The 101,979-nt window shown below is 40.8% G+C and overlaps 1 protein-coding gene across 7 annotated transcripts; it reads right to left on the minus strand.

The window, feature by feature from the left end:
- Window positions 1-13,294: 13,294 nt before the first annotated feature.
- On the minus strand, window positions 13,295-70,564 carry LOC106089552 (epsin-1). 7 transcript variants are annotated; one of them, XM_059361186.1, is made up of 12 exons: window positions 69,730-70,564; window positions 69,445-69,534; window positions 47,327-47,458; window positions 39,669-39,757; window positions 38,921-39,579; window positions 38,173-38,854; window positions 34,032-34,140; window positions 33,715-33,965; window positions 33,545-33,637; window positions 25,194-26,150; window positions 14,262-14,296; window positions 13,295-13,886 (listed from the first exon to the last, which is right to left on the minus strand). In XM_059361186.1, coding segments are annotated over exons 3-11 (2,871 nt in total). In that variant the 5' UTR covers window positions 47,328-47,458; window positions 69,445-69,534; window positions 69,730-70,564; the 3' UTR covers window positions 13,295-13,886; window positions 14,262-14,266. The 7 variants fall into 7 exon arrangements, with proteins under 7 accessions (XP_059217169.1, XP_059217162.1, XP_059217164.1 ...); XM_059361179.1 differs by lacking the exon at window positions 14,262-14,296; XM_059361181.1 differs by lacking the exon at window positions 14,262-14,296 and having other exon boundaries at window positions 69,445-69,537.
- Window positions 70,565-101,979: the final 31,415 nt, after the last annotated feature.

Below are 101,979 nucleotides of genomic sequence, written 5' to 3' on the forward strand. Positions count from 1 at the left end.
CAACTGTAAATCAGTTTTTGAGCCGAGACAGAAATGGTTCGATTGGGGTTGTTTTCGATTGCGGGCGAATATGATGAAAAACTTAAGGAAATACAAAATTTTTCACACTCATGCAAATCGAAAACGTTATTTTTTATCTAGGGCTAAATTTTGGTCTTTATGCTATAAAAAGAAACACGAGTATTATAAGAATAATCTAAAGATACTGGACTCTATAAATTTCAGTAAAGAATGGTGGGCGCATTCCAATTCGTTAAGAATCTCTTCTGGCTCCCATAGGGGAAACCTTAATGCAGAACAGTTCAGATGCCACTTTGAACAGATTTTACAAACAACTGATGAAGATCAGGATATAAGCTGGTGTATGCCATTTTTCATTGAACCCTTCCTGGACTCGCCTATAGAATTTGTCGAATTGCTGCAAACAAACAAGTCCCCACTGCAAGATGGCATACCTTATGAATATTATAAATATGCTCCCCATAATTTTCTGATGGATGTCCTCCTCATCTTTAATGAAATTTTTTTACACGAGGATATACCGAAATCTTTGACACAATCAATATTGATTCCCCTCTTAAAAAAAGGCGATCCTAATATTGCTTCGAACTATAGAGGATTATCTCTCATGGATACAATTTCGAAAATTTTCAACTCTATTTTACTGAATCGTATTACAAGTTGGCTGGAACGTGAAACCATTCTTAATGAATTTCAGGCTGGTTTCAGAAAGGAAAATTCAACAGTTGACAACATTTTTAACCTTGTGAATACGATATATCTAAATATGAATAATAATAAACCCACGTATAGCTTTTTCGTTGATTTTTCAACGGCTTTTGACTTGATCCCTAGGTTTGTCTTCGAAAATTATCAGAATATTGCAAGGTCTGTATGAGGATACGACTACTAAGGTATGGGACGGCTACGGTTTTTCAAAATCCTTTAGAGTAAATTCGGGTGTGAAACAGGGATGTATTTTAAGTCCGACACTTTTTTCATTATATTTACATCAACGATTTGCCCAATGAATTACCGGGCGGAGTCAGTGTCGCAGGTTGTAATATCAAAGTATTACTTTACGCAGATGACATATGTCTGATTCGCCCACCGGTTTACCAGAAATGATAAACGCTCTACAAGGGTATTGTACTAAATGGCGTTTAAAGGTCAACTTATTAAAATCGAAAATACTTGTTTTTCGTAAAGGTAGTCGAATAAGAACGAATCTTAGATGGCATTATAACAATCAAGAAATTGGGATTGTAAACCGATACACTTACCTTGGGGTTGAACTAGCTAAGAACTTATCATTCAACGCTCACTTACAGAAAAAACTTGTATCTTCCAAGATGGCTATAAATTCGACATGGTCGAAGTATTGGGCCCACACTAAGATATCAAAGACTAATAAATTGAAAATTTTCACAGCATGCTCCAGATCGATAATGTTTTATGCATCACAAATTTGGGGCTTTCAGAATTATGAAGGTGTTGAGAAACTATTAAGGTTTTTTATTAAGAAAATGTTATATCTTCCAAATAATGCGACAAACTATATGGTCTACTTAGAAACTGGTCTATCCACTTTATATGTGTCTACGTTGAAAAATAATTTTTGTTATATCAACAGAGTTCTGCGTTTAAGGTCACACAGGTTGCCACGGATACTAGTCGAAAAAGTTAGAGAATTGAATATATATTGGGCAAAGGAATGGTCTAATATATGCCACAGGATACAATACTCTCCCCCTGATAATAATGTCCCCCTTTGTTCTTATTGGAAGGAGATTATTGACGTTTTAAATACTCAAGAACTTAATGATTTTTGTAGCAGTGCCAATAACTCGCAATTCCATGATCTCTATTCTTGTCTCCAATACAATCAAATACCATCTTGTACAAAAGATCTATCTTCACATGCAACCGGCTTGATTTTAAAAGCTAGAGGAGGTTTGCTTGATTTAAATGCCCGAAATTTTACTGGAAGTAATAATCCAAATAATTCTTATACAATTAGCAATTTTAACCAACCGGAAAACACATATCACTTTATTAGGGCTTGCCCAATTTTCGCCGTTTGCAGAAACCTATTTTTTGGTAAAAGTATTCTTGAAGAGAGTGAAGTTATTGATATACTAAATGGCGCGAATTTTCTGTCATTATATAAATATATTATTTCAAGTTGTTAATATCGAAAATTAATACTGAATGAATATAATATCTAAACACATTTGAATTTTTTATTGTGTAAATATATACTAGTATTGAAAAAATGGCTATCAGCAATATCGCTATGCCAAACATAGATGTAAAATAAGTTATATAAAAGTTATAAAGGAATTAATATAAGCAATATGTAAATTCATCTATTAATAAAATAAAATAAAAAAAAATAAATTCTAATATTCAAGGATCCACACGGCCGCATGGCTGTCACCCGATGAAAACAGCGATGGTGGTCATCGTTTAGAAACAAGTCTGGTGATTAAGGAACAATTTCAGCCCTTTTGAATTTTCCCTGAACGAATAATTAAATTTACTAATTCCTAAGTCGAAAGCCCTCAACAGGAGGGCACATAACAATTTTCGTTTATTACCAAAAACAATTACCAAAACTTACCATTATTCCAATGCACACAATTATGACATGATATCATATAACATAAAAAGTGATATATGACATTTATGTAAATCGAATGTTCGAATCGTCGAATCGTATGAATGAATGAATATCTTAATTGAATATTCCTGATAACCTGCAGACAATAGTCAGCAATAGAAATGCAAACACTTGACTTGATATCGCAAAGGAACCACCTCCCCAAGAAATCGCCTTCAATTATGCAACAAACAAGATGCTGAATGTTTTTGCTACAGCAGCATGCAACAAACATTGGCTTGCTGCTGCAATTTGCTGTTTGGTATTGTTTTTTCGAAAACATTTCCATGTGGAAAATGTTACTGCTGCCAATGGTGGTGTCGGCAGTGATGGTGTTGCTTCAATTGTCTATGGTTTATTGCAAATTATAAAATTGTTTCGACAAGGCACCCTGCCTCTGCTGTATTTCACCAACATATGCAGCTTTTTGGACATCCTTCGACACCATTGCCAACGGTGGTGTGGATTCCATGCATTTTCAAAGGAGTGGGCGGATCATTTTCGATTTCGTGGATTTTTTATAGAAAAAACAGTGGTCACATTCAGCTTGTCACCATCTCCTACTTCTTAGATACAGTAAAATACTTAAATTTATTCCCCTAAAGGCTAAATTGATTTTTTAAAAATTGTAATAGATTTTGTAGGATCGATTTTTGTCTGGAAGAAATAATAGATTGTCGAGTACCTGGGGGGAACGCCCCACCCAAAAACCCCCAACGAACATATAGACCGTTCGGGACAATATGGAATTCAAATTAAAGGTATTTGAAAGTAGAATACGAATCTGATATCACAAAGTCACTCGATTTAATTCAGTTTGCCCTTAATATCAAAACTTTGTTCTTTATATTTCTAAAAAAAAACACTGTGTTCCTCTAGATTTTCTGATAATCAAGCCATGACACAGTCATATGTGTTAAGGTAGTGATGTGTGAACACTTTCTCTGTCGACATCACCATCCCTGAATTCCCGACAATAGTTTAAAATTTTTAGGGGTGGGGGAGGGGGCTTACTATTCGTTGCAAAATCATTAACATAATCGTGCCGATTTGTGGTGATTCGTCTAAAGGCTTTTGGTGTTTTTTACGAGTTATTTGATTCCATTGGACAGACAGACAGATTACGACTGACATGAATTGGTAAGTTTAGTTTTATTTCAGCAACCGCTTTGGCGTTTTGACAAATACGTTATGCGACAGTCAACGTTTTGTTATTGGCTTATATCGAAATAATGCAAATGCAAAATTGTTACATTGCTGTGAATGGTTTTGTGTTTTGTTGCACCAAAAAAATGTTTTTGGTTAAGCTTTACCAGTGGTTGACTGTTGGCCGGTGTTTGATGATTGTCCATCGATTGGGGATATTTAGCTTGAATTCCAAGGACTAGTAAACGCTTTTGATTGTCCCAATGTAGTTAAATGAATATTGAGGTAATTTTTATACCCACCACCACATAGGATGGCGGTATACTTATCTAGTCATTCCGTTTGTAACACCTCGAAATATTCGTCTAAGACCTCATCTTATATTGTGTGTTCTCTATAGACCCATAAACGGCTGAACCGATTTTCTTGAAATTTTCTTAAATGGTGAACATTTTTTGATATCTGAAGGGGGTGGGTCAGACCCTCCCCCTTACCCTAATATTCAGAAGCGCCAGATCTCGGTGATGTGTGGTGCGATTTAAGCGCAATTTTTGTGTGCTCTCTAAAAGTAACCTAAAAATAAAAATTTGGTATTCAAATTTCGGATGGGGTAACTAGGGGGGGGGGGGCACCCCCAAAACCTACCAAATATATACATATACCAATATGGGAATCAAATGAAAGATATTTAAGAGTAGAAAACGTATCTCCTATCCAATTGTCGGACTAAGTCTTTGGGGGACTACCCCAACCCCCAAAACACTCCTAATTCGGAAATATTTACCGACCTTGGCATTGTGGGACTCAAATGAGAGGTATTTGCGAGTAGAATCCGAATTTGCTATCCAAATGTAGGACCAAGTTTCTGGGGATGCACGCCTTCCGCAAAACACCCCCCAAACAGGACTTATTTACTGATCATGGCAATATGGGACTCAAAGAAAAGATATTTAAGTGTAGAATACGAATCTGATATCCAAATGTGGGACCAAGTGTATGGGGGACCGCCCCTTGCAAAAACAACCCCCAATGAGAACAAATTTACTACAACAGCTATATGGGACTCAAATGAAAGCTCTTTGATCGTAAAGCACGAATCTGATATCAATATTGCGGAAAAAGTGTGTATGGGGCCACTCCACCCCACCCCCATAACACCACTCATATAGAACGTATTTAGTAGAACATGAATCTGATATATATTTTCCGGGCGAAGTCACTGAACGGCCGCCCCATCCACCAAATCACCCCCGAAAACTGTCATGTTTGCCGACTATGGAAATGTTGGGCTCAAATGAAAGGTATTTGGGAGTAGACCACGAATCTGATATCAACATTCGGGACCAACTGCCTAAGGGACGTCCCACCCCCATAACAACGCCCAAATAGGACATATTTGCTCACCGTGACAATTTTGGGTTTTAAAGGGAGTAGATGTCGATATTGATAGTTTTTAGGGCCCATACTCCAAAACGGACTTTTGCAATAAGGGGTTTAAATGAAAGGTATTTGAGATTAGAAAACGACCAATGGCAATGATATTTGAGAGTAAATCACGATGCTGATATATTTTCAGGGCTAAGTGTTTGGAGGACCAACCCACTCCCCAAAACATACCTAAATCGGGCATATTTACCAACCACGTCAATGTGGGGCTCAAATTAAAGGTATTGGGGGTCTATCCCTTGTATTTGGGGCACCGACCCTTTCCCAAAACACCCCCAAAGAGTACAAATTTTGGGACCAAATGTTTGAGGGGTTTATGGGATGGGGTTTAAACCCCAATATGTGGTTCAAATAAGTAATATTCGATGGTGATAATTTTTTCTGGGTCAAGAGTCCAAGGGACCACCTCACCCCCGAAAACAACCCTAAATCGGACAATATCGAGCTGAAATAAAGACTTTTAATAATGGAGTATATCTAACACCCAAACGTTAATGACCCTAAACGCTGCGAGCGAATTTATAGACGATGGCGAAGAGCACGATGGTGATAATTTTTTCTGGGCCAAGAGTCCAAGGGACCACCTCACCCCCGAAAACACCCCTAAATCGGACATCATCGGACAATATCGAGCTGAAATAAAGACTTTTAATAATGGAGTATATCTAACACCCAAACGTTAATAACCCTAAACGCTGCGAGCGAATTTATAGACCAGTAAACCGGCCTCTCGATCATCCTTGTTCGGTTCGTAGAGGCTTTTATTTTTGCTGGTTTGATAAAAGTTTGGCATATAGAATAATATAATTTAGCAGTATCCATGGTGGTGGGTTCCCAAGATTCGGCCAGGCCGAACTAAGCACGCTTTTACTTGTTAATCCTCGATTATAGTTTGTTGCGACTAAAATTGTAAATAGTCAACCGAACAATAGGAATATATCGTTTCTGAGGGGTGATTTTTTAAGAGCTATAGGAAAGTTAAAAAAAAAACACATACAATTCAGAAAAATGCATGAAATCTTTACTTGAATCGATAGTATGGTCCATTAAATTTAATGTTTGAAGGTTATTTCATGCAAATGTTGACCGTGACTGCGCCTCAAATGGTCCATTCGCTTAGTTCAATTTTCGCATACTCTTTCCAATATTTCGGCCGGTATCTCACGAATTAATGCTTCAATGTTGTCTTCCAATGCGTCAATTGAAGCGGGCTTGTCTGTATGGACATGAGCTTTAACGTGGAACCAGAAAAAATAGTCTAGGCGGTCAACTGGCAGAACGTGAAATAAAATGTTCACCGAACCCGCCTCTCAATAAGTCCATTGTTACGCTTGCTGTGTGGCACCGCCTTGTTGAAGCCACATGTCATGCAAGTCAAGCTCTTGCATTTTGGGCAAACAAAAAGTTGGATATCATCTCACGATAGCGTTCATCATTCACAGTTACGTTACGAAGAAGTTGATGAAGTACGGTCTAATGATGCCACCAGCCCATAAACCTCACCAAACTGTGACTTTCTCTAGATGCATTGGTAGCTCTTACAATGTTTCTGGCTAATCTTCAATGTAAAATCGACAATTCTGCTTATTTATGTATCCACTGAGCCAAAAATGAGATTCGTCGATGAACACAATCTAAACGCGATGAACTTTCTTAACAGAGCACGCATTTTGATAATAAATTTCAATAATTTGCAAGCGTCGTTCGATAAATTATAGACCAAACTGAAGATGTTTGACTTACTTGCTTTTATTGGCTATGACACAACATTTGTTCCACTAGCAGAACATAGAATAGCGTTTCAAGCGCCTCGATCTTCTGCTCTCATTTTATAATCTCTGACGCCAAGTTTCGAGGTGTCTTCACCGCTTGATCTTTCCATCGGGCTTATGGTCGTGCCTGTTTGCCTGCACCAACGTGTACCATAACATGGCCTAGCCAACGCAGCCGTTGTATGTTGATACGTGTAACTATGCTATCGTCGTCATACAGCTCGTGGTTCAGACGACGCCTATATTCTCCGTTAACGCAAACTGGTCCATATATTTTACGAGGAATCTTTCTCTCAAATACTCCAAGCACTGCCTCATCTGCTTTCACAAGTACCCATGCCTCAGAACCATATAACAGCACGGGTAGTATCAGTGTCTTGTAAAGTGTAGTCTTCGTCTGTCGAGAGGAAGCCTTGTTTCTTAACTGCTAACTTAGTCCAAAGTAGCATCTGCTTGCCAGTTTATTCTTCGCTTAACCTCAAAACTGGTGTCATTCGTTTCGGTTACGGCGGTGCCGAGGTAGATAAAGTTACTGACTGTCTCAAAGTTGTGGTTCCCAACTTTCTCTATTTTCTTTATCCATTTCGTCTTATCTCCATTTACTGCCACACCCATTTTCACTGACTTCTTCCGATTCTTTCAAAGGCAGCAGTTTCGGCTGCTGGTGACCGACCTATGATATCGATGTCGTCGGCATCGGCGAGTAGCAAGTGTGTCATATCTATTCACATCTGCATCTCGTATAATCTTCTCTAGCCGGATGTTAAAGAGATCACACGATAGGTTGTCTCCTTGTCTGAAACCTCGTTTGGTATTAAATGGTTCGGAGAGATTATTTCCTATTCTTACTGAGGAACGCGTTATTAATTTTGCATGGATACCAAACTCAGACATGGCTTGAAATACCTTTGAAGGTAAAGGGATATCGAAAGCGGCTTTGTAGTCAACAAAGAGTTGGTAGATGTTGATTTGTCCTTCTCGGGTCTTCTCCAGGATTTGGCGCAGTGTGAATATCTGGTCCAGGGTGGATTTACCAGGTCTAAAGCCGCATTGATAGGACCCAATTATCCCATTGACTTGAGGTTTTAATCTTTCACGCAGTACGCTCGAGAGTATCTTGTATGCGATGGGGAGGAGACTTATTCCTCTGTAGTTGGCACATTCCGTCTTGTCTCCTTTCTTGTGTACAGGACATAGTATGCTGAGGTTCCAATCATCGGGTGTGCGTTCTTCTAGCCAGATTGCGCAGACGATGCATACGCCCCAACAGCGTGTCGCCTTCGCTCTTAAATAGTTCAGCAGGTAACTCGTCGGCTCCTGCTGCCTTGTTGTTCTTTAGTCGGGTCACTGCTACCTGGACCTCATTCTGACCAGGAGGTAAACATTCTATACCATCATCAGGGCTTGGTTCTGCGGTATCCTCTTCGCCGCCAACTTCGGACACTAGCAGTTGGGTAAAATATTCTTTTCATATCCTTAGCATGTTATCTGTGTCAGTTACCAAATTTCCTTCTTTGTCTCTGCAGGAGGATGTGCCTGCACCAAAGCCATCGGTTTGATGTTTAATTCTTTGGTAGAATTTCCGGACTTCATTCTGACTCCTGTACATCTCAATTTGCTCACACTCACGTCTTTTCATTTCCGCCTGTTTTTCTGTCCATGCTAATTTGTCCATACAAATTTATTGCAAGCAATTGCAAATTTGCCCATGAACATTCCGCTATGGAACGAGTCCGAACGGTGTGCCGCAGTGTGACACCTCTTTAGGAAGAAGCTTTTACATGGCTGCCATACCAGATGGTATAGTGCCTTACAAATGTCGCCAGCATTAGGAGGGGAAAACAACCGCCAAATATTTTTTTTTCTGATGCTCATCATAGCTCATTTATCGTCATAGGCGGACATACCTCTGCGCTACGGTTGCCCAAACAATTTATTACAGGCATCTTTATTGGCATAGAAACAAAATCTAGTGAAATTGGAAGAAATCGGCTCAGATTTGGATATAAAGGGTGATTTTTTAGCTATTATCTTTTCTGGCAACACTGGTTTAAACAGCTTAGGCACAATTCGTGTTTTTTTTCACTGTCAAACATCTTCAGTTTGGTCTATAATTAAACCATGAATGAACCATGAATTTTATAATCAAAATACGTGCTCTGTTAAGAAAGTTCATTGAGCGCTTCTTCCATTTTATGGTCAAAGCTCATTTTTGGCTCAATGGATACGTAAATAAGCAGAATTATCGATTTTGGAGAGAATATCAGCCAGAAGCATTTCAAGAGCTACCAATGTATCCAGAAAAAGTCACAGTTTAGTGCGGTTTATGGGCTGGTGGCATCATTGGACCGTACTTCTTCAAAGACAATGCCAATCGTAATGTAACTGTGAATGGTGAGCGCTACCGTGAGATGATATCCAATTTTTTTGTTGGCCAAAATGTAAGTGCTTGCCTTGCATAACATGTGGTTTCAACAAGACGGTGCCACATGCCACACAGCACGCCTAACAATGGACTTATTGAGAGGCGAGAGTTCGGTGAACAGTTGACTTCACGTTCGGGACCGGTCAATTGGACGCCCAGATCGTACGATTTAACGCCGTTAGACTATGTGGGGCTATGTTAAAACTCATGCCTATAGAGTCAAGGCCGCTTTAATTGACGCATTGGAAGACAACATTGAAGCATTAATTCGTGAGATACCGGCCGAAATGTTGGAAAGAGTATGCCAAAATTGGACCAGGCGGATGAACCATTTGAGGCGCAGTCACGGTCAACAATTGCATGAAATAATCTTCAAACATTAAATTATATGGATCGTACTATCGGTTCAAATAAATTTCATGCATTTTCAGAATTTTAATGTTTTTTTTCGAAAAACTTTCCTATGGCTCTTAAAAAATCACCCTTTATAAAAATGAAATTGTTGCGCCGTGTTTGTTTGTTTGTTTTTCTGTTCCGCATAGAATGAAAAACGGCTAAACCGATTTTATGAAACTTTCACAGATGGTAGTTTGAGCCCCCGCTGAAAATAGGGTACAACATTTTTTGATATCCATATAAGGGCGGACCTCCCCCCTAAACCCAATTTTCTAAAACGCCAGATTCCGGAGATGCGTGCACCGATTTAAGCGAAATTTTGTATGCCACCTTATGGTACCCCAACAAACACGAAATTGGTATAAAACTTTGGGGTCAAATAACCTGGGGGGACGCCCCATCCCAAAACCTAGCCGATCGGACATGTTTACCGATTGGGACAACATGGGTATCAAATGAATGGTATTTAAGGGTAGAGTACGAACTTCGTTTAAAAATGTCACCCTTAGTGACGGGGCATCCCCCACCCTCATAAACTTTACCCAACAGGACACATCTACCGCTTTGGGCAATATGAGTATCAAATGAAAAGTGGACCGATTGGGACATTATGGTACTCAAATGAAAGGTTTTCGGGAGTATAATACGAATATGGTGTCAAAAAATGTTTACAAATCCTAGGGCGTCGCCCCAAGAGTACCGCCCAAAATAAAAGGTGGACCGATCGGGACAATATAGAACTCCAATGCAAGGTATTCGGGAGTAGAGTATGAATATGATATTTTAAATTGGATCTTAGTATCTAGGGAGCCGCCCCAGGCCTCACAGGGCCCCAAAAGTAGTGTCCAAAATCAAAACAGGACCGATCGATACAATATAGGACTCCAATGAAAATTGGATCCAAGTATCTTGGGAACCGTCTTAAGCCCAAAACCTTACCAAAAGAATCGCCAACATTCAAGAGTGGATGGGTCGGAACAATATGGAACTCAAATGAAAGACTTTCGAGAGTAAAACACCAATATGGTGTCAAAAATTGTATCCAAGTACCGAGCGCGTCGTCCCAAGAGTACCGCCCAAAATAAAAAGTGAACCGATCGAAACAATATAGGACTCCAATGAAAGGTATTCGGAAGTAGAGTATGAATATGATATTACAAATTAGATGCAAGTATCCGCCGCAAAAGTACTGCCAAAAATCAAAGTGGACCCATCGGGATAATATGGACCCCCAATGAAAGGTATTTGAGTAAGAAACTTATTTTTCGCATGGTGCTAATGAAGGCGCAGCAGAGCGGGGCGGGTACAGGAAGTCATCAATAAAAATACCAACATTTTATTTTTATACCCACCACCGAAGGATGATATGTGCCCTAGAAGCTATCAATATCGAGCTCCACCCTCTTTTAAGATCAAAATTGTCATGGTAAGCAAAAACGTCCTATTTGGAGTTGTTATGCGGGTGGGACGTCCCCAAGACAGTTGGTCCCAACTAATGATATCAGATTCGTGGTCTACTCCCAAATAGCTTTTATTTGAGCCCCATATTTCCACAGTCAGCAAACATGTCCCGTTTGGGGGTTTTTTGGGGAATGGGGTGACCAATCAGTGACTTGGCCCTGAAAATATATATCAGATTCGTCTTATACTCTAAAATGCCTCTTTTTAAACCCACCACCGAAGGATAGGAGTATAATCACTTTGTCATTCCATTTGCAACACATCGAAATATCCATTTCTGACCCTATAAAGTATATATATTCTTGATTGTCGTAAAAATCTAAGACGATCTAGCCCTGTCCGTCCGTCTGTCTTTTGAAATCACGCTGCAGTCTTTAAAAATAGAGATATTGAGCTGAAACTTTGCACAGATTATTTTTGGCTATAGGTAGGTTAAGTACGAAGATGGGCTATATCGGATTATATCTTGATATAGCCCCTATGTATACCGATCCGCCGATTTTAGGTCTTAGCCCCATAGAAGCCATATTTATTATCCGATTTTGCTGAAATTTGAGACAGTGAGTTGTGTAAGGCCATTCGACGTCCTTCCTCAATTTGGACCCGACCGCTCCAGATTTTGATATAGCTGTCATATAGACCGATCTCTCGATTTAAGATCTTGGGCCCATAAAAAGCACGTTTATTGTCCGATTTGGCCGAAATTTAGGACGGTTAGTTGTGTACGGGCCGCTTGACATTTTTCTGCAATTTCGTTCAGATCGGTTCAGATTTGGATATAGCTGCCATATAGACCGATCTCTCAATTTAAGGTCTTGGGCCCATAAAAAGCACGTTTATTGTCCGATTTCGCCTAAATTTGGAACAGTAAATTTTGTCACGCCCTTCAACATCCTTCTTCAATTTGGTCCAGATCGGTTCAGATTTGGATAAAGCTGCCATATAGACCGATCTCTCGATTTAAGGTCTTGGTCCCGTAAAAGACGCATTTATTGTCCGATTTCGCCGAAATTTGGGACAGTGAGTTGTGCTGGGCCCTTAGACATTTTTCTGCGATTTGGCCCAGATTTGGATATAGCTGCCATATAGACCGATCTCTCGATTTAAGGTCTTGGGCCCATAAAAAGCACGTTTATTGGCCGATTTCGCCGAAATTTAGGACGGTTAGTTGTGTAAGGCCGCCCGACACTTTTCTGCAATGTTGCCCAGATTGATTCAGATTTGGATATAATGGCAGCTATAGACCGATCTCTCGATTTAAGGTCTTGGGCCCATAAAAGTCGCATTTATTGTCCGATTTCGCCGAAATTTGGGACAGTGAATTGTGTTGCGCCCTTCGGTATCCTTCTTCAATTTGGCCCAGATCAGTTCAGATTTGGATATAGCTGCCATATAGACCTATCTCTCGATTTAAGGTTTTGAGTCCACAAAAGGCGCATTTATTGTCCGATTTCGCTGAAATCTGGGACAGTGCATTGTGTTTCGTCCTTCGACATTCTTCTTCAATTTGGCCCTGATCGGTGCAGATTTGGATATAGCTGCCTTATAGACCGATCTCTCGATTTAAGGTCTTGGTCCCGTAAAAGACGCATTTATTGTCCGATTTCGCCGAAATTTCGAACAGTGAATTTTGTCACGCCCTTCGACATCCTTCTTCCATTTGGCCCAAATCGGTCCAGATTTGGATATAGCTGCCTTATAGACCGATCTCTCGATTTAAAGTCTTGGCCCCATAAAAGGCGCATTTATTATCCGATTTCGCTGAAATTTCACACAGTGACTTATGTAAGGCTTATCGACATCCGTGTCGTTTATGGTTCCGATGGGTCTATATTTGGATATAGCAACCAAGAGATTAAGTTGAGATTAAATAAGTTTTACTGCTGGCTATCTCCCAAAAGCCAACCACAATGTTACCACCCCTGATTGAATAAAACAAATTCGGTGTTTTTTTTTTTCAAACTTAGACTTTAAGCATTTTCTTGGTTTTGTTGTTCTGTTTAAATTTATTACAATTATAATACTTATAGATTAAAAAAAATAATTTATGATCATCTCGATTTTGTTTTTCTTCTGCTTTCCGGTTTCTTTATAAAGCCATCCATCTCTAGGCTACATTTACATAAAAAATATTATTTTCAATTTTAGTTTTTTTTTCTTTTTAAATTTATTTATATAGGCATTTACGTGTATGTATGTATGTGTGTGTGTGGTATTTATGCGTGTGTCTATGTATGGGTGTATGTGTGAGTGATTTCTCTAAATAAAAAAATTGAAAACAATTTGAATTTAATTTTCCTTGAATTTTTGTTCAACCCTTTCTCAATAGTGTGTGTGTGTGTGTATATGTGTGTGTGTCTGTACGCAAGTACGTAAAACTTGTAGTCGTGGTTGGACTTAATAAAAAAATTTTTAAACAATATTTCTAAAAAAACAGACTTTCTCGTTTTGTTTTCCATTGCGTCGTCGTCTCGTCTGCGTCTTCGTCTGTGATGCTACTACGTTTTGTTGAAATTTATGACAAAAATGGATTCGATGCTGCTGCTTCCGGTTTCATCCAAGGCATATTATTGTTATTCTGCAAAAAAAAAACATAGAGCAAAGAAAAAAGAAAATGGGAAAAATTAAAACAAAATTACAGTCAACACTTTCAGCTAAGGAATCTAAGGAAAAAAGCATGCAGTCATTATCTATCACGGGGATGATAATGCACGGGAACCAACCAATAAGTGACTATTAACAATTTGGTATAACTCTAAAGACACTACAGAGAACAACTGATAAAGGTGTTGAGATTAGTATTGAATTGAATCTACAAAGTTTGTATTAGTTTAGTTGTTAGGTTTTATTATGCGTTTTTTGGTTTTGCTTTTTTTTGATAAATATGCGGTGTTTTCTGTACAGATAGAGATGTTGATAATTAATAATAATATTGGTTCTTTGGTTGTGTTACCCATTTTATTTAAGCGTCCAAGCTTCCATTGTTGGCTACAAGATATAAAATTGCAAGGAATATTTTAATTAGCATTAGCTTAACTTTTATGCATTATTGATTAGTAAAGCATTTTCAAAAAAAAAAAATCAATTTTCTTATGTTTAACATTTTTTTTGTCGAAATGTTTAAGACTAATTTTAATTATTTTTGTAAAATCGTGACGCGCTTATTCAAATGGAGTTTGCGGTTCTCTCCATCTCAAAATATTTCAAGATAATTGACTAATATGTTTGCTGGGTTATGTATAGGGACAAGAAATGTAAGGTGAAATATTCCACTGAGCACCAAAAGGCCTGCGAAACTGAGCAAAATAGGCAGCAATGCCAGAAGAAAATATTGTTAGAGATAGATTTGAGAAAGTTTCCTGAATGAGATATTGACCTGCAAGTAAATGCAAATTTTGCCCATGAACATTCCACTAAGGAATAGGGGCAAACTTCTCACATATCAATGAGTGCAGTCCGATTCAAGTTTACGCTCAATGATAGGGGGCCTCCTTTTTATAGCCGAGTCCGAACGGCGTGCCGTTTACATGGCATAGTACCTCACAAATGTTGCCAGCATTAGGAGGGGAAAACTACCGCTGAAAATTTTTCACCAGGATTCGAACCCAAGCGTTCAGCGTCATAGGCGGACATGCTAACCTCCGCGCTACGGTGGCCTCCTGCAGGTAAATGGGGGTACTGCCTCTGCAGGCTTTCAGCGGCACTATGCCAATTTCATAGAATGTTGAATAAGCATCGCAAAAATGAGTTACAAGGCCGGATGCCTCAGCAGTCATGGGGATATGAGCAAAGCGATGAAAATGAACACAAAAGTTTAGCCACCTTTCGAAACGAAGTGTATACCAATGGCTGCTATGTCTATGTTCAAGGATCTAATGGTCCGGCAATTTATTTTCAGTAAATTTTCAATAATCAAATCTTTTCGTTTAATATAGTCCTTATGATCAATAAGCTCGATTCCACTTTGGAGCAAAAACAACTAAAGTTAAATATTGACTATAAAAAAGTCCAAAAGATAATAAAAAAAACAATTAAAAATGCAGTATATATGTAAACCCCCTTTCGTCACAATTCGGTGAAAAATGCATAATTTATGCCCCTATAACAGCTTTCTCGACATATGGTCCGATTTGGACCGAATTCGACACGTGTATTGAGAGGCCTTATAAGTATAAGTTATTATTCAATTTTGTAGAACAAAATATTGGCCTTTTTGGTAGCCATATCCAAATATAGACCGATCTGAACCATATACGACACGGATGTCGAAAAACCTATATGGCAGCTATATCCAAATCTGGCAGAAATCCAAACCCTTTATGGGTCCAAAACCTTAAATCGAGAGATCGGTCTATATGGCAGTTATATCCAAATCCAGACCGATCTGGGTCGAATTGCTGTTTCAAATTTCGGCGAAATCGGACTATAAATGCGTCTTTTATGGGTCTAAAACCTTGAATCGAGAGATCGGTCTATATGGCAGCTATATCCAAATCTGAACCGATCTGTATCAAAGTGCAGAAAGATGTCGATGGGCCTAACACAACTCACTGTCCCAAATTTCGGCGAAATCGGACTATAAATGCGTCTTTTATGGGTCTAAAACCTTGAATCGAGAGATCAGTCTATATGGCAGCTATTTCCAAATCTGGAGCGATCTGTGCCAAATTGGAGAAGGCTGTCGAAGGGCCTAAAACCTTGAATCGAGAGATCGGTCTATATGGCAGCTATATCCAAATCTGGAGCGATCTGTGCCATAGTCCAGAAAGATGTCGAGGGGCCTAACTTAACTTACTGTCCCAAATTTTGGCAAAATCGGGCAATAAATGCGCCTTTTATGGGCCCAAGATCGGTCGGTCTATATGGCTGCTTAATCTAAATCTGGACCGATCTGAGCCAAATTGAAGTGGGATGTCGACTGGCCTAACACAACTCACTGCCCCAAATTTCAGCAAAATCGGATAATATATGTGGCTTTTATGGGCCTAAGACCCTAAATCGGCGGATCGGTCAATATGGTAGCTATATCCAAATCTGGACCGATCTGGGCCGAACTGACGAAGGATGTCGAAGGGACTAACACAACTCAATGTCCCTAATTTCAGCAATATCGGAAAATAAATGTGGCTTTTAATGGGCCTAAGACCCTAAACCGGCGGATCGGTCAATAAGGGGGCTATATCAAGATATAGTCCGATATAGCCCATCTTCGAACTTATCCTGCTTATGGACAAAAAAGAGTCTGTGCAAAGTTTCAGCTCAATATCTTTATTTTTAAAGACTGTAGCGTGATTTCAACACACGGACGTACATGGCTAGATCGTCTTAGATTTTTTCGTTGATCAGGAATATATATACTCTATAGGATCGGAAATGGATATTTCGATGTGTTGCAAACGGAAATAAATATACTCCATCCTTCGTTGATGAGTATAACAAGTAAAAACGTGCTAAGTTTGGCCGCGCCGAATATTGGATACCCACCACCATAGATTCCTCTAAAAATGTACCCTTATTAATAATGAAAACGGGAATTGATTGAGGCTTCAATGGTCATATAGGGATATCGTTACTTAGGGTGGCCTATTATTCCACATTTCAGCCAAAGCGGATGAAAATTGAGGCTCCTAGGAGCTCAAGAAGTTTGATCGGGGGATCGGTTTATATGGGGGCTATATCTATTTTAAGACCGATTCGGATGATACTTGGCATGGATGTTGGAAGTCATAACACAAGTCGTTGTTCCAAATATCAACCAAATCGGATGTCAATTGAGGCTTCTAGGAGCTCTAGAAGTTAAATCCGGGGATCGGTTTATATGGGGGCTATATCTGTTTATGGACCGACAGGGATTGTACTTGGCATGGATGTCGGAAGTCCTAACGCAAGTCTTTGTTTCAAATTTCAGTCAAATCGAATGAAAATTGAGGCTTCTAGGGGCTCAAGAATTCATATCCGGGGATCGGTTTATATGGGGGCTATATCAGTTTATAGACCGACAAGGATTGTATTTGGCATGGATGGATGTCGGAAGTCATAACACAAATCTTTGTTCCAAATTTCAGCCAAATCGTATGAAAATTGAGGCTTCTAGGGGCTCAAGAAGTCAAATCCGGGGATCGGTTTATATGGGGGCTATATCTGTGTATAGACCGATTCTGATCATACTTGGCATGGATGTTGGAAATCATAACACAAATCTTTGTTCCAAATTTCAGCCAAATCGGATGAAAATTGAGGATTCTAAGAGCTCAAGAAGTCAAATCCGGGGATTAGTTTCTATGGGGGCTATATCTATTTAAAGACCGATTCTAATCATACTCGACACGGATGTTGGAATTCATAACACAAGTCTTTGTCCCAAATTTCAGCCAAATTGCATGAAAATCGAGGCTCCTAGGGGCTCAAAATGTTTGATCGGTTTATATGGGGGCTAAATCTGTTTATAGACCGATTCGGATCATACTTGGCATGGATGTTGGAAGTCATAACAAAAGTCTTTGTTTCAAATTTCAGCCAAATCGTTTGGTTGTTCCAAATTTCAACCAAATCGGATGATAACTGAGGCTTCCAGGAGCTCAAGAAGTCAAATCCGGGGATCGTATCGGATATGGGGCCTATATCTGTTTATAGACCGATTCTGATCATACTTGGCACGCATGTTGGAAGTCATAACAAAAGTCTTTGTTCCAAATTTCAGCCAAATCGCATGAAACTTAGGGCAACTAGGAGCTCCAGAAGTCAAATCGGTGTATATGGGAGCTATATTGAAATCTGAACCCGTATGACCCATTTGCAGTCCCCAACGACCTACATCAATAAGTAGTATCTGTGCAAGATTTCAAGCGGCTAGCTTTACGCCGCGTTCGACCGCTATCGTGATTTTGGCAGACGGACGGACATGTCTAGATCGACTCAAAATGTTGTAGATCAATATTTGAAGGTGTTACAAATGTAATGACTAGATTCTTATCCTATGGTGGAGGGTATATGGCCCGGCCGAACTTTGGATACCCACCACCTTGAGTATATATGTTAATCACCTTTAGTCATAATCCGTTGAAAATGCATCCTTATGATGCTATATAGATTTGAGCCAAGCCCGGCACGGATAGTGGTCTAATAAATACAATTCACTGTACAAATTGATAAAATAAAAAATTGCTCTATATGGCAGCTATATCCAAATACAGACAGATGGGGTCCATATTGAACGAGGATGCCGAAGGGCCTAACACAGCTCATTGAGCCAAATTTCTTCGAAATCAGATAAAAAATGCGTAGTTTATGGGTCCTAGACCTTAAATCGGGAAATCTGTATATATGGCAGCTATATCGAAATGTAGACCGATGGGGACAATATTGAACTCGCATGTCGAAGGGCCTAACACAGCTCCGTGTGCTAAATTTCAGCGAAATCGGGTAATAAATACGCCTTTTATTGTCCAATACCTTAAATCGGCAGATGGGTATGCATGGCGGTTATATCCGAATATATAGACCGATCTGAACCATATAGGGCACAGATATCAAACAGCCTATCATAGGTCACTGTGTCAAATTTCAGAGAAATCGAATAATAAATGCCCCTTTTATGGGACCAAAAACTTTAAATCGGGAGATCAGTCTCTTGAACGGAGTGCCCCGTAGCGATACCACTTGGAAGAGAGGTTTTTTATATGGCAGGATACCCCACAAATGAAGTTTCCAGAATTTGAACCCAGGCGATCGGCGTCATAGGCGGATATGCTAACGTGTGCGTCACGGTGGCCTCAACCTGCTATAGCTGCCATATTAACCGATCTCGAATCTTGACTTCTTGAGCCACTAGATGGTGCAATTATTATACGATTTGGCTGAATTGCAAGCTTAGGTATTTCCAAGTATGGTCTTAATCGATTCATAACCATATGAGCTCCTTTCTTTTGGTAAAAGTTAATTAGTCAGTGTTCCGTCTCCTGCACTGAAGTGACATAGAAAATTTGATTCTACCTTTAAAAAAAAAGTTTGCAAAAACATGGGTAATAAATCAGTATTTTTTTTTTTAATTCTTTCAGCAACTGTTCTGCAGCATTCCTGTTCTCTAAGAAATAACCAAGGCACAAGGTAAGTCTATCTCTATTTTGTTGTAGCAGTGTATTGCGTTCTATGTTCTATTTTTCGTACGCTTGGTTCTGTTGAATATCCAGAACTATGAACTCTGCGACTAAGGTGGGGTGTGTACAGAAGAATCTAAGTCTGAGTCGAGTGGGTCTGGCTGGACAGTTCAAGAGGTGACGTATGTTGTGTGGTTCTAGGTCATAATGGGGACACGCATCCTCCACGTTGGCATTAATCCTTGCTCTGTAGGAGTTGAGGCGACTGCATTTGCCAGATTGTAATTGTGCCCGTGCGGCCCAATTTCCCGGCGTAGGCAGTGGTACTCGCAGACCAGGATCAGCGATCTGAATCTGGAAATATACAGTGTCGTCAACAAACATAAGCGGAATTTGTGGCGGGAACATTTGGAGCAATGTAACTAAGGTACCGGTTTAGGCAAGGTGTGGTCTATGTTCAAGTCACTCTCGAACCGCGGGATCTCAGTCACTTTTGGCGACATAAACGTGACTGATCCGAAGAGATACGGCAGGTTGTTCAACTGTGCTTCACGAGAGTGACAGGGCTAGGAGTAGAGTCATTCGTCGTATCCGTGGTCCCCGATCCGATGGACAGTCATCACAATTTAACCATGGCAGCCGGTTGTACGTAGCGGATTGACCCGATGGAGTTCTTCATCGGCAAGGGCTGCCGCCTCAGTGTAACACACACCGCAAAAACAAAAATCGTGGACGAACTTAAGAATGCCATACGTGACATCAAATCATCCTCTACACTGATGCTGAAGAATCTGAATCTATCTGGAGTTGAGTTCCTTACAACTGTCCTCAACCTGTCTTGGATCACTCTCATAGTTCCCGATGTCTGGAAGATGAGCAGAGTGAACCGGGTACTAAAACCTGGAAAGCACGCGAGATTGGGGCAGTCGTACCGACCGATCTGCCTTCTCTCACCAGTAGCCAAACGCTTGAGAGACTACTCCTCCCGAGTCTCGTTAAAATATTTTCATTCACCAAACATCAGCAAGGATTTCGAAGACTGGTTAACACAACAACTGCTCTGCATGCCATCACTGCACACATTTATCGTGACTTAAATCAGCCCAGGCCATGTGCCAAGACGGTCCTCGTGACCTATCGAAAGCATTCGACACAGTCAGCCATGTAAAACTATTTGAGGACATTGCCATTACGTCCCTCTAGTTAGGACTGAAACGCTGGATCGCGAATTATCTGTGTGGTCGCCAGTCATTTGTTAAGTTTAGGGATAAGAAGTCGAAGCACCATAAAGTGAAACAGGGATTTGCCCTAGGCGGGGTGATATATCCGGCACTTTTTAACCTCTACCCATTCTCCATTCCACCCCCTCCAGACGATTGGCATCAGGCGCTCCACCCATCGAAGATATTTGCGATAGATTGAACGTCTAACTCAACGAACTTGCCTCTCTTATTTCGCTGCCAGAGATTTGAAGATATCTGCCATCAAATCTTTAGCCACACTGTTCACTACAAATACGCGTGAGGTGAATAATGAGCTGATTTTGATTATGAGTCACTCTATCGACTATCACCTTAGCTCCTTACCCACCTCAACCGTGTATTTAATGAAGATTTGGTGGCAGATATCTTAAGATCTATTACAGCAAAATATGCGGCAAGTGCGTTGAGGTAGACGTTTAACCAATCGCAGATGTCAACAATGGGTGGGTGCGTGATGCCACGATCGTACAATCGCCCGCATATGATGCGGCATAAAGATGCTGTCCGCTGAACATTTTTTTAATGTTCTTGCCAAGATTCGAAGCGTTCAGCTTGGGTGGCATCCCAACTGAAAAGAAAGCTCCCTCAACATAGAATGTCTTGAAGGTTGTCTTAAACAGGGCTGGGAAACTCTTTCCCTAATTAAAATAGCTAAGTCATTGCATATGCGACCACTTTTATACTACTACGAAACTATGGGTCTAAAATCAAAAATTACCTTCTACCTCCAGACGAAGGGCGGCATCCTTAGATATTGGATGACATTCTTTGTTGGTGCGTTCGAAATCATACTGTCAGTGTACAAATGTACTAAAATGTACCAAATTCCGTACCTCTGACATTAAGATAACGAAAATAACCGAAATTCTACAAACTTGGGCTGTATCTATGAAAATTTTTAGTTTGCTTTCGAGTACAGTAGAAACCGGCTGAGTGAAACGCAAAAAATACATCACTTATCCGTAGTTTTCAGCTTAGCGCAAGTTCGGATGAGCGAAATTAGTTTCTAGTTTAACGTTACAGTAGTTTTGATTCACCTGCCAATCGTTTGAGGGCGTATTTGATATTTCTGCCAACATTCAAATATGTGAATTTCTTTCCAATTTTCTATACAAATTACTCTTTTAACGACCAATCGTTTAAGTGCGAATTTTGCTTAACGACCAACAATATTTGGAAAGAAAGTATGATTTTCATTAGGATTTTTTTATTTACCAGCCTCAAAAAATAAAAATCAACAAGTAAGAGCGTGCTAAATTCGGCCGGGCTGAATCTTATATACCTTCCACCATGGATCGCATTTGTCGAGTTCTTTACGTGGTATCTCTTTTTAGGATATTGGAGCTATATCAAATTATAGTTCGATTCGGACCATAAGTGAATTGAATGTTGAAGACCATAGTAAAAGTCATTGGGTTATATTTCACTCCATTCGGATAAGAATTGCGCCTTGTAGGGGCTCAAGAAGCATAATTGGGAGATCGGTTTATATGGGAGCTGTATCAGGCTATAGATTGATTAAGACCATATTGGACACGTATGTTGAACGTCATGGTACAAAATTTCAGCAAAATCGGATAAGAATTGCGCCCTCTAGAGGCTTAGACAGTCTAGATCGCAGATCGGTTTATATGGGAACTATATCAGGTTATGGACCGATTTGTACCATACTTGGCACAGTTGTTGAAACTCATAACAGAACACTTTGTGACAAATTTTAGTACAATCGGACACAAATTGTACCTTGTAAGGGCCTAAGAAATCAAATCGGGAGATCGGTTCATATGAGAGCTGTATCAGGTTATAGACCGATTTGTACCATACTTGGCACAGTTTTTGGAAGTCAAAACAGAACACTATCCGTAAAATTTTAGCCAAATCAGACAAAAATTGCGGAGCTATATCAAGGTTATAGACCCATTTGGACCATACTTGGCACAATTGTTGGAAGTCATAACAGAACACTATCTGCAAATTTTTTTTTTCCAAATCGGACAAAAACTGTGGCTTCCAGCGGCTCAAGAAGTCAAATCGGGAGATCGGTTTTTCAGGTTATAGACCGATTTGTACCGTACTTGGCACAATCTTGCGCCCCGTAAATTGGGTAAATACCCGGATATTTACCCATTCATACCCAAAAGCTGGGTATTTATAGTTTTGAAGATATCTTGGGTATACAAATACTTTCCAAAGAATTTTTGATGATTTCGTATTCTTTGTATATAAACCTGACCTTCTGATCTCACAAAATCGGATTTTAGTTATATATAGCCGCTATATAGACCGATCTCCAGACTTTAAGTCTGGTCATTTTTCATCCGATTTCGATGAAATTTGGCACAGTGAGCTCGGGTAGACCCCTACCCATTTCTGTGAAGTGTGGTTCAGATCGGACTATATTTGGATATAGCTGCCCTAAAGACTGACCGCCCGATCTCCCGATATAGAATATTGAGGCTATAAAAGATCCATCTATTACCTGAATTCGATGAAATTTGGCACAGTGTGTTATGGTAGACCTCTATCCATTCTTGTCAAATGTGGTCCAGAATGGACCATATTTAGATATAGCTGCCATATAGATCAATTTTCCGATATAGAGTAATAAGCCTATAAAAGGAGCATTTTTCATCCGATTTGGATGCAATTTGAAACAGTGAGTTTTGATAGATTTCTAACCATTTTTGTTGAATATCATTCAGATCGGACCATATTTGGATATAGCTGCCATATAGACCGATCTCCCGATATAGGGTATTGGCCCATAAAACGAGAATTTTTCATCCATTTTCGATGAAATTTGGCACAGCGAGTTCTGATACCCCTCCAAACATTTTTGTTGAATATCGTCCAGATCGGACAATATTTGGATATAGCTGTCATATAGACCGATCTCCCGATATAGAGTATTGAGCCCATAAAAAGAGCATTTTTCATCCTATTTCGATGAAATTTGGCACAGCGAGTTTTGATAGACCTCTACACCTTTGTGTCGAACATTGTTCAGATCGGCCCATATTTGGATATAGCTGCCATATAGACCGATATCCGGATACAGAGTAATAAGTCTATAAAAGGAGCATTTTGCATCCTATTTCGATGAAATTTGGCACAGCGAGTTCTGATACCCCTCCAAACATTTTTGTTGAATATCGTCCAGATCGGACCAAATTTGAATATAGCTGCCATATAGATCAATTTTCCGATATAGAGTAATAAGCCTATAAAAGGAGCATTTTTCACCCGATTTGGATGCAATTTGAAACAGTGAGTTTTGATAGACTTCTAACCATTTTTGTTGAATATCGTTCAGATCGGACCATATTTGGATATAGCTGCCATATAGACCGATCTCCCGATATAGGGTATTGGCCCATAAAACGAGAATTTTTCATCCTTTTTCGATGAAATTTGGCACAGCGAGTTCTGATAGGCCTCTACACCATTGTGTCGAACATCGTTCAGATCGGACCATATTTGGATATAGCTGCCATATAGACCGATCTCCGGATATAGTGTAATACGCCTATAAAAGGAGCAATTTTTATCCCATTTCGATGAAATTTGGCACAGCGAGTTCTGTTACCCCTCTAAACATTTTTGTTGAATATCTTCAGATCGGACCAAATTTGAATATAGCTGCCATATAGATCAACTTTCCGATATAGAGTAATAAGCCTATAAAAGGAGCATTTTTCATCCGATTTCGATGAAATTTGGCTCAGGGAGTTCTGATAGGCTTTTGTGTCGAACATCGTTCAGATCGGACCATATTTAGATATAGCTGTCATATAGACTGATCTTCCGATATAGGGCATTGAGCCCATAAAAGGAGCATTTTTCATCCGATTTGGAGGAAATTTGGTCCGATCTGGACTACAGGAAGTTTTGTACAACATTTCATTGTTTTTAAGACAAAGTTATCTCCGAATGGAATTACATTTATTACCTCTTAGTACTTTTCATACACTTATGCTATGCATTTCCTAAATCCCAATTTCTATCTCATCCCTGGTTTCTTGGGCAATTCGCCATAAATTGCGATTTTGATAGCAGCTTTGTCGAACAAATATTTACAATTTACCCACCCTAATAAACATATGTTATAAGGTCTTAGACCCATTCTTCGAGATTTTGCAAACGGAGTGACGATAATTTCGCTGAAATAGTAAATTTAAACTTTTACATATACATATTTACAGCTATTAAAGTTTAAGGTTAAAGACAACATTTCTTAAATTTAAAGAACTCTATCAACAACTTTGAGCTTTCATTATAGCCAGGTTTGCGGAGGGAAACAAGCAATACGTAATTAGCGAGATGGAGTAGCTCAACGAAAACTCCCTCACAGGCGATTTTGTTTTTCTAGCAACAACAAAACATAAAAAAAAACAACAAAATTAGATAAAAGTTTTTTAGGAAAAAAAAATTATATAAAACTCCAAACGAAAAACAAGATCACAAACACAACAATCTACCTTCCTGCCTGTCACATTGTCTCATTTTTCTTTTTTGTTGAGTACTCACTTCCAATTTACACTGAGTATTGAGATCTGTTGTGGTCATGTTGGTGGTATTGGTAGTATCATAAAAACCATAACCGAAAAGATTTGAGGCCACATTTGGTTGTTGTGGTTGTTGTTGCTGTAGCTGTAGCTGATTTAAGGGCATTATTGTTACTCCTGGTGCGGTAGCCAAGGATGCCGATAGGAGATTGCTGTAATTTGTGGCATATGATGCTGAGGAATTGGACAATGACGACGCTGTGGCGATTGCTGTTGGGTTGGCAATTGCATTTGGAATAGTTGCAGTTGCTGTTGCAGCAGAGGGTCCTAGAGACGTGTTGTTGTTGTTGTATGAATAGGAAAAATTGTTGTTGTCGTAGTTGTGTTTGTTGTTGTTATTGAAGGTGTTGGTGTTGGTATTGTATGATGTATTGAATACATCTGGTTGTTGAATCGATTGGATTGGATTTATGGTGATGTTGTTGTTGTTGGTGGTGGCGGCATATGGTGCAAATGCATGGGACAAGGAAGGAGATGACGATTGTGTGGGAGAAGATGGTGGCGATGCCTTCACCGTTGCATACACATCATTATTATTGATAATTTCCACATGTGGATACAATGAGGGATACGATAGATGGCTTGAATTTGCATTATTGCCATTCTTGAAGAGATCAAAAGAATCCATAAATGTATCATTATCCAAAGTCAATTGACGCAAATCATTCACCGAAGTATTGTAGAAATGATCAATATTTCGATTAGAGTTTGTGGATAGGGCCGACCTAAAGGCATCATAATCACTTTTGGAATATTTCATGGTACTACCCATGGCAGGGGCGCCATACGAAGTGTTCAACACATTGGTATGGGCATTATAACTGAAATGGTTGGACGACGTCTTTGTATCGTTATTTGTATGCAGTTCACTAAGACTTCCAAGGCCCCTATTAAGAGGGGAAGGGTCAGTAGGTTTAAACTTTAAGAATTCAATTTTCATGGTAGGTTTTTATTTAGCATGCCATTCAACAGTCATATCGATAGTTTTCAAAATGCAGATTATTATGTTTATAAAGTGAAAGTTGTTGTATCAGGGGTAGTATAGGCGTTGGGTGGGGGGTAAAGATTAATGAAGGATACGATACGATACAATTTTTGTTTTAAATGAAAAAAAGAGAAAATATATAATTAAAAGGAAAAATGAACACAAACAGAAGGTAAAGAAAACAACAAAAGATCAACATCAACGAAAAATTGGATAGAAAAGAAACCAGCGAACATAGTAGAGTAGAGTAATAAATATAACCAAAAAAACAATGTCCTAGAATAACCTAGATATCTATGGCAAAACTTATTATATTGATTAGTTCGGTAGACATCTATGCCAAATGTACTGATAATGGCCTCAATTGTATCTCCTCTGTGTGGTTCCAAGTTTTGGTGTATTCAAATATTCAAATTTCATATAGATCAGATTTCCAACTGTAGGACCCTAAAACATCTGAAAACATTACACCAACAAACGCTTGAAATATCCTAAAATTGTATGTGTATAGTTTTTCGAAAGACTTTAACCTTATTGCGAACTAGCCGAACCGGGCCCGCTCCGATGTACCTTCTTTAATTCTCTTATACGCATGCAAGCCATTCGCCTTATCATTGAGTTTAAGTTTAAATCGGAAAGCAATCATTGATGTGTGAGAAGTTTGCCCTGCTCGGTTACTGGGCAAATTTTCACTCTAAACCCAAATGCCTTTCTTTTGAGTGCTATATGACCGTATTGGTAAATATTTACGGATTAGGGGGTGTTTCGGGGGTGGAGTGGCCACCCCAGATACTTGGTCCTTAAAGTATTCGTGCTCTACTTTCAAATACATTTTAGATAAGCCCCATAGTGACATGATCGATCGAGTTAAATAAGTTCTGTTTGAGGGTTGGGTGGGACGCCAGGGTCTTTGTCACGAAAATGAGTATCAATTTCCCGAAAATCAATAAATTTCTACCACGAATCTTATATATAAAACTAGCTGACCCGGGCCCGCTCCGCTGCGCCTTCTTTTACTTTATATGGAACAAAATTGTCCTTGCAATATTTATTTTTCATTCATTTTAACCCCATATTGCCATTGGTTTTGAGGGAAGTTTACCTAAATGAGGCGTCCCCCAAACACATGGTCCCAAAATTGGTTATCAAATTCGTTTTCTAATCTCAAATACCTTTCGATTGAGCCACATATTGGCATGGTCGAAAAATTTTTACTCTTTGGGGGGTGTTTTGGGGAAGGGGTGATGCCTTAAATACATGGCCCTACATTTGGATATCAAATTCATATTCTACTCCCAAATACCTTTATTTGAGCCCCATATATTCATATATATATATATTATTTATTTGAACCCCATATTGCCATTGACCTCAAAGTTGGATATCAAATTCGTTTTCTAATCTCATTTAAACTCCTTATTGCAAAAGTCAGCAAATATGTCCGGTTTGGGGTATTGGCCCTAAACACTATGAATATTTCCCTCTCTTTAAGACCCAACTTGTCTTGGTGAGCAAATACGTCCTATTTGGGGGTTGTTATGGTGGTGGGACGTCCCCTAGACAGTTGGTCCCTAATGTTGATATCAGACACGTGGTCTACTCCCAAATACCTTTAATTTGAGCCCCATATTTCCATAGTCGACAAACATGACCGGCTTGGGGGATGTTTTCGGGGATGGGCGGTCACCCACTGAGTTGGCCTTGAAAATATATATCGGATTCGTGTTCTACTCTAAAAATCCTCTTATTTGAGCCTCATATTGCAATAGGCAGCAAATACTTACTATTTGGGTGGTGTTGTGGGGTGGGGTGGCCCCAACATTGACATCAGATTCGGGCTTTACTCCCAAAGACCTTTCATTTGAGCCTCATATCGCTATGGTCCTAAATTTGTCCCCTTTAGGGGATTTTTTTGGGGAGAGGCGCCCTTCCCCCCAAACACTTGGTCCCATATTTGGATATCAGATTCGTATTCTAGATTCAAATACCTTTTATTTAAGCCCCACATTCCCATGGTCAGTAAATAAGTCCTGTTTGGGGGGTGTTTTGGGAAAGGTGTGGACCCCCAGAAACGTGGTCCCACATTTGGATATCAGATTCGTATTCTACTCGCAAATACCTTTCATTTGAGTCCCATATTGCCATGGTCGGTAAATATGTCCGATTTAGGGGTGTTTTGGGGCTTGAGGTGGTCCCCCTAGCACTTGGTCCGACAATTGGATATAAGATACGTTTTCTTATCCTAAATACCTTTCATTTGAGTCCCATATTATCATGATTAGTCTAAATATATGTTTGGTAAGTTTCAGGGTGGGCGGCCCTCCTAGATACCCCATCCGAAATTTGGATACGAAATTTTCATTTTTGGGTTACTATATGAGAGCACACAAAATTTCGCTTCAATCGCACCACCCATCTCCGAGATCTGGCGTTTCTGATAATTTGGGAGGAAAAGTGGAGCGATAAGGACAATATGGGTATCAAATGAAAAGTATGCGGGAGTAGATTTCGAATCTGGTAGACAAAATCAGGTCGAAGTTTTGGGGGTCAGGTCGAAGTTTTGGGGGTCACAGATATCGGTTGTAAGCCGATCCTCCCCTATACCCCAAAATCGCCACCCATATCCGAAAGTGGTCCGATGGGTACAACAAGGGTATCAAATGAAAGGTATTGGAGACCAGAAAATGAATATAGTATTAAAATTTGGGTCCAAGTACCCAGCGGGCCCCCCCAACCTCAAAACTCCCCTAAACAGATATATTCGAAGTTCATGTCAATATGGGACTCAAATGAAAAATATTAGGCAGTAGATTACAAATGTGGCATAAAATATAAGGTCCAAGTAATGAGAGGTCGCTCACCCACAAATACCCCCAAATGCGCATATTAGCCGACCATGGCTATATGGGACTCAAATGAAAGGTACTAGGGAGTAGATTACGAATTTGACATTAAAATTTGCTTTTAAGTCTAGGTGGCGTTTTTCCTCCAAAAGCTACGTCAAATGGGTTATTTGACCCATTATGACAATGTGGGACTCAAATGAAAGGTGTTTGAGAGTAGAAAACGAATTTTATATCCAATTTTGGAGCCATGTGTTTTGGGGTACGCCCTAAAGCACCCCCTTAACTGACCTTTATTTCTGTTGGGAATAAAGAACGAATTTGATAACTAATTTCAGTGCAAAGTGCCGGTAACCGCCCCAACCCCAAAACACACTCCAGACGGTTCATATTTACCGGCCATTACAATATGGGGCTCAAATTAAAGGGATTTAGAAGTACAGTACGAATTTTATATCCATATTTGAGCCGAAATATCTGAGGTGCCATCCCTCCCCTAATGAGAACATTACCCTAAGGAAAAACATTGCCACCAGGAACCGATAAGGGGCAAATTTTCACACATCAATGAGTGCTTTCCGATTCAAGTTTAAACTCAACTGATAAGGGACATTTGGGGAAAATTTTTAAATGACAATGCATGGCATTGTATCTCGCAAATGTCGCCAACATTAAGAGGGGACAAACACCGCTTTTCCAATGCTCTCGCCAGGATTCCAACGCGTTCAGCGTAATATGCTACAATGGCACGAATTCGATATCCGCATTCAGGGCGATGTGTCGCAACGGAGCGGGTCCGTTTCGCCTAGTAGCTTTTATATAATTGGGAGGTATTTTGGGATAGGGCGGCACCCCAAACACATAGCTCTTCAATTGGATATCAAATTCGTTTGTTTATCTCCTACACCTTTCGCTTGAGGTTTTTTTCTCTTGGTATGGTTGGTAAATTTTTGTTAGGTTTTTTCAACATATATATACAATATATACACCGAAAAAATTCCCGCCCAGACTTGAACGGAAGTCATATTCGTAATCTACTCCCAAATACCTTTCATTTGAGTATAATGTAGCCCTGGTCGGCTAATATGTCCAATTGGGGGTGGGGCGACCTCCCATTACTCGGACCTAATTTTTTTATGCCATATTTGTCTTCTACTACATCTACTGCCGAATAGTTATCATTTGAATCCCATATTGATATGAACGTCGAATATATCTGTTGAGAGGAGTTTTGGAGTTGGGTACTTGAACCCAAACTTTAATAAGATATTTGTTTTCTAGCCTCACATATCTTTCATTTGATAACCATATTGTGCCTATCGGCCCACTTTTGGTTTTAGGTAGCGTTTTTGGGGTAAGGGGGAGGGTCCGCCCCCATCCGATATCTACAACTATATGGTTCTTCCAGGCAAACCTACACCATCTGTGAAAATTTTAAGAAAATCGTTTCAGCCGTTTTTGATTCTACGGAACAAATAAACAAACCAAGTCCCATATAGTCATCATGGGTCATATGCCCGTTTGGGCGGTATTGGGGGGTGGGTTGACCCCCTATACTTCGATCCGATTTTGTATGCCAAATAACTTTCATTTGAGCCCCATATTGACATGAACGTCCAAAATGCCTATTTGGGGGAGTTTTGGGGTTGGAATTGGAGCGCCCCGATGGTTTCTAAGACTCAAATGTTAATGCCATATTCGTATTCAACACTCCAATACATTTCATTTGATGCCCATATTGACCTTATCGATCCACATTTGATTTTTGGTGGTGGTTTTGGGGTAACGGGGGAGAGGGTCCGCCCCTTCCGATATCAACAAATTATAAATCCTGCTCCTTTTTCCTGACTATATGCTTAATCTACTCCCGAATACCTTTCATTTGAGTCCCATAAACTTATTTTAGGGAGTTTTGGGGTTGTGGCGGCCCCCCAGTTACTTGGACCCAATTTTTAATATGAAATTGGTACTCTACTCCTGAATACCTTTCATTGGAGTACCATATTGTCCCGATCGGAACACTTTTATTTTTGGCTTAAGGGGGAGGGTCCGCCGCCCTTCCGATATTAAAAAATTATATAGCCTATGTTTCCCTCCAGACCAACCTACACAATCTGTGAAAATTTATTTTTATATATAAGAAGATATCAAATAAGAGCGTGCTATGTTCGGCCGGGCCGAATCTAATATACCCTCCACCATGGATCGCATTTGTCGAGTTCTATGCACGGTATCTCTTTTTAGGCAACCAAAGAATATTGAATAAGAACTGTTATGCTATTTGAGCTATATCAAGTTATAGTCCGATTCGGACCATAAAAGAATGCTGAACATTGTAGAAGTCATTGTGTAATATTTCAGTTCATTCGGATAAGAATTGCGCCTTGTAGAGGCTCAAGAAGCAAAATCGGGAGATAGGTTTATATGGGAGCTGTATCAAGCTATTGATCGATTCAGACCATATTAGACACGTATGTTGAAAGTCATGAGAGAAGCCGTTGCACAAAATTTCTGCCAAATTGGATGAGAATTGCGCCCTCTAGAGGCTCATGAAGTCAATACCCCGGATCGGTTTATATGGCAGCTTTATCAGGTTATGTACCGATTTGCGCCATACTTAGCACAGTTATTGGAAGTCATAAACATCAAACACATCATGCAAAATTTCAGCCAAATCGGATGAGAATTGGGCCCTCTTGAGGCTCAAGAAGTCAAGATCCCAGATCGGTTTATATGACAGCTATACCAGATTATAAACCGATTTGAATCATACTAAACACAGTTGTTGAAAGTGATACCAAAACACTACGTGCAAAATTGCAGTCAAATCGGACGAGAATTGCGCCCTCTAGAGGCTCTAAAAGTCAAACCCAAGATCGGTTTATATGGGAGCTATATAAGGTTATGTACCGATTTGCGGTACATAACAAAACATCTCATGCAAAATTTCAGCCAAGTCGGACGAAAATTGCGCCCTCTAGAGGCTCAAAAAATCAACACCCAAGATCGGTTTATATGGCAGCTATATCAAAACATGGACCGATTTGGCCCATTTAAAATCCCAACCGACCTACACTAATGAAAAGTATTTGTGCAAAATTTTAAGCGGCTAACTTTATTGTTTCGAAAGTTTGTGTGACTTCGACAGACAGACGGACGGACGGACGGACATGGCTAGTTCGACTTAAAATGTCACGACGACCAAGAATACGTTATGGGGTCTTAGACGCATATTTCGCAGTGTTACAAACGGAATGACGAAATTAGTACACCCCCATCGTATGGTGGAGGGTATAAAAACGGTGTTCGGTTCAGCGAGAGCAATCTCATGTACCCTCCACCATGGATCACTTTTGACAAGTGTTTTGAATGACTTTTTCAAATAAATCTGACGAACATATGTATGGGAGCTACATCTAAATCTGAACCGATTTTGATAAAACTTCTTAGATATAATGGTCGGCATTGAGGAAAGCATTGTGCCCAATTTTGGCAATAATGGTCAATAAATGAGCTTGCGGTAGCTCAAGATGTGAAAATCGGGCGATATACATATATGGCAGCTATATCTAAATCTGAACCGATTTCAATGCTATTCAACAGTTATATTGAGATTCGTAAAAAAAGGTCTTTCTGCCAAATTTCGAGAGAATCGGTTAACAGATGAGCACTTATTGCAATATTTTTCCAAATCGGACGAACATATATATATGGGAGCTATATCTAAATGTTAATATTTGTAGTAGTCGTCGAGGAAAGCGTTATGCAAAATTTTGGCGAGATTGGCTCTAGAAGTAAAAATCGGCCGATATGTATATACATGAGAGCTATATCTAAATCTGCTGTTAGTACAGACGCTCTACCATCCTATACACATCTATCGACTTGTTTACACAGTCCGCACATCATCGCCATGATTATGATGTTGTGCCAATTTCTACAATTGCACATTAAAACAAGCATGCAAATTCAAATTTGCCCGTGAACATTCCATTAAGGAACAGGGGCAAACTTCTCACATATCAATGAGAGCTGTCCGTTTCAATTTTAAGCTCAATTATAAGGGAACTCCGTTTTATTGCCGAGTCCGAACGGTGTGTCACACCGCTTTTGGGGAGAAGTTTTTACATGGCTGCCATACCATTTCTTCAAATGACATAGTACCTCACAAATGTCGCCAGCGTTAGGAGGGGAGGGCAACCACCGCTGAAAAATTTCTTCTGATATTCTCGCCAGGGTTCGAACTCAGGCATTCATTCGTTATAGGAGGACATGCTAACCTCTGCGCTACATTATTTCTTACAACACATATCCCTAAGCTAAGTTTTCTTTCAACCCTATGAACTGAACACTAAGAGCTTGCGGCTTCCATCACTGTTTGCCTACCTCAACCTCAGTAACTACCATTACCAAAGGCGCATATAACACTAACAAATTATTATTATTGATGATGCAAGAGATCTCTTAGAACTAACCAAAACTTACCTGTGACGTTGTGGTATTACTAGCTGGTGCCCATGGGTCTTGATTAATGGTCATTTGGAAAGATTGTTGTTTCAATTGATTTATGGACGGCACCTAGAAACGTCAAATGTCAAAATGAAAAAAAGGTGAGAATTTGTTTTCGTTGTTGTCTTCACATCTAAAATACTTACTGCAGGTTGTTGTTGTTGGAACAAATTAGGTTTTGGTGGTATAACAGTATCACTGAATGGATTATAGGCTGCTGCGTTTAGTGTATTCTGAGCCACTGCAGGCTTTATTAAATTATCCAAATTGACCAGGCCAGAGTTTTCACCCAAAAACGATTGAGGATCCTTGAGTGGCCTCTTGGATGTGGCTCCCGTCGATGCACTGATCGTTGAATTCGTTGTTGAAAGTGGATCCAAATCATCGAGAAGATTTGCTGCCAAATGGAAATGTTTTACCCTTAACATGCAGTGGGAGAGAAAATGTATTAAAATTCACCTACCATTGTTGTTGCTGACATTAGATAAGGAATTGTTTATGTTTAATAGGTCAGAACCTCCAGACTTGTTTCGATTCGTTATGATATCAAATTCATCCATATCGGGCGAAGGCTGCAAGAAACAGAAATAATTGGTGGTCAGCATTAAAACAAGAAAATTAAACAAAATTTTGAGATTGAGTAAAGCTCTGGTTTCCCGAGATCGAGTCTGGAGACTGGAACAGATATATGGAGCCATTTGATAAATATGCATTGTCCCCGGCTGCAAAAGGATATATGAAGATAATGGCACTTAGATACATAGAAATTAAACAAAGGTGCACCATTGTGGAGATCCCCAGGCCCAGGATAGCTATGAGCACCACTCAATCTGGAACATTAAGGTCCGATATGTGTGGTGTTCATTGCTGCCACGAGAAACTTAGCTGCAAGCTACCGAGCGCGTCCACAGGTTGTGGATATTGGAATGCTCCATATGGAGTAGCTGCAACGGCAGTCGCGGACAATCAGCGGTATCGAGTGGAAAGTCTCAGTGAGAGGTCGAGTGGCTCCGACTTTTGCACAAATACTGAATGCCTATGAAGCTCGATACGACAAGGCGAGTTATTGACGCCTTTAAGTAACCATTGGCCAACCGCGGAGATCGGTCCTTTGGACCGGAACAAATTTGCTCACCTACAGGAGATTGAAGATGGGGCTTGAAACCCAAATAAGACTTATACTAAGTTAGTAAATCTAGTTCATCATAGACACTAAGAGAGTATAAAAAACGTTGGAACGCGACACAGGATAGCTGTGAGCACCACACAGGCTGGATCATTGAGGTCCGGTATGTGTGGTGTTAATTGCTGTCACGAGAAGCTTAGCTGCGAGCCCACGGGCGCGTCCACAAGTTGCGGATAGTGGAAAACTCCATACGGAGTAGCTGCAACGGCAGCCACAGACAATCAACGGTATCGAGCGGAGAGTCTTAGTGAGAGGTCGGGCAGCACCGGCTCTTGCACAAATACTGAGTGCTTATGATGCTCGATATCACAACGACGAGTTATTGGCGCCTTAAAGTAACCAATGGACCGGAACTAGCCTTCTCACTTACAGCAGCTTGACGAGGATCTCTACCTCTACATACAATGTAGCTACAACAGCAACATTGTGGAGATTATAGTCAACAAAGCTTATAAGCGTTGTCCCTCGCCTTATGTGCCCGGGCCTTATTAAAACCCGACGACAGTCCCATAGCCATCAGTTGTACGTAACGGATTGACCCGATGAAGTCGTTCATCGGCAAGTGATGCCGCCTTAGTGTACAACATACAGCTACAACAACAACAACTGGATCCCACGGCAGTCGGTTGTAACCACCGGACTGACCCAATGGAATACTTCATCGGCAAGGGCTGCCGCCTCAGTGTTCGTGTTCGACACATGCCCGAATGCCTTTTTCGCACGCTTCTGGGCCGTGCCGGAATTGAAAACAACCCCGCACCCCGATTCTATTCGGCTTGCCAGAACCGCCTCCATCCATCATCGGTCGGTGTCGGCGACCCATGGCAGCCGTTTGTACGCACCAGATTGACCCAATTGAACCCTTCATCAGCATGGGCTGCCGCGTTAGTGTACGATTTCGTTTTTTTTTCGTCATGGCAGAGACACATCCCGGAGTGCCTTTTACGCACGCTTCTGAACCGTGTCGGAATTGAAAAGAACCCCGGACCCTGTCGGTGAGGTTCCCGGTTCTCGGACCCTGTCGGTGAGATGTAACCGGTGCATGGGGTGGGTACATTTCCCATCTTGCTCTGGCCTTACTTCACAACGGGAGTATAGTCACACTGAATATGTTGCAAGTTCCTGTGCGAACATAGACAGCAGTGGGCCACAAGCGTCGTCGTCGTCGGACTATGTGACCCCCCCAAACCTCTCCCGCGCGGCAATATACGCAACAACAGCATCCCAGACCCAATATTGTCAGGCCAGTGCCGGGAAGTGTATCATTATTGCCATTGAATTGCAACAGGCTCCGTGGCAAGATCGAAGAGATTGTAGATTTTATGAGTCAGATGAACAAATTGTTCGCAGCGATCCAGGAGACAAAGCTGACCAATACCTGCAGCTTGCACAGTTAACACGAATACAATGTGCTACGTAAGCATCGCTTAAGGAATGGAGGTGGGGGATTGGCATTCGTGATAACCCAATCCGTGCAGTATAGACCCATCTCGCCTGCGCCTGGCGCTAGTGACCCCTACATGGAGTGCATGGGGATGGCAGTCCGGTCCGGTACTGCCGAGATAGAGCTAGACAACGTATACATACCGCCGGTTGGTGGTTGTGTCCCAGTTAACGACCAGGCTTACAAGGCCTATACAAGTGGGCTACTATCTGGCCATAGTCGTCTGGTTCTTGGGGACTTTAACCCTAGATAACGACCATCGACCGACCACCCGGCTTTATAACCTCTGAGCGCCGGAAGTTTATCAATCAGAAGAAGGCCGATTGAGCTGGTTTCAGAGAGTGCACCAATCGCCGTTTCAGTGCCGAGAGGAAATTCCGAGACATCATTAACGCAGCAGCCGCTCCCAGCAGTGGTACTCGCAGACAAGCTTGATGGGATTCGTGGTATGGACCCCACAAACCCCAGAAACAGCGAGCTGAATCTGGAAATAAACAGGGTAGTCAAGGAACATAGGCAGAATTTATGGCTGGAACACTTGGAGCAATGTAACTACTGTACTATTAAGTCACTCTCGAACCCTGGTAGACGGGATGACAGGACCTCAGTCACTTTTAGCGACGTCACCGTGACTGATTCGAAGAGGTGCCCCAGGTTGTTCAACCGTAAATTTATTGTACATCCCGAGAGTGGCGGGGCTCGGAGGAGAGCCATTCGACGTATCCGTGGTATTCGAGCCGAAAAGCAGCCATCACAATTTACCGTGGTCGAAGATACGAATGTCATCCGTGCCGCTAAGTCATCCAAGACGTTGGGCCCCGACGGTATCCCTACACTGATGCTAATGAATCTGGATTTACCTGGAGTTGAGTACCTTACCACTGTCCTCAACCTGTCTTTTAACACTCTTATAGTTCCCGATGTCTGGAAGATGGGCAGAGTGATGCCGCTACTGAAGCCTGGAAAGGACCCGAGTTTGGGTGAGTCGTACCCCCCGATCTCCCTTCTCTCACCAGTGGCAAAGACGCTTGAGCCATGACTCTTCCCGAGCCTAGTAGGAGAATTTTCATTCGCCGAGCATCAACATTGATTTCGAAGACAGCATAGCACAACAACTACTTTGCATGCCATCACCGCACACATTTGCCGTGGCTTCAATCAGCCCAAGCCATGTGATAGGACGGTCTTCGTGGCACTGGGCCTATCGAAGGCATTCGACACAGTCAGCCATGCTAATTTGAGAGCATCGCCAACACGTCCCTCCAGCCAGGCCTGAAACGCTGGGCCGCGAATTATCTGTGTGGTCGTCAGTCATTTGTGGAATTTAGGGATAAGAAGTCGAAGCAGGACCAAAAGATCGACGGAAAGATCAAGTGGTAAAGTGGTCTCGAAACTTGGTGTTAGAGATTTTAGAAGAAGCGCAGATGATCGAGGCGCTTGGAAAGCTATTCTAAGTTCAGCTAATGGGATAAATGTTCTGTCATAGCCAATCAAAGTAAAGTAAGATGTCTAGTTTGAAATCGACTTGGAAATCGAGTAATATTTTCGATTGCCTGACCATAACACGGTTTTGCATGCAGAAGGCCTATGGAAATCCTATAGCAGCTTTGTATTGTAAAAAGGCAAGGCTAATAATGAAGTAAAAAGGATACCAGTATAGCTTTCGAGGGTTACAAACACTGCTATACAAGACAGGTGTGGCAGATATGCATGTGCCATGTGTGGGAAGAGGAGTCGAGCTTTGGAGCCTTTCCTTAGCCATTTTGCGACTTTCGCATATATCAGATACTGACAATTTGGATTAAATACGTTGTAAGGATAACAGAATTTCTATTATACTCCTTTTTGGGTTAGTTTTGAGCATCGGTCTTAAAGTTGGGGAGAAAGATCCTAAAGGGACTGATTTGCTTGTTGAACTTAAAACCCTTTGAACATCCGCCTTATTGTATTCCAGAGGGATTTTTTCTTACTCACCTTCACAGCGGAACTTTCTATATGCTTCCAGGGATCAGCATTAGCGCTTCCAGCTTTAGGAGCCCAAGGATCTTCGCTCAGCAATGTCTTAGGTGGAGTTGCAGTGGCGGAGGGTCTATTACTCTCTGATAGCCAAGCATCTACCGTTGCAATTGTGTTTGCCGCCGCCGCTGTAGGCTTTGTTGACTGCCATGGATCCACTGCAGCACCGCCTGTCGCCGCAATACCACTGGCTGCATGAGTATTGCCATTAGTTTGTAGCCAACCTTCTGTCGACGAACCTGAAGTAACCGAGGGTGATTGTGTGCGCATGCCACCCCAGGCTTCGGAACCATTTGTGCCATTACTGTTCAATGCCATGGCAGCACCCATGCCACCACCTACACTACCACCCATGGCACCCATGTGTGCGGCACTTAAGGGTGTGGAACGTGAAGCTGCTGTCGGCATCCAGGGATCCACTGGAGGTGAGGCTGTACCAGTCCAAGGATCAGACATTTGACTTGCAGCTCTTGCAGGGGTTATCCAGGGATCTGTGGTATTTGTTAAGCCGCCAGCGGCTAAACCCAGGGGGGGACTTGAAATGCTAGTGGCGCCCAATTGTATATCCAATAAATCCAATAGATGCGATTGGGGCGGCTCCTCTTTAGGGGGCTTTGTTTGTCTGAAATTGGGTTCATTTCTTAAAGAGATTTAGAGGATTAGTGATTAGTCCGCCTTTGAAAGTAGTGGGGTTGATTATACTCACTTGAAATCTTGTTCGCTTTGGCTTAAGGCCAATTGAAGTCGTACATCGTCGCTGCGACGCTTAGCCTCTTCCTGTTCGGCTTCCTCGCGCGACATAGCCATGGCTAATTGCAGTTGTAATTCCTCTTCGCCGGCCGTCTGGGGACGTACCATTTCAAGTTCAGAGGTGGGCTTGGCAGGCTCCTCCTGCCAGCCGGGCGGCATGTCTCGGGCTATGGGACCATCTATGCAACCATCACTGCCAAAACCACTGGGATATTGGGCAAAGCGCTCTTTGGCCTTTAACGCCTTGATGCGTTCATTCTTCAGACGCTCATCGTCCTTGAGCAAATTGACCAATTGCTTGGCCTTCTCACGCACATGATTGCCCTGATCTTTGCCCTCCTCATGATAGACAAATTCTCGCAAAGTCTGTATAGCAAAAATATTCTCTTTGCATTGCTGTGATACCTTCTCGTTGCCAGTCTTGATGAGATATTCCAAAAGTATTAAAGCCTTGTAGACGTGACGCCAATTCTTGCCATGATCATTGAGGCGCTTCCAGATCATTTGCATGATTTCCGAAAAGGCCACCACATTATTTGTTAGCTCGGCCAATTCGGCCATGATGGTGGCCGAGGGACCCCATGGGTCATTGGAAGTAGCCTCACGTACCTTGACCTGCAGCCGGCAGCCGGCAGCAATAAAATAAAGAAGAGGGATGTCTTTAAGGAAGCCATTGATTGATTATTACAGAATGGACCACTCACCTGAGCATCTGAATAATTATGGGCTAAGTTTTTGATATTACGCCGCAGACCTGCCACATTGACTTGCATATCGTCCTTATGTTTTCTCACTTGAAAAAAAAAATATAGAAAAAATAAAATTGAATGTTGTTGTAGTAGGTAGACTTTTTCAAAAAAAAAAAAATTATTATTACTTGAATATTTTTTTGTTAAAAAAAAACTAAATTTCAAAATAAATGTTTTTAATGTTGGTTTTTAATTTAATTGTGAATTTTTTCTGTCTGCTTTTCTATCTGTTAGCTCTTCCTATGAGCTATGGCTGTGAACTGTGAACACTGACATGACTTGTGTTTGGGAAAAAAGTCCACTAATAAAGAGAAAGCCTACAAGTTTTCAAATCTGATGGACAGTGAAGACTTTTTTTCGATGCGGTATTTTGCGTCATTTCTTGCATTGCAAAACACTTGGTGGACGGACTATGTGGATTGGAATGTGTCAAGAAATGAAAGCACTTGTGGCTCTCTATAGTGGATTATTCGTGTTCACACAGAAAAGTGAGGTGGTTAGAGGTACCAGACATCTTCCCGCTATATGCTATATAGTCTCATGTGTGTAGACATTAGTTTTATTGGTTATCGTGCTGGTGTTGTGTTGTGCAGTAGAAGATTTTTTTTTTTCAATTGAGACATTCCTGCATTTGGTAGTGATTACCAAACTGTCGGGCCAAGACATCTCAAAGATAATTAAATAATTAAATAGCCTGGGCACCCTACTAAACTGAAACGAAATTCGAATATACCAATGGCATGCGAATGTCTTGTATACATAATAAAGGATGAGATGTGATATAAGGAAGACAATGTCTTTAAAAATAGGGGAATACAGGGTTTGGATGGGAAATTTGCTTCTCTACATATAACGGGACAGCTAAGACGGAATATCCTCGCCCTTCATTGGCCATGAACATTCCACTAAGGAACAGGGGCAAACTTCTCACAACATATCAATGAGTGCAGTCCGATTCAAGTTTAAGCTCAATGATAAGGGGCCTCCTTTTTATAGCCGACTCCGAACGGCGTGCCGCAGGGCGACACCTCTTTGAAGAGCAGTTCTACATGGCATAGTACCTCACAAATGTTGCCAACATTAGGAGAGGAAAACCACCACTGTCAATTTTTTCTGATGGTCTCGCCAGAATTCGAACACAGGCGTTCAGCGTCATAGGCGGACATGCTAACCTCTGCGCTACGGTGGCCCCCTAAGCTAAAGATGCTAGAAAAGAACAAGTAAAAGCGTCGGCCGGGCCGAATCTTATATACCCTCCACCATGGATCGCCTTTGTCGAGTTCTTTTCCCAGCATCTCTTCTTAGGCAAAAAAGGGATAAAAGAAAAGATTTGCTCTGCTATTACAACGATATCAAGATATGGTCCGGTTCGGGCCACAATTAAATTATATGTTGGAGACCTGTGCAAAATGTCAGCCACTTCGAATAGGAATTGCACCCTTTGGGGGCTCAAGAAGTAAAATAGAAAGATCGATGTATATGGGAGCTGTATCAGGCTAAAGACCGATTCAGACCATAATAAACACGTATGTTGATGGTCATGAGAGGATGCGTCGTACAAAATTTTAGCCAAATCGGATAATAATTGCGCCCTCTAGAGGCTCAAGAAGTCAAGACCCCAGATAGGTTTATATGACAACTATATCAGGTTATGGACCGATTTGAACCATACTTGGTACAGTTGTTGGATATCATAACAAAACACGTCGTGCAAAATTTCATTCCAATCGGACAAGAATTGCGCCCTCTAGATGCTCAAGAAGTCAAGGCCCAAGATTGGTTTATATGGCAGCTATATCAGGTTATGAACCAATTTGAACCATACTTGGTGCAGTTGTTGGCTATCATAATAGAACACTTCGTGCAAAATTTCATTTCAATCGGATAAGAATTGCGCCCTCTAGAAGCTCAAGAAGTCAATACCCAAGATCGGTTTATATGACAGCTATATCGGGTTATGGACCGATTTGAACCATACTTGGTACAGTTGTTGGATATCATAACAAAACACGTCGTGCAAAATTTCATTCCAATCGGACAAGAATTGCGCCCTCTAGAGGCTCAAGAAGTCAAGACCCCAGATAGGTTTATATGACAGCTATATCAGGTTATGGACCGATTTGAACCATACTTAGTGCAGTTGTTGGCTATCATAATAGAACACCTCGTGCAAAATTTCATTCCAATCGGATAAGAATTGCGCCCTCTAGAAGCTCAAGAAGTCAAGACCCAAGATCGGTTTATATGGCAGATATATCAGGTTATGAACCAATTTGAACCATACTTGGTGCAGTTGTTGGCTATCATAATAGAACACTTCGTGCAAAATTTCATTCCAATCGGATAAGAATTGCGCCCTCTAGATGCTCAAGAAGTCAAGGCCCAAGATCGGTTTATATGGCAGCTATATCAAGTTATAAACCAATTTGAACCATACTTGGTGCAGTTGTTGGCTATCATAATAGAACACTTCGTGCAAAATTTCATTCCAATCGGATAAGAATTGCGCACTCTAGAGGCTCAAGAAGTCAAGATCCCAGATCGGTTTAAATGGCAGCTATATCAGGTTATGAACCAATTTGAACCATACTTGGTGCAGTTGTTGGCTATCATAATAGAACACTTCGTGCAAAATTTCATTCCAATCGGATAAGAATTGCGCCCTCTAGAAGCTCAAGAAGTCAAGACCCAAGATCGGTTTATATGGCAGATATATCAGGTTATAAACCAATTTGAACCATACTTGGTGCAGTTATTGGCTATCATAATAGAACACTTCGTGCAAAATTTCATTCCAATCGGATAAGAATTGCGCCCTCTAGAGGCTCAAGAAGTCAAGATCCCAGATCGGTTTAAATGGCAGCTATATCAGGTTATGAACCAATTTGAACCATACTTGGTGCAGTTGTTGGCTATCATAATAGAACACTTCGTGCAAAATTTCATTCCAATCGGATAAGAATTGCGCCCTCTAGAAGCTCAAGAAGTCAAGACCCAAGATCGGTTTATATGGCAGATATATCAGGTTATAAACCAATTTGAACCATACTTGGTGCAGTTATTGGCTATCATAATAGAACACTTCGTGCAAAATTTCATTCAAATCTGATAAGAATTGCGCCCTCTAGATGCTCAAGAAGTCAAGGCCCAAGATCGGTTTATATGGCAGCTATATCAAGTTATAAACCAATTTGAACCATACTTGGTACACGTCGTGCAAAATTTCATTCCAATCGGATAATCACAATCACAAGAGAACACATGCTACTCGCCTATGCCGACGACAGCGACATCAAAGGTCGGTCACCGGAAGCCTTTGAAAAAATCAAAAGAGAGAGTGTCAAAATGGGCCTGGCAGTAAATGGAGATAAGACGAAATGGATGGTTTCAACTCCCAAAACGCTTTGTACAACCGAGCAGATAAAGAATATGGAGAAAGTCGGGAACCAAAACTTTGAGATGGTCAGTAACTTTATCTACCTCGGCACCGCCATAGCCGCCATGGCCGGGCAGTTAAACAGGTGACGTGTACCGTGCGGTCCCTGGTTACAATCGGGACATACATCTTGCACGTCGCCATCAATCCTAGCTCTGTAGGAATTGAGGTGGCTGCAATCCGCCGGAACGTACTCTGGTTTGCCGGGGGAGGTCGATTTCTTCAGGTGCAATGGGAGGCGGTCGTTCTCCAAGGACTACATTCACCCGGTACCCAATTACCGCATCTGTTAACGATATGAATGTTATTTAGACCTGCTTGATATGCCGCTTGATCTAGAGGTTCTCTCTTGTAGCACTGAACCTCACGCTCTAGATCATGTAGATCTATCTTAAGGCTTCTGAGCGGTGGATATCTATCCGCATGATGATGATTTGGATGGTTTCTGCGATAACAGCCGAGAAGGTATTGCTTAGACAGCATGTAGTTGTGTCTTCGCACTGGTAGGATCTTTGTCTTCTGATGGAGATGGTCCACCTGAGAACTGAGGAGACAGCCCGTCGCAGTTCGGAGGGCGGCATTCTTACAGATCTGCATATTATTCCACTGCCTGTCACAAAGTTGACGAGACCATACTGGCGCTGCATAACTTACCACAGACCGGCCAATTGCTTTGTACGTGGTCAACAAGGTTTCTTTGTCTGCACCCCAAGTACTGCCAGCAAGTGACTTGAGGACCTTGTTTCTACTTTTGACTTTATCGCAAATTGCTGTGCCATGTGGGGAGAAAGTGTAGGAGCTATCAAATGTGACACCAAGTATTTTGGGACACTTGATGGTCGGAATCATTTCTCCATAGACCATCACAGTCAGCTCAGTATGCACCTCACGCGTATTTGTAGTGAAAAATGTGGCTGAAGATTTGGTCGGATTTCTTGCAGGGAAATATGAGGCAAGTTCGTTGAGGTAGACGTTCAACCTATCTCAGATGTCATCAATGGGAGGGGGGGGCTTGATGCCATGATCGAACAATCGTCCGCATATGATACGATCTCTATGCCGTCTGGAGGGGGAGATATGGAGGATAGGTAGATGTTAAACAGTACCGGAGATGTCACACCACCTTGGGGATCTCCTTGTTTCACTCTACGGTGCTTCGACTTCAAAAATTCAATTCAATTTTGCCCTTGAACATTTCACTAAGGAACAGGGCCACCGTAGCGCAGAGGTTAGCATGTCCGCCTTTGACGCTGAACGCCTGGGTTACAATCCTGGCGAGACTATCAGAAAAAATTTTCAGTGGTGGTTTTCCTCTCCTAATGCTGGCAACATTTGTGAGGTACTATGCCATGTAAAACCTCTCTTCAAAGAGGTGTCGCACTGCGGCACGCCGTTCGGACTCGGCTATAAAAGGGAGGCCCCTAATCATTGAGCTTAAACTTGGATCGGACTGCACTCATTGATATGTGAGAAGTTTACCACTGTGCTTCGACTTCTTATCCCTAAATTCCACAAATGACTGGCGACCACACAGATAATTCGCGACCCAACGTTTCGGGCCTGGCTGGAAGGACGTGTTGGCGATGTCCTCAAATAATTTGGCATGGTTGACCTTCGATAGGTCCAGTGCCACGAGGACCGTCCTATCACATGGCCTGGGCTGGTTAAAGCCACGGCAAATGTATGCGGTGATGGCATGCAAAACTGTTGTTGTGCTGTGCAGTCTTCGAAATCCATGTTGATGCTTGGCGAATGGAAATTCTCCTACGAGACTCGGGAGGAGTTATGCCTCAAGTGTCTTTGCCACTGGTGAGAGAAGGGAGATCGGTCTGTACGACTCCCCCAAACTCGGGTCTTTTCCAGGCTTCAGTAGCGGGATCACTCTGGCCATTTTCCAAACATCGGGAATTATAAGAGTGTTCAAAGACAGGTTAAAGACAGTGGTAAGGTCCTCAACTCCAGGTGAATCCAGATTCTTCAACATCAGTGTAGATATATCGTCGGGGCCCAACGCCTTAGATGATTTAGCGCCACCGATGACAATCGTAACTTCGCCCACGGTAAATTATGATGGCTGTTCATCGGCTCGGAGTCCAAGAATACGGCGAATGGCTCCCCTCCTTGCCCTGTCTCTCTCGGGATGCACAATAAATTGACGGTTGAACAACCTGGCGCATCTCTTCGGCTCAGTCACGGTTATTTCGCCAAAAGTGACTGAGGTCCTGTCATCCCGTCTACCAGGGTTCGAGAGTGACTTAACAGTAGACCACAGTTTGCCTACACCGGTGCCTAAGTAACATTGCTCCAAGTGTTCCAGCCACAAATGCCGCTTATGTTCGTTGACTACCCTGTTTATTTCCAGATTCAGCTCGCTGATGCTGGGGTTAGTGGGGTCCATAGCACGAATCTCATCACGCTCGTCTGCGAGTACCACTGCTTGCGCCGGGAAATTGGGCCGCACTTGGGGTATTCGACCGGCTGCTGCGTTAATGATGTTTCGGAATTTCCTCTCGGCCACTAGCACATCCGAGGGTTGTGGCAGTTCACTGAAGCGGCGATTGGTATACTCTCTGAAGCCAGTCCAATCGGCCTTCTTATGATTGATAAACGTCCGGCGCTCAGAGTTTATGCAGTCGGGTTGTCGGTCGATGGTGAGAATTATGGGGAGGTGGTCTGACCCCAAAAAGTGATGACGGCTTGCCAGGATACGTCACTAAGGAGATCAGGGAATGGAGATGACTGGCGAGCTGCTGCACCTTCTCGTAATCCTAGTGGGGGCATCCTCATTCACCGTGCAATCTGCTCTGCCAAAGCTATGCCACGCTGGTCGTTACCTAAGGGAGAATGCCATGACGTGTGATGCGCTTTAAATTCCCCTAGAACCAGACGATTATGGCCAGATAGCAACCCACTTATGTCGGAGTTGTAAGCCTGGCCATTAATCGGGACACAGCTACCAACCGGCGGTATGTACACGTTGTATAGCTCTATCTCGGCAGTACCGGACTTGACTGCCATCCCCATGCATTCCATGTAGGGGTCACTAGCACCAAAGTCGACGACGATGACGCTTGTGACCCGCTGCTGGCTATGGTTGAACAGCACCTTGCGACATAGCCAGTATGACTATACTCCCGTAGTGAAGTGAGGCCAGAGCAAGATCGGAAATATACCCACTCCGAACAGAACCAGGGTCCGGGATTTTTTTCAATCCCGGCACGTACCAGAAGCGTGCGGAGAAGGCACTCCGGGATGTGCCTCTCCCATGATGAAAAAAGACGAACACGTACACTGAGGCGGCAGCCCTTGCCGATGAGCACTCCATCGGGTCAATCCGGTTGCCATGGGATTGAAATTTTTTTGGTTAATTTTTATTGCAAAATCAAACCAAATGGAAGGAGCAGAATATGTCTGATTTGTAAATGTGCTATAATGCCTTTGAATTTAAACACAAAAATTCATGTTTTAATTGAAAAAAAATTTGAAATCAAAACAAAAATCAGTTTAAGGAAATGGAAACATACAACTTCACAACCCACAAGGGCCAAAATGCGTGTTGAGGTGGTATATAGTTTGTGGCACTAAGTTTGGTGGCAATTGTTGTGGGTAAATGGTTGGGAAGTGGTTACAACATCATTACGTCAGTTGTTGCTTCTTGCATTTCACTCTGAGTCGTAGTCGAATGGTAGGGTAGTAGTAATGAACACAGTTAGGGTGGGTACACAGTTATGGTATTATAACGTAGAAGGTGGGCTGACTGGTTGGCTGGTGGGTGGTTAGGTGGTTGGTGGCTCGTTAATGATGATTGTTATCTTTGTTAGTTTCTTAGGTGGCTACTGGCTTGAAGGTGTAAAATTTTAAGAACCAAAAATATGAAAATAAAATTTACCCTCCCCACCAGTGTCAGTCATTGAGGGGTGGGCTGGCAATGCATGGAGGTGATAAGTGATAAGTGTTATAACAAACTCGTATTAACATATAATCAGTTATGCAAATATGCCACAACGTAAACCACAAATTTTTGGTGTTTATTGAAATTATTGGATGATTAAAAAGAAAAACGCACACAGAGCGAGCGAGTGTGAAAAGAACGCAAATAGTGGTTTGGGGGGAGTAATGGGTGTGGAAAAAGGAAATACCAAAAATATTGTACAACACATTTTCATTAAGAACTTACTTTTTGAACCTTTGCTTTTTTAAAAAGGCTTTTGTGTGAAATCTTTTTTTTTTTTGTTTTTTATTTATTTTTTTTTTTCAAAAGTTGATTTCTTAAACTTTAATTGGCGTTTGTTAAGTGCTCCAAAGCAAGCTAAGAGAGATTAAAGTTATAAAAAAAAATATATGATTTAAAGCAATTTCAATAATTATTGTCTTAGTACTTAGCAATAGATAGGGTAATTATATAGTATCGGGTTTTGGATGAATGCTGATCAACAAGTAAGCAAAAAAAAGTTTTTTCCAAAAACATTCTAAACGCAATCACTTTGACCAAAATCATACTTTGTGGAAACAAAACATAAGTTAAGGTTATCTGTTTGCAAAACTTAAAGGATAAACGAAATTGGCAGGGAAAGTATTATACGATACAAAAAAACGTTTTTTTCCTTTTCGAAACATAAAAAACAAACTGGGATAAACAAAAATTCGTCTTCAATAAAATTTAACCAAATATTATTTTATTTTTAAACCTAAAACGGATGTAACTCCAACTCCTCTGTTAAGGGCTGCCCTACACCAGAATGACGATCTGGCACCGACATACAATAGCCATCCGGCAACACACGAATGGTGTGCAAGAAAGAAAAGGAGAGAAGCGCGAACTGTCAAACACACACTAATGGTCTATTTAGACGGCACATCATGATCGTACTCATTGTGTATACGTGTTGATTGCAGGTTTTGCCAAAAACGGTACATCGATTTTTATTTTTTCTTTGATTTTATTTGTCACAGCGTGTTTTTCAATATAAACGGTAATCGATAGACGCCATTCATCGAAAAAAATCAAATGATTTTGATTTTTCAGCCATGACTGATGTTTATTTGTACATGTGACGCATAAACCTTTGTTTTCACTAATACTATTGCAATGACCATAAATCAGATGTGCCATGTAAACTCAGCATTACACTTGTTCATTGTTTCTAGAATATAAAGTTCTTTCATCATACAAAGTCTTGTGTAGGCAGCGTTAGTGATCACATCTCAATATTAATTTTATAATAAATAAGAACTTTAAGTCTTAATAAACCGAAACAAGTACAACAACAACTTTCCCGGTCGATACGGGATCACTATGAGCACCACACAGGCTGGAACTTTGAGCTCCGACTTGTGTGGTGTCCATCGTTATCACGGCAAGCTTAGCTGAAAGCTACCGGGCGTGTCCACAGGTTGCGGATGGTGGAAAGCTCCGTGTTTATGCGGAGTAGCTGTAAATGCGGCAGCGGGCAGTCAGAGATTTTCGAGAGAAGAGTCTCTGTGAGCAGTCAGGTCGCACTGGCTCTTAATCAAATACTGAGTGCCAATGATACTTGAGATGACAAGGCGAGTTATTGGCGCCTTCAAATAACCAATGGCCAACATCAGCGTCTGTTCCCAGGTTAGGGGCGGCTGGCAGCAAGCATCGGATCTTGTAGCAAGCGGCTCGCCACAACGAGGGATACATGTGGAATCCCACAAAATCCGTGCGGTTGGGGCGCTGTTCCAGTAACCCGCCCCCAGAAAACTATGAGAACCAAAGGAATAGTAAAAACGGACTCCCCCAACGTTGACGACCCACGCAAATGAAAAAAGGACCATGATTTGCGGATCTGCACCTGGAATGTCCGCACTCTTTATAGAGAACGTGCAGTATACGCGCTGGCGGATGTATTAGAGAAGTACAAGGCAGATATGACCGCCTTACAGGAAGTGCGATGGACTGGGAATGGCGTCACTACAACACCAAATGGTGTCGAACTATACTATAGCTGCCATTAGTCGGAGACTGAAACTCCTTGACTCCGGTGGATGAGAGGCTAGCCACAATCCGCATAAAAGCCAAATTCTTCAACATCAGCCTTATTTGTGCCCATGCCCCGACGAAAGACAAAGACAAAGACAAAGAGCCGACCAAGCGCCTAGAGAGAGAATATGACCGCTGCCCCGCCCATGATATAAATATCGTTCTGGGAGGTTTTAATGCAAAGATGGGGAAGGAAGACATTTTTGGTCCAACAGTCGGAAAATCGATCGATCGATCCGTGAAGCGAATATAGATTCGGATCATTACCTTGTTGCAGCAAAGATTCGCACCCGATTGAATATGGGGAAGAAAGTACGATCTGACATTGCACGGAAGCTGGACATTGAAAAGCTGCAAACAGGAAGAAACAGGAAATGGAAAGACGTCAGTGTGAGCTAATTGAGATGTACAGGAGTCAGAATAAAGTCCGGAAATTCTACCAAAGAATTAAACATCAATCCGATGGCTTTAGTGCAGGCATATCCTCCTGCATAGACAAAGAAAGAAATCTGGTAACTTACACAGATAACATGCTGAGGATATGGATAGAACATTTTACCCAACTGCTAGTGTCCGATATTGGCGACGAAGAGGATACCGCAGAACCAATCCCTTATGATGGTATAGAATGTTTACCTCCTAGTCAAAATGAGGTCCAAGTAGCAGTGACCCAACTAAAGAACAACAAGGCAGCAGGAGCCGACGGGTTACCCGCTGAACTATTTAAGACCGGAGGCGACACGCTGATAAGGCGTATGCGTCAGCTTATCTGCGCAATCTGGCTAGAAGAACGCATAGATGATTGGAACCTCAGCATACTATGTCCCGTACACAAGAAAGGAGACAAGACGGAATGTGCCAACTACAGAGGAATAAGTCTCCTCCCCATCGCATACAAGATACTCTCCAATGTGATAATTGGGCCCTATCAATGTGGCTTTTGACCTGGTAAATCCATCCTAGACCAGATATTCACACTGCGCCAAATCCTGGAAAAGACCCGAGAAAGACAAATTAACACCTACCATCTCTTTGTTGACTACAAAGCCGCCTTCGATACTCCTTTACGTTCAAAGGTATTTCAAGCCATGTCTGAGTTTGGTATCCCTGCAAAATTAATAAGACTCTGCAGGATGACACTTGCTGATACACGTTCCTCAGTAAGAATAGGAAAGACTCTCTCCGAACCATTTAATACCAAACGAGGTTTCAGACAAGGAGACAGCCTATCGTGTGATTATACGAGATGCAGAAGTGAATAGATATGGCACACTAATCACAAGAGAACACATGCGACTCGCCGATGACATCGATATCATAGGTCGGTCACCGGAAGTAGTAACTGCAGCATTTGAAAGAATCGAAAGAGTCAGTGAAAATGGGCAAATGACAGTAAATGGAGATAAGACGAAATGGATGATTTCAACTCCCAAAAAGCCTTGCACAACCGAGCAGATAAAGAAAATGGAGAAAGTTGGGAACCACAACTTTGAGACAGTCAGTAACTTTATCTACCTCGGCACCGCCGTAACCGAAACGAATGACACCAGTTTTGAGATAAAGCGAAGAATAATACTGGCAAACAGATGCTACTTTGGACTAAGTAAGCAGTTTAGAAACAAGGCCACCTGTCGACAGACGAAGACTACACTTTACAAGACACTGATACTACCCGTGCTGTTATATGGTTCTGAGGCATGGGTACTTGTGATAGCAGATGAGGCAATGCTTGGAGTGTTTGAGAGAAAAATTCTTTGTAAAATATATGTGTCAGTATGCTTTTATGGAGAATATAGATGACGTATGAACCACGAGCTGTATGAGCTGTATGACGACGATAGCATAGTTACACGCATCAAAATACAACGGCTGCGTTGGCTAGGTCATGTTGTCAGAATGGATGAAAAAGCCCCAGCAAAGAAGTCTAGAGGCTTAAGAAGTCAAGATCCCAGATCGGTTTATATGGCAGAAGAGAATTGCCATATCGGACGAGAATTGCGCCCTCTAGAGGCTCAAGAAGTCAAGATACAAGATCGGTTTATATGACAGCTATGCCAGATTATGAACCGATTTAAATCATACTTAGCACAGTTATTGGAAGTGATACCAAAATACTTCGTGCAAAATTTCAGTTAAATCGGACGAGAATTGCGCCCTCTAGAGGCTGAAGAAATCAAGACCCAAGATCGGTTTATATGGCAGCTATATCAAACCATGGACCGATTAAAACCGTACTTAGCTTCGTTGTTGGAAGTGTTACCAAAACACTACGTGCAAAATTTCAGTTAAATCGGACGAGAATTGCGCCCTCTAGAGGCTTGAGAAGTCAAGACCCAGGATCGGTTTATATGGCAGCTATATCAAAACATGGACCGATTAAAACCATACTTAGCTTAGTTGTTGGAAGTGCTACCAAAACACTACGTGCAAAATTTCAGTTAAATCGGACGAGAATTGCGCCCTCTAGAGGCTCAAGAAGTCAAGACCCAAGATCGGTTTATATGGCAGCTATATCAAAACATGGACCGATTTAAACCATACTTAGCGTAGTTGTTGGAAGTGCTACCAAAACACTACGTGCAAAATTTCATTTAAATCGGAGGAGAATTGCGCCCTCTAGAGGCTCAAAAAGTCAAGACCCAAGATCGGTTTATATGGCAGCTATATCAAAATATGAACCGATTTGGCCCATTTGCAGTACCAACCAACCTACACTAATAAAAAGTACTTGTGCAAAATTTTAAGCGGCTAGCTTTATTCCTTCGAAAGTTAGCGTGCTTTTGACAGACAGACAGACAGACGGACGGACGGACAGACATATTTCGCATATTTCGAGGTGTTACAAACAGAATGACTTAATTAATACACCCCCTCCTATCGTGGAGGGTATAAAAATGCAATGCACGTTGGAGGGTTTATAAGATTCAGTCTAGGTAACAAAACGCACCTTAGCCGTGTAATAACGGTTTGGCCTACTCACCCTTGTTTTTACCCATCATTATGCTCATAGCCTCTAATATTTTCAAGGTGTCATATTCCCATTTTGCCAGTACACCCGCTTTAAGGGCTTCATAAAACCCGATTTGTAATTACACATAAACTACCGTTTGCCCTAAGACTAGGCATAGTGCCTGCGTCTATATTGTCTCCATCAAATATTGAGTTTTATTCTACAAACTTTTTATTTAAAGACCAATTAGTTTTAACGCATGTTTGGAGAAAGCGATAATAATGGCAGCAATACTGCCATCTTCAAAAGCCCAAAATAAAAAGTAACCGCTTGTTAACCACAAGCAAAAATCTCTTTACATTTAACTCGAACCATTTAAAAACATGTGCATGTATGTGCAAACATGACAATGTTTACTTGGTATTATTGACCATTTATAAAATGTAATAATAAAAAAAAACGCTTCCCCCACCCCGACAGGAAGAAAGAATAGCAAACAATTCATTCAATGTGAAGACACAAGACACCCAAGTCACCAAAGAAACCTTAGAACTGAACCTTGGCAAATGCCAAACAAACCACACCACACAAAAAAGATCGATAGAATATACAAAGAAGTCTTTGCATGAAGGAAAGGGGGCGCGCATGATGAGAATAAGAAAGATAGGCAAAGTATAAAATGGCAAATACTAATCACTTAAATATGTGATTTTATACAATTTGAAGTACATCAAGTTTTTTTGTTTGTTTGTTTGTTTGGAATTATCAAAATGATTGTATAAATAATCCACATAGTGCCATAGTAAAGACCCACTTAAACTTAAACGCACATTAAGGTGGGACCTCACTGCATATAGCAGAATTAAATTGCAAATATATAACAAGTAAAAGCGTGCAATGTTCAGCCAGGCCGAATCTTAGGAACCCACCCCTATGGATTCTGTCAATATATGGGAGCTATATCTAGTTATAGACCGCATTGGACCGGATAAAAATAGCGGCTTGTAAGGGCTCAAGAAGTCAAATCGAGAGATCGGTTTATATGGGAGCTATATCATGTTCTTGATCAATTTGAACCGTACTTGGCACAATGTACAAAATTTCAGTCAAATCGGATGAAAATTGCGGCTTCCAGGGGCTCAAGAAGTCAAATCGGGAGATCGGTTTACATGGGATCCATATCAGTTTATACACAGATTTGAACCGTTCTTGGCACAGTTGTTGGAAGTCAAAATAGAAAACTATGTGCAAAATTTCAGGCAAATCGGACAAAAATTGCAGTTTCCAGAGGCTCAGGCAGTCAAATGGGGATATCGGTTTTTTTGGGAGCTATATCAGGTTTTTGACCGATTTGGACCATATTTGGCACTGTTGTTGGAAGTCATAACAGATACTCCATTTTAACCTGTAACAAGTAAAAGCGTGCTAAGATCGGCCGGGCCGAATCTTTGGAACCCACCACCATGAATTCTGCTAAAATATGAGAGCTATATCTAGTTTTAAACCCAATTGGACCGAATAAAAATCGAGGCTTGTAAGGGCTCTAGAAGTCAAGATCCAAGATCGGTTTATATGGCAGCTATACCAGGTTATGAACCGATTTGAACCATACTAAGTACAATTGTTGGAAATGATACCAAAACTCCACGTGCAAAATTACAGCCAAATCGGATAACAATTGCGCCTCCAAAAAGCTGAAGAAGTCAAGACCCCATATCGGTTTATATGGCAGCTATATCAGGTTATGAATCGATTTCAAACATACTTAGCATAGTTATTGGAAGTGATACCAAAACACCACGTGTTTTCGGATAATAATTGCGACCTCTAGAGGCTGAAGAAGTCAAGACCCAAGATCCGGTTATATGGCAGCTATATCAAAACATGGACTGATTTGGCCCATTTACAATCCCAACCGACCTACACTAATAAAAAGTATTTGTGCAAAATTTCAAGCGGCTAGCTTTCCTGCTTCGAAAGTTAGCGTGCTTTCGATAGACGGACGAACGGACAGACGGACGGACATGGCTAGATGGACTTAAAATGACATGCAGATCAAGAATATATACACCTTATGGGTTCCTAGATCAATATTTCGAGGTGTTACAAATGGAATGACTAGATTAGTATACCCCCCCTCCTATGGTGGTGGGTATAAAAACCAACATTGTGGAAAAAACAAAAGAGGCAAAATTTGCCCTTACACCTGCAAACTGCTTATTGGCAAATTTTGAAGTTTTAAATAGACCCTTAATGCTACATGGAAACTACCATAGCGCAAAGACTAGCATGTTCGCCCATGATGCTTAACGCCTAGACGCTTTTCAGCGGTTATTATTGGCTCCTAATGCTGCTGACATTTGGGAAGTACTATGCCAAACATAGAAACCATGTAAAAACGTGTCCCCACAGAGGTGTCGCACTGCGGCATGCCGTTCATACTTGGCTATAAAAAGCAGGTCTCTTATCATTGCGCTTAAAACTTGATATGTCAGAAGTTAACCCTGATCGCCCTGGTGTTGCCAGGTGACTTGGCATAAACGCTTCGAAAGTGAAAGATAGGGGTTTTCGGGGATGAAATAGAGTTACCGCTTGCCACTTGACTAGAAACTAAGCTGGCAAAGTAACGTCGAGGAGAGGGTCAAAAGATGATTGAATGCTCTCTATTCCTGTCATAACCGAATAGGAAGGAGTTGGGGTTCAGGACGGGACGGTGTACTGAATGTTCGGCCAATTCTCAACTATGATTATCTGCCCTCCGGAGAATGATTGAGAAGATATACGGCACCACAGTGGTGCTGTTCTCTGCAGCAAAAAATAGCGTCCGAGAATGGCGCTGAATATTATGCTCGATCTTATGCCTTTGGAACTGTATGTTCGATATAGGGCAAACGAGGCCGCCCTTTAACCGAGGAAATCGGGATCTAAAGTTCCTCAAACATTGATAATTTTTCTTTTCCGCGGTGGTTGGCATTGCGGCGTGCTGGCAACGCGACGTTTGGATTTATCCACCGGAATCGATCCAGTATCACTTCTAGCCAAGGACTGCTTCCCTCTGTGATTAAAAAAACAACAGCGGATGGCTTTTAACTGGATGGCAGTACCGGGGCGGGAGTCTTCATTGAGTTTCATGGATTATAGGCCTATGCTGTTGTTGTTGTAGCCACATTTTCATGTGGAGGTGGCGATTCTCGTCAAGCTCCTGTAAGTGAAAAACCTCGTTCTGCTCCAAAGGACCGATCGCTGCGGGATCAGGGTGGCCATTGGTTATTTAAAGGCGCCAATAACCCACCTTGTCATATCGAGCATCATAGGCAATCAGCATTTGTGCAAGAGCCGATGCTGCCCAGCCTCTCACTGAGCCTCTCCGCAGCTTAGCTTCTCGTAACAGCAACTAACACACCACAGATCGGACCTCAATGTTCCAGCCTGTGTGGTGCTCACAGCTATCCCTTGCCGAAATAGACCTAAGGTTGTTGTTGTTGTAGCAGTATTGTACGCTGACGCGGCAGCCCTTGTCGATGAAGGAATCCATCGAGTCGATCCGGTACATACAACCGGCTGCCATGGGATTGATGGACCTAAGGTCCCCGTGTTAAGCGGTTTGCAATCGGCGTTGCTAATAGTATGCCCATCATCCTACCCTAAGCAACTGCATAGTGAGTTGTTAGAACATCTGACCAGTCAGAAAAATAACATCTACCCAACACGTCAAATAGTCCCTTAAGTTAGAAGCTCCAAATAAGTGAACTAGAATCCAAACAGGAAGAATAAGAAATACCTCTACTGGTTCCCAGGCCATCGATAAGTGAGGGCCAATGAACTAGAATGGATCCCCATTTCTCACAAATCCTGGAATACATCCAAACAGGAAGAATAAGAAATATCTCTACTGGTTCCCAAGCCATCGAGAAGTGGCGGCCAATGAACTAGAATGGATCCCCATTTCTCACAAATCCTGGAATACGACATCATCATGATTGGTATCACTAGTAAACTGCTTATAATATTAACAACTTGGTGACATTTCCCTTGCTAGGCAAATCTGCGAGTCCAATTCATGATACCATTTATCATTCTTCACTTTTACATAGATCTCAAATGATTGGTGAAGGGAAAAAGCCTTTTTCATGTACCACTCTACAGTATCCACTTAACTACATCTATGCCACTTCTGAAATCTAGCACGAACACAAAGGGTCAAAATGGTCAATGAGTCTAGCGATTAGTACCACAATTGCTCATGTAACCTAATCTACCAAAATGGTTATTATACCCACCACCATGGGATGGGGCCAAATGAATAGGTCATTCCGTTTGCAACACATAGAAATATCCATCTCCGACCCTACAAAGTATATATATTTCTGATCGTCGTAAAATTCTAAGACGATTTAACGATGTCCGTGTGTTTGTCCGTCCGTCCGAAAGTTGTAATCACGCTACCCCCTTTAAAAATTTAGGTATTGAGCTGAATTTTTACACAGACTCGTATTTCTTCCATACGCAGGTTAAGTTCTTAAATGGGCCAAAGCGGACTACATTTGGATATAGCTCCCATATAGACCGATCTGGCGATTTAAGGTTTGAAACTTTAGTAGACGACTTGGGAATGAGAGCAGAGACAACGAAGGGCATGCCATTTTCTGCAGGATGCGACGGGACTCGCAGAGACACCGAAATCTTGGAATAATGATGTTGATCGAAGGTTTATCATTACAGAATTCATGGTGAAGGAATTCTTGAGGAGCTTCAAACCATTTAAGTCACCCGGACCTGATGGAATATTGACGGCGTTACTATAGAAGGAGGTAGACTATCTGTCGCCCCACCTGGCCAATATATTCACTGCGTGCCTGGGACTTGCTTATACTCCGAAAGCCTGGCAGGAGGCAATGTTGTTATTTATACCCAAGCCCGGCAAGGCAAGTTATGCGACACCAAAGGCCTACAGACCTAAGCTTTACTTCCTCTCTACTCAAAACCATGGAACGTATTGTGGACACCATAATAAAGAGTAGGATATTCAGCGAACTGCTCAAATACAAACAGCATGCCTATGCTAAGGAAAGGTCGATGGAGATTGCCCTGCAACTAGATATCCGACCTAAATATGTTTCAGATCAGACCTTATTTAGATATAGATGCCATATAGACCAATCTGTTAAGGAAAGGTCGGTGGAGATTGCCCTGCAACTAGATATGCGACCTAAATATGTTTCAGATCGGACCTAATTTAGATATAGATGCCATATAGACCAATCTGCTGATTAAGGGTCTTAAGTCCGTAACAGGCGCAATTATTAACCCGATTTCGCTGAAAATTGAAACTTTGAGTTATTTTGCCCCTTTCGGCATCCGACCCAATTTGGTAAAGATAGCCCGTAAAAGCCGCAGTTTTTGTCCGATTTCGCTAAAATTTGAAACTAGAAATTGTACTAAGGGTCTCGATATTGAAACCGAATATGACCCATATCGAACCATATTTACATACAGCTGCCATATAGACCGATATGCCGGTTTGGGGTCTTAAGCCGGCAACAGGCGCATTTACTATCCGATTTCGCTGAAATTGGCAACAGTGAGTTGTTTTAAGCCTTCCGTCATCCTACTTAAATGCGGTTTAGATCGGACTATATTTAGATATAGCTGTCTTCTAGATCGATCTGCCGCTTTAGGGTCTTAAGCCCATAAAAGCGGCAATTAGTACCCGATTTTGCTGAAATTTTAAACAGTGTCTTGTATTAAGCCTCCCGACATCCGACTTAAATATGGTTTAGATTGGACTATACTCAGATATAGCTGCCATATAGATCTATCTGCTGATTTAGGGTCTTAAGCCCACAAAAGCGGCAATTATTACCCGATTTTGCTGGAATTTGACACAGTGACTTGTGTTAAGCCTCCCTTCATCTGACCAGCACATAGTCCAGATCAGACTATATTTAGATATAACTGCCATATAGACCGATTTTTCAATCTTAATCCCATAAAAAGAGAATTTGTTGCCCGATTTCGGTGAAACTGTGACTTGTCTAAGAATTCCTTGGACCTCAATCAAATATGATCCAGACCGACCCCGATTTGCATATCACAATGGATATGGTAATGGAGTTTTCATAAAAGAGGACGGTTAATTAATCCATGGTGGTGGGTATCCAAAGAACATAACACGTTTTCAGTTGTTGTACTCACCACCATAGGATGGGGCGTATACTAATTTCGTCATTCCGTGTGTAACACCTCGAACTATGCGTCTAAGACCCCATAATGTATATATATTCTTGATCGTCATGACATTTTAAGTCGAACAAGCCTTGTCCGTCCGTTCGTCCGTCTGTCTGTCGAAAGCACGCTAACTTTCGAGGGAGTAAAGCTAGGCAATTACAATTTTGCACAAATACTTCTTATTAGAGTAGGTCGGTTGGGATTGTAAATGCGCCAAATCGGTCCATGTTTTGATATAGCTGCCATATTAACCGATCTTGGGTTTTGACTTCTTGAGACTCTAGAGGGCCCAATTCTCGCCTGATTTGACTGAAATTTTGAACGTGGTGTTTTAGTATCACTTGAAAAAACTGCGCTAAGTATGGTTCAAATTGGTCCATGTTCTTGATGGTCTTGACCGTGTTTTGGTATCACTTCCAACAACTGTGTTAAGTGTGGTTCAAATCGGTTCATAACCTGATATAGCTGCCATATAAACCGATTTTGGGTCTTGAATTCTTGAGCTTTTAGAGGGAACAATTTTTATCCGATTTGGCTGTAATTTTGCACGTGATGTATCACTTCCAACAACTGTGTTAAGTATGGTTCAAATCGGTTCATACCCTGATATAGTTGCCATATAAACTGGTCTTGGGTCTTGGCTTCTTAAGCCTCTAGAGGGCGCAATTGTAGTCCGATTTTACTGAAATTTTGCACGTGGTGGTGTTATGACTTTCAACAACTGTGCTAAGTATGGCGCAAATCGGTACATAACCTGATATAGCTGCCACATAAACGAATCTGGAATCTTGACTTCTTAAGCCTCTAGAGGGCGCAATTGTCGTCCGATTTGACTGAAATTTTGATGTCCTTGAAGATAAAGTTAACTTTGACTAGCAGAGACACAACCCCATTCAATTAGCAGCACTCTGTATCGAGCTTAGCAGAGCTATGCTAACAATTTAACAGAAAAGATCTAAAAGGAAAATCAAGAAAATATAATAAAAAAAATTCGTATGAAACGACCACAAGAGCACTAAATGAACCACAAACATAACGAATTTTGTTAACAATTATCTAATAAAGTGTAAAAAATCCACAAGGGACAAATCTACAGCACCAAAAAGTCCAAAGCGAAAAGTGGGAAAACTAAGCGGGGTGCTGGGTACCCACTTATAGCGAAGGAAGCTTCATTCTGTTAATTCTAACTTTAACTTTAAATACCAATTATCTCAAATACTGTGGCCTTTTTGGATATTCTGCTTTTTGATTTAGATCCTAGGCATCAAGTGCTTCCTTCAATATAAGTGGGTACCCAGCACCCCTCTTAGTTATTGCACAGAGGGCCATTCTGTTAATTCTAACTTTAACTTTAAATGCCAATTATCGCAAATACTAGCACCTTTTTGCATATTTTGCTTTTTGATTTAGATTCTAGGCATCAAGAGCTTCCTTCACTATAAGTGGGTACCCGGCACCCCTCTTAGTTATTGCACAGAGGGCCATTCTGTTAATTCTAACTTTAACTTTAAATAGCAAAATTTGCAAATTTTGCCCATGAGCAATCCATTAAGGAACAGGGGCAAACTTCTCACATATCAATGTGCAGTACGATTCAAATTTAAGCTCAATAATAAGGGGTCTTCTTTTTATAGCCGAGTCCGAACGGCGTGCCGCAGTGCGACACCTCTTCGGAGAGAACTTTTACATGGCATAGTACCTCACAAATGTTGCCAGCATTGAGAGGGGAAAACCACCGCTGAACATTTTTCTGATGGTCTCGCTAGGATTCGAGCCCAGGCGTTCAGCGTCATAGGCGAACATGCTAACCTCTGCGCTACTGTGGCCTTCACTTTAAATGACAGTTATCTCAAATACTGTGGACTTTTTAGATATTTTCCTTTTTGATTTAGATCCTAGGCATCAAGAGCTTCCTTCACTATAAGTGGGTACCCAGCTTTGAACTTTTTGGTGTTGTAGATTTGTCCCTTGTGCATTTTTTACTTTGTTAGATAATTGTTTCGCAATGTTTGTGGTCGTTTTAGTGCTATAGTTGTCATTTCTTCTGAATTTTGTCATTATTTTTCTTGATTTTATTTTTAGATCTTTTCTGTTAAATTATTAGCATAGCTCTGCTAAGCTCGTAAGAGGGTGCTGCTAATTGACTGGGTTTGTGTCTCTGCTATTTAAAGTTAACTTTATCTTCACGGACATGAAATTTAGTACCACGACTTCTCCGATGACGTTCAATATACGTGTCCAATATGGTCTGAATCGATCTAGAGACTATATAAACCGATCACCCGATTTTGCTTCTTGAGCCCCTACAAGGCTCAATTCTTATCCGAATGGAGTGAAATATTGGGTTGCCCAAAAAGTAATTGCGGATTTTTCATATAGTCGGCGTTGACAAATTTTTTCACAGCTTGTGACTCTGTAATTGCATTCTTTCTTCTGTCAGTTATCAGCTGTTACTTTCAGTTTGCTTTAGAAAAAAGTGTAAAAAAAAGTATATTCGATTAAAGTTCATTCTAAGTTTTATTAAAAATGCATTTACTTTCTTTTAAAAAATCTGCAATTACTTTTTGGGCAACCCAATATTACCCAGTAACTTTTACTAAGGCCTTCAACATTCAATTCACTTATGGTCCGAATCGGACTATAGCTTGATATAGCTCCAATAGCATAACAGTTCTTATTCATTATTCTTTGTTTGCCTAAAAAGAGATACCGCGCAAAGAACTCGACAAATGCGATCCATGGTGGAGGGTATGTAAGATTTGGCTCGGCCTAACTTAGCACGCTCTTACTTGTTTTTTATCTACTGTTGTTCAAAATGTATGCAAACTGTTGTACATTTTTTTTTTTATTTTCACTCTATGGAAAGTTCCAGCATTTTGATAGTCTCTGTTACTCTCAACATTAGGCCCTTAAATTTATATATGTCTCTGGAATTGTAAACAAAAAATTTGCTTCTCCATCTAAAACTCAAGGTTATCCAGAGATATTGAGCACTTATTGACAAATTCTGTTGATTAAACACAAACCGTACAAAAACAAGAAGCGCAAAAAAAAGTAAAATACTTCATATAGAGGCTATTACTCACACCTATGCTGTGCTATGGTGAACTACTTTTGTGGAAGCAACCAACCGACCAACAACTACTTCGCTACAATCGCTCAAGAAGGTATGAATGACTCAACTTTAAGCGCTTTTTTCGAATATCTGTTATCTTATCGAAATCACTTAACACAAAAACAAAGCAAGAGAGAGGAATAAGGCAAACAAAAAACAAATTCCACAAATATAAAAGAAAAAATATCCACACGCAAAAATATGAAAATAAAAGAAAATTAACGATTTATTGCTCAAACAAATTAAGTTAAATGAAAGAAAGTATTTATAGATGAGTTTTGTTTTTCGTTATTCAAGATCAATGACTTCAGGCACACACAAAGCAAAGCCAAATTATTTGTTAAATGAGAACAAAAAACAATTTAAAACGGGGATAAACACACATAATTGGTGACAAACAACAACAAAAAAAAAAAGAGTTCTTCTTGAGCCTCTAGGGGGCGCAATTCTTATCTGATTTTGTTTTGTTATGACTTCCAACAACTGTGCTAAGTATGGTTCAAATCAATTCATAACCTGATATAGCTGCCATATAACCCTATCTTGAATCTTGATTTCTTGAGCCTCTAGAGGGCGCAATTCCTATCCGATTTGAATAAATTTTGGCACGACGTGTTTTGTTATGACTTCCAAATATGGTTTAAATCGATCAATAATCTGATATAGCTACCATATAAACAGATCTGGGATATTGACTTCTTCCGATTAGGCTAAAATTTTATACAACGGCTTCTCCCATGACCTTCAACATACATGTAAAATATGGTCTGAATCGGTCTATAGCCTGATACGGCTCCCATATAAACCGATCTCCCTATTTTACTTCTTGAGCCCATAAAGGGCGCAATTCTTATTCGAATTGGCTGAAATTTTACACAATGACTTTTACTATGGTCTCCAATATTTAATTCAATTATGGTTCGAATCGGACTATAACATGATATAGCTCTAATACCATAGCAATACTTTTCTTTTATCCTTTGTTTTCCTAAAAAGAGATACCGGGAAAAGAACTTGACAAATGCGATCCATGGTGGAGGGTACATAAGATTCGGCCCGGCCGAACTTAGCACGCTTTTACTTGTTTTTAACACAAATCGTTTCTACTTCGTTACAAAAACAAGTAAAAATGAGCTAAGTATGGTCGGTCCGAATCTTATATACTCTCCACCATGTACCGCATTTGTCAAGTTCTCTAAATGACTTTTTCAATACATATGGACCGAAATGGACCGTACTTGTCATGGCAGTTAGAAGTCATAACAAAATATCACCTCCAAATTATAGGCAAATCGAGTAAAAATTGCGCCCTCCAGTGGCTCAAAGTGTCAAATCGGGTTATATTGCAGCTGTATTAGGTTATTAATCGATTAAGAATTCATACCAAAACGACGTATGCAAAATTTCAAACAAATTGGATAGTCTAATCGGGACTTGGCAGTCATACCAAAACACGACGTGCAAAATTTTAGCCAAATCGGATAGGAATTGCGCCCTCTAGAAGCTTAAAAAGTCAAAACCCAAGATCGTTTTATATAGCAGCTGCTTTACTTTTAGCACCGGTTGGAAGTCATTCCTCAACGATATGTGCAAAATTTCAGCCAAATTGGATGAGAATTGCGCCCTCTAGAAGCTAAAGAAGTCTAATCGGGAAATCGGTTTATATGGCAGCTACATCAGGTTATGAACCGATTTGAACCATACTTGGCACAGTTATTGGAAGTGATAGCAAAACCCCATGTGCATAATATCAGCCAAATCGGATAATACTTACGGCCTCTAGAGGCTCAAGAAGTCAAGACCCAAGATTGTTTTCTATGGTAGCTATACCAAGTTATGGAGTGATTCAGACCATACTTGGCACTGTTGTTGCAAGTCATTCCTTAACGATATGTGCAAAATTTCAGCCAAATCGGATGAGTATTGCGCCCTCTAGAAGCTCAAGAAGTTTAATCGTGAGATCGGTTTATATGACAGCTTTATTAGGTTATGAATCAATTTGAACCATACTTGAAATTTGTCACCTATTCTATATGAATTGGTACGAGTTTGCTCATCTACAGTAGCTTGACGAGGATCGACACCTCCACCAGCAAATGTGACTAAAGCAACAACATAGTTGACTACATAGAGGGTTATATGGTTCCACCTCCCCATAAAACTCAACATCGACCGATTACCCACTTTATAACAGCTGAACGGCAGAAGTTTATCAGTCAGATGAAGGCCAAGACTTTTCTAGCATATAAGCTTGCATTCTCATTTGTGCAAAGGTTGTCGTTAGGGTACCCCATCCAACATTATCATGTGGTTGTAGGTTGTTCAGCGATTCTATACAACTCGTATTTGAATTGAACCACTGCAACCGACTTCACTGCAACTATATTTCGTTCAAAAAATCATATACACACATGGCAAACCGACATTTCCTCGTAGGACTCATACATACATACATACAAATTAACATTTTAATCTTTTCGTGTTTTCTAAACCCATACATAGATGAAGGAGAGAAAAACACTATGCAAATGCACGTTTGTGTGTAGAGTATCAGGAAATTCGATGTAAAGCAAATGAATGGCATAACACGGAAAATGTAACCAATTTGCCTTCAAAGCTCTAGTGCTAAAATATTTTCATTGCAAGCAAACAAACAAACAACAAAAAGAAACGCAACAAAGCTTTTAACAATTTTTACGTTTTCTTTGTATGCAGATAAACGAGCATTTGTACATTATCGAATGTGTGTGTGTGTGTGTGTGTGTGTGTGTGTATGTATAATTTATTAATTTATTTCAACAGCAATGTACTACGTACTCGGTACGTTGGCCGTTAAGTGCGAGGACTGTCAATTTTTTCTTCTTCTTCTTTTAATTTTGGAGAGAAGTCAACAAACAGAGCAGACAAAGAAATTTAGATTTTTTAAATATCTTTGCAGTTGAGATCACAACACTTTTGTCTTTTATCTGCTTGGTCTGCTCCAATTCTGGGCAATTGATAAAGTGATAATAACAACACACAGAGGAGTTAAATGCTAATTAAACATCAACTGTTTGAAGGTTGATAAGCTGGGTGGAAAAGTCTGGAATGACGGCAATTAGTGACAGATTTTGCAAACTTTCAAGTGAAGAGTGTGGAATTTTAAGAATTCTTGACGTCAATTAAACAATACATATTGCCCTAATTAAAATCAAATAAACAACCCTAATCTCGACAAGATGCCTTATTCGGTTAAAACTTTTTTGTTTTTAGTTATGGATCAAATATCATAAAACCCTTAACCTAATAAAATACATCAATATGTCGCATATCCATGTAGCGTGGAAAGACACAAGGTTCAAAAGCAGGAAAACTGTATCAAACGAAAGCGAACAAGTAAAAGCGTGCTAAGTTCCGCTGGGCCGAATCTTGGGAACCCACCACCATGGATTCTGCTAAAAATTTATACAAACTAAACTTAGTTGAAGGACATAGTTTTATTCTACATACAAAACTTCTGTGAAACCAGCAAAATTTAAGCTTCTAGGAAATGAACAAATATATAGTCGACAGACCGGTTTATATGGAAGCTATAGCAGGTTTTAGACCGATTTGGACCGTACTTGGCACAAATGTTGAAAGATAAAACAGAACACCGCATGCAAAATTTCAGCCAAATCGTACAAAAATTGTTACTTACAGGGGCTCAAGAAGTCAAATCGGGAGATCCGTTTATATGGGAGCTATCTCAGATTATAAACCGATTTGGACCTTACTTGGCAAAGTTGTTAAAAGTCATAAGAAAACACCATGTGCAAAATTTAAGCCAAATCGGATGAAAATTGTTACTTCCAGGCGCTCAAGAAGTCAAATCGGGAGATCCGTTTATGTGGGAGCTATACCAAGTTATTGAAAGATTTAAACCGCACTCAACACACTTGCTGTTGTAGCAGTGTGTTGTACACTGAGGCGGCAGCCCTTGCCGATGAAAGACTTCATCGGGTCAATCCGGTACGTACAACCGGTTGCCATGGGATTGAACACAGTTGTTAAGTCATAAGAGAACACCATGTGCAAAATTTAGGCCAACTTGGATGAAAATTGTGACTTCCAGGGGCTCGAGAAGTCAAATTTTCAGCCAAAATTGCGACTTTCAAGAACTCAAGAAGTTAAATCGACATTTCCATTCGCCGAGCACCAACATGGATTTCGAAGACTGCATAGCACAACTGCTTTGCAAGCCATCACCGCACACATTTGCCGTGGCTTCAGCCCAGGTCATGTGATAGGACGGTCCTCGTGATACTGGACTTATCGAAGGAATTCGACACGGTCAGCCGTGCCAAATTATTTGAAGACATCGCCAACACGTCCCTCCAGCCAGGCCTGAAAGGCTGCGTCGCGAATTATCTGTGTGGTTGCCAGTCATTTGTGGAATTTAGGGATAAGAAGTCGAAGCACCGTAGAGTGAAACAGGGAGTTCCCCAAGGTGGGGTGATATCTCCGGCACTGTTTAACCTCTACCTATCCTCCATTCCATCCCCTGCAGACGGCATAGAGATCGTATCATATGCGGACGATTGTACGATCAGACCCCCACCCATTGATGACATCTGCGATAGGTTAAACGTCTACCTCAACGAACATGACTCATATTTCGCTGCAAGAAATCTGAAGATATTTGCCACCAAATCTTCAGCCACATTGTTCACAACAAATACGCGTGAGGTGAATACTGAGGTGACTGTGATGGTCGATGAAGAAATGATTCCTACCATCAAGGGTCCCAAAATACTTGGCGTCACATTTGACAGCTCTTACACATTCTCCCCACATGCCACAGCAGTTTGCGATAAAGTCAAAAGTAGAAACAAGGTCCTCAAGTCACTTGCTGGCAGCACTTGGGGTGCAGACAAAGAAACCTTGTTGACCACGTACAAAGAAATTGGCCGGTCTGTGGTAAGTTATGCAGCGCCAGTGTGGTCACGTCAACTTTGTGACACGCAGTGGAATAAATTCACTGCGTGTCACAACCGGCTGCCATGGGATTGTACCTCTCGGCTGTTATCGCAGAAACCATCCAAATCATCATCTTTTGGATATAAAGGGTGATTTTTTTGAGGTTAGGATTTTCATGCATTAGTATTTGACAGATCACGTGGGATTTCAGACATGGTGTCAAAGAGAAAGATGCTCAGTATGCTTTGACATTTCATCATGAATAGACTTACTAACGAGCAACGCTTGCAAATCATTGAATTTTATTACCAAAATCAGTGTTCGGTTCGAAATGTGTTCAAATTTTGACAAATTTTGTTCAGCGATGAGGCTCATTTCTGGTTGAATGGCTACGTAAATAAGCAAAATTGCCGCATTTGGAGTGAAGAGCAACCAGAAGCCGTTCAAGAACTGCCCATGCATCCCGAAAAATGCACTGTTTGGTGTGGTTTGTACGCTGGTGGAATCATTGGACCGTATTTTTTCAAAGATGCTGTTGGACGCAACGTTACGGTGAATGAACACATTTCGAACCGAACACTGATTTTGGTAATAAAATTCAATGATTTGCAAGCGTTGCTCGTTAGTAAGTCTATTCATGATGAAATGTCAAAGCATACTGAGCATCTTTCTCTTTGACACCATGTCTGAAATCCCACGTGATCTGTCAAATACTAATGCATGAAAATCCTAACCTCAAAAAAATCACCCTTTATATCCACCGCCCAGAAGCCTTAAGGTAGATCTACAAGATCTAGAGCGTGAGGTTCAGCGCTACAAGAGAGAACCTCTATATCAAGCAGGTCTAGACACGGTAGCAGATGCGGTAAATGGCTACCGGGTGAATGTAGTCCTTGGAGAACGACCGCCTCCCATAGCACCTGAAGAAATTGACCTCTCCCTCGCAAATCAGAGTAGTTCTGGCTTAATTACGTTCCGGCAGATGCAGCCGCCTCAATTCCTACAGAGCTAGGATTGATGCCGACGTGCAAGATGTATGTATCGATTATAATCAGGGATCGTACGATGCACGTCACCTGTTTAACTGCCCAGCCAGACCCACTCGACTCAGACCCAGATCCCTGTGGACGCTCCCCATCTTAGACGCAGAGTTCCTGGGTCTTGACACTCAACAGAATCAAGCAGACGAAAGATAGAACACAATAAACTGCTACAACAACAACAACAAGGGTTTGTGGCAACGTGCAGGATGTGTGTCCCGATTGTGACCTGGCACCACACGTCAACATAATCAACTGGATATTCAACACAATCAAGCAGACGAAAAATAGAACAACAACAACCTCTCTCGCTACCGTGACTGCTAGTTAGACGGTACTAATACCCACCCCCTTTAGATCATATGGATCAACAGGCTATGAATGGTAGAAAATACAAGGAATCTTCCTTTTCTTGTCCTTGGGCTTTCACAATGGTTTTAAATGTCAAAATGAGTCTTGTAGCTGAGTTTCACTATAACCTAACCTAAACTACCAAGGAGAATTGGTGCCAAATACCAAGCAGATACTTTATTGGTTGTTTTCATGTGAATCTGGCGATCCCCGTCAAGCTTCAGTAGGTGATCAAGCTCGTTCCCGTCCAAAGGACCGAACGCCGCGGGAACAGTGTGACCATTTGTTATTAAAAGGCGCCAATAACTCGCCTTATCATATCGAGCATCATAGGCACTCAGTATTTGCGCAAGAGCCGGCACCACCCGGCATCTCACTAAGACTCTCCGCTCGATAGCAATGATTGTCCGTAACTGTCGTTGCAGCTACTCCGTATGGAGCGTTCCACTATCCGCAACCTATGGACGCACCCGGTAGCTCGCAGCTAAGCTACTCGTGATAGCACTTAACACCACACAGATCAAACCTCCTTGTTTCAGCCTTGTGTGGTGCTCACAGCTATCCCGTGCAGCTATTAATGCGGACGCTATGCAAATTTCGACAGACGGACGGATGAACAATTAAATGTAGATTGACTTGGAATGTCAAGACGACAAAAAATATAAACATTTTACAGATCTTTTTTGTTAAATTGTGTTTTTTGATACATTCGACCTATTTCGAGCTCAAAGTCGATTATTACCAAAAAAAAAAAACAACCATTTTATAGATCAGATTTTCTAGGTGTAAGAAGGGGAATGACCCGATTGGTAAACTCCGATATCAAGGTGGCGGTATGATTAATTTATGCAGACCTCCAGTTCAATGCAATTAGCTTACAATCAATAACACATAAACGCGGGGATCACATTTCAAGTTTAAGGTATCCACAATTTATTCATAAAATGCTCGCCAATTTCCAAAACTTAGGCTGTCTTTTGAACCGGGAACAAAAATCCAACTCAAAGTGTAACTTTTGAATTGAAATGAAAAAAAAAAATGCAAAAAAAAAACTACTTTCCAATTTCTCGGTAATTCCTAACAATAATAACAACAACAAAAACACTAAACTAGCAAAGAAAGGCAGGCAATTTAAAAGCGCAAACTATTGTGACTAGGGGCTGAGAGAGAGAGAGAGAGAGACATTAAGAGGGTGGGATAACACAAATAAGAAGAAAAACAAATTTCCGGTTTTAGATTTATAAACAAAGCAAAGAAGGCGAAGAGTATGCAGAGTGAAGGAAGAAATGAAGAAATGAAGAAATATGCAAGGAGATGGAAGAAGACATATACAACAAAGCACAATGAAAACAAACAAAATTCCCCCTAAACAGATGATGGGCTCGCTTGGGGGGCGGTAGGTGGGTGGCAGGTAGGTAGGTAGGAGGGTCGGTCTTTCGTATGAATAAAAAAAGCAGGCATTGCAATAAACCACACACTATTTAAGCAATGAAACTGAAGATTTTACAACAAACACAGAAATCATACAAAAACACGCACGCACACACTCACTCACATACATTCACTAATTATAGTAAAAAAAATCAGTGGAAACAACTCAATGGACAATATTTGTTTGATGCAACAAATTTATTTTTATTTTCTTGTTTTGTTTCAAATAACTCACCTGTACAAAGAACAGCAACAAATAATAATTAATAAAAAAAAAACGTTATTGATTATTTTGTCTGTCGAAATGTTGGCTTCCAAGTTTGTTCTGCTTTTCAATCCAATTGGGAATGTGCAACAGCAAAATAAACGAAACGATACAAAAGAAAAACACAAGAAGAGGAAGAATAAAGAAATGGACGAGCAAACAGCAATAAAAACAACAATGAAGACGAACGTCACGAGACAAATGGTCACAAATACAAAGTTATTGCAGCGCTCGGTCGCTTGCTTGTTCACTTACAAGCAAAATTCCCCTTTTGAGTTGCTGTGACGTTTCGATTTCGCTGGTGTTTGTGTTTTTTTCGGTAGGGGCTGGAGTTTACCGTAGTAGGGAGGGCAGGGCGGCAGTGGTTCACCAAAATGTTAATGGCTATTGACACAGTGAGTGAGTAAGCAAGTCAGCGAAGAGAGAGCCGTTGTTTTGCTCTTTGGGAATGGTTGGTTTTCGAAATTGGAAATGTGCTGGTTGTTGGTATGGTGCAAGCCCAGTCGGTTTTTTTCCGAGACCTCACACAATATCTAATCAAAGTTGACTATGATAATAGCAGCTATTGGACATACAAATTCCACACATAAAATACTCGTATATGGCAAACCCACGCAATGGTTATATTTTTTTTTTACTATTTTTTTGAAGCCACAACACAAAGAGCACTACAAATATTTATTTAACTTTCTTTTATGGAGAGCCACCTTTGGATTATTCTTTTGGCTTGCTACAATTTACTCCACTACTAAACTGCTGCTTTCTTTCTTCTTTTACTCCCCGTATGTGTATGGTTGCGCTTTGCACGTAATTTTCTTTTTTCTTGTGCAGCAATAAAAACTTTTTCTTCTTCGCTTTGCTTTGATGACACAGCACCAAATGAATGAATGACGTCTTTTACTCGCAATGGAAATTTCGATATATATTTATTTCTAATCGTCTTGCAAATGGTATATATTTTAACACAATTATTTGTATAATTTTTCATTCAACTAAAAATTGCACTTGTTTTTATCCGTATCTATAAAAGTTGTTGTTTTTTAAATAATTTACGTAAAAAATAGAATTTTCTCCGTGATGGGTAGTGTTGAGAAAGTAACAAAGTATTGGATAACGGGTAACTGTTTGACAGTTCAACTCAATGGCTACCTCAAAGAAAGTGCGTCACACCACAACAAGTGTCAAAGCGCAGTGGTGTATTAAATATAGGGGGTGCTAACACATATCGATGTGTTGTATAATAGCCGTGAAGTAGCACATCCGGGAAAATATTGATGCCATGATCGTACAATTTTCCGCATATGATAGGATCTCTATGCCATCTGGAGGGGATGGAATGGAGGATAGGTAGAGGTTAAATAGTGCCGGAGATATCATCCCGCCTTGGGGAACTCCTTGTTTCACTCTATGGTGCTTCGACTTCTTATCCCTAAATTCAACAAATGACTGGCGACCACACAGATAATTCGCGACCCAACGTTTCAGGCCTGGCTGGAGGGACGTGTTGGCGATGTCCTCAAATAATTTGGCATGGTTGACCTTCGATAGGTCCAGTGCCACGAGGATCGTCCTATCACATGGCCTGGACTGATTGAAGCCACGGCAAATATGTGCGGTGATGGCATGCAAAGCTGTTGTTGTGCTATGCAGTCTTCGAAATCAATGTTGATGCCCGGCGAATGGAAATTCTCCTACGAGGCTCGGGAGGAGTAATGCCTCAAGCGTCTTTGCCACTGGTGAGAGAAGGGAGATCGGTCTGTACGACTCCCCCAAACTCGGGTCCTTTCCAGGCTTCAGTAGCGGGATCACTCTTCTCATTTTCCTGATATCGGGAACTATAAGAGTGTTGAGTATAAGAGTGTTGAGGGCAGTAGTAAGGTACTCAACTCCACGTAGATTCAGATGCTTCAACATCAATGTAGAGATTCCGTCGGGGCCCAACGTCTTGGATGACTTGGCGGCACGGATGACATTCGTTACTTCGCCCACGTAAATTGTGATGGCTGTTCATCGGCTCGGAGACCACGAATACGGCGAATGGTTCTCCTCCTTGCCCTGTCACTCTCGGGATGCACAATAGATTGACGGTTTAACAACCTGGCGCATCTCTTCGGATCAGTCACGGCTTTTTCGTCAAAAGTGGCTAAGGTCTAGTCATCCCGTCTAACGGGGTTCGAGAGTGACTTAACAGTAGACCACAGTTTGCCTACACCGGTGCATAAGTTACATTGCTTCAAGTGTTCCAGCCACAAATACCGCTTATGTTCGTTGACTACCCTGTTTATTTCTAGATTCAGCTCGCTGATGCTGGGGTTAGTGGGGTCCATACCACGAATCCCATTACGCTCGTCTGCGAGTACCAATGCCTGCGCCAGGAAGTTGGGCCGCACTTGGGGTATTCGACCGACTGGTATAAAGCGAGCGTCTGCTGCGTTAATGATGTCTCGGAATTTCCTTTCGGCCACTAGCACATCCGAGGGGGGTGCCAGTTCACTGAAGCGGCGATTGGTATTCTCTCTGAAGCCAGCCCAATTGGCCTTCTTCTGATTGATAAACGTCTGGCGCTCAGAGGTTATGAAATCGGGTGGTCGATCGAAGGTGAGAATTATGGGGAGGTTGTCTGACCCCAAAGAGATGACGGCTTGCCAGGATACGTCACACAGGAGATGAGGGGATGCAATGAAAATGTCTGGCATGCTGCTGCACCTCCTCGTAATTCTAGTGGGATTACGAGTAAGTAGGATTACTATGGTAGGTAGCAGATGACTTGGCAGTGAAAGCCAGAAGACTGCCGTCAATAAACACGGTTAACCCGAAGCATTTCGGGTAAACGCAGTCCGAGTTAAGGGTATGGGCTACAAACGCGCACTAAACACTGTGGAACAGCAAAACGGTCGGCAGGACGACGAAAATTCATTGGAAAATCCAGATTGTGAGGATACGAGGCTATAATTGAAAGGAAGTAAGCAGGAGGGCAGTATTGCTTACGGTATCATAACAGGACACATTGGACTACGAGCTCACTGATGTAAAATAGGGGCGGCAAGTAATAGCATGTGGATGCATGTGGGATAGATAATGAGACGTTGGAGCATTTTCTATGTCATTGCCCATGGCGAAACCATTAAAGGTGGTCTTATTTGTACAATAACCACAAATCATATGGTGAAATCCGCCATCTTGTTATCAAGTTGATCGACGTTTTGCCAACATTCACAAAGAAATTTGTTGCGTGTGTGTATACGTGAGAGAACAACAAAGAGAATGCAAACAAAAATATGACATCTTAATACCGTCAAACCTAGCCGGCTCTTAACAGCTGTTCCCGTGAGACCACCTTTTTAAATACAATAACCACAAATCATATGGTGAAATCCGCCATCTTGTCATCAAGTTGATCGACGTTTCGCCAACATTCACAAAGAAATTTGTTGCGTGTGTGTATACGTATGCGTACATGAGCAGAGAATATGCGAGAGAGAAGAGAACAACAAAGAAAATGCAAACAAAAATAAGACATCTTAATACCGACAAACCTAGCCGGCTCTTAACTGCTGTTCTCGTAAGACCACCTTTTTAAATCCGCCTTGTTTGACATTCTAGTTTTTATTAGCATTATTATGTGTAGCAGCCACAAGATCAAAAGATAAATTAAAACAATCAAAATGTGGAAAAAGTTGAAACCAAGCATTTGACTTTAGTGGGATTTGGATACAACTTTCGAGTTTGACAATTCCATCAGCTTGGCAAGTGAGCCAACCTTCTTAATTCAACCATGCGGTAATCGATAGACGCCAATCATCGAAAAAATCAAATGATTTTTATTTTTCAGCTATGACTGATGGTTATGTGACGCAAACACCCTTAAGGCCTGAAGGGAATGAGCGCGTTGAGGAGCGTCGCGGTGAAAAATTCAACTTTGCAAACAAATTTAAAAAAAAAGTAACTGACAAAAGTGGAGCAATTTTAAACTTTGACGACCAAAAAACACTACTTCAAGTTTGGCAACACCAAACGAGGCTCGGTTTCAAGCGTCAAAGTTGAAAATTTTTTAACTTTTCCGTGTTGCTTTTTGTGGAATTTGTGTGCAGAGTTACATTTTTGCAATGCGACACTCAAAACTAAAGCTCATTCTGTTTGGGCCTTTGTTTTCACCAATCCTATTACAATGACCACGCACCATGATGTGCCATGTAAACTGGCCATAAAGTTGGAGTTACATACCTCGCGCGGCACTAATGCATACTTATGCATGCATATCAAAACCAGTCATAGAAAAACAACACCTCTAAAATTTCAGCTAAATCGAGTAATAATTGCGCCCTCCGGAGGCTCAAAAAGTCATACTGGGAGATCGGTTTATATAGCAGCTATATCAGGTCATATACCAGTTAAGATGATACTTGGAACATTTGTTGGAAGTAATACCAGAACGACATATGCAAAATTTAAACCATATTGGATAAGACTTGCGGCCTCTAGAAGCTTAAGAAGTCTAAACGGGAGGTAGGTTTATATGGCGGCTATATCATGATATGGACTGATTTAGACCATACTCGACAAAATTGTTGTAAGTCAAAATAAAACACTTCATGCCCAATTTGGGCCAAATCGGATGAGAATTGCGCCCTCTAGAAGCTTAAGATCCAAGATCGGTTTATATGAAAGCTATATCAGGTAATCAACCAATTTAGACCATACCTGGCACAGTTGTCGGAAGTGATACCAAAAACAACACTTGCAAAATTTCTGCCAAATGGAATAGGATTTGCGCCCTCGAGAGGCTCAAGAAGTCTAATCGGGATATCGGTTTATATGGAGGCTATATCAGGTTATGGACTGATTTAGATTATACTTAGCAGTATAATTTAGCACTTGATGCTAAATTTCTGCCAAATCGGATGTGAATTGCGCTCTCTAGAAGTCAAAACCCAAGGTCGGTTTATATGGCAGCTATTCAGTTTATTAATCAATTTAGACCATACCTGGCACAGTTGTCGGAAGTGATATCAAAAACACCACGTGCAAAATTTCAGCCAAATCGGATATGAATTGCGCTCTCTAGAAGCTCAAGAAGTCAAGACCCAAAATCGGTTTATATGGCAGCTATATTAAAACATGGACCGATTTGGCCCAATAACAATCCCAACCGACCTACACTTATAAGAAGTATTTGTGCACAATTTCAAGCGCCTAGCTTTACTCCTTCGAAAGTTTGCGTGCTTTCGATAGACGAACGGACGGACGGACAGACGGGCGGACATCGCTAAATCGACATAAAATGTCATGACGATCAAGAATATATATACTTTATGGGGTCTTAGACGCATATTTCGAGGTGTTACAAACGGAATGACGAAATTAGTATACCCCCATCCTATGGTTGAGGGTATAAAAAATTTAAATAGATTGGTTTGTATTGTGTTAATTACACAGCAAATGCACTCACGCGTCTGAGGGAATAAGTTAAACAACTCTCAACTTTGAACGCGTTTCAGGGCGCAAAACATATGATTTGAATATGTGTCTACTCAAAACTTGAACTGCAGTCCGTAACCCAAAAAACGCATTTCGGCGCATCTGATTGCTTAAGCACGCATAAGTGCATCGCGTGGTATGTAACTTCTGCTTAACGTACGAGGCATTTGCATTTTTGTTGTTTGTACATGTTTTGCGAGGCTGCACAGCAACACACAGTAGGTGGGTTTTATAAAAGCGAGTTTGTGATAAATGTTGCAGCCAAACCGCTGAATGAAACTCAATGAAATTGGCATGAATCCAAGGTGGATTAATAAAGGTGGTCTCACGCGAACAGCTGAAAACAGCCGGCCTATTCGACGGTATTAAGATGTTAGTTCTGTGCTTATATTCGCAGCAAAACCACCCCGTTTTTTTGCACGTTCTCTTTGTTTGTGATTCTCTTTCTCTCATTTTACCTGTACACGTACACACACAAGCGAACGTTTGTGTGTGAGTAAGAAGCAGAAACACAGCATAACCATAGATGGGAGTATTAGTGGTGAAAGTGTGAGAGGTGACTGGTATGGGCGAGAGAAAGAGTATACTAAAAGAGGTCCAATTGGGCTGCGGGTGTGTGGTGGTGTGATGCGTGTGGCTGTACTTTGTGTTCTTTGGCATGGAGGTCAGTCAGTAGCTTAAACTGCGGCTATGGACAATGAAATTTGCGGTTTAATATATATTGACAACGGTTAAATACAACTTTGGCAACGCATTTGTCTAAACATTAAAAGGAGTCTTGGTAACAAATTGTGTGGCCACACTAAACAATTCGCTTAATAAATGAAGAAAAGGGTGACTTTTTAAGAGCTATAGAAAAGTTTTTCAAAAAGAAGACCACATAAAATTCAGAAATACGCATGAAATCTTCATTTGAATCGATAATACGGTCCATATAATTTAATGTTTAGAAATTATTTCATACAAATGTTGACCGTGACTGCGCCTCAAATGGTCCATCTAGGCGTCCATTGTTACGCGTGCAGCGTGTCATGTGGCACTGTCTTGTTGAAACCACATGTTATGCAAGTCAAGCTCCTGCATTTTGGCTCAAAAAAGGTGGATATCATCTCACGGTAGCGCTCACCATTCACAGATAAGTTACGATTCGGACCATCTTTGAAGAAGTACGGTCCATTGATGCTACCAGCCCATAAACCGCACCAAACTATGACTTTTTCTGTATGGATTGATAGCTCTTGCAATTCTTCTGGCTGATCTTCATTCCAAAATCGATGATTCTGCTTATTTACGTACCCATTGAGCCAAAAATGAGCTTCGTTGTTCAAGGGAAGAAGAGCGCGATGAACTTTCTTAACAGAATAAAATTTGATAATAAAATTCAATAATTTGCAAGCGTTGTTCGTTTTTAAGACGATTTATGGTTAAATTATAGACCAAACTGAGCCAAATTGAAAAAGAATGTTAAAGGACCTAACACAACTCACTGTCTCAATAAATGCGCCTTTTATGGGCCCAAGACCATAAATCGAAAGATCGCTCTAAAGGGCAGCTATATCCCAATCTGAACCGATATGGGCCATATAGCAGAAAGATGCCTAGGGTCCAAACTTAACTCACTGACCCAAATTTCGGCGATATCGGACAATAAATTGGGCCTTTTATGGGCCCAAGACCTTAAATCGAAAGATCGGTCTATAGGGCAGCTATATCCCAATCTGGACCGATCTGAGCCATATTGCAGAAAGATGTCGAGGGTCCTAACTTAACTCATTGACCCAAATTTCGGCGACATCGGACAATAAATGCGCCTTTTATGAGCCCAAAACCTTGAATCGAGAAATCGGTCTATATGGTAGGGATATCCCAATCTGGACCGATCTGCGCCATATAGCAGAAAGATGTCGAGGGTCCTAACTTAACTCATTGACCCAAATTTCGGCGATATCGGACAATAAATTGCGCCTTTTATTGGCCCAAGACCTTAAATCGAAAGATCGGTCAATAGGACAGCTATATCTCAATCTGGACCGATCCGAGCCATATTACAGAAAGATGTCGAGGGTCCTAACTTAACTCATTGACCCGAATTTCGGCGACATCGGACAATAAATGCGCCTTTTATGAGCCCAAAACCTTGAATCGTGAAATCGGTCTATATGGTAGGGATATTTAAATCTGAACCGATCTGCGCCAAATAGAAGAAGGATGTCGAAGGACCTAACACAACTCGCTGAAGAGAATTGTGAGGGCTATTCGTTTTCTGGTGGGCGCTCAGCTGCCCCCGGGTCCCCAAGCTACGCCAAAGGCATTCATAAAAACCGATCTTCCGATAAGTCTCCTACGGACCCAAGAAGCTTCAGTTTCTGGCTGATTTGGCAGAAATGGTCAACGTAAAGTACACATGTATCAGAACACTAAATGTTCAACTTCAGCCAAATCTAACAAAACTTGCGGCTTCCAGAGGCTTAAGAAGTCAAATCGGGAGATCGGTTTATAAGGGAGCTATATCAGGTTAGAGACCGATTTGGACTCTACTTGGCCAGTTGTTAAAAGTCATAACAGAACACTAAATGGTCAATTTCAGCCAAATCGGACAAAAATTGCGGCTTCCAGGGGCTTAAGAAGTCAAATCGGGAGATCGGCTTATATGGGAGCTATATCAGGTTATAGACTGGTTTGAACCGAATTTGGTACAGTTGTTTGAAATCGTAACTGAACACCGCGTGCAAAATTTCAGCCAAATCAAACAGAAATTGCGGTTTGTAAGGATTCAAGAAATCAAATCGGGAGATCGGTTTATATGGGGAGATATATCAAGTTATAGATCGATTAGGACCCCACTTGGCACAGTTGTTGGAAGTCATAACAGAACATCACGTGCTCAATTTAAATCAAATCGAACAAAAATTGCGGCTTTAGAAGTAAAATCGGGAGATAGGTTTATATGGGAGCTATATCAGGTTATACACCGATTTGGACCGTACTTGACACAGTTATTAAAAGTCTTAACCAGGGTTGCGAAGTCGACCAGAGTCAAGTTTTTGAAGTCGAAGCCGGAGTCGGAGTAGAGCACGCTTGCCCCGACTCCGGCTTAACAATCCGAATCCGACATAGACTCCGACCTCGGGTCGGAGTGCTAGACACCACAGCCCTGGTCTTAACAAAACACTACAGCTCAATTTCAACCAAATCGGACAAATATTGCGGCTTGTAAGGGCTCAAGAAGTTAAATCGGGAAATTGGTTTATATATGGGAGCTATATCAGGTTATAGGCCGATTCGAGCCTTACTTGGCAAATGTAAATTGCAAATTTTGCCCATGAACATTCCACTAAGGCCCTGTTCTCACATATCAATGAGTGCAGTCCCATTCAAGTTTAAGCTCAGTGATAACGGGCCTCCTTTTTATAGCCGAGTCCGAACGGCGTGCCGCAGTACGACACCTCTTTGGAGAGAAGTTTTACATGGCATGGTACCTTACAATGCCAGCATTAGGAGGGAAAAGCCACCGCTGAAATTTTTTTATGGTCTCGCCTGGATTCGAACCCAGGCGTTCAGCGTTAAGAGCGGAAATGCTAACCTCTGCGCTACGGCCGCCTTACTTGGCACTGTTGTTGAAAGTCATAACAAAACACAAATCGGGAGATTGGTTTACGTGGGATCTGTATCAGGTTATAGACCGATTTGGACCGTACTTGACATAGCTATTGGAAGTCATAATAGAACACTAAATACAAAATTTCAGCCAAATGGGACAAAAATAGAGGCTTCGAGGGGCTCAGGAAGTTCAATCGGCCCATATGCAAATCCCAACGACCTACATCAATATGAAGTAAATGCAAATTTTTGCCCATGAGCATTCCACTTGGGAACAGGGGCAAAATTCTTACATATCAATGAGTGCAGTGCGATTCAAATTTACGCTTAATGATAGGGGGCCTCCTCTATATTGCTGAGTCCGAACGGCGTGTCTTAGTGCGACACCTCTTTGGTGAGATACATGGCATAGTACCTCGCAAATGTTACCAGCATTAGGAGGGGAAAACCACCGCTGAACATTTTTTTTGATGGTCTCGCCAGAATTCGAAACCAGGCATTCAGTGTCATAGGCGGACATGCTAACCTCTGCGCTACGGTGTAAAATTTCGAGGGTCTAGCTTTACGCGTTCGACTGATTTCCACAGACGGATGGACGGACTTACATGCCTAGATCGACTTAGAATGTCGAGACGATCAAGTATATATTGGGTTGCCCAAAAAGTAATTGCGGATTTTTTAAAAGAAAGTAAATGCATTTTTAATAAAACTTAGAATGAACTTTAATCAAATATACTTTTTTTACACTTTTTTTCTAAAGCAAGCTAAAAGTAACAGCTGATAACTGACAGAAGAAAGAATGCAATTACAGAGTCACAAGCTGTAAAAAAATTTGTCAACGCCGACTATATGAAAAATCCGCAATTACTTTTTGGGCAACCCAATATATACTTTATGGGGTCTTAGACAAATATCTCGAGGTGTTACAAACGGAATGAATAGATTAGTATACCCCCTTCTTATGGTGGTGGGTGTAAAAAAAACACTTATTGGGGCTGCATTAAAAATATTTTAATTAAGTTTGCGTATACGTCCGGCTATAACGATCTCGGTAAGTTGTTTCTTTTTGCCAAAGAGATCAGCATTAACCTGCCATTCCATGGCAGGTGCGAAGGGAGGATAATCTTCATCTCTCAGCGTGTAGTTATTGATGATATATAACTTATTCTAAAAATAAACACAATGAGAATATCAACCGAATCGACCACAAAACGAGGTAATCTTACCTTCAAAAAGGGACATTTTCGAGGTATGTTGCTAACTCGATAAATCTCCTGAAACATAACTTTCAGAAAATTGGTCTTATGCACTGCATATAGGGCTTCACAGCCATCGAAATTGAAATTACTGAGTCGGACGTGGCGATTGCTTTTGGTAATGACACTAAACTCAATGTTGACTCTAAATTCGGTTAAGGGCTTATTGAGATAAACTTCCACGTAGATGTTACGAGAATCATAGATTTTATGAGTGAAAATTTTTACAAGGTCATAGTCCAGAATTTTCATACTGGAATTGGTGATTTCGATGGTATAGTCACGCTGCAATAAAACCACACATTAGAGTTGAAGTATGTATTAAACTCTACGCTTAATTGGACTCCACCTAATTGTCTTACCTTTGCCTGAGTTCGAATAGCCATCCATGCTATAAGGACTAATATTACCAAAAGACCTCTCAGAATGATCATGGTTCGAAAACTTTTGGTAATAAACTAAAAAAAACTTTTTTAATGCAATCTATTTATAATTTTGCCACATTTCAAGTAAAGGCAGAATGAATACATTAAGAACAATTCAAAACACCATGACATGGCTTTATTTGTTGTTTTTCTAAAGTCCATGAACCACTAATTTGGCAACAAAACGGCATGAGTTCATAGTAAGAGAAGATTAAACTGAAAAATTATTCATACTCGTGTATTTAATTTACGATGGCGGCCACTGTAGCGCAGAGGTTAGCATGTCCGCCTATGACGCAGAACGCCTGGGTTCGAATCTTGGCGAGACCATCAGAAAAAATATTTCAGCTATGGTTTTCCCCTCCCAATGCTGGCAACATTTGTGAGGTTATACGTCATGTAAAAACTTCTCTCAATGCATCCAGAACACGTAAAAACATGTTAAGTTCGGCCGTGCCGAACTTTGGATACCCACCAACAAGGATATAATAATCATTCTATTTTATTATAACTCCACTACTATATCATATTTAATTCAGGTCCCGAGAACTCATGTACAAGTAACAGTTGGCCTCCCGTACTGTACTTCTTCAAAAATGATGCGAATCGTAACGTAACTGTGAATGATGAGCGCTATCATGAGATGATATCCAACTTTTTTTGCCCAAAATGCAAGAGCTTGACTTGCAAGACATGTGGTTTCAACAAGACGGTGCCACATGCCAGAGAGCACACGTAACAATGGACTTATTAAGAGGCGAGTTCCCAGGCATATCTCTGTGGCGCGGCACCCAGAACAGGTGAATTTTCAATTGAGTCAAGGGCGGTTTTTGTGTTCAGAAATACGTTTTCCTGGGATTTAATGGCTGCCTGGCTGTCTGAGAAGATCTTTATGCCAATCGTCGTAATGACATTATATCTTAGCCATTCCCCCACTTCCTTAATTGCAAGGATATCCGCTTGATACACGCTGCAGTTTTCGGGTAACCTTTTCAATATGACCATTTCTATTGGGTTGCCCAAAAAGTAATTGCGGATTTTTTAAAAGAAAGTAAATGCATTTTTAGTAAAACTTAGAATGAACTTTAATCAAATATACTTTTTTACACTTTTTTTCTAAAGCAAGCTAAAAGTAACAGCTGATAACTGACAGAAGAAAGAATGCAATTACAGAGTCACAAGCTGTGAAAAAATTTGTCAACGCCGACTATATGAAAAATCCGCAATTACTTTTTGGGCAACCCAATAGATCTTTAGAGTACACCCCGAAACCCACATGGTCGTCTAGATTGGAAGTATCCGTATAGAAGTCAATATAACTTCTGTTCCCCGGTTCTATCAGTACTTTTTATCAAAAAGCGACTCAGGTAGGGTGTAATCCGCACTGCCTGGCACATCGCACATTATATCAAGGATAACACAGTGTCCGTAGCCGCCACATGACCAAATAGAAAGCGTCCTTAGCCTCACAGCAGTGGTCGCTGTAATTTGTCTAGCCACAATGTCCAGAGGCATTAAGATGTAGCATTAAGTTCTGCGGCTGTGATCCGGTTAAGTATTGAGCAGTATTTGGACTTTTGAAGCGCCGTCCACCCGATCACAACGCACAGTGGGCCAAATGGCAAAAAAATTGGAAATAAGTCTACAACTTTTTATCTGTTGATTTTAGCCATACAAAATGTTCTAGACATTTGTAGAGGAGGACATAGGCTTTCAGAAAAGTGCTGTTGTTGGTCCATATCTTTAATACAGGGTGAGCTACAGGGTGTGAAAGTTGACCCCTTTTGACTTCTCCAAGCTTCTGGGGGCCATAACTTTTGATCTACTCAACCGATTTACATGATTTAGGACTCTAGAGAAAGAGCTTGACAAGATCTAAAAAACTTATGCATAAAGTACCATGCCATCGTGTACTGTTAAGGAGTTATGAATTGTTTAATTTTAAAATATGAAAATTTGGCCTTGGTTTTTTTCAGTGTTTTTTAAATAACTCCGTCAATTTTAAAGCTATAAACTTCATACTTCACACAAATTATGCCAGCATATGTGTGCATAAAATACGAAAGGAATCACGTGAATATCTTTGGCGGTTTAAAAATGGCATCGTTTTCAATATGAAAAATATTTTTTTTGTCAAAAAATTGCAAAATTTTTCAAAAAAGATACTCCCATTTCCTTTAAGTTTTCGCAAACTTTGGCCGTCAAAGCATTATCATTTCTTTCCATTTTCACAAAGTCGAGGTATTAAGAAAAGTTTTAAGTGCTAATTTGGCTAATTTCGATATCAAACAACACCGTTATCTTAAGACCAAAATGGCCAATTTTTTTACTAAACTTCAAAAGTTTCTCACTGGAAAAAAAGTTCCACGGGGATTTTTTCGCTTTTTTTGAACTTAAATGAAAGCTTAAAATGTTCCCAACATTTTAAGGTATGTCTCGCCATATCCTAGCCATAAATGAGATCGTAGCGATCAAAATACTGAAAAAAGTCAATTTTCAAGTAGTGCTATATTCATTGCTAAAAAACAAGTATTACGTCACATTTTATTGCAAAGATGTTAAATAAACTTTTATTTGGTAACACTTCTTCTACAAAACACAAAAAGAATCATGGAAATATCTCTATTCTATTCCATTTTATGGAACCGGCAATAAAAAAGTCAATTTTTCAAAAAAGTCGAATTTCCCAAATTTTGTTTTTGTTGTCCTAATTGCACATGACACACTATAGCCATATTTACGCAACATACCTTATCGTAAAGGAAATTTTCATACCTTTCCAACAATGTATAAAACATTTCTCAACTCGGATTCTATCTACTCTAAAATTCATTTACACTTCATTAAACTCTATATAAAAATGTCTATTTGTGAAATGGAACCTTATATGGGGCCTACACTAAAACATTGATAGATTTGCCCAGGGTTTACAATACAAATGTGTTAGAATAAAAAAAGGTCTCCTGCCAAAGTTTAAAAAAATTGGAATAAAAATATGTGTTTTAGAGCGAAAACACTTCGCATCGGCGTGCGTTTGTATAGTACCTACATCTATTTTTAATGTAAGCTGATGATTTTTGAATAAAAAGTAACCTAGAAATATACCTGCATATATATATATATTTGTGTTAAGATTTGATGCAGACAAATGTTACCTGTTTCGCTATGTCGAATTCCCAGGAAATCCACCGTATCAATGAATGTGAAAAAACCTACCCATAAAAAATTCATTGTCATTTTTTTTAACCAAATTCGAGTCCAGGTAAATAATTATAGAAGAGTAAGTAAAAAGAGGCACTTTGGACCCCTTTTTACGATTGCGTCTGATACCTGAAATGGGTCATTAATTGTGAATATATTGCATAAATATTTGAACAAAATCCAAATTTTCTTCATTATATTTTGTAGAGGCGTAAAGGACATTTATAAGTTATGGAAGTCATACTGAAGTATTCCACTCTTTCGAAAATTGTATGGGACATCAAAAATGATTCCAAATCATACACGGAGTCATTTAAGGAACTTGTTTACACTTTGGACCACATATATGGAATAAGGCTAAATAAAGACGCTTTAGACAAACTTGAAAAATTCTACAAATCATTTGAGAGAAGGTTGCCAGAATGTTCATTCGCAAAAATCAAGTTTTTCAAAATGTATGAGAAGTGGCTGAAATCGGATCTACTTATTGAAATTAAACCGCTGATTCCCGGCCGGCCTAGCAAAGCATACGACGAAGTTACGGAGAAAACCAAAAAGAAAAAACAAGAGGAACTATTGGCGGCACATCCGCCAAATTTAATAAAAGATACGTTCAAAACAGCATTGTTAAAAACACAACCAAAAAATGTTGGACGAATTGTCGATGTTTTACCATTAGCATCTCCGAAAAGGGTAAAGAGAATGGTAGAAAGTATTCCAACTCCAAAATCGACTACAGAATTCACGGAGGAAGATGCACTGGCCCTGATTTTGAACCTAGGCCTCTCAAGAAACAAATACTCAACAATGAGGAAGGCTCTTCGTGAAAAAGGATGGGGTTGTTTACCCTCAAAACATAAATTGTACAACACCAGGACGAAAATGGTGCCATCAAATATATACGTGGACGAATTAAAAGCAAGAGTGAAACTTGCTGATCTTGTTGAAAATACAGCTGTTAGAATTATTTCTAATTTTACTGAAGAACAGTTGAACACATGTAATAATTCCGAAGTGGTTTTGATCAGCAAATGGGGTTGTGATGGATCATCTGGATTTTCCGAATATAAGCAACAAACAGAAATAGATGCCAACTTCGCATCAATTTTCATGGCATCATTAGTACCATTGAGAATGAGATTGTACAAGGACCAATCTTCATCATCGAAAGAAAATGCATTTCAAGATATATGGATAAATAGAACACCTGGGTCAAAATATTTATGTCGCCCAATTCGGTTTGAGTATACAAAGGAAGACCGGAACACAACACGATCTTTGGTGAACGAAATAAAGGAAGAAATTGCTGCATTACCCATGATTGTTATAAACCAATTGGGAAGAAATATAAAAGTTTCGTTTCAACTACAACTCACTATGATCGATGGAAAGGTGGCAAACGCATTAACTGGCGTTATGTCCAATTGGAGATGCAATATTTGTGGCAAGAAGAATGGGCAATTCGAGGACAAGTCTGATGAAAATTTAGTAAACGAAAATGCGCTCAATTTCGGTATTTCGCCCCTGCACTGTAGAATTCGATTCATGGAGTATTGTTTGCATTTATCGTATGACCTTAAATATCGGACTAGCCCTGGAAACCGCGATGTCTCTGCTAGAAACAACCAAGATCTTCACAAAATGAGGCAGGAAGAGAAGAATCGAATCCAGTTGGAGTTTAAACAAAAGGGACTTATAATAGATAAACCTCTTTACGGATACGGAAGCACAAATGATGGCAACTCGGCAAGGCGGTTTTTTGAGGACCCCGTATCGACATCTAAAATAACCGGTCTTGATGAACACTTGCTAAGACGATTCAAAGTGATTTTGGCTGTAATCAATAGCAAAAAGATGATAAATTCAACCAAATTTGAAGCTTATAGTAATGACACAAAAAACATTTTATCTGATTTATATTCGTGGAAAGCTTTAACACCGACAGTACATAAAGTCTTACATCATGGCAAGGAAATTGTGGAATACAACATACTTCCGTTAGGAGAACTTACAGAAGAAGCTCAGGAATCCCGTAATAGAGATGTTAAACAGTTCCGGCTTTTCAATACCCGAAAGAGCACCAAATTTAACCAAAATTATGATTTACTTCAATATTTATTGTTATCGTCTGATCCGGTACTATACAGCATCAGAACTAAATGGCTACCAAAAATATGTGACGATATAGATAAGGACGATCCCGATGCCATTCAAATTAAAGAGCTTTTAAATTTTGATACCTTAGATTATTTGGTAGAGAATAAAATCAAATAATACAAAACTAAAATGCTTTTTTATTTTGGGAGTAGCTAATATACATATAAACGCACGCCGATGCGAAGTGTTTTCGCTCTAAAACACATATTTTTATTCCAATTTTTTTAAACTTTGGCAGGAGACCTTTTTTTATTCTAACACATTTGTATTGTAAACCCTGGGCAAATCTATCAATGTTTTAGTGTAGGCCCCATATAAGGTTCCATTTCACAAATAGACATTTTTATATAGAGTTTAATGAAGTGTAAATGAATTTTAGAGTAGATAGAATCCGAGTTGAGAAATGTTTTATACATTGTTGGAAAGGTATGAAAATTTCCTTTACGATAAGGTATGTTGCGTAAATATGGCTATAGTGTGTCATGTGCAATTAGGACAACAAAAACAAAATTTGGGAAATTCGACTTTTTTGAAAAATTGACTTTTTTATTGCCGGTTCCATAAAATGGAATAGAATAGAGATATTTCCATGATTCTTTTTGTGTTTTGTAGAAGAAGTGTTACCAAATAAAAGTTTATTTAACATCTTTGCAATAAAATGTGACGTAATACTTGTTTTTTAGCAATGAATATAGCACTACTTGAAAATTGACTTTTTTCAGTATTTTGATCGCTACGATCTCATTTATGGCTAGGATATGGCGAGACATACCTTAAAATGTTGGGAACATTTTAAGCTTTCATTTAAGTTCAAAAAAAGCGAAAAAATCCCCGTGGAACTTTTTTTCCAGTGAGAAACTTTTGAAGTTTAGTAAAAAAATTGGCCATTTTGGTCTTAAGATAACGGTGTTGTTTGATATCGAAATTAGCCAAATTAGCACTTAAAACTTTTCTTAATACCTCGACTTTGTGAAAATGGAAAGAAATGATAATGCTTTGACGGCCAAAGTTTGCGAAAACTTAAAGGAAATGGGAGTATCTTTTTTGAAAAATTTTGCAATTTTTTGACAAAAAAAATATTTTTCATATTGAAAACGATGCCATTTTTAAACCGCCAAAGATATTCACGTGATTCCTTTTGTATTTTATGCACACATATGCTGGCATAATTTGTGTGAAGTATGAAGTTTATAGCTTTAAAATTGACGGAGTTATTTAAAAAACACTGAAAAAAACCAAGGACAAATTTTCATATTTTAAAATTAAACAATTCATAACTCCTTAACAGTACACGATGGCATGGTACTTTATGCATAAGTTTTTTAGATCTTGTCAAGCTCTTTCTCTAGAGTCCTAAATCATGTAAATCGGTTGAGTAGATCAAAAGTTATGGCCCCCAGAAGCTTGGAGAAGTCAAAAGTGGTCAACTTTCACACCCTGTAGCTCACCCTGTATTAAAGATATGGACCAACAACAGCACTTTTCTGAAAGCCTATGTCCTCCTCTACAAATGTCTAGAACATTTTGTATGGCTAAAATCAACAGATAAAAAGTTGTAGACTTATTTCCAATTTTTTTGCCATTTGGCCCACTGTGCAACGTCATATAGCATTATAGGTTTAACAACTGCCGTATATACACAATGCATGACACTTGGTCTAAACCCCCCAACTTTTGCCAATGGCTCTCTTGCAGGTGTATAGGGCAAGAGTTGCCTTTCTTGCCGTTTCCAAAATGTTGGATTTGAAGTTCAATTTCCTGTCCAGCAAAATACCCAGGTATTTTGCCCTTTCTGTAAATGGAACATTCTCTCCTTCCAAGGAGACATGTGCCACTGTAGGCAACTTATATCTTCTGCTTTGCACGGATTTACACCTAAACCACTTTTGGTAGCCCTCTTTGCTGTTGCACATAGAGCTTCCTGAAGTATATCTCTTAGAGTGCTGGGAAACTTTCCCCTAACCGCAATTGCCACGTCTTCAGTATGCGCGACCACTTTTACTCCTTTTTCTTCCAGAGACAATAATATATTGTTAATGGCTATATTCCAAAGTAGAGGAGACAGTATACCTCCTTGAGGTATTCCTCTGCTGACCCATCTTTTTAGATCCACAGATTGCAAGCCTGCCGTAATGCATCTTTTAGTAATTAAGTTATTAATAAACTTTCTTACGGTAGAGTTGATGCCTAAAAGCTCCTACTCCTTCATGATTGATGTCGGGTTTACCTTGCTGAAAGCACCTTCAATGTCAAGAAATGCTACCATTGTATATTTCTTGACAGCGAGAGAACCCTCTATGTAGCTGACTAGGTCGTGAAGGGCTGTTTCAGTGGATTTGCCTTTACTATATGCATGCTACTGCCTCGACAGGCGATTTCCAGGGATCTATGCCCTAAGATATATTTCTATCAACCTGTCAAGAGTCTTCAGCATGAAGGATGACAGACTAATAGGACGAAAATCTTTCGCCTTCGTGTGGTAAGGTTTCCCTGCTTTCGGAATGAAAATGACCTTCGTGTCCCCCCATCCCACAGTTATATATGACATTCTGATACAAGCAGAGTATATCTCCCTAAGCCAGGGAACCAGTCTATCAGACACAGCTTGTTATTCAACCGGTGATACATCATCAGGGCCTGGCGACTTAAAGGAGTCGAAACATCTTATCGCCCAAAGGAATTTCTGATCAGTCACAATTTCCATAATAGCCTCCCACGAATGCATACCAGTGACAACCTCTTCTGGCGCCTCGTTGTCCGTTGGAGAATTTCCCAGGAAATGTGTATCAACGAGTAGTTCTAGTGTTTCCTCACATTGTCCCATGACATTGTCCATACATTCTCTCGAGTACAGAATCTTCCTTAACCTAGAGGCCTCAGATGTATCCTCCACGGAGCTAAGGACTTCTATCCAGCATTTGTTCTAGGCCTTTCTCAGCTCGTCCTTACATTTTCTTAGCTCAGCCTTAAAGATGTCCCAATCGTGTGGTGTTCTTGTGGCTTTTGCTCTGTAGAGGAGTTTTCTGCAGTTTCTTCTTCGACCAACCAGCTCTGGGGTCCACCATGGCGGTGGCTGTTTGCCCCCTGGCTTGGCACTAGGACATGCTGACATAAGCGAGTCATTCAGGGCCTTCGTGATGCGCTTGATCATCATGTCTATATCCTCCGCAGTTTCCACTTCCTTCCCAGTTGCATATTCTTCCGCTTACACCTTCCGATACAAAGGTAATATTTAGTACCTCCTAACTGTTTCTGTTAATAAAGCTCGGTTTATCCCCTTTATTACAAATCTTCAGTTTGCAACTTATAATATACTAGCCGAACCGGGCCCACTCCGCTGCGCCTTCTTCAAATCTCTAATGTCTTTTTAGGGTGGGAACACTTCGCCCTGAATGTGGATATTGAATTTGTGCCACTGTAGCCCATGTCCGCCTTTGACACTGAACGCCAGCGTTCGAATCCTGGCATGGTCATGTAAATTCTCCCCAACAAGGTGGCGCACTACGGCACGCCGTTCGGACTTGGCTATAAAAAGGTCCCTTATCATTAAGCCTCAACTTGAATCGGGAAGCACTCCTTGATGTGTGAGAAGTTTGCCCCTACTCCGCCTTTTTTGAGTCCTACCACTTTTGGAATATTTCTTGTTTAAGGGGTATTTCGGCGGTGGATATTGAATTGAATTGAATATTCAATCTCCGAGATCTGTTTTTTTTTTTTTTGAAAATTAGGGTAATGAGAAGTGCTTTTTAATGGAAGGGATGACATCTCTGACATTTCGACTCACACATCGAAATTAAATTTGTGCTTCACTCCCGAATCCCTTTAATTTAAGCCCATATTGCCATGGTCGGCAAACGCGAACCGTTTGGAGGGTGTTTTGGGGATGGGACGGCCACCGGCACTTCGCCCTGAAAATAGATATCAAATTCGTTCTTTACTCCTAAATACCGTTGATTTGAGCCCCATATTGTCATAGTCGGAAATGAAGTTCAGTTTAGGGGATGGTTTAGGGCTTACCTCCAAACACTTGGCTCCAAAATTGGATATCAGATACGTTTTCTACTCTTAAATAACTTTCATTTGAATCCCATATAGTCATAATGGGTCAATGAACCTATTTGACGTATTTTTAGGAGAAAAAACACCACTTAGACCTGAACGCAAATTTTAATGTCATATTCATTTGAGTCCCATATAGCCGTGGTCGGGTAATGTGCTCATTTGGGGGTATTTAGGGGTGGGGCGACCTTCCATTACTTGGATCTAATTTTATATGGCATATTTGTAATCTACTGCCAAATACTTTTTATTTGAGTCCCATGTTGGCATGAACGTCGAATATATCTGTTCAGATTAGTTTTGGGGTTGGGGCGGCTCGCTGGGTACTAGAACCCAAAATTTCAATACGATATACGTTTTCTAGTCTCTAAAATCTTGCATTTATTACCCATATTGTGCCTATTGGCCAACTTTGGGGTATGGGGGAGGGTTCGCCCCCATCCGATATCAAAAAAAATTATATAGCCTATGTTTCCTTCCAGACCACCCTAAACAATCTGTGAAAATTTTAAGAAAATCGGTTCAGCCGTTTTCGAGTCTACGGAACAAACAAACAAACCGAGTCCCATATAATTGGTCATAATTGGTTAATATGCCCATTTTGGGGGTATGACCCCCTATATTTCAATCAGATTTTGTATGCCAGATTCGTAATCTACTTCCAAATTCCTTTCATTTCAGCCCCATATTGATATGAACGTTCAATTTGTAACGGGGTAACGGGGGAGGGTCCACCCCCTTCCGATATCAACAAATTCTAAAGGCTATTCCTCCCTCTTGCCCATATCCGCATTCTACTCACGAATATCTTTCATTTGAATTCCATATTGTCATGATCGTCCAATAAATCCATTTTAGTGGGTTTTGGGGTTGGGGTTGGGGCGGCCCCCTGGTTACTTGGACCCAATTTTTAGTATGAAATTCGTACTCTACTCCTGAATAGCTTTCATTTGAGCCCCATATTGTCATGATTGGTACACTTTTATTTTTGGGTTGTACTTTTGGGTAAGGGGGAGGGTCCGCCCCCCCTTCCGATATCAAAAAATTATATAGCCTATGTTTCCTCCTAAACTAATCTACACAATCCATAAAAAATTGAAGGTAATTGTCTCAGCCGTTTTTGAGTCTTTTTTGAACTGTTTTTTAAGCCATGTCCGTCCGTCTGTCGAAAGCACGATAGCAGTCGAACGCGTAAAGCTAGCCGCTTGAAATTCGGTTCAGATTTGGATATAGCTCCCATATAAACCGATCTCCCGATTTGACTTTTCGAGCCCATGGAAGCCGCAATTTATGTCCGATTTGGCTGAAATTTTGCATGTGATGTTCTGTTATGACTCCTAATAACTGTGCCAAGTATGGTCCAAATCGGTCTATAACCTGATATAGCTCCCATATAATCCGATCTCCCGTTTTTAGCCCCTGGAAGCCACAATTTTGATCCGATTTGGCTGAAATTGCGCACATCGTGTTCTGTTATGACCTACAACAACTGTGCCAAATACGTTCCGAAACGGTCTATAACCTGATATAGCTCCCATATAAACCGATCTCCCGATTTGAATTCTTGAGCCCCTGGAAGTCATAGTGTTTTGTTCTTACTACCAACAACTGAACCAAGTACGGTCCGAAACGGTCTATAACCTTGTATATCTTCCATATAAACCGGTCTCTCGATTATCTTTGTTCGGTTCCTAGAAGCTTTAATTTTTTTTTAACAAAATAATGCCCCTCAAATAAATTTATTTTGTATAAATTTTTAGCAGAATCCATGGTGGTGGGTTCCCAAGATTTGATAAGCAGCTCACTCCTTTCGGTGACATCCGAACTTCCCCATATCTGGTGATGTGCATTAGCATCACTTCCTACAAGGAGGCTCTTCTTCCCTACAGAAGCGGCTTCAACCAGCGACTTAAGGTTCGAAGGCGGCATTTCTGACTCATGTGCTATATATAGGAAAGCCAGCCAGTAATGAGACTTATTTATTTCAAGGCTGGCTACTATTGAATCTTCAGTGCTTTGCGATGGAAAAAGAAAAACATTTAGACCACACTTTGCAAGAATAAAGGTTGTGTACCTCCCATTTCACGTACCCTTGAGTAGTTTAAACCCCGGAATTCTAAGTATACGAATCATTCCTCCATAAACCCATAACACTATATGGTTCTAAATCATGATTACTTGTGAAAGCAGACGAGACAGTGCTTGGAGTGCTTGAGAGAAAGTTTCTTCGTAAAATATATGGACGTATGGACCACGAGCTGTATGACGACAACAGCAGTTACACGTATCAAAATACAACGGCTGCGTTCGCTAGATCATGTTATCAGAATGGATGTAGAATCTCCAAAAAAGAAATCTTTTAAAAGCAAACACTGTGGTACACGCAAACCGGGAAGACCAAAAGCCCAATGGAAATTTCAAGCGGTGGCAGACACCTCGAAACTTGGTGTCAGAGATTTTAGAATGAGCGCAGAAGATCGAGGCGCTTGAAACGCTATTCTACGTTCGGCTAGTGGAACAAGTGTTCTGTCACATCTTGGCTCACTACCTTTTAAGGCTGTTAAAGATAGCTATACCAGGCGACACCTCGAGGAGATGGTGCCAAAATGAGATAGCAGAGGGATCAAAATTGGCCAGTAGTTGGCCAAGATAAAGCCAATCACAACCATTACTTGATTATTTACATCCCCCACGTCATCCTGCTTTGCCAACACGGTTCAAATATGAAGGTCTTCAGTAGCTTTATTCTCAGTCCAAAAATTATTTTTATACCCACCACCATAAGATAGGGGGTATATTCATTCAGTCATTCCGCATGCAACACATCGAAATATCAATTTCCGACCCTACTAAGTATATATATTTCGGATCGTTGTAAAATTCTAAGACGTGGCCTATTTTGGGAAAGGGGTTAACACCCAGAAAATTGGTCCCGAAAGTGGGTATCATTTTCGTGCTCTACTCCCCAATACCTTTTATATGAGCCCCACATTGACATGGTTGATAAATGTATCCGATTTTTTTTACTTTATTATTTCCGTAAAGGAAAAAACGCGGAGCAGATTGCTAAAAAGTTACGAGATGTGTATGGTGATAAAGCCTTAAAAGGAAGACAGTGTCAAAATTGGTTTCGCAAATTCCGTTCTGGAGATTTTTCACTTAAAGATGAGCCACGGTCGGTCGGTTGGATCGTCATGTAACTGAGCGTGAGATAGGAGAGAAGTTAAATATACCAAAATCAACCGTTCATTATCACATAAAAAGTCTTGGACTGGTGAAAAAGCTTGATATTTGGGTACCACATGTATTGAAAGAAATTCATTTAACAAACCGAATCAACGCTTGTGATATGCATCTTAAACGCAATGAATTCGATCCGTTTTTAAAACGAATCATAACTGGAGATGAAAAATCGATTGTTTACAACAACGTTAGTCGAAAACGATCATGGCCCAAGCATGGTGAACCAGCTCAAACCACTTCAAAGGCTGATATCCACCAAAAGAAGGTTATGCTGTCTGTTTGGTGGGATTGGAAGGGTGTGGTGTATATTTTGAGCTGCTTCCAAGGAACCAAACGATTAATTCGGATGTTTACTGTCAACAATTGGACAAATTGAATACAGTCATCAAGCGACCAGAATTGGTCAATCGTAAAGGTGTCATATTCCACCAGGACAACGCTAGACCGCACACATCTTTGGTCACTCGCCAAAAACTGAGTGAGCTTGGCTGGGAACTTTTGATGCATCCACCATATAGCCCTGACCTTGCACCATCAGACTACCATTTATTTCGATCTTTGCAGAACTCCTTAAATGGTAAAACTTTTGGCAATGATGAGGCTATAAAATCGCACTTGGTTCAGTTTTTTACAGATAAAGGTCAGAAGTTCTATGAGCGTGGAATACTAAATTTGCCAGGAAGATGGCAAAAGGTTATCGAACAAAATGGCAATTATATATTTGATTAAAGTTCATTCTAAGTTTTATTAAAAATGGGTTTACTTTCTTTTAAAAAATCCGCAATTACTTTTTGGGCAACCCAATAGATATCAAATTCGTTTTCTTATCTCAAATACCTTTCATTTAAACACCTTATTACAAAAGTTAGCAAATGTGCTCAGTTTGGGGTATGGGCCCCAAAAACATTCAACATCGGGCTCCACTGTCTTGAAGACCCAAACTGTCTGGGTGAGCAGGACGTATTTTTTGGGGGGTTCTTATGGTTAAGGGGCGTCCCCTAGACATGTTTGTTCCGAATATCGACATCAGATTCGTGGTCTGCTCTCTCAAACAACTTTCATTTGAGCTCCATATTTCCATAGTCGGCAAACATGACCGGATTGGCTACTCATTGACCTGGCCTTGAAAGTATATAACATATTCGTGTTCTACTTTGAAAAACCTCTTATTTGAGCCCCATATTGCAATGGTCAGCAAATACTACCTGTATGGGTGGTGTTATGGGGGTGAGGTGCCCTTATAGACACTTTACCCGAATATTGATATCAAATTCGTGCTATACTCCCAAAGACCTTTCATTTGAGCCCCATATTGCTATGGTCGTTTATTTGTCCTCTTCGGAGGATGTTTTTGTGGAGGGACGGCCTCCCAAATACTTGGTCCCACATTTGTATATCAGATTCGTATTCTGCGTAAACACCCAGAAAATTGGTCCCGAAAGTGGGTATCATTTTCGTGCTCTACACTCAAATACCTTTTATGTAAGACCCATATTGCCATGGTCAGTAAATAAGTCATGTTTGGGGAAGGGGTGGACCCCCAGTAGCTTGGTCCCACATTTGGATATCAGATTCGTACTCTACTCGCATATACCTTTCATTTCAGTACCATATTGGCATGGTCGGTAAATATGTCTGATTTTGGGGTGTTTCGGGGTTTAGGGTGGTCCCCCTTGGTCCGAGAATTGGATATCAGATATGTTTTCTAATCTTAATTACCTTTCATTTGAGTCCCATATTGTCCTGATTGGTCTATATATATATTTGGTTGGTTTTGGGGGTAGGGCAGCCCCCCTAGGTACCTCATCCGAAATTTGTAAACAAAATTTTTGATTTTAGTTTACTATTACGGAGCACAGAAAATTAAAATCATACCACCCATCTCCGAGATTTGGCGTTTCTGAAAATTTGGTTAGGGGGGAGGGTCCGCCCCCCCTTCAGATATCAAAAAATGTAGTACCTTATTTTCACCACGGGGTCGTTTCAGCCGTTTTTGAGTCTATAAGGAACACACAAACAAATAAACAAACCAACCGACAAACAAATATAAATTGATTTTTATATATAAGAGAAGATATTTATTATAATGACTCCGTAAGCAATGTACAAAAGCTTGATTAGACGAATGGAAGTCCAAATGCCCCAGACAATAAAAGTAGAGACTCTTTTAAATATTTACAAAATAACTCAGAGAGGGAAAAATCAAATCAATATAACGACTATGCATATAAAGCTTGAAGAAATTAGAGTTTACAAGGAGAAGACATTTATAAAGTTATTCGAGAATGTTGCCTGGATATCGGCTGGATATTTTGGATATTTTTGGGTAACTTTTTTAGAAAATATTTGGTTTTCATTGATATTTTTTTAGTGTTTCAAAAAAGCAACCACCTAAAATATGTTGTTGTAGTAGCAGTGTGTGGTACACTGAGGCGGCAGCCAGACAATAAAAGTAGAGACTCTTTTAAATATTTACAAAATAACTCAGAGAGGGAAAAATCAAATCAATATAACGACTATGCATATAAAGCTTGAAGAAATTAGAGTTTACAAGGAGAAGACATTTATAAAGTTATTCGAGAATGTTGCCTGGATATCGGCTGGATATTTTGGATATTTTTGGGTAACTTTTTTAGAAAATATTTGGTTTTCATTGATATTTTTTTAGTGTTTCAAAAAAGCAACCACCTAAAATATGTTGTTGTAGTAGCAGTGTGTGGTACACTGAGGCGGCAGCCCTTGCCGATGAAGGAATTCATCGGGTCAATCCGGTACGTACAACCGGCTGCCATGGGATTGACCTAAAATATGTGTCTTCAACTGTGAAAAAAGGAATTTAGTACCAGTCTTAACATAAAAACGACAGAGTTTTATGTTTTTCCCCCATCTGTAAGAGTTTTTGTGAACAATTTTTGATGAGCCTGTACATTCGTTCATCTTAGAGCTTTCGAATGTTACCAGAGACGGTAATATCAGCCTTAAGCTTTTTTCCCGTCAAAAGACCCAGTTTCAATTGAAACTCCATGGGAGGAGTTAATATTGGATAATCATCATCTTTGACCGTATAATTCTTCAAAATATACACCTTGTTCTAAAAATAAAAAACAAAAAATAAATACATTTATTACAGCAGTATATGGCATATTCAATGTTAAAGTAGCGCTCAACTGCAACAATACAGTGATATTCAATTAAATCATTGATACTCACCGCAAAAATAGGACATTTCTTGGGTATATTGCTGACCCGAAATAATTCGCGAAAAATCACTTTGACAAAATTCATTTTACTGTGACTGCTTTCTAGGCTGGCACATCCATCCAAATCAATTTTTATAATGTTCATCTTGCGATTATCCTTCTTGACCATATCAAAGGAGAAAGCTATGTCGAATTCGGTAATATTTTTGGTCAGCGTAAAATCTATGTAGATTACCTTGCGACCGTAAAGATAATGATGTTCTGATTTTACATAATCCCAATCATGGATTTTGAGGTTGAGACCACTCACATCTATGGTAAAATCACGCTGAAAGTTTTTCAAGACATTAAGGTTAGGTTAGGTTAAAAAGAGGGGGCAGATATTAATACGCCCCACGGACATACACCTAAGCCAGTAATCGGCTTGTTGTTTGGAATTGAGTTTGAGTTAGAGATTCGCCTTTCTCTTCTTTATTATCTAACTGCAGATCACTTGCAAACCTACCTTGGCATTGCTTTGATGAATTAAAAGAGTAATAATAATACAAAATATTATAGTTTCCATTGTCGCTGTTATGTTGCTTTCTCTACAATTCAAGAACAAATTGTCTTTGGCAAGGTGCAGACATACAGGTGGAATTTGATATCTGAACTTATAATTAAAACTGAATTTATGTGCAATTTTCATATATAATTTGTTCATTTGTTTTGAGTGTGTTCATGTTAATAATTGAACAACTAAAAATCACATTAAAACCTTTTAAAATAAATCCAGTCATCATGATGATGCCATGGATTGTCTTTTACTGAACAAAATTGAAGGGTCTAATTGCATGACTTTTTGGATACTTTTACAACTAAATGAAGCGTATTAGTCATTGTTTTCATACCCATCGTCAGGTTATAGGGGTATATTAGTTTTGTCATTTCGTTTGAAACTCTTTAAAATACGATGGTTGCCCTTTATATAGTTTGGGATTTGAAAACTCTTGTGTTGCAATCTGAAAGCTCTATCAAAAAGATTGATATTTTTGAGGTTATACGTACTCAGAACGTTTTGATATACGAGCGCTATTTGCGTGGTTAGGTTAGGTTAGCTTTAAGTGGTAGTCTGCCATCAGACTCACTTAGACGTTTTCGTCCATTGTGATACCACAGGAACAGAAGAAGGAAGATGTCTTCTAGTTCCTACCGTTGAACTATCCATATCGATTTAAAAAGCCCAACAACTTGCGAATGTTCACATCCGCAAAATCAGACAGGTTCTTCTCAAAGAAATGAGAACCTAAAGTGGAACTCTTTCTAACTGCTAGTGCAGACACAAACACACAGAGAAGGTGTCTCTTCTTCTTTGATGGGCTTTGGGGTGTACTCTTAAGATCTAGAACTGTTCATATCGAAAAGTTTACCCGACTACTGCAGAGTGTATCAAGCAGAAATCCTTGCAATTAAGAAAGTGAAGAAATGGCTAAGACACAATGTCATTACGACGATTGGCATAAATTTGCAGCCATTAAATCCCTGGAGAACGTATTTTTGAACACAAAAACCGCCCTCGACTGTCGCATATCTCTCAAAGAGATGGCTGAACAGTTCAAAATTCACCTGTTCTGGGTGCCGGGCCACAGAACAGCCATCTCGTTGAGAGATATGCGATTGTCGAGGGCGGTTTTTGTGTTCAGAAATACGTTCTCCAGGGATTTAATGGCTGCTTGGCTGTCTGAGAAGATATTTATGGCAATCGTCGTAATGACATTATATCTTAGCCCTTCCTCTACTTTCTTAATCACAAGGATTTCTGCTTGATACACTCTGCAGTAGTCGGGGAACAATTCTAGATCTTTAGAGAACACCTCCAAACCCACCTGTTCCTCTAGTTTGGAACAATACGAATAGAAGTCTATGTAAATTCTGTTACCGGGGTTATCGTAGTTCCAATCGGTTCTGTCACGAATAGTGGTACAGTAATATTTATCAAAAAGCGGCTCAGGTAGGGCAAACTGCCTGGAACATCGATTATTGCATCAAGGATAGCACAGTGTCCGTAGCCGCCACATGACCTTAAACTCACGGCAGTGGTAGCTGCAATTTGGGTAACCACAATGTCCAGAGGCATAATATGTAGCATTAAATTCAGTGCATCAGATTGTGTCGTCCTCAGTGCGACTGTGATGCACAAACAAGCCACCCTATGCATCCGGTTAAGTATTGAGCGGTAGATGGACTTTTAAAGCGCCGTCCACCAGGCCACAACACCATATAGCATTATAGGTCTGACAACTTCAGTATATACCCAATGCATGACACGTGGTCTAAATCCGCAACTTTTGCCAATGGCTCTCTTGCAGGTGTATAGGGCAAGAATGGCCTTTTTTGCCGGTTCCAAAATTTTGGATTTGCAGTTCAGGTATTTTGCGCTTTCTGTAAATGGAACATTCTCTCCACCCAAGGAGACAGGTTTCATTGTAGGCAACTGGTATCTCCTGCTGAAAAGAAATACTTCTATCTTGCACGGATTTATACCTAGACCATTTTCGATAGCCCACTTCGCTGTTGCACGTAGAGCATCCTGAAGTATATCTCGTAGAGTGCTGGGAACCATTCCCTTAACCGCAATTGTCACGTCATCGCTATACACGACCACTTTTACGCCTTTTACTTCTTCGATAAACAATAATATATTGTCAATGGCTATATTCCAACCCATCTTTTTAGATCCACAAATCCCTAGCCTGCCGTAATGCATCTTTTAGTAAGTAATTTATAAACGTTCTTACTCCTTCATGATGGTCGTTGGTTTTACATTATTGAAGGCACCTTCAATGTCAAGAAATGCTACCATTGTATATTCCTTGACAGCGATAGAACCCTCTATGTAGCCGACTAGGTCGTGAAGGGATGTTTCAGTCGATTTGCCTTTACTATATGCATGCTGCTGCCGCAACAGGCGATCTCCGGTGATCTTTGCCCTAAGATATGTTTCTATCAACCTCTCAAGAGTCTTTAGCATAAAGGATGACAGACAAATAGAGCGAAAATCTTTCACCTTTGTGTGGTAGGGTTTTCCTGCTTTCGAAATGAAAATGACCTTAGTGTCCCTCCATCCTACAGGTATATACGACATTCTGATACAAGCAGAGTATATATCCCTAAGCCAGGGAACCAGTCTATCAGACACAGCTTGTAATTCAACCGGTGATACATCATCAGGGCCTGGCGACTTAAAGGAGTCGAAACTTCTTATCGCCCAAAGGATTTTCGGTTCAGACACAATTTCCCTAATGGCCTCCGACGAATGCATATCAGTGAAAACCTCTTCTGGCGCCACGATGTCCGTTGGAGAATTTCACGGGAAATGTGTATCAACGAGTAGTTCTAGTGTTTCCTCACTGTCCATGCATTCTCTGACTTCTGAATATATCCCACAGTAATAGGTTTCGAGGCCTGAATCTTCTTTAGCCTAGAGGACTCAGATGTATCCTCCACGAAGCTGCAGAATTCTACCGAGGATTTGCTCTGAGCATTTCTATGCTCACCCTTAGTTCGGCCTTATAGATGTCCCAATCGTGTGGTGTTCTTGTGGCTTTTGCTCTGTTGAAGAGTTTTCTGCAGTCCTTCCTTAGACCAACCAGCTCTGGGGTCCACCGTTGCGGTCGCTGTTTGCCCCTTGGCTTGGCACTAGGGCATGCTGACACAAGCGAGTCATTCAGAGCCTCCTATGTAGTTTCCACATTCTTTTCTACTCTAGAAGGGATAAACGCGCAGAATTTGAGCCAAAATTTATCCCAATCCGCTTTCTTCTGTTTAGCCGAAGGACCACTTCTGCAGTATTTTCTCCAAGCCGGAAACTAATATAGCGATGATCAGATAAGGTAATCAACATGGGCAAGGTAGCATCAGCATGGGAAAGCAGGTGCCAGGCCATGTCAAGCGCAGCACCAAATCACTCGGTATATCACCAGTACAGCAACACCTCGTTATGGATAACTATCGTGTATTCATGCCTCTACTAAGTCTTGTCCGCCTCCTAAGAAATACGTCCCGGGAAAAGGTGGCCAGCCTTGCAACAGTCGTCTCGTCTTCAAGGGCCATACTGAAATCCCACACCGCCTCGCTTATCCCCATCGCGCCTGAATTTCTAATGTCTGCATAGTCATCCGACCATTGTTAATGTTCGTCCATCTAATTTTAAACCAATATGGGTAAGGTAGCATCAACATGGGAAAGCAAGTGCCAGGCCATGTCAAGCGCAGCACCAAATCACTCGGTATATCACCAGTACAGCAACACCTCGTTATGGATAACTATCGTGTATTCATGCCTCCACTAAGTTTTGTCCGCCTCCTAAGAAATACGTCCCGGGAAAAGGTGGCCAGCCTTGCAACAGTCGTCTCGTCTTTAATGGCCCTACTAAAATCCCACACCGCCTTGCTAATCCCCATCGCGCCTGAATCTCTAATGTCTGCATAGTCATCCGACCATTGTTACTGTTCGTCCATCTAGTTTTAAACCTATCATCAAGACGCTCCAAAAGGAGTGCCTTGAGGCGCCTAACATCCCTATCTGCGGCTCGGAAGTAGTGAGCCAATCATCACGCACTAATGGAATTCCCTTTTTCACACTATACAGAACGGCCATGTAACTCACGAGTAAATCAAGCAGGGACGCGCAAAGCAATACCTTTGGTGCATCTGTCGAAACAGTCTACACACAGGCAAGCGAGCCAGCATTGCTACCCTTCGACAACAGAGTATCTTCTTTCTTCCTAAGACTGTCGCAGCAATTCCGTGCCATACAGGTGCTCCATAAGTTGCGCAAGCAACAAATTGACTACCATATATCCGAACAGCGTGACGACTAAGACCCCAATCACTTCTCAGAACATGCTTAACCATTCTCTTCACCCGATCCAAATGGACCAGGAAACCCATTCTCTCTGAAACAGTGACTCCTAGATATTTTACGAGCGCTACATTCCTGATGCTAGCTCCACCAGATCGAATGGTTGGACGATTCCGCGATAAGATGTCCTTGAGCAATATTGTCACGGTTTTGTCCTCCGCGACGTCAACACCAACACGTTCCATTTGGGCACAATGCCCATGGGAAGCTCACCGCGAATTTCCAGAGCAAGTCTGGAATCTCTTTCAACCAGGATGAGCAGGTCATCCGCATATGCAATAATTTTTAAGGACTCAGCGAGACACCTTAGCAGGGGGTGAGGTTCCATATATATAGAACACAGATGGACCCCTTAGGACAGCCACGCTGAATCTCCTTCCAAACTAGCGATACGTAGCACCAACCACGCAAGCTCTTCTATCACAGAAGTATCTACGCCAGAGAGAAAGTTCCCGACAACCTATTTCGCATAATCTCGTGAGTAGACTACGCCATGAAAGGTCATCAAACGCGCCTTTGAAATCGACAAATATGCCAAGAACATATTTGGCGCTCGACTCTCTCACACAGTTCTGCACATGAATTCAGGCATCCACAGTGCTCTTTTCCTCCCGAAAGCCGAACAGGTACAGAGAAGTGCCCTCTTCATAGCCCTCCCTAAATCTTGTCACCATTATTCTCTCCAATACTTTTGCAAGCACGGGGAGGAGACTGATGCCCCGATACGATCTTGGTGCCCCGATACGATCAAACGATCGGGCGATTTCAGAAAGACTACGACTCGAGCTCATTTCTACGTACGAGGGAAATAGCCTACTTCGACACATCGTATGAGAGTCAACTCGATGTGGTCAGGTATAGCCTTCCAGATGCTTTTACACATCTGTTCAGTCATACCGTCCATGCCAGGTGACCTGCCGCTTTTAAGTCGGCAGACACTGTCCCCTATCTCGAACCATTCCAGACTTGGAGGAGGCACGACTT

Source organism: Stomoxys calcitrans, chromosome 1 (assembly GCF_963082655.1).
Source record: "Stomoxys calcitrans chromosome 1, idStoCalc2.1, whole genome shotgun sequence".
NCBI classification, from domain to species: domain Eukaryota; kingdom Metazoa; phylum Arthropoda; class Insecta; order Diptera; family Muscidae; genus Stomoxys; species Stomoxys calcitrans.

Coding starts and splice junctions, on each gene's coding strand:
- LOC106089552 (XM_059361179.1), bottom strand. Junction 26,151..33,544: donor GTAATACCACAACGTCACAG/GTAAGTTTTGGT, acceptor GAATTCTTAAAG/TTTAAACCTACTGACCCTTC. Junction 13,887..25,193: donor ATACTCAGTGTAAATTGGAA/GTGAGTACTCAA, acceptor TTTTTTTTGCAG/AATAACAATAATATGCCTTG.